This window comes from Nuphar pumila, chromosome 17 (genome assembly GCF_984573655.1).
Source record: "Nuphar pumila chromosome 17, dmNupPumi1.hap1.1, whole genome shotgun sequence".
NCBI lineage: Eukaryota > Viridiplantae > Streptophyta > Magnoliopsida > Nymphaeales > Nymphaeaceae > Nuphar > Nuphar pumila.
The window spans coordinates 75648473-75775694 of NC_143265.1; the positions used below are offsets into that span (position 1 = coordinate 75648473).

Sequence of the window (127222 nt, forward strand, 5' to 3'; positions counted from 1 at the left end):
CTAGATCTGAGGAGTAGGGCAAGAAAAGACGGGGGGGGGGGGGGGTGGGGGGGCCACCACATTGGTTGGCAGGTGGGGCCCGTGACAGAAGGGCCACCGGGATTCCGGGGGGGTCGGAGAATAATTTTGGGGGGGGTGCAGGTGGGACCCAGTCAGTCACATGGTGGATGGGTGTGGGGCCCGCGGTACACGCTGTCTGGTTCATTGGATCCACCTAGGTCTCCTCCCATTGGTGGGTTTCGGCGACCTGGCCTGAGTGTGACCCGAGGGACCCACTTATCTCCCATTCCCAACCTTTCTTTTTTTTTTTTTGAAGTATATCTGAAAATTCACCTGATCAAGTTTGGATAATTTCAGATATCACCTAGAGTCTTGTTTTGTATAAGCAGATAAAATGATATCGTCCAAGGGTTGTGGGGGCTTGTCAAGGTTCGATTCTCATGGGCGTCATCCCTCCGAGCAAGCCAAAGCAAGTTTTATGCTGCCCGCATGACGATCATAGGTATGACAGGCTGAGTCAGTGCGAACAGGTCTTATGCTGAATGTGGTTTCTTCAGATTATATAAAAAAAGAAAAAGATAAAATGATATTATTATAGGAGTTTAAACCAGGTCCATACTGGATCCAACCTAGATTGTTGTCTTGGGATAGTATAATTTGAACGTGGGTGAGGCCAGAACAAACACGGTTGGATTTAGATCAGATCCAAGTCAAAAATAGGCGGGCTGACATGAACAGATCTGGTAAAAGTTGAGTATTATCTGACTTGATTCATAACTTTCATTTTAAATCAACAGATTTTATATGTTTTCAGCTGATCCTGCTCATCCAAATCTAGAACTTCATTGCGAGATCCCATCAAATCTAGATCTAGAACCAGACTCACTCTTCGTGAAAAAAGATCTGGTATTGGGTCAAGTCAGATGCCACCAATATCCGACCCGTTTTCAATTAATGATCAAAAAGTTTGTGTGTATCTTAAAAACTGTTGGAAAGATAGGAACATTTCAAATTATGCTAAAATTTAGTGTCCGTCCAATTTGAAATTACCTTTTCTTTTTCTCCCCCACTCAAGGCCAAAGGCTGCCGGAAGTGGGACCCACTCCACGTCACCATCTTTGAGTCGGTTGGGGCCTCAAATCCCAAGGTTCGCACGCTGGCTACGTTACCCCATTCAATAAATTTTCTCATGGAATAATTTTTTTTAATGAAAATTATTATTTTATTAATTATTTTGTTTGCCTATTTATTTTGTTTGGGAAGTGCAGACTGATTCGGTAAAGATTTGAAGAGAAGCAGACGAATACAGTTTTTGCTTGGTATGATGCATAGGGATAAAACAGTTTGAAAATATCGCGTTAGTTTGAAGATTGAAAGCAAGATATATATTTGCTAGTCTATTGTACCAAAAATTTAGTTGAGATCATACAATGCACGTCATTTAAACTCAATCTAACCTTTAGATGTATTCAACATGATTTATTTATCCAGAAACAACACTTAGATTGTGTTTTTTCAATGAAATAACACATTTTTTTCTGAAAATTTGAGTGCTTTTCACTACTATTTATTTTTCTTTATCAGAAAAACCTCTACACATGTACGATTCTCTCAATCCAAAAGCCAATTCCTGCTAAATTGAGTATGCAGCTCATATATATATATATATATATATATATATATATATATATATATATATATATATATATATATATATATATATATATATATATAAGAAAGTTGAGCCTTCAACCAAAGAAAGATCCAAAATCTATGATCGATGATAATCGACAATGTTTCTTCTCTAACGATGGAGCTTTACAATCGATAAGACATTATATATTAGGTTTTTATTATTCATTTAGTGAGTGTCATGTTTTAGATTATACTTTATCAATATTTAGATGCATTTTTTAAAACGCTAAAAATCAACAACCCCACAATACTTTGTATTGTAAAGTTTTAAATGCATTGTGAGCCATCAATTTTTCACATTTCAAAAAATATGTTTATATGTCGTAAAGTCTTCGTGTAAAGTATATTTCTCACTAAATAAATTATAAAAAATAAATATATGAGGTCTGATCGATGAGATGCAAGCATTAGAGAAGGGGAGCTATCCGATCTTCATTGAAAAGTGGTAGCTGATCGTTAGGCTCCTACCAGTGAATAGGGTTTTTCGGATGTTTTTTACAAATATGATCATGCAGGTGTGTGCTAAGAAATGACACTTGGATTATGTTTTTTTTATAAAAAAAATGAATTTTTAAGCATTGAATATTTTTGAAAATTGTAGACAGTTAATTTTTAAATCTTATAAAAACCTAACAGGACCTTCACTGGAGTAGATGTTGTCAGCGAGAAATAAAGTGGCTGCAATTAAAATAGATTATCCGGGGAAGCAAGGTAAGGTTAGGCAAGGCCTCTCTGTCTTTTGCATTAATCTTTTTGTTTAAGGAAAAAAAGTAATTTTTATTAAGGCAAGAAATATAAAAAGCTTAGGACGGTGAGGCATCGACCCAGCTTTACAACGAGAGCAGATCAGCTTGCCAAGATAGGCTAATCCAACCCAAGTCCATCGCCAGCCAATTCAAGACAACCATGAGAAATACATCAGAAAGAATAAAAGCAAGCATTGATAGAGAGACCTAACCCGGCCCTCAAAGGTCATTGTGTCATGGCTCTCTGCCAAACCGCCAATCAATCTGTGGATAACCCAGCATCTCTAAAAAAAAAAAACCCACCTAATTCTTCTAAGCGGAGCTGGAGAACAAGGTTGTTAAATGCGATGAGGCGAAGCGAGGCGTTGCGCTTCGCCTCTGAGGTACGGAGGCGTATGCCTCTCACAACATGAGACTCTCAAGTATCCGTGGTATTATCTAAAATATCGTAAAAATATGTGGCATCACACTGAATGCCTCACACTAGTGAAACATTTCATCATTATTATGGTGAACATGGCTGCTTCTAACCTAGAAATCCCAGATTTGGGTTAGAAACTTTTTATATTTACTTTAAGCGCATCACAGCAACGCCTCAGTACCTTGAGCGTGTGCCTCGCCTCTCACAACACTGTTGGAGAATGTGACTAAAACAGGGGGACCCATGCATTCCCCCCTTCCCCCCATTTGAATCAAAGATTGAGGACATGAAACGGGAATGGAGGTTAAAATCAAAACTCGTGAAGGGATGGACTTACAAAAAAGGATTTACGCTTTTCCCCACCCCATCCCGTTCTCTTCCAATCCCTGCCTTATCCCGTCTTCGATCCTTCTTTAGGGATGGCAGTGGATCGTGGGAGAATGGGCCCGTCCTGCCTCATCCCGTTTGGACCGAGGATTGAGGATATGAAACGAAGATGAAGGCAGGGATGAAGGTTAAAATCAAGACCCGTGTGGGGAGATGGAGAGCAGGATTTTGAGGCAGGGCGAGGATGAAGACCTTGTCCCCGCCTCAATCCACTGCCATCCCTATCTAGAACTTGGATGATCCTGCCCAATAAAACGAGTTAGATGCTCTTGAAACTAGTTTATATGTAAACCTTTCCAGCTAAAAAAAAAAATATTCTCCATCATGTTGGAGATAATGATAATGATAACAAAATGTAATCATTTCATATTTTCAAGTCGTTTTCCTTTTTTTTTTTCCAAAAATTTCCTGCCAGTGGTGTACATAAATTTGAAATGGTGGTGCAATTCAATTTTTCCTTTTTTTATAATTTTAACTTGTAAAGGATAAGATATGCAGACTCAAGGGCTAGACCGGATCAAATCACTAGCTGTTGTTGCTTCTTGGTTACCTTGATTTGAAATTGAGGCAGAGTGCCAGACTGGCCCACTTCATTGATTCCTGTGGTCGGTCCTCAAGCTACGCTTTTGGAAGATTAGGTGGCAAAGTGGGGGTTGACGGTGATGCCCTGATGGCTTTGTGACTCTCCTGACCTTTACATTGAATAAACGCAATAAAAAATTTCAAGAAAAGAAGGAAAGATTTTGGTTAGTACCTATTAAATGAGTGTGAGAAAGAATAGAAAAGCACAAGAACGACTTGTACATGGTTGGCAGTGGATCCGGGTAAGCTGGATCCGTCTGAACCCGTTTTGTTTGTGGCTGAGGACATGAAACGATCGGGATGGTGGTGAAAATAAAAGCTCTTGCGAGATATAAGCTGGGATGAATTTACACTTTTCCCTGCCATGCCTCGTCCCGTCATCTGTTATTAAAATGACTAAAATACTTTTAGTTATCTAATAAAATTATATAAAATTCTTATATATATATATATATATATATTTATTTATTTATATTTAAAACTAAAATTTTAACCGTAAACTTTTTTGACCTTCTCTCAAGGCTCCGCATGACAACTCGATCTTCTCGACAGCTTGACCGTTTGAACCCGGTGAAGGCGGGGGTGGAGGTTAAAATCCATCCCTGTGCGGGGATGGAGGTTCTAATCTTGAGACGGGGAGGGGGTGGAGACCAAGGTTGTTAAATGCGATGAGGCGAAGCGAGGCATTAAGCCTGCGCTTCGTCTTTGAGGCGTATGCCTCAGGTACTGAGGCGTACGCATCTCACAACTGGAATGGAAGTGAAGCGGTGGGAGGGGAGGCAGTAAGAGAAGGGCCACCCGCCCAGCTGGTACGGAAGCGAGGGATATGCCGGTCGTCCGATGGTCGGAGAAGACTGAACAGCGGCTGCAGCACAGCAACTCCGGTGGTCGGTGGTCACAACTGGTCGGAGGTTGATGAGGGGCGCATCACAGCAACGCCTCAGTACCTTGAGCGTGCACCTCGCCTCTGAGGCTTACGCTTCAGGTACTGAGGCGTACGCCTCTCACAACACTGGTGGAGACCCTGTCCCCGGCCTCGGTGCATTGCCATCCCTACTTCAACCCGCTTCAAGAGATAGAGAGGGGTTCCCTTTTTCCTTGGTTATTAAACTCTTTGATTTTAGTATTGCATTAGAAAGTTTCTTGTTACGAGAAAAAATTCTGAACATAATTAACTTTCTTCCCAGCTCCATCCTTATCAAGTTTATCTTTTCAGACACGCCTGTGAGCTCGGATCGGACTTAAGCTTGTGTGGATCCTTGCTGATTACTAGTCGATCCATTGTGATCGTTAATACTCCATAGCAAGTGGAAGGGAGACGTATCAGACAGAAGCTTGTGACGAAGAGCAAGAAAGTAGGCATGAGAGAACTTTTTAGTAAAAACATCTGTTAGCTGCTCTTGACAAACCCACAAACCGAATTTGAATCGCATGACGCTTAACACGTTCTTGAATAAAATAATAATCAAGCTCGATATGCTTTGAGTGAGCATGAAAAAATGGATTATGAGCCATGTATAGAGCACTCATATTATCACAATAGAAAACTGGCATAAGCATATAAAAAATGTGAAGCTCATCAAGCAATCACCGACAACAACTGCCATATTGGTTGCATAATCATAAGCATATAGACTTGTATTCAACCTCAGCACTAGATTTCTCTAGTGTGGCTTGCTTCTTCATAGCCCACACAAGTAAATTTTGTCAAAGGTCGATCGATGAGCATTCAACCCAATCAGCATCAGAGAAGACAGAGTGCCAAAACTGAAGAAGGATGCAACTGAATACCTGAACCAATGGTGCCTTTAACATAGCTTAGAAAAAGTTTTGCAACCATCAAATGAGTTGTGGTAGGTGCATGTGAACTGGCTCACTTGGTTCACAACATAACTTATGTCCTGATGAGTCATCCTCAAATATTGGAGTGAGCCAAACAATTTGTCAAAATTCAAAAAAATCAACCAAAAAACTCACCGTCATGAAGAGAGAATTTGTCATCAAAAGAAACGAGAGTGACAACAGGCTTAGCACCAATCAAACCAAACTTATGCAACAAATTGATAGAATAGCGATTTTGAGTGAGATAAACACCCGATGAGCTGTGAACCACCTCACCTCCAAGAAAATAATGCAAACTACCAAAGTTTTTCATTTCAAATTCTTTATTCAACAGAGAAATCACAGCTATCAATGCCAATAATATCATCGACATAGAGTAAAAGAACAATGGTGTAAGATCCGGAGTGAAGAACGTAGTTGGATCAACAACACTTTCATGAAACCTGAGTTTAATATAAAAAATCACTAAAATGTTGAAACTATGCCAGTGGGCTTGCTTGAACCCATAAACTGCTCGTTGAAGATGACAAATATGATTAGGATAATCGAGATGCTCAAATCCTGGTGGCCGTGGCTAGGTCGTGTCATCTACGCACCCATGCAAAAAGGCATTTTTGATGTCAAGTTGCTTGATTGACCAATTTTTAGACACAAGTGGTAAAAAGCAAGCAAATGGTGGTAGGACAAATGGCTGGACTGAATGTTTTATCAAAGTTGATGCCCACTCGTTGATTAAACCCATGAGCAACCAATCGAGCTTTGTGATGCTCCAAGGATCCATTTTATTTATATTTGAGTTTAAACACTCATTTACAATCAACAATATTCTAAGCATGATGGGCAGGAACTAAATCCCAAGAGTGATTTTTGAGCAAGGCATTGCACTCATCTACCATTGCAGCTCTCCATTCAAGGTACCTAACTGCTTTGCTTGAAAGTGTGAAAGGGAATGGCTTGGGCCAAGTGACACAAAGGAATATGATATTTTTGGGTCAACCACACTTCAGGCATAGAGTCCCCCATCCATGGATCAGGTGATCATGGAATGGGTACGAGAGGAATGAGGGGGATTGGGAGGAGAAGGTGGAGAGGGAGATAAAGGATTGGACGACTCGACTGAATCCTCAAAAAGTAGGGGAGAAACAACTGTAGGTGAAGGAACCGTGACTCGATTGGGGATGGACTGTCATCATAAGCATCATCAACATGGTTGTGATGGGAATTTTACTTTAACATAGGGAGACAAGTGGGGGGTCGGTGAACCTGAAAAGGGACTGGGGGGTTGGTTAGACATAAAGGGAAAGGTGGTCTAGTCAAAAACAACATGACGAGATACAGACATGATTTTTTCAAACCATCTAAACAATGATATACTTCATGCATCAAACTATAGTAAAAAAGACAACGAGCAATCTTCCCCAGATATGGAAAACAAAGACAACCAATATTTTGAGATTCATATAATTGTGAGATTTGTGGAAGAGATTTTGTAAGGGAGAATAGTTTTGTAAAAGTGGAGATAGGTAGCAGTAAAAAAAACATCGCCCCAATATATTTGAGGAACCGATGTATGTGCCAAGACGAAAATTCCAGTCTCAACAACATAAAGTTGTTTCCTCTCAGCAATGCTTGAGTTGTCTTGGGACATGAGAGCTGAGGTTGGATCTCATTCTCACTCAAAAAAAATCATAAACTGGTTGCTAGTATATTCACCACCATGATCACATTAAATGATGAATTTGCTTTGTGAAAATATTTTTTTACCATGAGAACAAATTTCGGAAAGCATTCAAAAGCGTGCGATTTCTTTTTTTAAAGGATAGCGCCAAGCATAACAAGTACACTCGTCACCAAACACTATATAATATAAATAACCAGCATGAGAGATCATAAAAGGATGTTCAGCCACAGGATTCAAATCATCAAATAGAAGTCTCTTACTTTTGCCAAATTAGGAGGAACAAAATCTTGTTTCTGATCACCAGCAACTAAATAATCATATGCTGCAAAAAGTACTGCAAAATAGGCTTCCCTAGATGCCCAAGACGACTATGCCACATGTGAACAGGAGCTTTGACAACAACCAACGCATGAACCTCACAATCGGTCTCACCAGTCCACACATTTCCAAACAACGGGTATAAATTACCATCAATCCTTCCTTTGTGTAAATTTTTTCTAGATTTCCGTTCCTTGTAATCCCATGAAAACAAAATCAAAATAACAATCATTATCAACAGTGAATTTAACAATGGACAAGGTTCTTTTTAATTTCAAGGGCAAGTCAGGATCATGCAACTTAAACTGTAAATCACTTATAGTGGGAAACTGAGATATGCCAACCATCAGATGGTTTATACCTTGATAGTTGGATTAAAATCTTTGAGGTCTCCAATGCCCACCAGGGAGTACATCCAGCTTGGACCTTCACTACAAGAAAAACGTTGATTAGCGACCGACGCTATCCATCGCTAATCCGTGCCGGGGAGCCCCTGGACCCTCCTTACTGCAAGGGCAAAAACTCTGAATCAGGCTCCACAACTCATCAGTTGGACCTATGTTAAAATGAGTGGGTCCTCACGAGGGATTCCAGCTCGGCTCGGATCCTAAGTTGCAACAAGTATGAGACCTCTATTTGTCTCAAATCTAAGAAGAGATCCAAGCTACAGCATTAAAAGAGAAAATGCATACTGAAAAGATTCAAAGGCATATACTAACAAAAGCTGCAATACCAATGCCAACAAAGATTTGATAAGGTCGTTTTATAAAACTTATCAGCAGCATTAGCACTTTTTGAGCAAAGGGTTAACAGAGTTGTAAAACTTAACAAAGAGATCTACACCAAGTTGTAAAGCCACTTTGTCAACACCTACACGAAATAGCAGACCTAAATCGTCAAGTATGCAACATTTATGCAAAATAGAAGCTAGCATTCAATTGGAAATCATATTCACGTTATATGCAACATAGCTTCATGGTGGGCATACAACGACCTTCTACAGCCACCCATCTTGGCATCTCCGGAGATGGGTGTGGTGAAATGTTGAGATGAATGGTCATCAGCAGCGCGGCTGCATAAAAAAATAACCTCTTCTAAATCTCTTGTGCCAAGAAAGTACCAAAATTTCGGATTTTCCACAAATCTTTCCCTAGAGTTCCATCTTGGAGAGCCAGCATTTCGATGACACGTATCTGGCCTTTGATTTGACAGTTCTGGGCAATGGGCAGACCTTGATGTTGAACCATCACACATGCCAGCAAGAGACAATTGTGCAAGAAGGTATGGCAGCTTAATTATGAAAGAATAACTGTTTGTGATTATTCAAGCATCCAGATGGCAGATTTACAATCGATTGTACCTACAATCTAGTTAGAACATCACAATTCAAATCGTTTTCACTCAATCTAACCTCATAGATGTTTTTCGCATGGTTAATTTACTAGAAATAGGCCTTTTCATCATATTTTTTAAGAAAAAAAAGATGTTTTTTATATCATTAAAATTGTGTTACACTTGTGGCCACCGATTTTTTTAATCATTGAAAAAATGTGTATACTCATACGATAAAAAGGCTGACCTTACTAAGTAGAGCATGTAAATCGCATCTATGAAATTAGATTACTAAGTCAATTGTAGGTATAATCACTTGTATCAACTGTATATCCAGATATGGCGCCTAGAGCATCATGTTTTCAAGCTTTTCGGTGATCATTGGGCCTCATGTAAAACATGACTTTTCATGACCATGTGCAAAATGCTTTTCTCAGTCATTTATGAGACACCCTTCAATGGCCAACACCACCGGTGAAAAGATCTGGTGCAATCAATATGATTGCACAAATATTTGTGCATTAAGCAGCTGATCACCCTCCATCTTGGAGACAGTTCCTGTCAGTTGTGGGGCCAAGGCCTGATGGAGCACAATCACGGGCGTAATGCATAAATTTTGTGTCATGTGATTGCACCCATCCAGACTCACAAATATCGTGAGAATTTATGAAAATCTTGCTACAATATAGCGAGAAATTGCCTGAAAGTTTAAAACAGTAATTTCTTGCAAGATTTTCAAAATATCATGAGATTTACGAAAAAATATAAATACCACGATTTAAACATGATATTTATGTTTTAAATGACTATTTATCGTGAAAAACATGTATTTTTATTTTTAAATAATGTTTATTAATATTTTCTTATAAAAATGTTTTTTTGTATTTTTTATTGCCAAAAAAATGCAAGATTTATGAAAAAATGTTCGAATTCTCACGAGTTTTTTTTAAAACAAGATTTTGCCGTTTTTAACGTTTGTCACTATGCTCACGCCACCGTGGAGGTGTGCACCGACCCCTCATGTATGCAGTCGCCCAAAGTCACCAGCACTATTAATTACCTGTTTTGCAGTTGAAAAAATTGACAAGTTAATGATGGGGACATCAATGTGGGCAGTCAATCTTGCTAAAATGAGAAAAAGGAATCAATAAATATCATAACATTGCTAGGCTTTCACTTATACAGATAAATGTATAGTTAATGCAGCCTGACCATGGGAAAGAGATCTTCCATGACAATTGACAACAATGGGAAAGGACATTGAGCGTTTTTCAACCCTCTTTTGAAATTGGGCAGCCGGTGTCTGTTTTTGATGGGCATCGATTGTTAAGTTCAACATAAAAAGTTAACCCTTCTTAATCTGAACGACCATCAGCACTACAACCAAAGAGCCACCACGGCAGTTGGCAAGGGTTCCAATCATTTCTGAAGATTTTTTTTTTCTTCTCCTGTTACTCTCGACTGCTTAACCGTTGAAGTTATGTTGTCTTAAAGAAAAAACGTTAATGTACAGAACAATAAATAGACAAGAGTAAAATCAGCACTACGTTTCATACTTGACATTGACATATATGCATTCGAGAGAGAGAGAGAGAGAGAGCGCCCTCTCAAAGGGTGAGTGAGTTTGCTTGCGGAAGAAACCAGGGGCCTTCTGCAGGCCCCACTATGGCAACGCAAAGAGGAGCTTTCCTTTTCTTGCATAAAGGAAGGCCCATTTTCAAAGGGGCACTCACCCCGCTTCCTCCACAGATGGGTCGGACTTCCTTTCAACAGAAGGAAGCTCTGTTGAGACTGTTGCCGTGAGCCCCTATCGTGGGAGACAAATACTCTCTCTCTCTCTCTCTCTCTCTCTCTATATATATATATATATATATATATATATATATATATATATATATAGAGAGAGAGAGAGAGAGAGAGAGAGATTCAACATTACCACTCATGAAGATCAACAAAATGTTGAACCCACAAATTGAACAAGCACGGAAACAAAAATAGAAAATAGGAAAGCTGAACAACCAAGATTTTATGCACTAGTTTATTAAGGACAACCAAAATTTGACAAAAAATTGCATCGTTGCGCGCCATCCATACAAACCATCATGTTGTAAGCAAATGTGTCCTCCAGGTCATCCTCCACCTTTGGTTTTGTCTAATACATACATAACCCAGGATTAGATCTAGCACAAAAGACTTCTCCTTAACAATCACTTTCGGATTTCTCCACATCCTATTAAAAATTTTCACAAAGATTGGGCATGACCAGAATAAATGAAACGTTGTTTCTTCAGCATCTTGACAAAGCACGCACCAACTTGAAAACTGAAAACCCAACTTCTTTAAATTACTGCAGGTTTGAACCTTATCTTGCAAAATTAACCATGCCAAGACCCAAGATCGGGGGAAAGGGCCCTTAGCCCATAACAGGATCCAATCAACCCCCGGGGGGAGCAATGATCTATACACTTTGTAGGTGTGAAACACACCACTTGGCACAATCGCCCATTGCAACCACTGACCATTATTTTCTGCATCACCAAATTGATCTCTGAAGAACGATAAAGCCCTCAACCACATGCTTCGCAAATGCAAGATCGCCAACCCCTGTGTTCCTTGTCGAACTAGTAATAAATCAGGAGCCCCATATTTAGCATGACGCAAACGAGCACATGAATTACCCGGTTGATGAGCCAACCAACATTACTTGGCAACAAGTGCAATGCTCCTTTGTCTGGGCGCAAAAACTCCTAAGTCAGTCATACGCCTAGGTAACACCACCATTCGCCAACCAACCAAATGACGCTTACCTCGGAGATGACACCCAAACCATAAGAAATCCGCCAGTAAACGTGTAATCTCCTTATCCACTCTCACAGGGATCACAAACATAGACATGAAAAATTCTAGAATAGTCGAAAGAACATGTCATATTAAAGTAAATCGGCTAGCGATGGAGAGATAAGACGCCTGCCACGAAAATAATTTGTTTTTTACTTTTTGAATTATTGGTGCCCATGCAGCTGAAAATAGGTGCTTCACTTATAACGGCAAGCCCAAATACATGACAACTCAGAAATCATGCAATTAAAATATTTTTCCCTGCTGCAAGCATAGTAGACTCAACATTGAACATAATAAGTGAGCATTTGTTTTCATTTAGTATAAGCCCAGATAGAGAGAAAGAATTGAAGGATTAGTTTGAATCTAAGCATATGTTGTACATTTGCTCGACAAAAAATAATCATATCATCAACATAAATAAATGTTTTAAAATTTTTGAAACATCTAAAGGATTTATTAATCACTTTGCCACTGCCCGCTTAAGCAACACCACTAGTCCCTCTACAAGTGCATTGAACAACAATGGCGAGAGAGGGCAACCTTGCCATAATCCATGTCCCAACTTGATTTGGTCTCCTCTTACACAATTAATATTTATCATGGCCTAAACATTTGAAACTAATTCTCTCACCCACCCAAAAAAATGATGACCAATACCAAAATTTGACAACATTTGAAATAAAGACCATGCACAAAATCATAGGCTCGAGAGAGAGAGAGGGTTTAGATTTGCTACGGGAACTAGCAAATGGGATGAAACCCCCTTTGTTTTTTCTTTCTCACATCTAATACCAAATGTGATCTAAGTGTCTTGTTTAGCAAAACCAGCTTTTGGATTGCCGAAATCTGACCTGTATACAGGTCCGGCAATAAAAAAAAATCAACAGCTATGAATGCCTAGGTTTGCTTTTACTCATAAAAACATATTTTTCATTGAAAAAACATGATCCGAGTCAATTCCTACTAAATCGAGCATGATGATCACATTTATAAGGTTAGAATGTATCAAAATAACTTGGGTAGTGAGATTCAAACTAAATTTGTACCAAATATAAACCCTCCCCCCAACACACAAGCACATATATCTATTGTACCAAATATAACGCCCCCCCCCCCCCCCCCCCCCACACACACACACACACACACACAAACACAAACACAAACACATACATATATATAGGTCACTAGAATATGTTTAATGAAAACATGTGAACTTTGGCATTTCCAACACATTTTTTGCAAATCTTACCTTGCAGATGTGTTTAGTATGGTCCATTTGTTAGAAATCAACCGTTAGATCATGTGTTTTCAACAAAAAAATACAATTTTTTGATACTTGAATATTTATGAAAACAAGCCATTCATTTTTCAATTCTTGAAAAATCATGTTATGAATCATAATCAGATCATCTAAGAGCCTGTTCACATAAATGACATCCGTACAGTGAAATTTAAGAAAACAAACACAAAAAAACTCATAAATATGAAAACAAGATTGGGAAGCTGAGGTTGTGCTTCATATCAAATATCAGGTGCACTTAATAGCGATTTCTGTATACCTTTGAGGCATACCAAATTAATATGACCAATAATTTTTAAAACTATGCCCTCGGAATTCATACCTACAGCACGCCATCATTTTAGCATTTAACAGTTATTAACGATAAATTATTCTGGTTAACTAGTTAACATCTACTAGATGCAACAGCATATGCTAATAAATTACTAAGTTTTTCAACTGTGTTAATAAATTACTAGGCTTTTTCCCACTAAGTTTGAACAGTTTAAAAAATTTTGAAAAATATTTATTATTTAAAAACATTAGTAAAACATAATCACAGATGGCTCTCATATTCTGTAAATTAGCTAAATAACTTTCATAATGACAATCAATGTAAGACACCACCATGGCCTTCGAAAAACTTGACAATGGGAATTTTTATAAAAGAAAAAATTGCTATCATGTGTGAATGCGAGTTTTTCTTGGCTGAGGAAAAGCTCGTGAAGTTTTCAACAATTTGTTTTCCATAAAAATTCAAAGAGAAAAATCTCTATCCATATAAATATTAATAATATAATCAATTAACCTACAATAAAACACTTGATTTAACTATGATAAAATGGCAATATATCAGAAATTTTTGAATTTTCAAACATTTGCAAGAAATCTCCCGCTTTTGTGAATTTCTCTAGATTTTGTAGGCAAGATTTTTTCATGGATATCACAGTTTCATCACTGTTGAGCGTGAGATTTGTTTGGATCGCACAACACTCTTTCACCATATGTAAGGGCACATTTAGAAGAGAGAAAGATGTAGGAAAATTGATGCAAAATAAAAAATTCGTACAAATTTTTTTATCCTTCCAAACAAGATTTTTTTGCTAAGAGAATTGCTCTAAAAAATACACTTTTTGATAGGAAACATTCCTCCGTGGTGGGTGGGAGTTGGAGGAATGTTTCCTACCAAAAGAAAATTTATTTTTACACTCCCCACCACCACCAGCCTCTCATTTTTTTCACGTTTTCTCACTATTTTTTCATTCTATACAAACATGCAAAAAACTTTCTTTTGAAAAACTTCTCATATAAAACTCTCATAGACCAAACTTTCTTTCCTTATGAGAGTTTTTCTCTCTTCCAAACGTGCCCTGGCAAGAAAGATGTAGGAAAAGTGATGTAAAATGAAGAAAGATGTAGAAAAAGTGATGGAAAATGAAAAATTCATGTAGATTTTTTATGTTTCCAAACAAGAAAAACTTTTTCGCTGAGAGTTTTTTTGAAAAGTATACTTTTTGATAGAAAGCATTCCTCCATAAAGGGGGGGGGGGGGGGGGGAATATTTCCTACCAAGGGAAAATTTATTTTCACGCCCCACCACTCATCTCACCATCACCACCACCCTCCTCTCATTTTTTGTACATTTTTTCACTTTTTGGAAAACTTCTAATATCAAAAACTCTCATAGGCAAAACTTTTCCAATGAGAGCTTTTTCTCTTCCAAACATGAGGTGTTATCCCAGGGGCATACCTAACGTCTGAGAACCAGATGATCATGTCGGAGTACCCAACAGACCCAATTACCATACTCAGACATGAGGACATGAGGCGGTCATCACATGATAATATAGCACCCTGATTAAAGTTCAAATTTGGGCTAACCGAATAAACACTGGGTATTGGATGTAGCTAAGATTTTTGTTGGATGTCCAACTAAACCCAACCCAAAATACAAGGGTCGAAAACAGCAAGCAAGACACTCGATAAACTTTTAGTTTTAGCTCTCATACTGAACCACATTAGGACCAACTCAAAAGGGTTGCATATCCAACCAATCGACAGCACCACAACTATGTCGAAAGTAGTCATAGCAAAAAGGTTATTCAATTCATTGGCAGCTCATGGTTGACCCAAAACTTTGAACACGGATCAGGTCAGGGCACCCATGACAATAATGGGGGCTGTGAGTTCCTTTGATGTAATTCATTCGCAGTGATGAACGGCACCAAGCAGCCATGGCTGGCTAGGTAACTCTCAAATAGGACCTACAGAAATTTTCGGTCGATGCTTGCAATGAAAAGCACAATATTTAAAGAATGGGACGTCTGAGACAAAAGCGAACGCCATGGCATGCCGTTCATTATCATGGATTAACTGCATAAAAAAGACCGATGGTTTATCTCGCCAAATGTACCCTGACCGGATCAGTAACCCTAACATGCCAAAGTCACCGCTAGTTTCATCCTACAATCAGCAAAGACCCAGTAAATTTAAAGCCAAAAAGTATAATCCTTTTTTTTTAAGATATAATCATCATTATTATTTTTATGCCAAAGTAAAACCTTCACCAAGAACCAGGTCACTTGATAAGCCTACCCCCCTGCAAGGTAAAACTCCAGGTTGAGGGCACAACCACCCAGCCTTAAGTGCCCCAACCATGATAAAGTAACAGCAGCCCCTGTGCGCCAGGGAGATTAAATCCTGGGCCTTCAGCTTGACACAGGACACGACCCACGTAGGCCCACAGCTTACATCTGGCAAAGGTTTGACCGATCAGTCTCTTCAAACCGTATCTCTAAGCTATCCAGATGAGGCTATCGATACAATGCTGGTGATTATAATCATCAACTAGAGCCAGGGATCCACATAGCCTCCAATTTCCAATCTCAAGAGTCTCTTCGATACAGCAACCAATGTGCACATTAGGGTAGGGCATCCAAACCGATATTACTCAAGCTATCAGAGGCATGGTCAACAGATTTCAGCTTCTCAAGGATCAGCCTTTCCTGCTTTGCATCTGTTTATGGGTCAAGAAAGTAACAGGATTATGAATGGATTCAATATAATTAAGGCCTCGTGTTTGTTTCATGCAACTTTCATGGGAAAGAGCTGACCTGGCAGTCATGATGTAATCCTTTCCAACCATGAATAGAGCAAACATCAAATCGTCATGGTGAGAAAGTGTCATGGTAGCACAAGTAGGGCTCAGTTTTTTCCACCACCTATCACTTTTTATATGTAAATCATTTTGAGCATTCCCCCTATTAAAGCTTTCACATGGAAAGGCTGAACTGACAAGTTTTTTTAGAAATCTGTGCCCATTCTCATGTAAAGTCTTTACTTTACATGAGAATAAAACAAATGAAACCTAAGGGTGTGTTTGTTGCACACACCGCCATGGGAAAGGTTTTTCCTGTGAAACATTCCTTCCTGCCGGAATCGCTTACCAATGGTGAAGCAGGGGGTGGGGACCCCAAATACAGCATAAAGGACAGGCGGTGATGGTAAAATCATAAGGAGCTTTCTCGGATACATTCTCGATCGGGGTTGTCAGAAAAACTGGAATGTAAAGCATTCCCTGCATCATCCAGAATGGCTGAGGTTGTCATGGATGACTCCATGCATATGATGGCAGAAATTGCATCAAGTCGAGTGACCTCATTCCTGAACATGAGCCTTGCATGTGCTACAGATTCAAACTGCATAAGCTGTCTAATAAATCGGATAAAAGGGATGAAAAAACAAAACCTGCAAACTGAAGTGGAACATGGGGGGAAGCAATGCGTACCTTGAGCTAATCTTATCAAACTTTCAAGCATGCGTATTGTGGTCCTTGCTAAACAGTCAAAAGCCACGTTAGGGTCAAAAGACCAAACTATCAAGAAAGTGCCAACAGACCAAATAAAACAAACAAAACAATTCATACCTGCATTTTGCAAAGCTGATCTCCTCTGGAGTTGATAATAACTTGAAAGAATGTGCTCTGCTTCCTTCGTGAGTACGGGGCGGAAATATACTTTAACATAATGTATGTACCTAAAGAGCAGCCTTATTATCAGCCAGAATACAGGGGAAAGCAAATAAAAATTCACCCACTTCAACCACATGCTTCAATTTCAACTCGAGCACAAATTAGGCAATTGACATGATCACCAAAATATTACGTTTTTAGGTCATCTCCTCGAGGATTCTTGGACAACATGAAGTCCCTCCAATTCCAAGAGTCACTAAACTCATAGTAGAGGAGTTGACATGGCTCAAAAGCATTACCAGAAATGTTTTCCAATTTGAAGCACAACCCTGAGATTAGTCAGTTCCACATTCCCGAGCCTATTCTGTTTCATGCACTAGTAATGTTCGCTATTCACAGTATGAACACAAGTATACACACATAGGCACTGCCTACACACTCTTTTTATGCAAAAAATGTGTCAAATACCAGTTTGTACCCATGTTATACAACACACCCATATTCCATCTATGTGAGATAGCATTTAAGCTAATTCCCCCAATTCACCAACAGAAAATTTGTTAAGAAATCACAGATCATTGACATCAAACAGTCACCAGTTGAACCTAGACTAGAACATCAATCTATCAAATGATTCACTGCTGAATTTCATAAACCATCCAAGAAGCCTTTGTATCTTTACCAAAACAATTGCTACAGTCCACAGTGACAATATCTAGGGCTAAAAAAAGGCAAATATGGGTTGAATAACGATTTACATCGACATGTGATTAAGGTGAGAAAAATAAAATACAGGTCGGTTGGGCTGATTCACATCTACATGTTGCTTAACGCTGAGGCAAATGCAAAGTTGGGTAGACCAAGATCTTATCTGAAAGTGAGTCATAATAAGAGCTCGTGTTCAATTTAAGATCCTTCTGCCTAGGACTAACTTGTCTCAAGTGTCTTACTTTCTTAGCTCCATCTTTCTCATCCTCGAAGGACCCCTACAACATTTGAATATATTTGTATTATCTGTGAATGGCCGTTTCAAACAAACAAGGCTCTTTTACTAAATGTTTTTTTTTTGGATTCTTTGACCTTCACTATATGGTTTCTCCCAGGTGAATGGATATTAATATGTTCTCCTACTAGCATCTGGGTAAGATATTAGATAAACTCAGCTACTAGTCTTTGGGTAGGATATATCTACTTTATTGACTAATGTTCTAACGTCCAGCTGATTTGTCCCTAGAAAACTCTGGATTATTGCTAGATTTTTTCCTAAACTGGTGTTAGAACTCTTGTTTTTCATTAGATTTTCTAATGACAGCCTAGGTTGTCATTAGAACATCTTTGCCTTAATCGATCTGAAACTGCGCAAGGAAAGAGAATATGATAAGAACCATGTAAAACCTTGCATCACATGTTTTTTTATATTTATCAAGGGGAAACCCCAGTTCAAGTGGTGGGGCCCAAGAGGGAGTGACTTGTTCTGTTGTACGGCCCATCCCCAAGCAGTTAAAACCCTTCGAGCACCCCCCTTGCCGACCAGGGAGCCTGCTGATTCAGCCTTAATGTAAGGATGCACACAAGGTTATGCCTTCCAAACTTTCATCCCTAAGCATTCTTTAGCCTGCCAACATCCCAAAACTTCAGCCCTAAGCAATTTGGGCAACCAATCAGAGTCTAACAACACCTAGAATTTTTGGCCAATCAGGAAGAATCTCCTTCAACCTCTGCATCCAGATAATTAGATCCAAACAACCAGTGGATCCAGATCTTTTGGAATTAAAATCCTGTAAAAAGTCTATAATAGAGACCAACGCCCTAGTTGAGGTATTTAGATGGTAAGTGTTGCCCATGTGAGTTTCAGACTTAGTTTAAGCACCCTTATCCTGATAAACCCTACGTCTATAGATCTTGGTTCTTGTAGTAATACCCTACCAAACCTAGCTCTCTCAAAGCCTGCTACATTCACTCACCACAAACCAAAGGGCTACCTAAGCTCAGAGTGAAAATTCTTATCATATTTATCTTTCTTTTTGCTTTTTATGGTTCATTCTTTTTAGTGTTTTAGAATCTTGATTTCAAATCCCTTATGTTTTGCATAATGCCTTTGTCTTTTTGTTTGTTTGTTTGTTTTTTCCAGCCTTGGTGTTGTCCCAACACCATTGGAGGCTCAATTTTCACATTTGAGATCGTAGAAAATGGTAGGGGAAAAATATGCAAAGAATCCATCTGCAAAGCCAAAGTCCTGTTGGAGTCAATCCCTCGCTGCTTGGGGAAGAAATGGATCTGACTTGCAGGATGGGAATCCATGTTTTTTCAAAAGTACAATGTGATTGAAAAGTATTATGTTTTCCAAAACCCTTTTTGGCACAAAAATTTTCATCTACAGCACCAAAAGCATCACAGGTTTTATGTGTGATGCTAATTGCATTTTTTTTCAGCATCTCCTGCAAATTAATGATCTCAATTTTTGGCATGATATTCTTGAGTTTGATTCCAAATTATCAAAGGTTTAGTGCAGGATGAAAAGCTCATACATGATTCAGTTATCAAGGACAGATGCATGAAGATGAAGAATAGATTTTTCATTGTTATGTTGATAATATTCAAACCATATTCAGGAAGATAGATCACAGAATTGAACTCTTAAACAGCACACTACTGTGTTTCATAGTAAACTGCTAAGGTCTACCCAGACCTAACTTATGCAACATACAAGTGTGATTCCACACACGCACACACAAAGATAAATAAGAAAAATAAGGGGACAAAACAAAAAGGCATGTATGTCAAAAGAAATCCATAGGTCCAACTATCATAGATACAAGGCACTGTTGTGTTCCACAAACCATTATGACCAACATATGAAGTTTTACAGCCTTTAAGGCTTACCATCTAAGCATTGGCAATGGCCAGAGACATGCCACATCCTCATTGTCGTTGGTTTTTCCTGAACCCCCATGCTGGCCAGTTTATAAAAATGACAACGATAATAAAATATCAATAATGCCAAGAACAAACAACATAATTTCTTATAATCCTAAAGTCAGAATGTTTGTCTACCTCAGATAAAATATGATCTGAAACCACTGCATCCCATTCTGGATTTTTGGTATCCAATAGAACCAATATGATATCAAATCTGCTCAGCAATGGTGCAGAAAGTGTGGTGTTGACAGACAAAGCTTATGGGAGTTAATCAGAAGTAGGAAAGAAAAAGAAGCAAACAGGCAACATGTGTGTCCTAATATGAATGGCAAATTTTGAAAAGGTAATACATATATAAAATAAGATGTTGACAGGCTATAAATCCAGGTATATGTGTATCACTAAATGGTTTTGAGACCACCATGAATGGAACAAATAGAATTTGATAGCCATGTACTCTTTGAAGGATACATTGGTTAGGATCATAATGACCTTTTGGATTTGTTGCACCAAACACAACTGTCTTTGTACTTAAAGTTGTCACAAGACCAGCCTGACAAAAGTGAAAAAATATTATTGATGATAACATCCAAGAATGTGGAAACAGTACTTGCATGTTGCTTTTCATATTAATGAACTGGTAGGGTTCTGCCTAAACCCAGCTTGCCTATCAAAAAGGAAAAAGAATATTGATAACATGGTGGGCTCCCAAGGAATGACAGCTACAAAAATTAGTCAGCAAAAGTATACATCCGCGGTTTCAGGTAAAGATGCAAGCATTTACACAATTATTTATATATAAAACACATTTTATCAATAACATGAATAATTGCATACTAACGGATTCTCTACCTCCACCTTTGGATCTTGTATGTCTATGCCCAAGCCACATATATTTAATCTTAAGAATCACCTTTACAGAAAGATAAAAGAGAACAAGTTTTCCCATGTAGGATCTTCAGGCGCTGTAGAATTTCCTAGTGCATGTTTAGAAGCTCATTTTAAATTTCAACAATATAAACTAATACCTATCAACCAATAGATCTCAGTAGTTCAAATATATTTTAGAAAAATCTCTGTGATAGAGGAGAAATTAAAAAAGAAAAAGAAAATCAAAAGAAATGTAAAAGGACAAAAAAGAAGTCCAACCAAGAATCCAAAATTCCCATGTTTAGGGTCAAGTAGGAAATCATCCATGATAAAAAAACTCATACTGGATTCAGACATGGATCTTGGGTAAAATGACATGAAACACCTTCTAGAAGTGAAAAACTGAACCCTAGGGCCTATATAGTATGTGTACCATAGGCATACCGCATTTGTGAAATTCAGTTGCATTCTGTGCAACCATAGAGTTTGACTATTTCTTCAACTACAAGCACCAATTTATGGTTGAATCCTAACATATTCTGCTGTTTTAACCAAAATTATCTGCCATTTTGATCCTATTTTCATTTAAAACTGAAAAAGGCTCAAGTCTCTCCTGAAAACTAAGGTTTCTGAGGAAGAACTTTGCCTGTTTAACCACGAAGTCATGCTAAAACTTTAACAACTATAAACGGCCCATTGATTGGAGGTTCTGATCATACATATCCAGCAGCATATATATCATGCATTCGTAAGTTTGAAGAAAAGTTTTATCCTTCTAATGCTTGTAATTTGCCTTATTGAAGCCATAAAAAATCAGATCTTCATTATGGATATAGGCCATGTTCAGGTTGGTTTAAGAAACATATAGATCTAATGTTTTACTTTTAGAACTTTTGATTATCTCTCAAGGTATTATCTACATGAACAAAACACTGACAACCATAAGCATACAGACGAGAGTAATCAGGGTGTACCCATAAAACTCATTCTTAACAGAGATGAGATTTGTTGGATATATGCTGGGTTAGTTTATGACAGGTACAACTTTTCTTGAGTCCAAGTAGATCAGGTTAGTATTGAAGGTGGTGACAAAGTGAATCATTGTCATGTGAATCCTATAATGCATTAAGGATGGTGAAAAGAACTATGTAATTATCACATTGACTAGGATTTAATTTAACCACATGTTCAAAATGGAGATGAAAAGTAAAAACCTTCATTTAATGCCAAACATAATCACCTGAAAACAATCACTGCAGCAACACATCAAGATTGCAAACAAGTATTTTATGCAGAAACCAATTAAAACATCACACCTTTGCAATACTTATAGTCTGCTGCTCCATGGCTTCATGTATGGTTGCTCTGTCATGCTCCCTCATGCTACAACCAACAATACAGTACAATTAATGCAGACAGGAAAAGCTTGAACGCTATTGAAGTTATTTGTTTTAAGAGAATAAAACTTTATATTTTTTTATAGGCAAGCCGGGGTTAGGCAGACAACTTTATTAAAATTATGTAACACCTGCAAGTGACAAAAGTCACAACAGAAGAACAGATAATGTTTGCGACAGAAATAACAGAGAAGAATTTGCTATTCAAATTCCTAAATATAAATAACAAAAAAAAACAGTTGGTGTTCAAATTTGAGAACAGAACTCAACTAATTTTCTTCATCACGTGGACAAAGTTCTTTGGAATTAATGAATGCAATAAAAGAAACTTCTTTAATGTCCTAGGATGTAATCATGTTCACAAGAAACTTTTCAAGCACATTTTTATGGCTCCATTACTTTCAAACAATGTGTACAAGTGTCCTATCGTCCCTTTAATTAATGAGGTAAACAAACCCTTTTGGTTTTGTATTTCATGCTTCTTTCCCATGTTACAATTCTGTAAAGGGGGGCAATCAGCCAGCCCAGACTGCAATTAGGATGGGTCAATAGGGCTGTTGTCTCAACTGGGCCGACTCGAGGTCCAAAAAACTGGCCTGGCCCGACAGCAGGCTGCCTGACCTGTTGACAGGATGGCACAAGGTCTGAAAGACCAAGCCAGGATGTGGGCTACCTGACCCATTGCCTAGTTTATATAATAATAGGGGTGGGCAATGGGCCAACCCAGCCTGCAATTTGGATGGGCCAACCGGGTCATCATGTAGGCTGGGCTCAGCCTGGCTCCCAAACCAGCCCGGGATCTGACTCATACCGAGCCGAGCTGTACATTTCCAGACTCATCGTCCACCCCTAGTTTTGCTTGTCTTTTCCCCTAACTATGGGTACTGATAAGTTACCAAAATTAGGAACTTAAGATCAAATAGTCATACTTAACTGTAAATTTAAGAATCATACTAAATGCTTATGAATCGAACAATGATCAGTTTTCCTATCATTCTTAACTATTTTGCCTCCATGCAATCTTTCTTCCATTGTTCTTGTTGAGTGAACCAACCTCCTTTATATTTATTTATTTGAAACATCTTTTACCTGATATCCTTACCACAGTTTTTATTTTCATCAGCATCTTGTCCTTTCTAAATTACCTTGTTTTGACTTGGTTAAAGCCATATCTTTTTCCAAATTGTACAACTGCTCAGTAGAACTTTTCTTTCTTCTAAATCGTATCATTTTGAATTGCAAAAGTTGTTTCACTACTCCTTGGTTGGTAAGTAACTATGCCCAAAAAGGGAAGATTGCCTTTTGTTAAGCACACATTTAGCCAATAGGAATAAAGGGTGAGAACGAACATGTTTACCATTCCTAATTTAGAGGAGAAGGAACTTTGTTGGTCAAGAGAACAAACAATAGGGAGGGAGTAATTGGTAAGGGTGGACACCAGGCCAGGTACCGTCAGTTTTTCAGGTACCCAGCCCACTTAAGGTCAGGCTTGGGCTGGTATTTGAAAACAGATCCCGATAAAAAACAGGCCAAGCATGGCCTGATATGCTATGGGTTCGGGGTCGGTTATGAGCATGAGCCCAAGTGAGGATCTCATACCACCGAAAGTCCAAAAAATTGAAATTTGAAAAAAAGTAGGAGCCAGCTATCATAACCCTCTCTCTCTCTCTCTCTCTCTCTCTCTCTCTCTCTCTCTCTCTCTCTCTACAGTTTGGAATTGATTTGCATAGCCAGCTTGATGTGGGCCTAGCAGTCGGTTATCAGGTGGAGCATCGTTACCCGAGCTTGAACCGGACAAGAGTCGGTCAGGCCTTTGTAGGCCTCGATTCAGCCCAGCCCAGCCCAATGTCCACCCCTACTAATTGCATCTTCGACAAGGGTGTGTGTGTGGGGTGGGGGGGAGAAGAAATCTACAAAGAATATGTTTTGAAGACAGAATCTTTTGCCTAACAACAAGAAACAGTAAGTTGATTGCATTCTTAATGGAAAAGTGAGATGTTAATCCTTCCCATGTTTTCTATTGGAACGTATTAGGTCTGTTGCAACTTGAAAAAAGAAGAAAAAGAAAGATTTTATCAGTTGTATTCTACATCCAGAAGCATACAAATATTGCTCCTTTTTAGAAGTTATGGCATTCTTAAAGGGTTTTCTTTTCCAAAAAAATCCAAAATATCATGACAAATTGAATTTATATCACAGACAATTTCCCTATATTTTCATGAAAAATTCAATATATCACCTTCTTTGCATTTTTAATTGTAACTTTTTTTATTTACATTTTCTAAAAATCCACAAGATCTTTCCGAAGAAAACAATTTACTTTAAATCTCCCAGGAAAAGTTGGTACTGATATTATCGCAAGACTGATATGCTTTATCATGGTCGGAAGCTCCTTTTTTACCACCAAAAATCCACAACTAAACAATCATCAAAAGGGAGGTTTTAATCCTTACAAAATTTTCTATAGAAATTCATTTTTTAGCCTGAAAACTCTAGCATTTCTTATTTTCAACTTTTTCAGACTATGATTTGAAATGGTAAATAGAAAGGTTATATCTCAACCTCGTAGGCATCCATGATAGCTCTTGCCTAGAAATTCATCATTTAGCAACTTCAATCGTAATTACGTTCCAAAGGAATTGATAAACTTTTTTTTAAGGAAAAGGGAATTTTCCAAACTTTAGATGTTTATATTGACCCAACCCCACTGTTATAGAGTCTAGATGAATGCTCTATTTCGATTTGGAGGCTATGGATAATTATAACTGGCCCTAAAAGGGTGCTTAACCAAGCGCTTGATTAACATATTCAGGACATGTCTAACAAAAAAGAAAAAGGAATTTTCAGTATTTAGCATTCTGCAATATGGCTTTAAGATGGTCCATTTATTTAACAAACTAAAGAGATATAAAGAGATACACAAAGATTCCTTTCTCATATGAACAAGGATGCACATAATCTCATTGTACAACAATAACCTACAGAAGTCCCCCCAACATTGCAGCTTTAAATCAAAAGTCGATCAACAATTCAGATGGTGGCTATTATTGCAATGGAGGTGGAGGACAACAAAATAGATAATTCCAACCCCTTCCACTACATATGTCATAGACCAAAAAAATGATTGAGATAATGACTACTCCAACCACACTCTTCTATAGGTCGGTCCTGTGACCATAGGTAGAGAAAGCTATGTAATGAAAAGAGACGGAAGCACCAATGGAGAAAAAAGCACTCTTTAAGAGTGACCACAAGAACCAAGAACACAAACACTAAAAGTGCTCACACAAAACTCTCAAAAGTAGAAAATGACTTAAAGTCATAAGTTAGATATTATTGAAGAAAGGAAGAGAAGGGTGAAAACCCAATACCTTTACAAGGGGGAGCCTCCTCTATATATAGAGGAGGAGAACTAAAGGAGGACCATAAAGGGGGGCTCCCTTCTAGTCGTTGGGAGCCCCAATGGTCATAAATATGATTGTTGGGGCCCCAACGACTAGATAGGTGGGGCCCCTTATGGTCCTTCAAAAGTAAAACTAAAAAAGTAAAAAGAAAAAAGGAAAAAGGGGAAAAAAAGAAAAAAGAAAAAAGGTGAAAAGGAAAAAGTACAGTAGATTTACCAAAACACCCTTATCGGGTTTTTGGTTTGTACAGAAAAAGAAACAGAAATATATTATGTATATATACATATATACATATATATACTTATATATATGAATGTATATATATAAGTATCTATGTCACATGGGTGCGGGTGCGGGTGCGGTTGCGGGTGCGGGTGCGACACGGGTGCGGCGCAATTTCAAAAATTTTGGACACGGGGACTCGGCTATATATATTAAAAAAAAATAAAAAAAAAAAAAAAATATATATATATATATATATATATATATAAGACTCGGTCAAAGTTGTGCCCATTAGAGGACAGGTGATGAGTTGTGAAGGCATTCTGTACACTTTTTTCATACAGGAATAATTCACTTTTGGGCACTTTCTTCATACACTGTAATAATTCACTTTCTTCATACAGGAAAAAACCACAAAAACTTGAGTTGTGCCCATTCTGTACTTAAAACTTGAAAGTGTACAGGTTTTTAGTTGTGATGGGTTTTTTTCCTTACAGCTGTAGCCCAGAAAATTTAAAAAAAAAAATTCAAAAAAAAAAATTTTCCAAAAAATGGACCAAAATGACCCTGGGTGCGTTGACCACACCCAGGGTCGGGTTGACCGAGTCCGAGCCGCACCCGTGTCGGTGCGTGTCGACGCGGGTGCGGCGACCTTGGAGCCGAGTCCGTGTGACATAGATAAGTATATGTATATATATATATATATATTTATATATACATAATTTAACATGCCCCCTCAAACTTTACGGGGAGAAGACCGAAAGTTTGCTAAGAAGAAACATGAATCATGGAGTTGGGAGCGCCTTGATGAAGAAGTCAGCCAGTTGATATTCTGAAGTGACATATGGTAATGTGATGGTCCCTCTGAGATATTTGTCTCGAACATAATGGCAATCCATTTCGATATGCTTGGTCCGCTCATGAAAGGTGTGATTGCTGGCAATGTATATCACACTTTTGTTATCACAATAGAGCTTGGTGGGAGTGGAAATGGGAACGCCCATGTCACCAAGGAGACTTTGGAGTCATACAATTTTCATAGTTGTCATTGCCATAGCCCGATATTCAGCTTCAATAGATGATAGGGAAACCTTCTGTTGCTTCTTGCATCTCCACAAAATGAGAGATTTACCTAAAAAATGCAAAGACCCGTTATTGAGATACGATCATTGGGATTTCCTCCCCAGTCAGCATCAATAAAAGCAGTTAATTCAAGAGATGAGGAAGAGGATAAGAAGAGTCCCTTGGAGATGGTATTTTTTATGTATCGCACAATTCTCATTACGGCCGCCATATGAACCGAAGTAGGTGCATGCTGAAACTGACTTGTTGCATGAACCGCATGAGCTATATTTGTACGTGTGATGGATAGATAGGTTAGAGATTCGATTAATTGACGGTAGGGGGTTGGATCCTCAAGAAGAACATCTTCAAGTCTCAGTTTTGCATTGATAACTTTGGGAGTCTCAACTTTCTTTTCATCAGATATTCCTGATTTGGTACAAATTTCTGCAGCTAATTTCATTTGAGATAGGATGTATCCTCGCGCGGAATAAGCCACTTCAATTCCTAAAAGATATCTCAAATATCCAAGATCAGACATATCAAAAGTTTCTTTTAACATAGACTTTACATCATTTACTCTTTTTTTGTCATTCTCAGTGATGATCATATCATCAACATACAGCAGGAGCATAATAATGGAGTCACATGTCCTTTTAACAAAAAGAGCAGTGTCAGTATAGCAAGAAGAAAAACCTAAATTGATTAATACATTACTAAATCTGTCATACCAAGCTTTAGGAGCTTGCTTAAGTCCATATAAGGCCTTTTTTAATTTCAAAATCTTTCCATTTAAATTCATACCAGGAGGCGGTTCCATATAAACTTCTTCATTTAAATTATCATTCAAAAAGGCATTTTTGACATCAAGTTGAAAGATTGGTCATTTTTTAACAGAGGCTATAGCAATAAGAGTTCGAACACTAGTCATTCGAGCAACTGGAGCAAAAGTTTCATCATAATCTACCCCATACTCTTGGACATATCCTTTGGCTACCAACCTAGCCTTATATCTTTCTAATGAACCATCACTCTTAGTTTTTACTTTAAAAACCCATCTACATCCAATGGGTTTCTTGCCATTGGGAGGATCAATTATTTCCCAATTTTGTGCCCTTTTAAGAGCATTAAGTTCTAGTTCCATAGCTTCATTACAATGAGCATATTGTTTAGCATCATTGTAATGAGATGGTTCATGAAAGGAGTGAAGAGCAAGTAGACATGCTCGAAAGTTAGGAGAAAAAGAATCATAAGAAACAAATCTATTTGGTATTTTGGAAATACGATTTGATTTTCTTTGAGAGGTCTCTTCGATCGACTCACTTTGAGAGAATTTTTCAAGGGCACAAGGAGGATTTCTTTCATTCATTCTAGAGTAGACTTGTATTTGTCTTGAAACATTTTCTTCTAAGTTTTGATCATCATTTGGATGTTCAAGATGATCTTCACTAAGAGGTTCACTAGAATCAATATGATCATCTATAATGTTTTCTTGAGGCAATAAGTCAAATAAAAAGAAATAATCAATATTTTCATTTGGTTGGTGCGAAAAAACATTTTCTTCTTCTAGGAATGTGACATCTTTTGAGATATAAAGTTTTTCTTAAGTATGTCAAAACATCGATAACCTTTTTGTTTTTCACCATATCCCAAGAAAATACATTTAATGGCCCTAGGAGAAAGTTTATCATTTTTATGAGTTAGAACAAAGCATTTACATCCAAAAATTCTTAGTCTTTTATAATCGGGAGACATATTGTAAAGTTTTTCAAATGGAGAAAGATTTTTCAAAGAGGATGAAGGGGTTCTATTGATAAGATATATGGAGGTTAGAACCGCTTCGGCCCAAAATGATTTTGGGATATTTTTTGAAATTAATAACGTTCTTGTAGTTTCTATTATGTGTCTATGCTTTCTTTCCGCAAGACCATTTTGTTGCGGAGTGTTGGGACAAGAACGTTGATGACAAATTCCATTTTCTTTTAAATAGCTTTGAAAATCATTAGACATATATTCGCCTCCTGAATCGGACCTAAGAATAGATAGATTTCCCAAAAATTGATTTTTAACCATTGCATGAAATTCTTTAAAGAAGGAGAAAACTTCGGATTTGCGACTTAAGAAGTAAATCCACGTAAATCGAGTGAAGTCATCAATAAAGACCACATAATACGAAAATCCCCCTTTAGACAAAATAGGGGAAGGTCCCCCACACATCGGAATGAACAAGTTCAAATGGCCGAGTGGTAAAGTAACTTCTTTGAGAAAATGGAGTAGCTTTAGATTTCCCAAAAATGCAATCTTTACAAGTCATGTGATTGTCTTTACAAGTATTGTTCAAAAACGGAAAAAGAGACATTTTTACAAGATTTGGATGACCAAGTCTCTCATGCCAAATTCCAATACTTTTGTCTTTTACAAGATTGCAAGATGACTTAGATGGAAGAGTCAAAAAGTCCATAAAATAGAGATCACCCCTTCTATGGCCTTGCCCAATCAGCTTCCCTGACTGAAGATCCTGCACAGTGCAATCTTTAGGTGAGAAAGAGACTTGGCATCCATGATCGGTGATTTGAGAAACGGAAAAAAGATTTAAATTAATTTTTGGAACGATTCTTACTTTAGGGACGAAAAAGTTTTGAGAATTTTTAAAATCAAGTGTTCCAATACTTTCAATTTTTAATGATGTTCCATCGGTCGTTGAAACATAAGAGGATATGGGTTTGGAAAAAACATTTGAAAGAGAGGTTTTATGATATGTCATATGAAAAGAAGCACCGGAGTCTAGTATCCACATACCTGGAGGTGAAGAATAGGCGATGGCGGCTCCGGATGTTGAAGAAGAAGTCTTTAGAAGATGTTGGAGAACTTCGGAGATATGATTAAGAGTTTCTTTGATATCTCCCTCTTTGGTACTTTCTTCTTCCTTCTTTGGAGAATTTTCTCCAACCGCGGCTACTTTACCCTTAAGTTTGGGACAAACCGGTCTAATGTGTCCCGGTTCATTACAATAATGGCATATTATTCTCTTTCTAGGCCCATTACTATTTTTGTTAAAGTGAGGAGGTCTATATGCTTTAACATTTGATCCGGGCCTAGTAACGGCCAAAACTTCATCACTCTTAACGCTTAAGCCAAGTCGAGTCTCTTCTTGACATATTTCGGCAAGGGCGTCTTCAATAGGTAGGGCTTTGTTTCTATGGAGAAGAGATGCCCTAACTTATTCAAATTCCGGGCGAAGACCATGAAAAAATTGAAAAAAGTGCTCCTTTTCAATTTGCTCCCTTCTTAACTCAATATCTTCCGGAGCCACCCATTTAGGCTCAAGAAGAGCAAGTTCATCCCAAAGAGGGGTTAGAGAGCTAAAATAGTCCCGTACACTCATATCCATCTGTTTGGTGGAACGGATTTTTTCTTGACAAAAAAATTGTCGAGCAAGATCCTTTTGGGTATACATACCCTTAAGGAAAAACCATGCCTCATTGGCCCTTCTAAATTTGACAATATTAGCACAATTTTTAAGGTCTACATTGTTCATAAACCATGCCAAAATTTTGGCATGGTTACTTTCCCAATCCTCAACTTTGGATTGATGGTCATTGATAGTTTTGATGCGCTCATCGCCATCTAAAGTTTTTTCAACTTCATTTTCGATTTTAGTGAGAATAAGAGAGGGTTCGGGAGTAGTTCCCATAACAAAACCCCAAAGTTTCTTACCTCTTAGATGATTTTCCATAGTGGAGGCCCACATGAGATAGTTGGACCCATTTAGCTTAAAAGAAAGCTCCACTTTAGAATCACGTTCCATCGGCACCAAATATCCTTCCTTTCTTCAAAAATTTGAGAGGCACACGTTCCAAGATAATAAAGAGAAGCCCAATCACCAACCGAGCTTTGATACCATGTAATGAAAAGAGACGGAAGCACCAATGGAGCAAAAAGCACTCTTTAAGAGTGACCACAAGTGTAAAGCCCGTGAAAAAAAAAATCGCGTCCAACTCGTGTCAGACACGTGCCCGGCACGTGTCGGACACGAGTCAGGGTCGGACACCTGTGTCGGGCCCGGATCCGGGCCGGACCCGAGCTCAACCCGGACCCGGGTTCTCGAACTCTCGAGAACCTGCGTCCTTTAAAAAGACGCAGGTGTCTCGGGCGAGGGGCAAAACCCTCGCCCCTTCTCTCTCTCCTCTGCTCCGCCTCCCTCGAGCTGTCGCCGGCGATCGGAGACGCCGACGAGCGGCTCCGTCCGGCCGCCTCCTCTCTCGGTCCGGCGGGCCTCCCGACGACGCGAGCACCCCTCGGCCTCCCTGACGACCGGCGTTTCTCCCCCTTCGAGCTCCGGTGAGTCCACGATCGCTGCCGACCTCCCTGCTTGGCTAGCGGCTGCTCCAGGGACCCCGAGCACCGACGACCCGCCGCCGACCTCTTCCCCCTCCCTGCTGTTCCTCCCTACGGCCACCTCTTCGCCTTCGCTCTAAGTTCCGGCGACCTTCGAGCCGACCCTCCACCTTTGCTGCTGCCGGCGATTGGAGTCCTCGGCAACCCTTCAGCCTTCGGCGATCCTCGGTTGCCGGCGATCGACGCAGGCGGCCACCTTTCCTCGGTCCAGCAGGTTTCCCGACGACGCTGGCACCTGCGTCCCTCCCCTTGGTCGCCGGCAACTCGTTGCCAACTTCCTCAGCCACCAGCGACCTCGTTCTTCCCCCTCTTTGGGCTGTGAGGGCGGTGACCTCCGACGGTGGCCCTCGGCCCTCCAGCCTGCAGACTCCCCTGTTGCTGTCGTTCTCGGAGGTAAACCCTCCCCTTTTCCTTCTTTGTGCAGGGTATATCGACAGGGGGGCTGAGCCCCTGTCGTTAATGCTGGTTGGCAGGGGGTTAAAAACCCCCCTGCCTCCCATTTTGCTGTTGGTCGACAGGGGGCTGAACCCCTTGTCGATTGACTCTTCTTGGCAGGGGGTTCCGCCCCCTGTCACTTTCCCTTGTCTCTCGGTAGGGGGCGGAGTCCCCTTGCCTTTGTGATTTCCTTCGGCAGGGGGCTTCGCACCCCTGCCTTCTTTTTGCTTCCCGGTGGGGGGCGAGCCCCCCTGCTCTCCTATTATCCCTCGGTAGGGGGTTCTGCCCCCTGCCTCCTTTTGGTTTGCTTGGCAGGGGGTTCCGCCCCCTGTCACCTTCTCCTTTTTGCTGTGGGTTAGCAGGGGGACTGAGCCCCCCTTGCTCCTTTGTTTGGTTTTCGGTAGGGGGAGGGGTCCCCCCTGCCTTGATGTTGCCTCTTGGCAGGGGGCTTTGCCCCCCTGCCTTCTTTTGTTTGCCGGCAGGGGGCTGGGCCCCCTGCCTTCGTTTGTTTCCCCTGCAGGGGGCGGAGCCCCACTGCACCTTCTGTTGCTCCTCAGCAGGGGGCTCTGTCCCCCTACCTCTTGCATTGTGTCGGCAGGGGGCGATGCCCCCCTGCCTCCTGCGTTGTGCCAGCAGGGGGCGAGGCCCCCTGCTTTCTTGCTTTTCGGGAAGGGGCTTGCCCCCTGCATCTTTGCCGTTCTCCGGCAAGGGGCCTTGCCCCCTTGCCTCGTTCTTGCTGCCGGTAGGGGGCTGCGCCCCTGTCTCATGATTTCTGACAGGGGGTGTTTCCTCCCCTGCCTCGTTGTGGCAGGGAGCTTCTGCTCCCTCCCCTGCCTTTTTTTGTGCTAGCAGACAGGGAGCTCCTGCTCCCTGCCTCTGCTGCTGTTGCCAAGCAGAGCTGAGCCCCTACCTCTGGCACCCTTGTCTGCAGGATGCAGAGCTCCTGCCTCTGCCTTCTGCAGGCAAGAGACCTTGTTGTGTTTGCTTCTCTTTTCTTATATAGCATATACTAATGTTCTGAGATCTCCAGGTTGAACGGTGGATCCAGCTCGCCCTCTGTGGCTCGAGTTCTTCTTTGCCTACGCTGCATGCGTACGAGGACCCGCAACCCCTTAAGGTAGGGGATTCTTGCATGAAAGGACAATGAACTGATAAATGCTAAAATAAGAAAGATAACTAAAAGATGATGATATATGTATACGTGTAATATATATACGTATGTCTTTACCTTCAAGGACGCGGTTTCGCGATCCTTGTCCTCTTTACTTTCTTGCACTTTCCTTTCTGTCGCCGCCGCGCTATATGTGCCTAGGCTTTTCATTCCATGTCTTTTAACTCAAGGACGCGGTTTCGCGATCCTTGTCCTCCCTACTTTCTCGCACTTTACTTTCTTGCTGCCCCGCGCTTTGCGCCTTGGCATTTACTTGCTTATGTTTGCCTTGTTCTCCAGGATGCCTGGTCCTTCTTTACGTTCTTGCACTTTACTTCTTGTATTTACTTGTTGCCCTGCGCTTTATGCGCCATGGCTTTGCTTCTGCTTTACTCTTCGTATTTTACTTTTCTGTGTTGTCGTGCTTGCTCTTGCACTTACCTTTTGTATGTATTCGTCTTTACCTTGTTGCTGCGCTTCGTGCATATGCCTTGTTCGTGCATGTATCCTATCTTTGTCGCATGCTCCTTTTCTTACTTGTGCTTATTGATCTATCGAGGTGCAACCCCATGCCTCGTGAGTCGTCCTTTACACTCGCATGGTCAGTATAGGATCTCTTACCTCACGAGTTGCTTACGTGTTTGCCTGCTTGTGCGTTACGATGATCGAGGTATGATCTCATACCTCGTGTGGAGCTTTAGCGTTCTACCCTCGCGGTACGGTTTCGCCCACTGAGTCTTGTCCCTCGTTTTGCCTTTGTATTAGTATGTGCATGTGTTTGCCTCTTGTCAGCTTGCACTCCCTGCGTGCAACTTCGAATGTATAGTGTATATCGTTTCACTTGGCTTACAAGCCACGGCACGCACTTATGCACTTCAGTTCTCAAAAGACATCGTCTTAGGTGCGATCCTATTTTCAGGAATGTATAGCTTGTAAAGTGATAGCGGCCAGATCTCCTAAATCGGTGCATTCGGGATAGGTGTGTTACAACCTTAGTTCACCTATTCGATTTGACTCAGATAGCCTGGTTTAGAAGCCTGTGCACGAGTAGGGACGGGAATCCTGGCGAGGTACTTGCGCCATCGCTAGATCGGCGCTACCTCACCTTTGATGCGAGACCTAGTTTCTAGGCTTTCTGGTTCAACCATGATTGTGGTGCCTTCCTTCGTGAAGGTATTGTTGGATCTCTTACGAAGGATCCATGTCCCTCCTTTTGTAGTTGTATCCTTAGTCACATACGATATGTTTGGGCTACGAGAGCAGAACGAGAGGTCTATAGTAACCTCTAAGCGTGTATTGACACATTAAGTTAATCCTGTTATGTTGCTTTCGCCTAATAGGCGGGTTGCTCGCAATTGTCTAAAGGACCCGAGCACGATCAGTTGGAACTGGAATGAGTTCACTGCGGGTTTCTATAAAGTAGAAGCTTTGGGATTTCCTGCGAGAGATCCATACCCCTCTTATCGTGATTGTACTTTTGAACAGGTACGATGCGTACTACGATGAGTAGGATGAGAGGCCTATGTCTGCCTCGAACATGCAATGGCATGTGTTAGAGATCACAAGAGTGATGTTTCTATCCTCAGTGGGGATTGATCCCTTTCATCATGATTAGACATTTTGCATAGTAACGATGCGTACTGCGGTGAGTAAGATGTGAATTGTGTGTTTGCCTTGAACGCGCAATGGCGCGTATAACTCACCTAAATAATAATCATGCGCCTTCACAGGCAAGATGCTCGTTTGGATTGAAAGACCAGAGCATGAGAATGGGACGGCAGTTAAGAAACCCTCCGTCGTGCTCATTCGGAACGGTTCATCAAGAGAGAGGATGGATGGTACAAAACTCCGATGGACAGTCATATATGACAATCTCGGGCAAAGATCCGACCTTCCCCAGTCATCGGAGGTTAGGGGAAATCCTTTGGGCCACTTCTGCAGAAGTACGGATGCGCATCCATTGGGCCTTTGTTTGCCTTTGGGGATTTACTCTCTTGGTCACAGACCGTCCCCTTAGGAAGCGGACTCAGTCAGTCATTCGGGGTATAATAAAGTACATAGCATAATGGACCCCCGAATCGATCTCGGTTGTTTCTACGTTTTACCTTGTGCGTACCCACAACGGCCTGCTCAGTAATGAGACAAGATATAACTTATGCACATAATCTTGAGATATGCATATTGTGACGTGCATTGCTTGCTTGCTTGTTAGCTCGGTAGTTAGGTATGCTACTCGTTGAGCTAGGTACGCCTGTCGAGGCGTTACCCTTGTTGGTTAAACTGCTTACGCAGTTCTGTGCTTGGTGATAACTAGCTTCTCATACTAGTTGATTGCTTATCCTGTGTAGCTTACAAATTGCTTGTGATGTAATAGCTTGTGCCTCACGATTAATGTAGCTGCTGATCGATAGGCTGAACCATATAATGGTACTTGTATTTATTTCGAATGTTGTTATGAATACCTGTCTTTTGCAATTGCTTTTGCTTGGCTGGTGGATAGAGTTAGTTACTCTTCACCCATTATATTTGTGAGATTGCTATAGTGGTCTGTTCAAGCACTCTGATCCTTCCTGCACTTTTACGTAGCTGTCTGCTTTACTAGAGCTTTGCTTACTCCACAGCATATTTGGTTAGATCTGCTAGTCTTGCTTGTTTCTGTTTGAGCTAGCGTTTATCTTACTTATTGCAGCTTCTGCTCTTTCTTGTTCTTTGCACCCCTAGTAGTCTGTTGTGTGACTGACCCATTTCCATGGGCAGGTGGTGAACAGGTTGAGACAGCTTGCGATGGCATGATGACGCGATGCACTCAAGGCAATGCCCTTTCCTGACGTTGCGCTCCTGGGGACTCTTTTGATAGACCTGGTACAAGGTTTCTTAGAAAGCATCTCTTTTGATTAAAACTCTAGATTTCTAAAACTGTATTACCAAAATGTGGTTCTTCTTTTCATTTCAATAAAATATATATTTGAATTGCAAGTCGGTTTGTAAAAGGGAAATCTGCTTTTTGGTTGTAATGTGCCCAAGGTCTAGGGACTTGTTGTTTTGAACCTGATCTTCCGCTGAACTTCTGTTTTAAACTCTGATAAATAATTGATTTCAAAGCTTTCAACATTTTTCATAAAAGGTTTCAAGTCCACGATTTTGGGGCGTTACAACAAGAACCAAGAACACAAACACTAAAAGTGCTCACACAAAACTCTCAAAAGTAGAAAATGACTTAAAGTCATAAGTTGGATATTATCGAAGAAAGGAAGAAGGGTGAAAACCCAATACCTTTACAAGGGGGAGCCTCCTCTATATATAGAGGAGGAGAACTAAAGGAGGACCATAAAGGGGGGCTCCCTTCTAGTCGTTGGGAGCCCCAACGGTCATAAATATGACTGTTGGGGCCCCAACGACTAGATAGGTGGGGCCCCTTATGGTCCTTCAAAAGTAAAACTAAAAAAGTAAAAAGAAAAAAGGAAAAAGGGGGAAAGAAAGAAAAAAGAAAAAAAGGAAAAAGGAAAAAGTACAGTAGATTTACCAAAACACCCTTATCGGGTTTTTGGTTTGTACCGAAAAAGAAACAGAAATATATTATGTATATATACATATATACATATATATACTTATATATATACGAATGTATATATATAAGTATATGTATATATATATATATATTTATATATACATAATTTAACAAGCTACCCATTGTAGTAGTTATCCCTGGTAGATAGCGGTTTATCCAGTAGTACTAGTGTCATTCAAGTCGGACATTTGATTGCATCTTAACCAGAAGCAGAGGATTAGGAAGCGAGTACCCAAAGCTAGCTTTTTTCAGTAGTTGTAGTGGTGATGGAAGTCACTCGTGTGCTGTTCCAGTTGTTTATTACCACAAGCATCATGCAGTTACAAAAAATGATGGTGATTTCGTTACAGATGTCCCAGATGCAATCCCCATTCTTAGGGATTCCATTTTGCAGTTCATGATCCATACTTAAGGGATTTGTATAGCAAAATAGGAATGAAGATGATCGACTCTATTTTCGTAGATTTTTCACAGAAGGATCTCACAGCACAGATGGATGCAATAATGCATTCTCAAAGGACATCTGGAGTGACAAAAGTAAGGAAGACTCAAAAGGAGTCAGTAAAGCATTAAATCCTTCTACTTCAGACGCATTTGATTTTTGACCTGCATTCAACAGGGAGAAACCGAAGCAATAGTTCAACACATGATGGTATATAACCTGAATATAGAACTGTGATGAATACAAGTCCAAAGATTGGAAGTTCTTTCGAAATCAGTGAAGGAACATGGCTATGTCCAGATTGAAGGGAGCTAAAAAAAGACCTAGAAAGCTAGCCAAAGACTTTGAAGATCTTTGGTAAGATTGTTATAGGAAAGTTCTGGTGTTGTAAATTTACAGGAGTATTTTCCTCTCACTAGACCAAGGTTTTAAAACTCGCCGAGTCAACTCGGTGACTCGGCTGACTCGGCTTGGCTTGGCCCTCCAGCGAGTCAACCCAGCAAGCTAAACTCGGTCTGCGAAGACTCGGCTGTGACTCGGCCTGACTCGGGCGAGTTCTGGAATGTTTAAAATTTGATTTTTTGAGTATTTCAGAATAAAAAAAATTGTAATATTATTGAGAATATTGTTGTTACTTTCTTAATGTCTTCAATATGTAAAGAAGACAATATGTGACTATGATCTAAGGTAAATGTTATTGGATATGAATCTATTTCTAGAAGCATCAGGCAGGACAATCTTCAGATTCAACAACAGTTAATTAATATTTTATGATCAAGTAGATTGCTGCTTTTATTGTGTTCTACACAATTATATTTTTTGCAGTTTCTTTGCATAAATGCATTTAATATTTTGCTTTAAACTTTACTAACATGACTATATAACAAGGAAGAATTTGGTTTTCTCCTCACACCTTTCCTCTTTGCCCCATCTTTATGAAGGCATAATAGACAAGAAACTGGAACAAAGTCATACATAACTTTGGCCTTAACATCCATAGAGTTCCAACATCTACTTTGCTTCTTTCTTGTCCTTTCAGACTTCATATTTTCTTTGTATCTCATATAGGCTATACCCCTTTAATCAGAACCAATTGTCCTCACCTTGCCTTATCACATCCAACAAAAATTTCTCTTTTCTTTATAGGCATGTGCATTTTTAATGCATAAAGGCATCTATGTAACTGGAATAAATTGTGCTCTTTCATTCCACATTTCCAACTTATTGCTCATTAATGAGCAATTCATCCACATGCTACGATCTCCTTATTTCAGTTCAACCCAAGATTCTGCATGGAGCCAAAAAACATCTCTTGTTTACTGAAAAACATGGTTTGAGACAAATTATATATTGTTTTTCTTTTAAAATCAAAAGTTAACAAAACCCGGTCCGAGTCACGAGTCAATAAAGAACGAGTCGAGTCCCGAGTCACTGGGTTTTAAAACCTTGCACTAGACTCTATGACTCTATGCCACATGATCATATAAAGTAGAGTGAGAGAGAAAGAGAGAGACCAACCATCATAAATTTTATCACAAAGCTTTTAAAAGAATAAGATATACACATCCACAAGCATACACATATAGAAAACTTATGCTTCCAAATAAGGGCAATATCAAAACACAAATGCCCACAATTGCTAATTCAATACGGTTCCAGAGAAGATATGACATTAAGCATAGAACACTAAGAATAACAGTAGAAATAACATGAACAATATATTGTCATGAAGACAAAAGTCATGCTTGCAAGACTTGCAGGATAGCAGATACCTATCAAATTCATCAATGCAACAAAGGCCACCATCTGCAAGAACAAGAGCCCCAGCCTCTAACATCCATTCACCTGGGATTTGTGCCAACATTAAAAAATCTTGAATGGTCCAACCTTGAACTAATTTAAACTATCTAACTTGAACAATTAAACATGCATGCATATAATGCATGCACAGATGCACATAAGCAACTACACAAACAGCCACATGCATGCATGCAATAATGCTCTCTCTCTCTCTCCCTCCGTGTGTGTGTGTGTGAAGCCTCTAACACTCATTTTCCAATATATCATGGTCTGCTGCCGAAAGCTGAACCCATTCCAACAAATCCTTTGACCCTAACTGAAGTCAAAATAGCTTTAAATGAGCATCAGAATAATACTTAGTTAAAACCATATTTCATCTCAAATCCCCCAAATGCAAAGACAATTAGCACAGAACTTTTTACTTGATTTTCTCCAATTACAGGAAAAAAACTTTTAAGCACATCAAATCCCACCAAAACAGATTGGAAATGGTAAAAGAAGGTGAAAGCAAAAAAACCGCTAAAAAACTTCTAAATCTTGATATTGGAAAGTAAAAGAAAATAGTAGGTTTTCATTTGCTTGATCTCTATGTTGATGCAAATGAGGGAGAAATATCTTTGCTTTATGGGGAATAAACACGAATCCAATCTTTCCCTCATTGAGGCTTATTGCCCCAGGCAAGAAGCACAGTGTTAACCTATTACCATCAACAGCCAGCTGGTCAACCGCTCAACCACCTAGTATTAGCTGACTGAATCACCTGGCTTGATTGTGATAACACAGATTTTAGCCCAGGGGTCTGGGATTTAGATCGCACCAGGAGAGTATCCCCGAGATTGCCTACCAAAAATAATCCTTAATGCGGAGTTACGGACTAAATACACCATTATATATACATATAATACAAGAATAGTTAGTTTCAAAGCATCCAGACTGTAAGGTGGGACACTCTCTAGACAGGGCACCATCACCATTTAGTAACAGCCTACCAAGATACACTTTGAACCTTGAAGTCCAAGGTAGGACAATCCAGGTTACTTGACAATTTGTCCTTATGCTTTCAATATTTTCCTACTTAAAGATAGTTGACTCCAATCTGACCCAACATTGAGTTCACCAATAATGCACATATATAACCAACTAAAATTGTGCACACGAAAAATATATTTAGAGTATCAAATATTTAAAAAAAAAATCAATGCATAATTTTGATCAACTAAATATAAATGCCATTTTGACACAGCCAAAGTTGAAATTTTAAAATGAAGGCATGCAAGGACAACCACCAAGCACAACAAATCCAATGAGAAAATTGGACTAAGAAAAAAAATGCAAACTACTTTTCTGATGAATAGAAACCTATGCATTGATAATATTCACAAGCAGGAGGTTAGGATTGCGCAGATCCAGAGATTCCTTACAGATAAAATGGAGAACATGGCTAGAAAGGCAGAAATCTTGATTAATTCACACACAAGTCGAGAATGTGTACATATACAAAATTGTAGATCCCTTGAAGATAGGGCTGTAATATCTAAGAGATTGATTCTAATGTATAGGCGAGGATTTTCAGTTACAACAATACATAGCCAATGAACCTAATGTATAGCTTTACCTTACCGTAAATATCAAGTAAAATAAGTTAAATGAAAAGGTAAATAGAAAAATTGTAGAGTTTCTGGAACTGATCACGCCCCAAAACCTTTGTGAACATATAGGTGTTAAAATATATATATGTGTGTGTGTGTGTATTATGTATATATATTTCTGTAAATACTTTTTTATTTTTATTCTTTTTCTTCTTATTGACCTAGTCAGCATAGTGTTGACTAGAAAGGCATAGAGCCATTGGAACTAGTCCAACGGCTATAATTATAGTTGTTGGACTAGCTCCAACGGCTCTATGAGCCTCTCTTGTTGTATATAAAAGGGGACGACCCCCTCATTTGTATGTATGCTTTCTAGCATTCTCATATTAATAAAATATTATTATTTTTATTTCTTGTGTGACCCATGTGTGGGTTTTGTGAGAACTCCCTTTTGTGGGTTTTGTGTGTGGACTCCATAGTGAGTTTCCTCTTGTTGATTGTCCACTTGTGTATCTATTTGGTGGACTTTGTTGGTGATATTTGAACATCATCATTTCATTGCAAAAGGCACACTAGAGTGTTGAAGGAATAAAATGAGTATGTAACACCCCACTTTTAATCTTATCTTGAACGATGTGCCAATCAATCTCGATATGATTCATATGCTCATGGAAAACAGGGTTGGCTGCAATATGTAGTATTGCCTAGTTATCATAAAAGAGTGTGATAGGCTGATGATAAACAATACCAAGGACTACCAAAAGGTTTTTCAACCAGGTAAGCTCACAACATGCTAGTGCCATTGACTTGTATTCTTCTTCATCAGAAGACTGTACAACAGTCGATTATATCTTAGTCTTCCAAGAGATTGAACTATCACCAAGTAATTTAAAATATACAAAAGTAGATCTGCTCGACATGAGACATGCTACCCAAATTGAATCACAATAGCCACCCAATTCTAACTTTGAACTTGTGGACAGAAGAATGCCTTGCCCAAGGGTACCCTTGAGATCAATGTCATAAATATCGTATTGTAGCGTACGATACGATATGATATGTATTGTATTGTTAGAAGATGGCATCAAACGATCTGGCATGGCAATGAGGCATACAAGTAGTGAGTGAAAACCGATTGAAAATCGACTGCAACTATTTCCATTATATTGTTTTGGGTGGTATCTCTCAGTTGAAACATCATTTAGCCAAGATACATCACAATGTTGCCCCCTGCATGTCAAAGGATTTTCCAGATGCCGTGAAATGGCAATGCCAGCAATTACTCACTAGTCTGAGAAAAAAAAGACAAGAACAAAAGATGTGTGAAGCAGAAATGGGGTATGCACAACCCTCGGAGGATATGGATGTCGAAGGAAGAGGAGAAGAAGAAGAAAAAGATGATGATGATTGAGGTTATATTTTCAAAAAACTTGGTTATTTAACACTTAAGTGTTCATAAACTTGGTTATTTTGTTTTTGTTTATGTAATATGAAAGTATGAGTCTTGTGACATGTTCTTAATGGTAAAATATTTAATATTTTGCATTGTTCTTGTGAGATGTACATGCAATATTATTTATATTAGTTGATGTTTGATGATGTCTTATGAAGCTTATAGAGACAAATGTTGTATATGTAATTTTATGGTTGTATTTTATGCAATTCATCATTGTGTTATGTGTTATGACTTTTTTAGAATTTTTGCTAATTTTTTATAATTTTTATTGATTTTTTGGAATTTTTGAAAAAAATATAAAAAATTATTTTTTTTACGATTAGATATATTTCTAACTTTGGGCCCGACCGATACAGGTAATGAAACGCTATTTACAGCCTTGCTTGAGATAACACAACACACGTAAAACGATATTCATGTGAGGAGTTTGTGGCTGGTGCAGAAACTGGCTTAACATGTGCACTAGGTAAACAATATTAGGGCATGTGATGGCAAGATATATCAAACGCCTAATAAGACATCGATATGTTCTACATTCTTGAAGGACTTCACATCTTCATTGTTTAATTTTAAATGTTGCCCCATAGGAAAATCGATTGGCTTTGCTCCAAAATAACCCATATCACTAAGAATATCCACAACATATTTCCTCTGGGATAAAAATATGCCTCATTGAAAGCGAGACACTTTTAGTCCAAGAAAGTATTTGAGTACCCCGAGATCTTTTACCGAAAACGTTTAGTGTCGACCTTAAAGATTTTATGTATGATGTGTCATTGACAGCTATAATAATGTTGTCGATGCAAACCAAAATAAGTATGCATCATGCTAGGGTGAATTTAGAAAATAAAGAATAGTTGGCTTTTGACTGGATGAAGCCAGTACGTTTAAGAGTTCGAGAACTTGGCAAACCAATTGTGTGATGATTGCCTTAACCCATGAACGGTCTTACTGAGACGACATAAGCTTTTATCTCCCTTACTAGAGAATCTCCATGGCAAAATCATATAAACCTTCTCCTCTTAATCTTTGTGGAGGAAAGTGTTAACATCAAGTTGATATAAAACCCAATTGTGAATAGTTGTTACTGCAAGCGTACGGTCACTAAGTTTGCAATTGGTGTGAAAGTCTCATGGTAATCAAGACCCTCAACTTGAGTATAGTCCTTAGCTACTAATTGGGCTTTGTACCTCTCAATGGATCTATCAAAACAAAGCTTGACCTTATACACCCATTTACACCCGATTGGCTTTTTGTCAAGAGGTAAAGAAGTAACCATCTGAGTGTCATTAGCCCCTAATACTTGAATCTCGGTTGTCATTGCTCCTTTCCACTTAGGATCTTGCATGGCTTGGGTAAAAATTTTAGGCTAGAGTGGACAAGAAATGAGTGAGAAGATATTGAGTACCTTTAGAAGAAGCACTATCATTAGACCTTGAAGTGGGGCATATTTTTGTCGTATAGCTCGGCTGAGATTGTTGCCTAGACAAGCATCTTATAGGTGGCTCAGTTTGATCTGGGGAAGAATCTGAAGGAGTTTCTTGGTGCAGTTCAAGTTCATTGGTTTGGTGATGAGCTATCTTGGGTTGATAGAATCAGGTTGTTGCGGCAGTCACAATGAGGTAAGACCACATTGTCATCGCTATCAAGTGCGTGGAAATTTTCTTGAAAAGGAAAAGTGTCATGAAAAATGACATCTCTCGTTGTTTCTCTTGCACAATCAGAGAGTAAGCCTTAGAAATCGATGGAATGGGGTTCATCAACAACAACTGGCTATGGATGGTGCTATTGCTATCATTGATCCCCATCAAAAATTGCATTAAACAATCTTGTTGTTGTGAATCATCAACGGTCTTCATTGCTCCACATGAACACATAGGTAGGGTGATGTACGAATTGAGTTCGTCCCATAAGCCCTTCAACTTGGTAAAGTAAACGGCCATAAAGATTGCATCTGTTTGGTGTTGATTTTTTCATGCAGGATCTGATACATTCGCAGAGCATTTGATTGGGAAAACTGAACACGAAGTGTAATACCCATGATTTTTATCAGATAAATAAATTTAGATTTTAAGTCATTAAAGTGATACAAGAATATTTTATTGTTTTAATTATTTACTATTTATTGGATCTTGGATAACCTATTTGGATCCTTGAAGTAAATCAGACGATAATGAGAAAATTTCTATTTTTGTACCCATAACACTTTAGAGGGGTCCGAAATAGCATATGTGATGGGTGGATTCACATTACGACAATTGGATCCTTGTAACAACCACAAATTTTACACTAAAACTTAAAGAATTATGTGGATTTGGGCCTGGGATCCGTTATTGGATCCAAAAGAAAAATGTGCATATTTGAGTATTTTAGTAATACTATATAAATAAATAAGTAATAATAATTTTCGTTTTAAAAAACCATTGTTGGACCCAGGTGGATCCAACTCCTGGATCCACTGCTATCCACGCGACCCGGATCCAAACCGCAATCGGATCCGGCATTCGCAGGTCGTGGTTCGGACCCGGACCCGACCCACACCCTGTTAAATGAAAAGAGGGGTTAAAAAAGGGGCAACCCGATATGGGTTGCCCGATAAAAAGTTTTTTGAGAGGGGAAACCCTCTCCCCTGAGATATCGGGTGTTAGGGTTCAGCCGAACCCTAACACATAAGGAGATGGGAGGTGGGGGAGCACACCGCAGCCGTCGGGAGGAGGAGGAGCTCCTTCCTTTTCGGGAGGCCACCCACCTACAAAGGAGGGACCCCGAACCCTCTTTCCTCTCTCTCTCGCCATCCCCTTTCTCTCTCTTCTCTCTCTAACCCTCGGATTCCCCTCCCCCGAGCTCGGGCCTGCTGTTTGAAGCCGTGTCAGGAGACGCAACCGACCTCTCCGGTGGTGGTGCTGTCCAGGCCGACCGACACCTCTCGTGGATGCCGCAACACCCTCGCCGGATAATTGTAGGTTTCTATGATTGTTTTTTTCAGGATTATCATGTGTTGGTGGAGTGTGGGTTGTCTACAACCCAAATCGATAGGGTTTGTTTAGGGGTGTTATCGTAAAGGGGGTTATTGGTTTCACATTTCTGTAAAAAGGGAATTTCAATTTCGGCTACAGTGAAAAATCCAAATAAGCGATGGGGGGTCCGTGTAATAAAATGAGGGGACTTCGAATGGGATTTTTGCTGAGTCCTGTTAAGGGATTCACGAATCTCTAAATAGTTGTACATGTTTATTTTTAAGGGGTATCTTGCGATTTTCTGCAGTATGGGTCATGGTTGGGTACACTGCTGGTACCCAAACCAATATGACGATTGGGTAGTTGCCGAGTATATGAATCTTTGTTAATTTTTGAGTTTGATTTCATGTTAAATTGAAAGTGTTGAATTTTTTTTTGTCTAGTTAACTGTTAATCTATCCAGATATTGATGAGTGGTATGCCTGCTAACATTTAGGACTTGGTAAGTTGAGACTGTATGCTGACGTGACTAAAAGTATTATAGGTAGTCTGTTCTCAAATCGGTTTTATACCATTTGACAGTGAAGACTTCGCTTACTGTTAGCAAGTCTGGTTAGCTGTTGATGGTTATTTCACATTAACTTCATATATCAGACTCTGCTTGTCCTTTTTAGATGATTCTGGTTCTGATTATCCCTTATATTAACATGTTATGTTTCCAAATCCATAAAGTTTAAGGTAAGGTTTCACAGGTTACTATTAAGTATATTGTTGTACCACTATTAAGGGTTCTATCTTGCAAATAACCTGTGGTATAAATACATAATATAGTATGCTGATTCTTAAACACGTAGATTAGTATGTAACCAGGTCACATATCACTCACACACTTAAATACAGGACTATTTCGAGTAATTGAATTAAGTGCGGTTTGGTTTTTCGTGCACTCGGTTATCAACTAAAGGATTGTATTCTTGACTTCATCAAGATCTGATATTTGAAGGCAAAATGCTTGGAAGCTCATGAATTAGTTCTGTACATATTTTTAAAGATTTCATGAATTGTTTTGTGCAACTTTCTTTAAGTATTATATGAAAGGTTGATGTGAGGCATGCCTAGGACCTGTATACATAACTTTGGTTAACTTATATTAGGTTGCAATATGTTGATCAATAGGTTGTAGCATATGAAAAGTAGCCTTAACTGAGCAGCTTATTATTTGGAAGAAAACTACTTGTAATGGATACCTATACATTGTTTGCTTTACCCCAATTTTATGCTCATGGCAAAATCTGCATGCTGAATTGTGATAACCAACAGGCCCAATTACTGTAGTTGGACTGTGACCTAATCAATCCAAAACCCCTTGTACCTGTTGGAGGAAAATGTTAAGACTTAATTCTTGCACATGTTGGATTCAAAATTTATAGGCCTAGATAGGTTGGTTGAGTTGTTTCAGCAGTACTCCATTAGCTGTTGTGTATATGCACCATGCTCAATCATCTAAAAGGGACTATACCCATTATATTGGAACATAACACAAAATGGATTGGATGAACTATAACTAGTGTCATTTGGGAAACCCAGCCTAATGGGCAATATGAGTTTGAATACCCGGTACGGGTACTAGACTATTAGCTTGTATGCTATGGCAATAAAACTGATGAAAAACTTAATATTAAAGGTTGTGTGCCCGACTGGTTTAAAGGCACCGGGGCCTTGGTGCTTGACGGTTTAAAGACACCGAAACATTATGAATAATGATCAAAACACTAGTAAGGAACTTAAATATAATTTCTGTGCTTGACTGGTTTAAAGGCACCGAAGCACTTTGAGTGGGTTTAAGCAATCAATATGGAAAAGGGATTTGGATGGTTTATTCACCTTGGTAAATAAACTAAGGATGAGAATTCTACTGTCGTGGTAGTAGAAGGAAATCGGGGAAATGCCCTGTACTTCGGGAAATAAATTTAAATAAAAAGAGTAACCCACTCAGTTTCATGCTTACCTTGGAGAGGGTAGGTGGTACAAAACTCTGGGGACATGTGTTTAGTTTCGAGCGTAAAGCGACTCGTTGGTCCCAGTCCTCAGAGTCGGGGGACCCGGACTACCAAATGTGTCCTAGGTGGTAGTTCCATGTTCTTCTGCAGAAGTTAGGGATGCATCCTGTTTTGGTTTTGGCATTTGGGAGTTTCTCTCGGTCACTGGCCGCTCCCTTGGGATTTCAGTCACAGTTAGAATGTTCGGGTTAATAAAACAACCTTGAATAATATACCCCCGAACGTTCTCTTCTGTGATGGTTGCCTTGGCCCGTGTGTACCCACGGGATAAGAAAAGATAAACATTAACTAGAACAATTAGGTATCACTGTGTTGGAGCCATTAAAGAGACAATTGTTTACTCTTTCATCATGCTTTATATTCGGTACTTATGATGAAACGGCATCCTAAACTGTGTATATATTAGTTAATTGAATTCATATTATGGATGTTATTCATGTTAGTATAAGTTCTGCGTTAATTGCTTAATACCTTGCTTAATTATTGTAGTTGCATAAAATGCTTTTTGTGCTTAAGTATAACTGTTACATAATCTATCTTTCTATTCAGATATATGTCTATTATTGCTATTGCATCGAATTCTTTATGTGTTTATGTTTAGACTGAAATTCAAACACAACACCCACATCACACCTGACACATGATCTACTTGCAAGAATAATTACAGTTTTCTTACTTAGACGTGGTAGTCTAATTCCTATAATTTTTATCATTTTCAGGCACAGAGTAGTCCATGGGCGAAGTAGGATGAGGCGCTGACCATGACTGGATTTATTTGTTCACTAGCGGTCCAAATTGCTTTTTGATTGAAATTTTTGTTTTAAGACTGATGATGTGATAAACTCTGTTTGGATTCTATTATTATTGAAATAAAAATAAATGGTGTGGTTTGCTTTTACCTTCCTGTATCGTTCTGAAATACTTAACCCTGGAATCATTTGTTGTTTCCGCTTAAAAAAAAAAATCCTCAAAAATCTGGGTTTAAATTTCGGGGCGTTACAGTTATGGTATCAGAGCCTGGGAACAATAAATTAAAGTTCACGGTCATGCCACATCCTGAGATCGCTCTGTGAGTATATTTTATTTATTTTACTTTAGTAGTCATGATAATTACATTGTTTCTCCTATATAAGTATAAATATATACCTGTAATGATTTTTGAAACACTATAATGCAAAGATAGTAAAATTGTGTGTATTTAAATGGTTATTAGATGTACCATCGATCCCAAGCTAGTTCGAGCACGGCAAACGAATGGCAGTACCAAAGGGGTTTCGTGATGGAAACTCTCGGTAATCTGGCTCAAACCATGGACACTCAAATGCGCCACCAGGCAGAGTTAGCCACAGCCATAAGTGAAAGGCATAATACGAGCACAATCACGTATGAGAAGTTCTTGAAGTTGAACCCGCCTACCTTTTCAGGCAAGGCCGATCCTGAATTAGCCGAGAGTTGGATTGCAGAGACAGAACGAGCTTTTCGGGTTCTGTCTGTTCCCGATGATAAGCAAACGGACTTCGGCACTTATCGCTTGACGGAAGATGCACAGAAGTGGTGGGACACCACCCGAACCATCCAATTTGCTGGAGTGGATACTATTCCATGGGAAGAGTTCAAGCGAACATTTTTAGACACATATTTTCCCCCGTACGCTCGTGATCAGAAGCATCAGGAGTTCTTGGAGCTTACTCAAGGAAATATGAATTTGGTGGAATACACTACCAAATTTCGGACCTTGGAGCGTTATTGCCCAAATTTGTTCGCGAATGATAAAGCCAGAGCAACTAGGTATGTCCGCGGACTCAAGGACGGATTGCGACCACGAGTGATGATAAATCTGCCATCCACCCTCGCACAAGCCATTGAAGTGGCTACTATGCTGAATGAAGAATGGGAGCGATCAAGGAAGAGTCAAAAGGACACACCGGGAAAACGGGGAGCCGGTCCGCCGCAGCACCAGGGTGGCAAGAAGTACCAGCCACCTTACAAGAAGCAAAAGTACAATGGCGGAAATCGTCCTCCGCAGCAACAAGGACAAAATCGAGTGTGCCAGAAGTGCAACCGGCCCCACTACGGACAACCTTGCCCTAGAGACACCGGAGCATGTCTCTACTGTGGAAAGATGGGTCATTATGCCCGTCAGTGCCACAAGAAGATGGCGGATATGCAGAAACGTAATGCCGGAAGAGGGCAACAACATCAACCATCTCAGCCGCAGCAAACACCACATCAAAATGCACAGAAAAGGGTGCCTGGACGAGTATATGCCACCACTGTGGAGGAGTTGGAGAAAGGAAATCTGGTACAAGGTACGGTGTTTGTTAATGGCTGTGCTGCACTTGTTCTATTTGACTGTGGTGCTACACATTCGTTCATATCTATAGAGTTTGCAAAATTACTTGGTGCACATACTGAATCTCTGAGACATGAATTATATGTGTACAATCCGATAGGATATAATTCGATATGTGTAAACTACATCCCTGATGTCATAATTGTACTTGAAGGGCAGAGCTTACCTGCTGACCTCATCTTGCTCGATATGACTGAATATGATGTCATATTGGGAATGGATTGGTTATATGAACATTATGCCAATGTTCTCTGTCGCCAAGGGAAAGTGGTTTTGTCCCGACCAGGATTGCCAAAGGTTGAGTTTCGACTCTCTAGACCTGCAGTGAAGGGTCGAATTGTATCGATATTAAAGGTTCAGAAGTATATGCGACAGGGGTGCCGAGCATTCCTAGTAAATGTATTCTCCTGCGAGTCGAAGGTCACACCATTAGAAGAACTTGAAGTGGTTCGTGAATTCCCAGAAGTGTTTCCGGATGAGTTGCCTGGACTACCTCCACAGCGTGAGGTGGATTTTCATATCGAGTTGGTGCTTGGGACGGCACCGATCTCGAAAGCGCCTTATCGTATGGCTTCAGTAGAGTTGGAGGAGCTGAAGAAACAACTCCAAGAGTTGATGGAACAAGGTTTCATTAGACCAAGCGTGTCACCATGGGGAGCACCAGTTCTTTTTGTAAAGAAGAAAGATGGTTCTATGAGGTTGTGTATAGACTATCGGATGTTGAATCAAGCAACAGTCAAAAATAAGTATCCCCTACCTCGCATTGAAGACTTGTTCGACCAATTGCAAAAGGCTAAGGTGTTTTCAAAAATCGATCTTAGATCTGGGTATCACCAACTTCGGATCAAGGACGAGGATATTCCCAAGACCGCCTTTAGAACACGGTACGGTCACTACGAGTTCGTAGTTATGCCATTCGGACTGACAAATGCTCCCGCCGCATTCATGGATTTGATAAATCGGGTATTCAGAGCGTACTTGGATACTTTTGTAATTGTTTTTATTGATGATATACTTATATACTCTGAAAGTATATAACAACATCGTGAACATTTGAGGATCGTATTGGGGACTCTCAAGGAACACCAGTTGTTCGCCAAATTCTCCAAGTGCAAATTCTGGCTCGAGAAGGTCATGTTCTTGGGCCATGTCATATCGCGAGACGGAGTCGCTGTGGACCCGGCTAAGGTTGAAGCTGTATTAAATTGGGGTCAACCAAGGAATATCAGTGATATCAGGAGTTTTCTAGGATTAGCAGGCTATTATAGAAGATTCATTCAGGACTTTTCACGAATTGCCATGCCCATAACCAAGCTTCTAAGGAAAGGAATTAAGTTCGAATGGACGGATAAGTGCAAGGAGAGTTTTCAAATCTTAAAGAAGAAGCTTACCACCACACCAGTGTTGGCTTTACCTTCAGGTCATGGTGGTTTTGTGGTCTACTCAGACGCATCAGGTACTGGGTTAGGATGTGTTTTAATGCAGAATGGTAAGGTGATAGCGTATGCCTCTCGCCAATTAAAGATTCATGAGTGAAACTATCCAACTCATGATCTCGAATTGGCAGCCGTAGTATTCGCTTTGAAAATATGGCGACACTACCTGTATGGGGAACAATTCGATGTATTTACTGATCACAAAAGTCTCAAGTACCTGTTTTCCCAGAAAGAGTTGAATATGCGACAACGACGATGGTTGGAGTTTATAAAGGATTACGATTTTACTATTTCCTATCACCCAGGAAAGGCAAATGTGGTAGCTGACTCTCTCAGTCGAAAAGCTGGTTGCAATTTGTCCAGTCTATTGACAAAAGGGTGGAATTTGGTGGAGGAATTCATTGATTGGAAACCGTTCGCAGAGGTCGTGGGAAGTATCAAATTATCTAATTTATCTGCTCATCCGGAGATCCTTACAAAGATTATTGAAGGTCAGAAAGAGGATCCCCAATATGAGAAATTGAAGTCACTAGCCCAACAAGAAAATTCACACTTCTCACTCAAAGAAGATGGTAGTATTTGGATGAAAAAGCGACTTTGGGTCCCTAGTGATCCCAAGTTGAAAGAAGAACTATTGGGTAAAGCACATAGGTCCAAGTACACCATACACCCAGGAGGCACGAAAATGTTTAAAGATTTACAACGAGGGTATTGGTGGAATGGAATGAAGCGTGAGGTCGCAAGTTATGTCTCGAAGTGTTTGACTTGTCAGCAAGTCAAGGTGGAACATCAGAAGCCTGGTGGAATAATGCAGCAAATGGAGATTCCACAGTGGAAATGGGAAGAAATCACCATGGACTTCGTGGTGGGTTTGCCGAAAACACGAAAACAACATGACGCGATATGGGTAATAGTGGATCGACTGACTAAATCGGCTCACTTTCTACCCATACGAATAAATCAATCCCTCGAGAGCTTAGCAGACTTATACATCAGAGAGGTTGTTCGACTGCATGGAGTACCAGTTTCTATTATATCAGATCGAGACCCTCGATTTACTTCTCGGTTTTGGGGTCAATTACAACAAGCCTTGGGTACGAAACTGAAGCTGAGTACTGCTTTTCACCCTCAGACTGACGGACAATCAGAGAGGACTATCCAGACGTTAGAAGATATGCTGCGAGCATGTATGCTGGATTGGAAAAGTGAGTGGGACAAGCATGTTATTTTAGCCAAATATGCTTACAATAATAGTTACCATGCGAGTATCGGCATGGCTCCTTTCGAAGCTCTGTATGGAAGACCCTATAGATCGCCTGTGTATTGGGACGAAATTGGAGAACGGTCGATAGAATCACCAATCGTGTTACAACATTACACCCAAAAGATCAAGATGATAAGAGATAGACTGCTCACAGCCCAGAGTCGACAAAAGAGTTATGCAGATCAAAGACGCAGGGAACTCACTTTTGATGTGGGGGATAGGGTCTTTGTGAAAGTATCACCCACCAAAAGTGTGTTTCGTTTTGGTAAGAAAGGAAAATTGAGTCTCAGATATGTCGGACCTTTTGAGATTTTGGAACGGATTGGAGAAACGGCCTATCGTATAGCCCTACCTCCTCAGTATGCTCAGATACATAACGTATTCCATGTATCTATGTTAAGAAAATATCTTCAAGATCTGTCACATGTCATCCAGTATGAGGACGTAGATATAAGGGAAGACCTAACAATAGAAGAAAAACCAGTGGAAATATCGGAACGAAACGAGCGAGTCTTGAGATCAAAGACCATTCCTCTCGTTAAGGTGAGATGGCAACACCATGGCATCGATGAAAGCACGTGGGAACCGGAGGCTAATATACGAGAAAAATACCCCAAGTTGTTCGAGTAAACACCGACAGGTAAATTTCGAGGACGAAATTTTTTTTTAGGAGGAAAGGATGTAACAGCCACAAATTTTACACTAAAACTTAAAGAATTATGTGGATTTGGGCCTGGGATCCGTTATTGGATCCAAAAGAAAAATGTGCATATCTGAGTATTTTAATAATACTATATAAATAAATAAGTAATAATAATTTTTTTTTAAAAAAACCACTGTTGGACCCAGGTGAATCCAACTCCTGGATCCACTGCTATCCACGCGACCCGGATCCAAACCGCAATCGGATCCTGCATTCGCAGGTCGTGGTTCTGACGGGCTGTTTCCTCGATCTGCACACGTAGGGAAAGACAATGGAACTCCGCGGTGTACTCGGCTACAGTTCGGGAACCTTGGCGCAGGGTCAGGTATTCCTTGTAGGCTCGCTCGGCGTGATCCGAAGGCACGAACTTTGACTGCATCAGTCTTTGCATTTCCTCCCACGACTGTACGCGCTCTAATCCCTGCCGCTCCCTTGATCGTTGTAGCTCCACCCACCATGTCTGTGCTAGGCCTCTCAATCGTGTAGAAGCTAACGAGACACGACGATGTTCAGCAACTGTGTGATAATCGAAGAAGAACTGCACTGCATAAGACCAGTCGAAAAACTGCTCCGCGTCGAATCGCCCCGCAAACTCCGGAAGATCCAATTTCACGCCATAGGTGGAGTGGTCTGGTGGTCTCTGTTGTCGCGGCTCCACTATTCCTGCAGGATGCTCGTTCCAGAAAATGTCGTCGTCCCATGCTGCTTCATTGCCCGTATGGCGATGTTGTTCGCCGGGATGCTGCTGCTGTCGACCTCTCTCGATGGGGGGTCGGCGGTCGGGGCGAGCCGGTTCTTGCTGACATTGCCTCGGTCGGGTTTGTCCGTGGGCGGGCACCATCTGCGGCCGATATTGTGGTACCGGAATGACGGGAAGTCCAAGGTTCGGGGGAGGGTTCGGTTGAGGTTCTGGTTCCGGACGGGTGGAATTGGTATAATATGGTTGTGGGTTAGGAGTATGGAATTGGGCCGGATACTGGGTTGGGTTTTGGGTCAAGTTTGGGTAAACAGGTTGGTTTGGGTTTGGGTATGGGTATGGGGCTTGATGGGTATATGGATGGGTTGACTCGCCCGATGGGATGTGGTTCGGGCTCACTCTTACACTACTCGTCGGACCCAGATATGGATGGGAAGGATCGAGGGTCGAGTTTTGGGGATAATAGGCTTGGTCTGAACTCGATCCCCGATCCAAGAGGTTATGGGTCTGGTTTTGACCCGGCTCAAATCCAAACTGGAGCTCCGTCCGGGTCCGATATGGGCTAGGGTCGGCATGAGATCTACTTTGTAGGTCAAAATTATTGGGTTGGTTTTGGTGCGGGGTTGCCCGCGCACCTGAACCAACTAGGTAGATTGGGTACGGGTGGCCTAGACCCAAACCCGCTCCCTGGGACCCAAGGGTCGATCCCAACGAAACGGGCCTGTGCCCTGCTGGAACAAAAACCGAGTTGGACCCTCTGATGTCAGGTCCCTCCAAATGGGTCTGGCCCGCTCCCGCTCGTAGAGTTACCATTTCGGAGCCTCTCCGTGCGGGATCGGGAGGGGGAAATGGCTCTTCCCTGATTTGGACAGACGAACCCGGGTCTATAACTGGGCCCAGCGTGACGCTGGGGCCCTGTCGACCCAGGTTCAAGTGCTGCGCCTCGTGCGTGGTGCCCGGCCACGAGTCTGGACCTGTAGGTGGGCCCAGCGCAAAGCTGGGACCCTGCAGGCTTGGGTCGACCTGCAGCATAGCCCCAGGCACGCGCGACCACTCTCCGAGCCCAGCAGGTGTCTCCTGCACACGGCTGGGGTCCTGCAAGGTCGGTCCTACCTGTGAACCCAACGCAGGGGGGCGCGGCTTGGACGGTGGGGCTGTTAACAGGGGGTTGCTGCTCATGGGGGCTCCCTGGCGTTGCTGGCAAGTACCCGGATTAGGGATCTGCATTGGTGCCGTTAGGAGTGAAGAAACAGTGTTGTGTTGGAGTTGGGTTGACGGACAGTTCGAAGGCTGAACAGGGTTCGCGCCTGTCGCTACGCCATCCACCCGATCTGTGCTTGCGACTAGGGGTTGCGGCTCGGATGCTTCAAGAGCCACCAGTCGATCATCGAAACCATCCATTCTCTTCGATAGACTGGCAACATCCCTGCTCATCCGCAGCACATTTTCTTGGATCTTTGTAAGTACATCCATCACACGCAGCATCGGGTCTTCGCTGCGAGCCTCCTCACGTTCCTCGCTGCGTACCGGATCGGTCCCTGCTTCAATAGCCATGTCGCTGGTGAAGAAAAGGGTGCGGCTTTGATACCACTTTGATGCAGTTGTCTTGGAGGAGGCGTGAAACAATGGCCACCGTGAAACAGTGGCTGAACTCTTTATTAATCTCAACAAGGATGTCGATAACAGAAGGAGATTCAATAACAATTAAAGAATGAAAAAAAAACAATAGGCAGAAAGAAAAAAAAAACAGGAAAACTGCAGAAGGTAGAAGACGGCGGAAGTTTTAATATTCTTTGCCTTCACGCAACCCTAGACAGGGCTTCTTAAAGACTGTTTACTGAACCGGGTCGTGGGTCCAGATTTGGATCCGACCCACGATCCGGGTCAGTATCTTTTCGCAGCTGGTTCTGGGGCGTGCGAGCTCCACCACGCCTGACGTAGGTGCGCAGGGGTACCTCCCTGCGTCGTGGCTCCGTCCCTGCAAGTGAGTCATATTCACGTGGTCCTTCATCTGCCCTGTGTGGTGGATCGAGTGGCACGATGGGCCCAATCGGGTCCTGCCCTGCATCAATAATCTTATACAAGTTGTATGCATGATATTGTGGGGAATTAAATATGTTGCAGTCTCATAAGCTTCTTTCTCATAGTTTAAAGTATGTTGGCTGCGATTTGTTTTAGTGGAATCCATATGCTTTCTCAGATTAAATCTGATTCAGTCATGTGCTTCTCAGTGATGTTTGAGATACATTCTCTTGTGTGTCTTGTTCAGTTGATATTGCCCATTTGATGCTCAACTGCATAGTAACTTGTATATTAAGTGGATATTTAGTTGCATATTAAGCTGCATAATTTATGATGTTCAATTGCATATTCCTTAAAATGTTTCAATGCCCATTACGTGCATATCCTCTAGAAGATTTAAATGGCCATTAAGGTGCTTATTCTCCAATGTCCATATGCATGTTAAACCGTATATTTTTCTGAAGTATTATTGCCTAACACTACATACTTGCTGAAAGTATCAGATGCCAACTAAGCTGTATATCTTGTGGAATGTTCAAATGGGAATGTGTGGAGAAAAGTATCTAGTTGTATTATCAACTCTCTAGGATTACACTGCATGCTCAATAAAGGACACCAACAGTGTTTTTGCTTGTTGGTAGAGTTTTAATACACGCCACCCTGTGTTGGGATGTCACAAGTCAAAACCTAATGGTACATTGTGGCAATTTTCTATTAAAGAATAAATAAATAATAATAATGATGATGAATGATGATTTGATAACCGAACCTATGGGTCGGTTTGTTGTGAACATATGAATGTCAAGCCAGTGTGTTGAGGGTCATGCATAGACCATCGAAGTTATGATGTGGGTCCACATGAAAATGAAAATATAATATGGTTGCCCGACTGGTTTAAAGGCACCGGGGCATTCGGCCTTGACTGGTTTAAAGGCACCGGAGCACTTTGGGTGGGTTATGCAAGCAATATGACAAAGGATTGGGACTGGTTTATACACCTTGGTAAAATGACTAAGGTTGGGAATTCTACTGCTATGATAGTAGAAGGAAGTTGGGGAAATGCCCCATACTTCGGGAACATAACTAAATGAAAAGATTAACCCACTCAGATTCGGGCCTACCTTGTAGAGGGTAGGTGGTACAAAACTCCAGGGACATGTGTTTAACTGTTTCGAGCTAAAGTGACTCGATGGTCCCCAGTCCTCGGAGTTGAGGGGACCCGGACTACTAATATGTCCTAGGTGGTAGCTCTTTGTTCTTCTGCAGAAGTTAGAGATGCATCCTGTTTTGGTGTTGGCCTTTGGGAGATTCTCTCGGTCACTGGCCGCTCCCTTAGGATTTTCAGTCTTAGTTAGAATGTTCGGGTTAATAAAATACCCTTGAATAATATATCTCTGAACGTTCTCTTCTGTGATGGTTGCCTTGGCCCGTGTGTACCCGCGGGATAAGATAATATAAACACTCTTTAGAACAGTTAGGTATCACAGTGAGTGGAGTTATTAAAGAGACATTTGCATATTCTTTCAGCATGCTCTATATTTTGAAATTAAAATGAACTGAAATCCTGAAATGGATAAATATGAGATGATTGAACTATTACATGAAAGTTATGTATGTTATTGTTGTTGCATAACTTACCTCACTTGCTTGTTAATGTTGCGTACCATGTTCTACCTGCCCATGTGAATGATTGTTGATTACTGTTGTTGTTTTACGTGCTATTGTATATACTAAAGATTTACACTTGACACCCACATCACATACTAGACTCATGATGTACCTGCATTAAGAGTTACAGTTTTCCTACTTAGACGTGGTAGTCTAATTCCAATCAATTTACTATTTTTCAGGAAAAAAAAATATGGTTTATGAGCGGCTGCGGGATGAGGCATCGGATCGAGGTTTTTGGATTTATTGTTCCAGGAATCGCTTGGGTTTAATGTAATTTTTAATTATTCATATCATTTAAAACTCTGATGATTTTCATTAATATTGAAATGAAATAAATGTCTTGGGTTTCTCTCCACCGTAATGTCTCAAAATACTTTACCCTATAGTATTAATTGTTTTCGCTGTTAATAATAATAATAAAAAAAAATCCTCTTAAATTTGGGTTAAAATTTTGGGGCATTACACGAAGCTCCTTCCAAACTTTGGGTGCAGTGTCAGCATATATCACACTTGATGTCAGGTCTTTGTGAAGTGAATTAAGCATCCAAGATAGAACCATGTGGTTGCACCTCTTCCACACTGCAACCATGGATGCCAGATTTGTGGGCTTTGGAATTGTTCCACCAACAAAACCCGTCTTGTTCTTGGCACTCAATGCCATGGACATAGCACACTTCCGCGTGGAGTCTATGCTGTGAGAACTTGAGTAACAAGAATGGCATCTGAATTATTTGAATGATGCAGATAAAACGGATTTGCAATCAATTCATTGGCTTCATCGTTCTTTGGTGAATTGAATGAATCGGGATTGGAAGCCATGGAAACGAAGATCTAAGGTGTCATGCTCTAATACCATGATAAAAGGGAGAACACAACTAGAGGCAGAAATCTTGATTAATTCACATTTAAGTCAAGAATGTGTACATATACAAAATTGTGAATCCTTTGAAGATAGGGATGAGATATCCAAGAGATCATATGTACAGCTATGAGAATTTTCAGTTACAAAAACATACAGAAAATGGACCTAATGTACAGCTTTACCTTACCATAAATATCAAGTAAAATGACAAGTTAAAAGGAAACGTAAATAGGAAAATTGTGGAGTTTCCTAATACTTACACATCATATTTGATTCTCACATGAATAAAAGCTCAAATCTGAGCTAAAAGCTGTGGATTTTGCAATGAAGTTGGTTCTATTTACTTAATTATTGAAAAACACCCATAACCACAAATTGCTAAGAATGAGTAACAGAATTATCTTTTTTTTTCTGAAAAGATGAAAAGGATTTGTGTATCAGCATACCCATTTGATAAAAGAAAAAGGTAATTAACCTATGAGGGGTGTGTCTGCACACGAGCATGTGTATATACACTTATATTCCTAAGAATTGCCAGTTTACACTCTAAACCGGAAAATAGTATATCTATGAAAACTTATTTTCGTTTGTTGCTGGAAGGGCATGCACGGAGAAAATGAATAATAGTAACGATGCATGTCAACCAACTTTAACTCCAGAAACAGTCATTTTAATAAACAACCATTTCAAAAACTTTCAACTAAGACGCCAAAATTCCTCCTTAAACTAGACATAAGAAAAATGACATCACCTCCATCCTTGACGGCAGTAACAGTTAATCCAGCACTTGTACTCCCCAATCCAGTGGTTATCACAGACCGGTTGCACAGTTTAGCAGCAAATTTCAAAAACTGAGACTTTCCAGTGCCTACAATAAAATTGCAGCCATAATAAGCTTTCATCTCAAAAGAAAAAAACAATTGTTCTTTGAATTGTTCAGATGAATAGCTTCAATCTATCATATCCCACATACTAATTTCCATTTATTGTAATATAAGATTTAAATTGGGAAAATATAATCACCAGCACTCACAATAATATGTTAGCATTTTCCTAGTAAATAAAATGTTCTCATATTTCACACACACACACACACACACACACACACAGGAAATATTTTGAAAATATTGTGACATTGTGATATTTCAAACTATTGGAAGATTAAAATATCACGATAATACATGATACATTATCACTATGTGTGAAAACTTTTAATTCTAATTATATTTTATATCTTAAATGTGATTTTCATATTCTATACCTTATATTTTTAAAAGTATTCTTTACATCTTTGTGAAAGACGTTGCTAAAATATAATCTTTCTTTTTAGTTTTCATTATTTTTATATTCTTCATTTTAAAATGCCAACATTTTCCTTCTCGAGACATAACCAGATCAATATATTTGACTATCACAGTCACCCACACATGAGAGAGAGAGAGAGATGCATAAGTACAAAAAGAACAATCAGAACATACAAAGCAAGATTGGTAACAATGACAAAATATAAAATTGACCAGGAGTAAGCAACAAAGCCAATGCACCACATATTATGATAATAACAATTTATTGAGACCCTTACACAATAATTATGCAAATGTGAAAGATCCGTATGTGTGTGTGTGCATGCACACACACACACATATTCTGCTATCATTGATGCTAAGCATATAGCATAGTTAAAAGTTAAAAGTGCAAAGCAGAAATCAAGTTGCTCAATATAATATTAAACAGAAAAGATGCAATATCTTATTTTCTATTGAAAAAGTAAGGTTCATTTTATTTTTGGGTTTGGACATTATACCAGACCCGTGTCCATGTTGTATATAGTATACATTGTATTCTGGGTCTGGATATTATACCAGAGTCGGGCCCATATTGTATAACCAAATACTATTAATACATGTTTTAGGTCACGATTTCTCTTTGCTTTCTCTCACAAGGCAGGTTCTGAAGAGAAATCTCACATGGTATCAGAGCCATAATTGGGGTTCGAAGGAGCTTCCAAGAAAGGTACGACCAGAACCAAAAAGTTTCAATTTCTTACTTCTCTCGTCTTCTTCACTTTCGTTCCTCCAAAAAAAAAGGGGGGGGGGGGGGGGGGGGGGGGGGGGGGGGTCGACCAGACTCGTTTCCTTTGTCTTCTTTCTGGTGGATTCACGGCTCACGTGAAGTCCAATACCATCACGTCTAACGTGAATCCCTTAAGTACAAAAAAAAAAAATCATGTAACCCTCCTGTTTCACGTGAATCCCCAAAGTTGAACTCCTCGGTTTGATCGTCTGGTATTGGAAATAAATTCGAATATTTTCCAATATTCGATTCTTCCCCTTCTCTTGGTATATCCAGATCTGATCGTGCCTTTGCACCAGATCTGGATCGCTTCCCTTCTGCGCATTCTCCTTCTTCGTTTGGGGCATTCTTCTTTTGCTGTTTTTTTTTTTTGACAGAAGTCTTCAATCTGATCCTATTTCTATCCATTTTCCCACATCGTATTCATCTACGTTTTGCCTAAACCACAGTCAGTCAACGTGTAGATCATCCTTATTGCATCAATCTCAAACCTAGGAAAAGAAAATTCTAACCTGTTTTTTTTTTAATCTGACAGTCTCCGATCGACGGTTTCTTAAGGTTGCTCAACCGGAAAAAAAAAGGGTAACCAACACTCTTCTCGGGAAATAGACTGAGCACTTAAGTTTTTCTTCTCTCCATTTCTTTCATGGATTCTCATTCTTCTCAATCGAGTCTTTCTTCGAGTTTTCTCAATCAGCTTGTTTCCGAAAAGCTAACCACCTCAAACTTCTTGATTTGGAAAAGACAAATCATTCCTTTTATAAGGAGCCAAGGTCTCTTGGGTCACCTGGATGGAACCACTCCTGTCCCGCCCGCTAGAATTTGTTACGAAAGAAGAGAAAGATGATAAAGGGACAAGTTCAATTGTGTATGTCAAAATATCTCAACTGGGAAAGGAAAGACCAATCAGTAGTTGCATACATCACATCTACCTTGTCTCAAGAGGTTCTTGTTGCAATTCCTGACAATTGTACAGCTCTGCAACTCTAGGAGAGATTGGTTCAGACGTATTCACAAGTCTCACAGGCGAGGATGGTTTTCCTCAAGAGAGAATTTCAGATGCTGAAAAAGGACTTCATGACCATCATGGAATATCTAAACAAGATGAAGACTATCACAGATCAACTTGCAGTTATAGGATGTGCAGTGAGTGGCAGTGATATGGTGCAACAAACTCTGAGTGGAATGGGATCCGACTATAATATGATCGTCACTTCACTATTGTGTCTGCCTGCTCTTCCTACTTTTAATGAGTTGCGAGCTAAATTGATTCAGTATGAAATGACTCTGAAGGGATTTGTTGAAGAAACCCATATTCATACAAATTCTCAAGAAGTTTTTGCCATAGGAGTGACTTATGGTCGAGGAAGGGGATGAGGGGGACAAGGGCGAAATGGACACGAAGGACGTGGATTGCTTCTCACTCCAAATATGTTGATCCATGCTCAGGGACAAAAATCTATCCTCACTTGCTTTCTTTGTAACAAAAGGGGGCATATTAAGGCGAATTGTTGGCACAATCCCGAAAATAAAGGAAAAGCTCCACAATCCGAACCAAAAAGAAAGTCCAACAACATCAGAGACAATGGAGAACTTAGAGATCTGTTGATATCCGCCTTGTCAGAATTGAATTTAAAGCAGAATGATCAAAGAACTTGGTTCGTCGACTCAGGGGCAGCAACTCACGTGACTGGCGATGCAGGTAAACTTTCTAAACCTATTCCTTATTTTGGCAAAAATAAGATTGTCACTGGAGATGGATCCTACCATTCTGTTTCTCATATTGGAAAATTTGTCATTCCCATGTCACATTCTACTCTTGAACTTTCCGATGTCCTGCATGCTCCAAATATCAAGAAAAATATTGTTTCTGTTTCTAAAATTGTTGATGATAATCATGCTTCAGTCGAATTCGCTCCCTTCTCTATGCAGATCAAGGACCTTCGCACGAGAGAAACATTCGTTGAAGGAAAGAGAAAAGGCAATATGTACGCCTTCCAAGAAGCTCCATGTCACCCCGTCTGCCCTACTCATCTGCAGTGTTGTGAGAGGCGTATGCCTCAATACCTGAAGCGTACGCCTTAGAGGCGAGGCGCACGCTCAAGGTACTGAGGCGTGCTGTGATGCTCAAATTGCCCCTCATCAACCTCCAGAATCCCCTCCTTCATCCCCAAGTCTTCCTCCTCCGCCCGATTCGCCGGCTGTGCTAACCCCAAGTGTCGGTGGATCCACCGCCACGTGTCGGCCAACTGCTCCTCCGTCGCTCCCTGCCTCCCCTCCCACCGCTTCACTTCCATACCAGTTGTGAGAGGCGTACGCCTCAGTACCTGAGGCGTACGCCTCAGAGGCGAAGCGCAGGCTCAACGCCTCGCTTCGCCTCATCGCATTTAACAACCTTGCTCATCTGGATTCGAAGTCTTCATTAGAGTCCTGTTATTTCCCTCTAGCAAATGTTTTTAATATTTCTGAATGTAATAAACCTTAACTATGGCACAGTCGGTTAGGACATTGTGGGAGTCATTTTATTGAGAAACTTGTTTCTAATAATCTCATTTCAAAAGAAAGTCTCAATGTAAATGAGAAAAGTCAGAAGTGTTCTAGTTGTCTTTTATGCAAAAGTCATGTATTGCCTTTTCATTCTGTTAATAAGAGAGCTTCAAAGCCTTTTGAGATAATATGTTCTGATGTATGGGGACCTGTCTCGGTTGTCTCTGGATCTGGAAGCAGATACTACTTAATTTTTGTTGATAGCTACTCTCGATATACCTGGATATATTTCATGAAGAATAAGTCGAAAGTTTTCCTTTTGTTTCAAAACTTCCTTTCTTTAGTAAAAAATCAATTCTCTGAGTCTATCTAATTCTTCCAATGTGACGGAGGTGGGGAGTTCTCATCTAGTGACTTTATTTATTTTCTTCAAAATAATGGGATAGGAAGAAGGGTGTCCTGCCCACACACACCTCAACAAAATGAGATTGTTGAGCGAAAACACAGGCATATCGTCGAAAGTGACATGAGTATGCACTATGACAGTAATCTTCTCATTAATCTATGGACAGAGGCCTTTCATTCTGCCATACATGTGATAAATAGATTGCCTATGATTGTTTTGGAAAATAAGTCTCCTTATTACTGTCTTTTTGGGGTTCATCCTAGTTATCATGATTTACGTGTCTTCAGATGTGTTTGTTATGTGCACATTGATCGGTCCCCGAGGAACAAGTTTCAGGACAAGGCTCAGAAATGTAGATTTGTGGGATACGCAGATGACTACAAAGGATATAGGTGTTATGATCCCGCCAACAGACGTATCAGAATATCAAGAAGTGTTGTCTGTGATGAACAAAATTTTGATCACCAAGTTGGGACAACGGATATGTCCCCTACCACAACCGAAGTTTATTATCCTTGGATGAATTCAGAACTTTTTGCTAGTTCCAATGTCGTCTGTGCTCCAGATTGTGTGCATCAAGATGGAGAAATGTTCGAGACTATTGGCACATCGGGAGCACAGAATGGGGAAGAAGTACCAGCATCGGTATCGGGCAGATACAAGGGCATTTCCTATACTAGACAGAGAACGACAGCGTCCGTCCCTTTAAATCGCACCCCAGCAGCTGCACCTACTTCATCTCATACTCTCGAGGTCAGAAGATCGAATCGCATGCGACATCCTATTGATAGGTGAGTCAGCTATAACAACTTCTTGGATTTTCAGCTTTTCTTAACTTCCCTTAATAAGGAAGATGAACCTATCCACTTCTACCAAATGGGTAGAAGCCATGAATGATGAAATGCAGGCCTTACATGAATGTGGAACTTGGAAAATTGTCCCTAGACCACCTGACAAAAACGTTGTCGGATGCAAATGGGTCTACAAAATAAAGTATAAACCAGATGGAACCATTGAACGATACAAGGCAAGACTGGTGGCAAAAGGGTTCACCCAAGAAGCAAAGCAAGACTATGATGAGACCTTCAACCCAGTGGTGAGAATGGGAACGATTTGAATCATCCTTTCTTTGGTTGTTGAACATGTATGGAAGCTAAGTCAACTTGATGTAAAAAAATGCATTCTTGCATGGAGATTTAAAGCAGGAAGTCTACATGGAACAACCCCCTGGATATCCCGAGCAAAATTGTAAAACACGTGTGTGCAGGCTAAAAAGAGCTATCTATGGCCTAAAACAAGCATCTCGTTCTTTGTTTGACAGCTTTTCACTTGAGATTCAAAAGCATGGATTTTCACGCTCGCTATTGGATCACTCATTGTTCATTTTTAGAAGTCAGAATATGACCACCCTATTATTAATTTATGTTGATGATATTGTCATCACAGGAAACTCTGAAGATCATATCCAAAAAGTAAAAAATTTATTGGGTCAGAGGTTCAAAATGAAAGATCTTGGTGCCTTGCGCTATTTTCTTGGTGTAGAAGTCGACAGCCAGACTCATGGCTTGACTCTCACTCAGCACAAGTATACGATAGATGTTCTCAGCAAGGCAGGCATGAAAGACTGCAAGCCTCTAGGAACTCCAAGTGTGCTCCACCAAAAACTAAGTGCTTATGATGGAGATCTGTGTGATGATCCCACCAGGTATCGCAGTCTAATAGGGATGTTACAGTATCTCACATTCACTCGACCCGATATCGTTTATTCAGTCAATCAAGTTTCACAGTTTATGCATGTGCCACGTACTGGCCATATGGAGGCAGTTAAGAGGATACTCAGATACCTGAAAAGAACCATTGGAGATGGGTTGATATACTCTCCACAGTCGTCTGGCAAGGATGTGCATGAACTTACTGTATATTGTGATGCAGAAGATCTATATCGGGATATTGTGTCTTTATTGAAAGAAACTTAGTCTCTTGGAGTAGTAGTAAACAAAAGGATGTCGCTAGATCAAGCACTGAGGCTGAGTATAAATCCATGGCTGCTGCTACTGCCGAAGTCACATGGGTCAGGCATTTACTAACCGAAGTAAGAGAAACGATTTATCGTTCTACCTTGTTGTGTAACAATCAAAGTGCTCTCAACATGTCATTTAATCCAGTACATCACAGTCGTGCTAAGCATATTGAGATCGACCAACATTTTGTAAGACAAAAGGTTGAAGAAAAGGAGATCGAGCCTGAATTTGTTAATACTGAAGAACAAGTTGCAGACATATTTACAAAGGGCTTGACAAAAGATCGCTTTTGGATGCTTAAAAGCAAGTTGTTCATGGTTCAAGACCATGTCAACTTGAGAGGGGGTGAAAAAGTACGGTTCATTTTATTTTTGGGTCTGGACATTATACCAGACCCGTGTCCATGTTGTGTATAGTATACATTGTATTCTGGGTCTGAATATTATACCAGACCCGGACCCATATTGTATAACCAAATACTATTAATACATGTTTTAGGTCACGATTTCATTATTGAAATCGTGACAGCCGCAGCCCTCATTCTCTTTGCTTTCTCTTTCTCACAATGCAGGTTCTGAAGAGAAATCTCACATCTATATGGAATGGAAAAACAGCAAACAGGCTAAAGAGATGTACAAAAGTCAAAAGCAAGAGATTCTTAAGAAGAAAGTCAAATCACAGAAAAGCTCAAAAGCAAAGTTATACCAGGGTCACCAACTAATAGGAGGTGTGATTCTCCACGAACTTTGGTACCAGAAGCATCAATGTGTTTCACACCTCCAATCAATGTTAATGCAACTGCATAATTAAGAATATAACTACCATTAAGTACTAATATACGAATCAAATAGTCCCACAGCCATGATTCTAGCAATGACCAACATTTATTTCAAGTTGGACTAGTCAGCTCACTTGCGCATAAAATAGCAATCTATCTCATTATTCAAAATGGCTTACTTCACTAACTTGATCAAACATCAAAAAAAATTATAACAGAAAAAAAAAAGAGAACAAAAAAATTGAGAGATTAGCATACCTGCAAGCTTCACAGTGAAAAGGCCAAAAATTTGTGGACAAACTCCACATAATATAGCATTTCTCCCTGCAAATGGATGGAAGATGTACTATTTTCCAGTTTAAACAAACATCTAAGATACAGCCATGAAAACTGTAATTGAAAGTGTTGGACATACACACAAATGCATGCACATGTAGAGAGAGAGAGAGTCTCAGTCAATCTGGAAAGCTACAAGAACATAATTTCCCTTGTGGCCCACTAAATGAAAAGTTCTAAGTATACCCTCCTGAATTTGTTAACTCTTGCCCTATCCATCCCTGTTCATCCCCGTCACATTCCTCCATCCTATTTTCCACTGAAAATACCATCTGATTATCACTCCTAACATATTTGCTTCTTATTTCTACTTGTCACTTTACTCTTGATACTCCACTGATAGCATTCAGTGCTACTGAGGACTGCTTAACCCTATCACTACTCATAGCACTCTTATAAATGGCCACCCATCCAAGCCCTAGCCATTTAACCTTGGCCATACCACAAGTGACTTTCTTCATTTATTCCATCAATGGTTGTGAACTTGTGATCCTAACCTTAGCTCATTCTCAATAAGTTTGTATGACTCATTTGACTTCCACTATCTATCTATAGCTACCATCTCAACCCTAACCTTTTATTCAATGTTGTAGGAATCAAATAGACTCTGCTTAAACTGGCTGGTTCAAAACAGAGTTACCAGAAGCCTCTTAGATAGGTGGGAAGGCCGCTTCCCAGAAACTTGCTTTGGAAGCGTGATACAACTCACTTCCGAAACTTGATGAGAATCTCGATTCTCCCACACTTCTCCTATATTTTCGGCATAGTTCATCTATTCTTCTTAAATGTTCTCTCACTCTACTGTTCATATTTTTTCCGTGTGTTTCCCACTCACTTCCATGATGTTTCTCCAAATTGGTAGTCATCATTTTTAGATTTTGTTAAAAATTTAATGCTAACACTAAAAATCATGAAATTTAAGAATATTCACTTTTATTTTAGTTTTTATTTGCGTTCCATTTCGATTTTCATTCAATTCTTATATCATTTTTCGCTTCTCATATCGTTTCTCGTTTCTCGTTTTCGCTTCCTAGTCTAGCAACCTTGGTTCGAACTGAATCGGCCCCAAAATGATTTGATATTGGGACTGATGCAAGGGGCAATCCAAAATTGATCAATTTTTATCTGACTCGTTGATATCGGCTGAATCAAGTTGATATTGTCAGAAATGGTCACTTCTGCATTTCATAAAAACTACCATATGACTCAATGCCCATCCCCAAAATGATTTGATACTAGGACCAATGCAAATCTCTCTCTCTCTCTCTCTCTCTCTCTCTCTCTCTCTCTCTCTCTATATATACATATATATATATATATATATATATATATATATATATATATATATATATATATATGTATATATATATATATATGTATATATATATATATGTGTGTGTGTGTGTGTGTGTGTGTGAAAGTATCTATAACAAGAGACTATTATCAAGACCTTAATATTCTTGATGACAAGCACGTGCACACATGCACAATAAGCACTCTTAGAACGGTTGTGCACAAAAGCCCAACTCACTAAATCTCACAAATGCACAAAGGCATAAAAGAATAAAAGCTTTATTGAAGAACACATGGGATTTGACTCAAAGCCTTAAGAAATACAAAGGGGAGAACCCCTATTTATAACAACAATAAAGTAGCCTTGGAGGGGGCTCCACTCATAGACGTTGGAGGGGCCCAACATCTATTTGAGTGGGCCCCCCAAGGTACCTTTTGGTACTAATTAAAAAGAAATAAAAATAAAAGAAAAGAATGAATAAAAAATAATTACAATCACATTCATAAAGTGAATGTGCGTAAAACAGTGGAAATGACTAAACTACCCCTATGACTAAAATAAAGAAATATATATTTTACATATATAAATGGATAATACATATATATATATATCATATATATGTATTATCCTTTATATATGTAAAATATATAGGTTTACAAGGTTTCATAATACAATTTAACACCCACCCTCAAACTTAGGGTAGGATGACCGAAAGTTTGTCAAGGAGAAAATTCAACCGCGGAGCACACAAAGCTTTGGTGAAGAAATCTGTCAACTGATATTCTGAAGTTACATATGGAAGATCTATAACTCCTTTTAGATACGCTTCTCGAACATAGTGACAGTTCATCTCAATGTGTTTAGTCCGCTCATGAAAAGTATGATTTTTGGCAATGTATATTATACTCTTGTTATCACGGCATAGCTTGGTGGGCTCTTCTATTGTGATCCTTATGTCTTCTAATAGCTGATGAATCCATATAATTTCCATGGTAGTAGTTATCATGGCACGATATTTAGCTTCTGTTGAGGATAGAGACACTTTTTGTTGCTTCTTACATCTCCATGAGATCAGCGAGTCTCCTAAAAACACACAAAAATCAGTGGTGGAGTGACGGTTATTTGGATCACCTCCCCAATTAGAGCCTGTATAAGCAATTAACTTTAATTCGGAAAAAGATGACAAAAATACTCTCTTATTTAGTGTGCCCTTTATGTATCTTACGACCCGCAAGATGGCACTCATGTAAACAGATGTTGGTGCATGTTGAAACTGACTTGCAGTATAAACTGCATGAGAGATATCTGATCTAGTAATACTCAAATACATTAATGATAGGTGGGATCGGAGAGAGGAATATCATCATCAATCTTCATTTTGGCTCCTACTATAGCAGGAGTTTCACAAACCTTATCATCCGTAATACCTGACCTGTCAATAATCTAAAAGACAAGCTTAGTTTGAGATAAAAAATACCCTCTATGAGAGTAAGCAAAAAGATGCCTTCTAGGTTTATTTCATATGATTCCTTTACTCCTAAACATAGAGCCTGGTTTAGCGTCATTCATTCCTATATAGAACCCAAAAACTTCGAAGAAGCCAAAAAAAATCATGAATGGTTGAAAGCAATGAAATGTGAACTTTCAGCTCTCAACAGGGTTAAGACTTGAGAGTTCCAATATCTCCCTAAGGGTAAGAAAGCAATAGGATGTAGATGGGTTTTTAAGGTTAAAACTAAGAGCGATGGATCTCTTAAGAGATATAAGGCTCGATTAGTAGCAAAGGGATATAGTCAAGAATACAGTATTGATTATGAAGAAACTTTTGCTCTTGTGGCCCAAATGGTCACTGTCTGATGTCTCATCATCGTTGCCTCAATCAACAAATGGAACATCTATCAAATGGATGTTAAAAATGCTTTCTTAAATGATGATCTAAATGAAGAGGTATATATGGAGGCTCCACCAAGAATGGAGACTCCCGAAGAAAAAGTGCTTCGTTTTCGGAAAGCACTTTATGATTTAAAATAGGCCCCCAAGGCTTGGTATGATAGATTTAACTCCGTAATGTTAGAAAATGATTTTTCATCCTGTTTCACTAACACTACTTTATTTGTTAGAAAAACTAATGCAGGGATTGTCATTTTGCTCTGATACCATACCATGTGAAAGTATCTATAACAAAATACTATTATCAAGACCATAATATTCTTGATGACAAGCTATGTCACAGGGATTCGGCTAGCAGGGTGCCGCACTCGCGTCGACGCGACTCGACGCGGGTGCGGGTGCGGCACCGGCTGCGATCAACCCGATCCTGGGTGCATTGACCGCACCCAGGATCATTTAGGTCCATTTTTTTTTTGGATTTTTTTTTTAATTGCCCTATGAAATGGGCTGCAAAAATTTTTTTTAAAACAATTCTGCTGACAGCAGCTGTCTGTCAGGGCTGCGAATTTTTTTTTTTTAAATTCTGCTGACAGCAGCTGTCTGTCAGCTGCTGACAGTTGTTGTCTGTCAGTTGTTGACAGCAGTTGTCAACAGAAAAACCCGCGTCGGGGAACCCTCGACCCCCTTTATATATATATTACATTTTTGCCCCTGCCGCACCCCCGCACTCAGATTTTTTGGAAGTGTTGAATCCCAGCACTCGCACCCATGTGACATAGATGACAAGCATGTGCACACATGCACAATAAGCACTCTTAGAACACTTGTTCACAAAAGCACAACTCACTAAATCTTACAAAGGCATAAAAGAATAAAAGCTTTATTGAAGAACACATGGGCTTTGACTCAAAGCCTTAAGAAATACAAAGGGGATAAGCCCTATTTATAACAACAATAAAGGAGCCTTGGAGGGGCTCCAGTCATAGATGTTGGAGGGGCCCAACGGCTATTTGAGTGGCCCCCCGAAGGTACCTTTTGGTATTAATTAAAAATAAATAAAAAGAAAAGAAAAGAAAGAATAAAAAATAATTGCAATCACATTCATAAAGTGAATGTGCGTAAAACAGTGGAAATGACTAAACTACCCCTATGACTAAAATAAGGAAATATATATTTTACATATATAAATGAATAACACACACACACACACACATATATATATATATATATATATATATATATATATATATATATATATATATATATATATATATATATATATATATATTATCCTTTATATATGTAAAATATATAGTATTACAAGGTTTCGTAATACAATTTAACAATATATATATATAGTCACTAGAATTTGAGAACTATTGTGTGAACCATGATTTTCATGGATTTTTTATTCTTTTCTCTTGAATCTAACCACACGGATGTGATCTACATGCTTGATTTTATAAGGATCAGCTCTTGAGTCATCCAATCATGATGCATAAACAAGATTTTTTAAGGCTTTAAAATCAACAGCTCATAATCTTCAAAAATATTTAAGCATCCAAAAATCGTATCTTTTCATCGAAAATGCATGATCCAACAGCTGATTCTTAGCAAATTCACCATGCTAAACACATCTACATGGTTGGATTTGCAAAAAACGTGTTGGAAATGCCCAGTTCACACAGTAATTCTCATATTTCCAGTTTTCATATATATATATATAACTCACATTAAAAATTAATCGTAGAAATCTAAACATTTATCTATCCAGTCATGAGATAGATCAGCAGCTAACCCCCCCCCCCGATACGAAAATAAATATGCACCATTTGCATACCTGTGGCAGCTTTAAATAGATCATATAACAATTTCCTCCCTCTGAAAATATAGAAGAAAGGAGTTTGCATTGATGCATTTTAGTTAAAAGAACTGAAGTGGTAAAGCCTTGGGTTAAAATAAGCCCGGGTGAATGGCAGTAGTAACTATAACAGTCCTAAGGTAGCAAAATTCCTTGTCACGTAAGTTCTACTTACACCTGGACAGAAAGATCCTATGAAGCTTTATTGTTCCCTGTGATTGGCTTTGGGCCTTTCTTGCACAACTTCGCTGGAAGGCTAAGAAGGCCTTCTTTCAGAGGGGGTGAGCCATCATTGAGACACCACTCTGGAAGAGATAGAATTCTAACCTTGTGCCAGGACCTACAGGCCAAGGGACAGTCTTAAGCAGATAGTTTTGATGGGGGCGTAGGCCTCCCAAAAGTTAACAGAGCTGTGCAAAAGTTTCCTCGGGTCGTACGGAGATTGTCCCTCGAGTGCAAAGGCAAAAGGGAGCTTGACTGCAAGACCACACACACACACACATATATATATATGGACACACATATGTTAAAATGTAAAATACATATATATAATAATATTATTATTATATATTTTTGTATATAATATTTTTTTGTTTTCTTTTATTTTTTTCTTTTTGTTTTATTATCTAGTTTGATTAGAACTAGATAATAGAATTTGGTCAAGTTCCGGTTGGAACTTGACCAAACTTCTAGTCGTTGAAATTAGTCCAACGACTAGAAGGGAGAGCTCCTTATGAGCTAGCTCTCCCTCTTGCTCTTGTATAAATAGGGGTGCAGCCCCTTATGTAAAGATACTCTCTCAAATGCTTTTTAAGCATTTCATTTTTATGAATAAATTCCTTTATTATTGTTTTTTTTTTCATATTTACCCTTTTGTGGGTTTTGCTTAGAGTGTCTTTTAGACACTTCACTTGTGTGATTCTAGTGCTTTCTTGGAAGAGCATCATTTCATTACATGGTATCAGAGCAACGGAATTATTAGATCTTGAAAAGCTTTTACCTTGATTTTCGTGCTTCTTGTGCAAAGGTGTGTTATCACCTTGTTCTTACAAAAAGTGTCTCGGCACTTGAAGAAAAGTGTTTTATCACTTGCCGGAAGAGTGTTTTACCACTTCACTATCGTCTACAAGAGGATTCATTTGAAGGTCTTTAACGACATTCTATTGTAATTCTTCCTCTTCTCCTCAATTCTTTTTCTTCTTTCTCTTCTATCTTTTCTATTCACACCCTCGTAAACGATGGATGACAATGATAAAGTCACCATCATACCCATGAAATTGAATGACACAAATTATGTAATGTGGGCTTCAATCATGAAGCACCACATATGGGGAAAAGGTTTACGGGGAATCGTGGATGGTTTTGATTCGGAACCCAAGCTATCCCTCACCAAGAAAGAGGGTGATAAGGAAGTTTCGTTAATGGAAGAGGAGAAAATCAAGGCTCTAGCCTCTTACGAAAAGAAATAGAAAGAGTGGAGGATGGGACATGCTAAAATAATGTCATGACTTATTAATAGCGTAGACATTAAAAAATGTTCTAGCCTTGCTAAGTTTGAACATGTCGATAAGGCATGAAAATACCTTAGAAATATGTATTCTCTTAAAGATATTGCACATGTGTGCAATCTTCAAGAGAAAGTTCGGACAATGACTCAAAGTGACAAATCTATTCGTGAATATTATAATGAGTTATCCAAACTTTGGAAAGAATAGGCTCTTTTAGAGCCAAAATGGCATTGTGTCGAGGATATTGAGCTTCACCAAAAGCAACTCGATATAAAACACTTTTATCATTTTGTAAATGGGTTAAGGCCGGAATTTGAATTCACCAAATCGACCCACCTTCATCGTGAAAAATTTTCCACTATTGTGGACACTATTAAAGAATTAACAATGGAAGAAAATCGTCTTAGAAATAGTACTCCAAAATCTGATGATTCTGTTCTAGCTGTATCTAGACCAGGAAATCATACTCACACTTATAGGTCACCTTATTTTGAGAGACGGAATGGAGAGTTTGATAAAAGAAAAGTTATTTGCCACCACTGTCATGAACCGGGACATTATAGGCCTCAATTCCCAAAGCTAAAAAGGTGAGACGAAAAGAGGGTTGCGTCTGTTGAAACCGAGTCTAAAGATCAAGATGCACCAGTTTCCATGGCTCAACTAATGGAGATTCTTCAACCTCTTCTCAAAGGGGTATCCTCTTCAACTGAAGCCTCAACTGGATCGGCAGTCGCATTTGTTTTCGATCTAGGTAACCTTCCTTGGCTTTTAGATTCTGGTGCTTCATTTCATATGACCTCAAATGCTAAATGTTTATCCGAATATCTTAAAAATAACTCAAGTATATCAAAGATTTTTACAGTAGATGGAACGTTTCTTGAAATAAAATGAGTAAGATGTTTTGAAAGTTTTCAAAAATCCAAAAGTTTTGTATTCCTAAAGTTAGATACATCCCAAAATTGAATTTGAATCTTTTATCTGTTTCACAAATTTCTGATTATAGATGTAATATATCATTCTCTTCTGATGGTTGCTGGATACAGGATCGTCAGTCAGGGAAACTGATTGTGGAAGGCCATAGAGAAGGACTATATTACATGAATTTTGTGGAACTACCAAAGAATGTTTTTTGTCTAAATGTTCAGAAATTGGAAACAGAATTATGGCACAAAAGACTTGGCCATCCTCATATGTCTAAAATCCAATACTTCCCAAATTTGAGAAAATTTTGTAATCCTGAAAATTTTGCTTGTAAAGACTGCATTCTTGGTAAAATGAAAAGATTACCTTTTTCTAGTAGAACCTTTGTCTCTACTAAACCTCTTGAGTTAATATATTTGAATGTCTGGGAACCTGCACTAGTTATCTCTAATGGCAGCTATACATATTATGTCATCTTTGTTGATGATTTTTCTAGACACACTTGGATTTATTTTCTTAAACATAAATCTGAAGTTTTTGCTCACTTTCAAATATTTCATAAGATGGTTACAAACAAATTTCAAAGTAATATCTTCATTTTTCGCACCGATTCAGGGGGAGAATTTATGTCTGGAGAATTTAAAAACTATCTTAATCTATATGGTATTACTCATCAATGATCATGCCCACACACCCCTCAACAAAATGGTCTTGCAGAACGCAAGCATCGCCACATTATGGAAACCACTCGGACTTTGCTAATTGCAAGTCAAGTTCTAAAAGGATTTTGGGTTGAAACAACTCTAATTGCCACCTATCTCATCAATAGAATGCCATCTTCTTCTTTAAAAAGTATATCTTCAATTGAAAAACTTTATGATTTAGCACCAGACTACTCTACATTGAGAGTTTTCGGTTGCAAGTGTTTTGTATTTACAAACAAAAATGATAAATTCTCCCCTCGTGCAATCTCATGTGCCTTTTTAGGATATGCTGAAAATCAAAAAGGCTACCGGTGCTATGATCTTCAAAATGGCAAATTATATGTATCAAGAAATGTGTCTTTTCTAGAAAAAGAAAGTTCTTTTGAAAGTGAAAAATCTAAGGATATTACTGAATATTCCTTTTTAATTCATTTAACTTCAAAATTTGATAAAGAGGATTTTGAATTTAACTTTGACAATGATCAAAGCCCTATTATCTTTGAAATTGATAGCAGAGACCAAACCAGTAGGGATATTGATCTGCAATATTCAAGACGAAGAGTTGAAGAGCAACCCTCTCCATGTGCGTTAGAAAGGTTTTCTGAAGTTCTCCCTCGAAGGACCTCTAGAATTTCTAGACCTCCCGACAAATTTATTTCTTATGACTCTTTTCCACCCTCATATAGGGTAGTCGTTGCATTAATTCAATCTTATGTTGAACCTTCATCATATTCTGAAGCCAAAAATCATGAAGAATGGGTTGAAGCTATGAAAACGAAATTGGATGCATTAGAAAAGGCCACCACTTGGTTCATTCAAGACCTTCCTCTTGAAAAGAAACCTATAGGCTATAGATGGGTTTACAAAGTCAAAACCAAAAGCGATGGGACTCTCAAAAGATATAAGGCACGACTCGTAGCCAAAGGTTATGCTCAAGAGTATGCAATTGACTACGAAGAAACCTTTGCCCCTATGGCCCATATGACTACTGTTAGAACTTTAATTGCTTTCGCTTCTATCAAAAAATGACCTATATTTCAAATGGATGTCAAAATGCTTTCTTAGATGGGAGTCTTGTTGAAGAAGTCTACATGGATGCTCCGCCTGGTATTTTTATCCCCAAGGGCAAAACTCTTTGTCTTGAGAAGGCTCTTTATGGTCTCAAACAAGCACCAAAAGACTGGTATGACAGATTTAATCATGTTATGACTGATATTGGATTTCATTCTTGTTTGATTGATATTGCCATGTTTATTAAGAAATCTTATGCAGGTATCATCATTCTTCTTCTTTATGTGAATGATATGATCATCACCGGAGACAACAAACAGGGAGTTGTCAATATCAAAACTCTTCTTAAAACTCATTTTGAAATGTCTGACTTAGGATTATTGAAATATTTTTTAGGAATTGAAGTTGCTTATTCCCCTCGTGGGTATTTAATGTCTCAATCTAAATTCGCACTTGATATTATTTTCAGGTCTGGCATTACAGACGATAAGAAGGTGGACACTCCAGAAGTGGTCAATGTTAAAATGAAAATTGATGATGGAGAACATCTTGATGATCCTACTCCGTTCAGACAGCTTGGAGCACTTTCCTATCTCTTCATCACTCGGTCGGACATTGCACATGTTGTACACACAGCTAGCCAATTTCAGCATGCTCTCACTTATGTTCACATGGGAGCGGTTTTACGTATTATTGGATATTTAAAGAGTTTTCTTTCACGAAAACTCTTCTTGCCTGCTTTATCATCATTATATTTAATTGCTTACATTGATGCTGACTGGAGAGGTGATCCTAATAATAGGCACTCAACCACTGGATTCTGTGTGTTTTTAGGTGAATCTCTAATATCGTGGAAGTGCAAGAAGCAGTAGAAGGTTTCTCTATCCTCCACTGAAGCTAAATATAGAGTCATGACAACAACTACAATGGAAGACGTATGGCCCAGGCGACTACTTGCTGATATGAGAGTTGCAACAACACAAGCTTTACGAATGTGTTATGACAACAAGAGTGCAATCTACATTGCAAGCAACAGGACGTTCCATGAACGCACCAAACACATTAAAATGGATTGTCACGCTCCCTGATTTCACTTCCTCTTAGACAAACTTTCACTCATTGTACAATAAGTTTGAGGAAGAGTGTTAAAATGTAAAATACATATATATTATTATATATTATTATTATATATTTTTGTATATAATATTTTTTGTTTTCTTTTATTTTTTTCTTTTTGTTTTATTATCTAATTCGATTAGAACTAGATAATAGAATTTGGTCAAGTTTCGGTTGGAACTTGACCAAACTTCTAGTCGTTGGAACTAGTCCAACGGCTAGAAGGAAGAGCTTCTTATGAGCTAGCTCTCCCTCTTGCTCTTGTATAAATAGGGGTGCAGCCCCTTATGTAAAGATACTCTCTCAAATGCTTTTTAAGCAGTTCATTTTTATGAATAAATTCCTTTATTATTATCTTTTTCCATATTTACCCTTTTGTGGGTTTTGCTTAGAGTGTCTTTTAGACACTTCACTTGAGTGATTCTAGTGCTTTCTTGGAAGAGCACCATTTCATTACAACATACACATGTTGCAATGAACAACCAACATTCAACCAGCAAAATGCGAGATTATAAACAATGAGAAATAGAGAGGCATGACTAAAGTATCATGAATTACCTTTTAACGGGTTGTCCTGGAATTGGGCCCAGAATTGCTGAAATTTCTCGATGGCATCTTCAGGTATCTCAATATCTGATTTTAATTCATTTGTTTTCCTATGAGAGCATAAGATCAAATAATATGTGATGAGCATCATTTCAAAGCACCCAGCCAAACCAAGCATGATAAAGCAAGGTGTTCCACTCAGCCACTCCACAAAAATGTAAAAAAAACTGCACCTCCAGATGAAAATCTTCACAGAGAAACCATAGGAGAATTAATTTTAACTGAAAAGAATATACCACTTAAGATCTCCCTATAGCATCTTCACCAAATTGCAACAAAAAAAACTAATAATAAATTTCACAAACATCTACCTAACCAATAGAAGAAAACAAATACATCATTGATGTCGGACATCAAAATTTACCAAGTAGACCTTGAAACAGTTCCAGTCAATACAGCTAGAAAAATAAACAGAGATCTTGAAAATTTCTATCAAGTATCAATGTCATAGTTCACACATGAAAGGAACAGAAGAGCCAACAGGGCTCTGAAGCAGCAAGGCATTTTAAACTAGAAACAAAGTAGCAAAGTATGAGGCTCTGAATTCTGGTCAAAGTTTAAATAAAAGCAATAAATTAGTGACCTTTCGCCTTTTAGAGATATGGGTGGGTGTATATGTAAAGAAACCATCAAATAGGCATGATGTATTGACTATGTCAAGGAGTGGACATTAGTATAGTAAAAGGCCAAACATAGCAAAGCTCCACTTTTAGCAATTTGATACACACGTGTAATACCAAAAGGAGAATCAGGAATATTTGAAACTCAATGTAAATTGCATCTTATGGGATGTTAATTAAAGAATTGGGTCTATCACATCGACCCAGTCCTACATAAGAGTCAACTGTCAAACAGAACAAACAAAAGGCATTTAAGAGATGATGGTGTGAGTCACTAAAGGGTGTTTAGAAACAGTCGATGATATTGAACCCCAAGAATGGACTTCATAAGATGAAGCCATGGAAGTCCAGAAACTTTGCAGAACCAACACAACCATAGGTATATGCCAAACATAATTCTTTTGACAAAAAAGCGGTGGAAGTAACATAAGCCACATCAGACAGAGAAGAGCTTCAGTAACAACAGATAAACTACAGAAATTTCAGTTACCTTACATAGTTAGCAATTACAACAGGATCAAGATCACAACGAACATCTTTCAAATCTGGTGACCATTTTGCCGTCAAAATTCCTGTAACAACTACATCATCTGAAACAGAGAAAATAGAAGCAAACAGAAGTGGAATTAGCAGTGTTCACTAGTAAATACGCTCGAGCAAATTAGCATTCACTATTTGAAAATTGGAGCATGACAATCAAAGGAAACTACAGATGTTCCAAAGCATTTTTGAGTTTGGCGGAGGGACAAATCTGTTACCATTATGACAATAAAAACTGGCAACATGATGGTATAAGATAAACATAGGGAGCGAAGAGAGAAAGAAGTGAGTATCCTACACTTGATGTAAAAATATAAGCAAAAGGCTTAACCCTTGTCTGTAAATGACAAAGATGCATTATTCATAAAGAACAACATGAACAAGAATAAATATCCTTACATTCCCCACTCAAACTCGAGAATTGAGAAAAAGCATTGAGATCTTGGAAATAAGAAAGTAACAAATAAATGTTGGGATGATATTTGCTGCTGAAGTCACCGAGCAGCTCTAATATCATCACATAGAATATTTAGATACTCCCACTTAAATAGTCTTTTTTAAATAAAATGACAACCTATGTCAGTAGACTTGGTTCTTTCATGGCTTCTTGCACAGGGATCTTTAAGAGGAGCCGTACAGGCTTTTACAGAATAGAGGGAATCATATTTTGTGTAAGCTCAAGAAGTCTATATGGACTCAGTCTCTATAAGCAAGGTATAAAAATTGTAGTAGAGCCATCATTGATTCTGGGTACACTTTGAGAGCATGTGACTACACACTTTTTATCAAGTGATATTCACATATTACTATCCTCATTGTTTATAGGAATGATAAAGCGGTAACAGGAGATGACAAGGAGAAAATCTTAAGGTTGAAGCTCCATTTGAATCAAGTCTTTAATATAAAGGACTTGGGATTATTAAGATACTTTCTTGAAATTTAAGTTCTAAGATCACCCAAAGGTATTTTGTTATCTCAACGGAAATATGTGGCTATTTTGTTAAAGGAGACCCAAATGATGAGGTGCAAACTAACAGATATTCTTATTGGGAACAGTCACAAGCATGATGGAGAACCACTAGAAGACTTCGGAACATATCAAAGACTTGTTGGTGAACTCATCTAAATATGAAAGTGATCTAACATTTTAAAACTGTGTTCCTTACCCAAGAGAAACCCACCAGGTAGATGCAGCAACTATACTTGCAATATGCATGAGTACATATGCTTGGATACTCTGGAGAACAAATCATATTGAAGAAATAATATACATATACAGATCGTGCATTTAACTGTCACATGGGTGTGTCAGTGGAGCCGACGTACCCGAGTCAGGTGTGGTGTGGGCCGGGTCGGGTCCGGACCCAGCCTGGCCCACCCGAAAACTCCCTTTTTCTAGTTTTCAATCTGGTCAATGGGGCGGAGCAGAGAGATAATAATAATAATAAGAAGAAGAAGAAGAAGAGGAGGAGGAGGAATAACAAATAGAAAGATAAACAGATCATCTAAGATGTGAAAGAGAATACCTCCAGCTTTAACCATATCCACTAGATCATCCTTCAGAATGAGGGGAATAGATCGAGGTATAGACCCAACACCTAGAAGCTGTACACTCTCTTGTATTTTAATCTCTTGATAATCATGGCACACTATGCTGCTTTCAATAAACCCAAATTGGATACCGCCACAGGATTTCAACCTCTGAGAAAAACAGAAATTATAAGCAGTTAATAAGAGTCAAACAGAAATAAAGATCACTAAACAGAATAAGAGGTCACCAATGAGAAGGTTAAAACTGTGTACAACAAGAAGCAAGAATCTCCAAACAGCAAAACCATGTCATATAATAAGAATAAAAGATCAAAATTCTGATAAGTCAGCCAGAACCAGAAGATTGAACTAGTCCAGCCAGAGAGAAAAACCTGCAAAATCCAAGTAGAATGCAATACAAAAGTTAAACCATTAAAAAGGACAAAAAGCTGTTAGAAGATGCAAGCAACTGGTCCTGTGTTTCTTGGCATAGGACGACTAAACACCAGGAATATTGGCAGAAGATAAAGAACCATATGGAGCTATATTCCCCAACATTAGACGAGTAAGCAACACAAAAAACAACTAATCATAGTGGACATTTTTTAAAACATAATGACTTTGAAATTTTTCTTCCTGAAGAATTCAAAAGCAAGGCCTACAGGACATAACCTACAAGTCCAACAACCATAGTGACAAATATCGCGAGATTTATGAAAATCTCATGATAATATCACGAGAAATTGCCTGAAGGTTTAAAACGGCAATTTCTCACGAGATTTTGATTTATAAAAAAAACATAAATACCACGATTTAAACGTGATATTTATGTTTTAAATGGCTATTTATCGCAAAAAAAAATGTATTTTTATTTTTAAATAATCTTTATTAATATTTTCTTATAAAAAATAAATTTTATATTTTTTAATTTATTTTTTTATTGCCGAGATTTTGCTAAAAATTGTGAGATTAATGAAAAAATTTCAATTTCTCACGAGTTTTTGAAAAACGAGAAATTGTCGTTTAAAACTTTTGTCACTATGCCAGCAACTACACATTTCAAAGCAATGCCACCAACTATGTCACAAGAACTCGGCTAAGGAGGCGCCGCACCCGAGTCAACACGCCCCGACACGGGTGCGGCTTCAGACTCTGCCCGAACTCGGTCAACGCAGAGTCGGACTCGGTCAACGAGTTGAGGTCGAGTCCGTCCACATGTTAGACTCGGTCAACTTTGACCGAGTCCAAAAATGTCCGTTTTGATTTTTAAAATAAGTTTTGGATCTGGGTCGGATCGGGTCCGGACCTGACCCAGATCCAAAATTCATCTGCAGTCGAACCCTAAAAGGGGTTTATCGACAGGGGGAGGGGCTTACCCTCTCGATTTTGCCTCTCTCCCTCAGCCCTTGCAGCTTTCTCCTACACCCACGTCGGCGATCCAGACTCCGACGACGGTACGCACAGGTGCCAACCACTGTCTCCCCCTCCATCAACACTCAACAGGTATGTCGACCCTCCTGCACCCTCTGCTCGCAGCCTCCCTCCTTGCACCCTCTGCTCGCAAAAGAGGGGCTCGGCCCCTCTTTGTGCCTCCTATTCACAAAGGAGGGGCTTGGCTCCTCCTCGTTTCGCTTATGTCAGACAAGCCCCTCCCGCTTGCAGAAGAGGGGCTCGGTCCCTCCCTGTGCCTCCGATTCACAGAGGAGGGGCTCAGCCCCTCCTCATTTCCCTTTTATCGCAGGGGTAAGAAGTAGGAGTGAGGGAAGGAGGGGGCTCAGCTGACAGGCCGAGCCTTGCCCCGTCGGGCTCCTCCTTGTTTCCCCTGCTGCATTTGGCTTTTTGGCAAGGGCGAAGCCCCTACCACTGATAAGGTTCAGCAGGGGCTTGCCCTGCCCCTCCTTTTTGCATCAGATAGGGGGTAGGCCCCCTATCTCGAACCTGGTTTGCAAAGGAGGGTCTGGTTTGAACAGGGGGAACGAACCTGGAGCTCCTATTACTATTATTTTGAAGTATTTATTAACTTTATTTTATTTACTTATTTGCTTTTCAGTTTTCACTTTTCAGATATAATGGCGAGTTCTAGCGGTAGTGTCAATACATTTGGTTCAAGTTCTAACCCTGAATTAGAAGTTTTTCAACCACTTTGGAGGCTTGTGACAAAAGGGGTAAAAGCTAGTAGTGGTGGTGGTGGGAATGTGCAGTTTCATTGTAATCTATGTAAGACTATTTTCACAGGTTCTTATACGCGTGTGAAAGCACATCTTTTGCATATTCGTGGTCAATGAATTAGGGCATGTTCTGGAGTTGACAAAGATATGTTAAAGCAATTAAAAAAAGAACAAGAGGAAGCTGAAAAGAAGAAAATTGTAGAGATGAGAAGCGATTCGATTAATTTGTCTTTTCCTATTGCCAGTGATATACAAGAAGAGCTTTTAAAGAAAAGAAAGATAGAAAGCAATAAAATAATACAAGCGTCATTCAAAAACATGGCAAAAGCAGAAATTGATAAAAAGATTGGTCGATTCTTTTACTCAAGCTCAATTCCTTTTAATGTAGCTAGAAGTCCATACTGGAAAGATATGATTATATCTTTGGCTAATTGTAATTTGAGTGGTTATGCGCTTCCTAGTTCAGAAAAACTAAGAACAGTCATTCTTATAGAGAAAAAAAATAGAATTGAAGATTTGTTAGAGACCCAAAAATTTGCATAGAAACGACATGGAGTGTTGATTGTTTCTGATGGGTGGACAGATATACAAAGGCGACCACTGATAAACTTCATTGCTTACTCACTTAATGGGTCAATCTTTTTGAAGATTGTTGATGCATCTGGAGAGTATAAAGATGATGAATATTTAAAGAGATTATTTGTCGAAGTGATAAAAGAAGTGGGTGAAGAAAGTCTGGTGCAAATCATTACTGACAATGCTCCAGTTTGCAGTCGTGCAGGAATGAATTTGGCAAGTAAAGATACATATTCACATATTTTTTGGACTCCTTGTGCAACACACAGTTTAAATTTGGCACTTAAGAGTATATGCAATCCATCAAAAGATGATTCACATGCACATGAAATGTACTTATGGATTGAGGAAATAGAGCATGATGTTCGAAATATTAGAAATTTTGTTATAAACCATCATCATGCCCTTTCTATATTTAATAGGCATTCCGATCTCAAGTTACTGAAAGTTGTTGAAACTCGTTTTGCTTCTCTCATTGTTATGATAAAAAGAATTAAGCAACTCAAGAATGCATTGATGATAATGGTGGCTGATCAAGATTGGGATTTTATCGTACTGAAGATGATGTCAAGGCTCAAGCTATCAAAAAATGCATCTGTGATGATTTTTGGTGGGATAAAATTACATATTTTGCTGAATTTACATAGCCTATTTGGGAAATGTTGAGAGAAGTTGACAAAGATGTACGCATGCTTCATAGAATTTATGAAATGTGGGACAATATGATTGAAAAAGTTTAAAGTAGCATTTTTAAACATGAGAAAAAAGATATTGCACTTGATAATTCAGAATTTTACAATCATGTACATTCAGTTTTAGTGAGAAGATGGGATAAAAGCAATACACCTTTGCATTGCATGGCACACTCTCTCAATCCAAAATACTATGCAAAAAAATGGTTGACAGCAGGTGTTGGTCGTGTTTCTCCAAATGAAGATCCTGAGATATCAAGAAATAGAATAATATATTTTAGAAGACTTTTTAATGATCCTCACATATTTAAGGTTATAAATAATGAGTTTGGCAAGTTTTCTACTGGAGATTTGATTCTTTAGCAGCACTTGTGGCAAGGGACGAGGAAGATCCTCTTAATTGGTGGGCAACATATGGATCAGAGACACCAAATTTGCAACATCTTACAATGAAGTTGTTATCCCAACCTGCTACATCATCTTGTTGTGAAAGAAATTGGAGTACATATGCTCAAATTCACAATATTAAAAGAAACAAACTCACTAATAAAAGAGCAGAAGATTTGATTTATGTTCACTCAAATCTACGATTAATTTCTCGCCACACCAAAGAAGAGTATAGGTACTTTTTTTTCTTTGTATTCAAAGTTTGTATTTAAATATTTGTATTCAAAATTTTAAGTTAGATACTAATATAGTCATTTTTTGATGCAGATCCAAGAATTGGGATGTAAATCCAAAAGATTTTGATTTGGAGGGAGAACATAATTTGCATACTCTCAACATGGACTACCTCGATCTTGTTCTTCCCTCTAATTCAGACGATGAGGCAGATTTATGATAAGTTTTGTTGTTTATCACACTCACAAGCTTCTTTATGTGTTATATTTTGGTAAGTTTGTGTTGTTAAGAATTGTTTTTTTATTTTTGCTTTAAAATTTACAATCTTTATGTGTTAATTTATTGTTATATATATATATATTTAAAATATATATTTTTTAATATATATATATAGCCGAGTCCCCGTGTCCAAATTTTTTGAAATTGCGCCGCACCCGTGTCGCACCCGCACCCATGTGACATAGGCCACCAACTAAGACAAACATGAATATATTGATGAATATACTGGTCGCCAAAGGATATTGGTCACAAGTAAGGGTGTCAATGGGTGGGTTTACCCGAACCCGACCCGTACCAAACCCTACAGGGTCCGGGTGTGCTGATAAATAAAAGGACGCAATTAAGACCTGGGTCTGGACCCGAAGATCCAATTAATACATGGATTCGGGTATAGTTTATGAAATTTTATACCAGACCTGGGCCCGACTCAAGTTCCGATTAAGACCCACAATTTTTTCAATGTAAAAATGATCAAAAATATTATTTTACTGGGTATGGCCCGGGTCTGGTTCATGTAGTTCTTATCAGGTCTAGGTATGGTTTATCTTGTGGTGGGTATGATTAGACCCGGGTCAGGACACGATACCATACCCAAAAATCGGGGCCAGGTCCGATTCCACATGGGTCCGAACCAAACCCAACCTGTTGACACCCCTAGTCACATGCAGGTAGATTGTTAAGATGTAAGATAAGTATATACATATTTATATATATATATATATATATGTATATATACATATAAATATGTATGTTTATATCATTGTAATAGGTAATACCCATGAAGGGTATTTTAGGCATTTCACTAACATAAAATAGGTTGGTGTCGCCCCCTTCCCTGTTCCGTCCTGCCTCAAACCCCTTCCTCTTTGTGGTCAGATGCTCCTGCCTCCCCCTCGTCTCCTTTGTTTTTTCGATCGGCAGACCAGAGCCACCATCGTTGGTGGCTTTGGGTTTGCGAGGAGGGAGGTGACAAACACCCCCCTCCTCGTTGTCTTCCCCTCTCCCTCTGTTCTCCGACTGACGTCGGTAGGAGGGCGCTGACCCTCCTGCCCTTTTTACTCGGGTGACAGGTGCAGGAGGATCGAGCCCTCCTGCCCTCTCCTTTTCCTTCTTTTGGCCAGTAGAGGCGACGCCCCTGCCGCCTCCTCTTTTTCGGTCGGCTGGCGGAGCCGACGCCCCTGCCGCCTCCTCTATTCCGATCGGCGGGCAGGGGTTGCGCCCCTGCCCTCTTTCCCTTCTATCAAGCAGGCAGGGCAGGGGTTGCGCCCCTGCCCCCTTCCCCTCTTCGATCAGGACGACGAGCAGGGGTCACGCCCCTGCCCCCTCCTCCTTCTGGCAGACCAACGAACAGGGGTTGCGCCCCTACTCCCTTCCACTTGTTTCTACTGGTTTTTCGTGTCTTGGATACATTTTGAGTTTTGCATTTTGTATAGGGGTTTCCTCAGGAAAACCCATTTTGTACAAACTTGATATTTTCTTCTAATACATAGGGTTTCTAAATGATTTGCGAAGATACAATCTATTGTGAAATGGAGGTTTTACGCTAATGTGCCCAAGGTTGTCGACTTGTCTTTTATTTTCGAAAAACCGTTTTCGCTGATTAACGAAAACAAAAACTCTGAAAAAAAATAAAGGATTTTCTAGTCTCTTTCAATTATTTTGAAGGGTTTACAAGTTCAAAATTTTGAGGCGTTACATATTAAACATGAGAATCATGATATCAGAGGACAAGAGATAAAGTACAAGAGAGTGAGAGAAGGGGGTTATGGATGCCAAAACAATCATAAGAACAAAAATATAAAGCACAAAACCAATATGTCAATTTGTAAATTAAGTGTGAATGTAGAGATAAAAAGCTCCATGCTTGTGATAGGCAATGTTTTTTATTTTCAGTCACAAAGTTCAGGGACAACAGCATTTCAGCATCATGAATCAGTAAAGAGTTTAGAAACTAGCCTATAATGTAGCTACACTAGGATTATGGACTAGTCAGATAGAAGGTGAAGATTTAGTGCAAGTTTTTAAAACAACTTGTTTGAGTTAAAATCATAGTCAATTAGAAATGAAGGCTAATAACTACCCTGATGGCTTATATGCATATGCAGAAAAATGCCAATACAGAAATAGCCATATTTATGGCTGAATATCAACAACAGAAGTAGATTCATCGGGTAATCGTAAACAGCATGGCTGAATATCAACAGCAGTAGATTCACCAGGTAATCATAAACGTCATCCATCAAGTGAATGTCTCGCATTGGGCTTCTTGATTCCCTTTATTATATATCAAGAAAAATGAGTCTGCAGAATGTTGTTAATCAAGAATTATTTAGCTATATTCTTGTATCTTTTCTTTCATTTTCTATAGGCTGAAAGGTACCCCTTTTCCTTCCCTGCTCCTCTCTTTTTATATAGAAAATGCTATGCTGCACATCTGAACAGCAACCTTATAGTTTTCTTTTGGAAAAGGGCACCCTTACCAATCTAAGGTCTTGGTAGAGTGCAATGTTATTTTCTCCAAATTTTGCCATCTTTCAATAAATAAGTCACAGCAAATCCATGTACTCTATGCATTGGAGGAAGCCTCAAACGGATTTCTAACATAAAACAGAGAAGTATGTCATCAAAATCAATTATCTCAGGCATAACCATGTAGATAAAGAAACATAAATCAAATAACATATGCAACTAGCTCAAAACATAGTTTGACCATAACCAAATAACGGATCTACAGTTTTTTGAAAACTTTATTAGACAACCACTCAGCAAGCAAATAAAAAAATCAAGAAAAAGGTAATATAAACAGATAATATATAAACCTTAGAAGGGCAGGATGTTGGAAGCCTAATGGAATTATTAGTCTCCAGCTCTGGATAAACTTTAAATCTGAAACAGCACACAGTTCAGTAGTGGTAAAATTCTGGACAAAAGTCAACTAGTTACAAAAACAACTCACAAAATAATGTGCTTCCCTAAAAGAAACCAAAGAATGGACAATGATTATCATGGTACATGGGCATTAGAACTTCACTTTTGGATAAAAAAGGCATCACGCTGACAAAAATGAAGCAGCTACTGCAATTATTTAAGAGTCCCACTGTTGGGTCACCATGAAAGACCATTAGAAAAGCTTAAAAACCTTGTGGCCTTAAGAATTTCAGATATGGACATGTCAATTTGTATGGCAATACCAAGTTCCCAATTGTAAAGATATAATGGCAGATGCAAGGTCGCTTTAGTGTTTGTTTTATCTTCCAAAATGTGAGACTTTGACTGCTCAAATTAATCTTCCAAAATGTGAGACTTTGACTGCTCAAATTACACTTGCATACAGAAGAGCATGAGTTGAGCAAAATAATGAATGAAACTCTTAATTTTAAAATTGCAGGTTGAAGTCCAAAGCTAAAATGTAAAGCAACTGAGATGAAGTATATCTTACAGTAAGCAATAAATCTGAAGTAGAACAATTATACTATGGCATGCAATCGAAGTGACAACATAAGAATCAAGGTTTTTTGCCTACCAACTACAAAACTAATAGATGAATATGCATCAAGAATTTAAGCAGTAAAAACCAGAAACCCAAGTGGGATAAGACATTTATTTGATGGCAATATCTAACTCCTATTAGCAACCATCAGAGGATAAACAAATCATATAGAAAACTACTTCACTACTTTTTCCCATTTCCGGAGAACATTTATATCCATAAAAGAAAACTCTCACTGCACTTAAGGCTGCTATTTATATGAAAAATGTCAACCCTTGGTGACACAAATCAGACACACTCGGACATGTGGACACATACGAACAATATTTTAATATCATTTTATTGTTTTTTAATGTTTAATTTAGTATTTCAATAAAAATGCATTTTTAACATTAAATATCAAAAATAGTTTTTTATTGCTTAAAAAAAAATTGTCTGTGTCCTATTTTGCAAAAAAAAAATCAAACTTATAAGTTGAACCCAAGTCAGGCGCCCTCATGTCTTTGTGACATAATATTTCACATAAAAGCTTCTCAATCATGTAACCACCAAACTCATAAGGTCTGTGATATTTAGACCAGTTCCTTTTTTGTAGAAATGCATCACAAACAAACATGAAAATATGGGTGCCTCTCACCTTAGCGGGGTCAACTATTTAAGCACACCATAACAACCTTACGTGCACAGCTCCAAGGGGTTTGATGCAGTGGAAGGGGCCTTGGCCACTAGGAGGGTTTTCAGGGTTCTATTCCCATGAGCATCAGCCCCTTGAATTAATGAGGGCAAGAGATAAGCCCTTGCTCATCCGAACCTTGGCGACTCCCTCGGGGCAAGAGGTGTGCCATGGGTTTACACTGTAGCGACTGTAAGTACGGTAGGCTTAGCCAGCGTAAGTAGGTCTCTGATTCCAAGGGTGGTTTCCCCGTCCTTCAAGGAAAAACCTCACGTGCACCATCTACTGAAAACCGTTTTCATCTCAATGAGCACCTTCTCATAGAGTATGTACATAGAACAAATCATACCAATCGGGATAAGAGGCATCCGTGATAGCATTTGTCTAAGCCAACGTAACCACTTTTACATAAACGAAAAAACCAAGCAACAGATAAACGCTATTCCTGGGTTTCATTATTCCATATATTCAATGGAAGGATGCTGGAGTGTATGCATGCGATGCACCCAGAATTTCTAAGTACATTTTACCTTCTACCTAACATTTAGCACTTTCAGCATTGCCTATGCACCGATTCAGTGAACTTCAATCTTATGCAATAACTGTAGACACTCAGAAATAATCAAAATTATGAAATAACGATCAACCCAGCGTTACGTAATCTTCCTTTGCAAGTAATGCTACTCCCATTCTTCCAATATACGTCAATTCTTCAGAAAGTAAAACAAGAGTTAAATTCAAAAACAGTAATTATTCATAGCATTTACACGAAGAACATAAAAGAGAGAATACTCACACATGCTTGCACTTTCTGCATTCATATTCTCTTTCACCTTCGATCATCTTGATAGGCCCAGATCTAATAACGGTCCCTTTGAGAGTGAGAAGAATCCCTCTATGCTTCACTCTCAAACGGCCAATTCTTGGAAACGTCTCTATCAAAATTAAAAATAAAAAACAAAAGCAAGAAGAGGGGAAAAAAAGGAGCAAAGAATCATCTAACCTGAACAAAGATATTCTAGAGATACCTTCAGAACTCCCAAAAAAAAGAAGGAAAAATACAGCATAGAAGAAGCCCTAGAGATAAAAAACTATACCCGGACACTCCAATGGAGAACCACTCACATCGATCCGAGCATGCAAGAACTCCTTCAACACCACCGCCTCACGATCCTTACATGCTTCGAACACCACTTCCTGAACGAATTCCAATCAAACATCACGATTTTCAACTAATTCTCCCACCTCCTCTCCCTCAAACCACGCCAATTCCTCTGATCGGATTACCTGGGACAAGCGAGCGGCTTCATCGAGAAGCGGCAAGAACTTTGACGGATTGGAGAAGAGCAGATACGCTAGCGAAGGGCTCGCATCGAGCAATTCCGCAAATCTGCTAACAAGAGAATCGACGGAACGAAATCATCGCGTAATTTCCGGGAATTCTAACGGAGAAGAAGGAGACAAAGAGAATTGAAGGGAGGAGGCAAAGAAGAAGAATACTCGACGAAGAGAGGGAAGTGAAGCATCTGGTCCTGCAAGAGGAGGATTGAGCGGAGCTGCTGCTCGTTGTTTCGGAGGATGAATTGCGCCAACTCCCGGACGTAATCGGCGTCGGAAAGAACGTCCTCCGGCGTCGAAGCGACCGGAGATCCGGCGTCTGCTCCCATCGGAAAAGATGGAGGGAGGGAAAGAAACCCTAAGTTGAGAGAGAGGAGCTTTGGCGCCAACTCTCGGTAGCCTCTCACAGTAGAATGCGAGCAAGTCCCCAATTCCCAAACGCGGGAAATCGAAGCGCTTTTAATTATGGCGGTTAAGTAGGTGGCCGAGTTTACGGGTCAGGAAACGATAGGATCCGGACCCGGGATAGTTGACGCCACTTCAATGTCCGTTTGGGATGAATCAGGTCCATCGGATCCAGATTTTATCTGAGGAAGATCTCATGCACGTAGGTCTGGTAAACGAATCGTGCAGCTCGTGACTCGTCTCGGTTCGGCTCATCACGAACTCGTTCGTCCTGGCCAGCTCATGTAGCTTAAATCGAGTCAAGCCCGAACAAGAGTAGGGATGGCAGTGGACCGGGGGAAAACGGGCCCCGCCCCGCCTCGCCCCGTTTGGACCGGGGATGAAGGGTATGAAACAGGGATGGAGGTGGGGACGAAGGTTAAAATCCATCCCTGTCCGGGGATGGAGGCAGGGATGGACGTGCACTTTTCCCCGCCCCAACCACTTTTCCCCGCAATATCTTTGCCCCGCCCCGCTTCATCCCCGTTTGAACCGGGGATTGCGGACATGAAACTTGGATGAAGGTGGGGGTGGAGGATAAAATCCATCACTGCCGGGGATGGAGGCTGGGGTGGAGGATAAAATCTTGAGGCGGTGCGAGGGTGGAGACCTTGTCCCCGCCCCACTGCCATCCCTAGCTGGGAGAGCTCTTATAGATAAAATCATGTATATTTTATTATACTATATATTTTAAGTATATTATATAAAAAAAGGAATGCATAGAATATATGTAAAAAGAGAAGGATGCATGAAAAAAATATACATAAAATATCCTTGACTTACAGATTTAGCTTCTATACCCAAGAAAAAGTAGAGCTAAGTCCTTAAGAGTGAATTCCTCTCCAAGATTTATGACGAGTTCTTTCCTATATTTGACTGAACTATCGGATATAATGATATCATCTTCATAAATCAAGACAAAAGCCTTTTGGCCCCCTTAACCCCAATGTTTGGAGAAAATTACCAAGTCTGAAAACTAAGTACCTTCTGCTTATTTTAAATCATACATGGCCTTTTTTTAAACTTGTAGACGTGATGGAGAAATCTTGGATCTAATTAAAAGCCTGGGTGTTGATCTATATAAACCTCTTTAAAGAGATTCTCATGAAGGAAGACATTATGCATGTATATAGTTATCTGATATCCCAACATCTGCTACGAGCAATGAACAAGACTAGTCTTATGCTTGTGGGTTTGATAACTAGACTAAAAATTTTGAAACATACCAACCCTTCCTACTGATCAGTACCATTGGCCACTAAACGTTTCTTCTTATTTTGAAAATCTATTTACATCCAACTATGCTTTTGGTCTGATTAGGAGGAACCAGATCCCAAGTTTGGATCTTAATAAGAGCATCATATTCGACTTGCAAGGCGGCTTGCCATTTGGCATCATTAATGGATTCTATGATGGTAGCATTCTTGTTGTCATGAAACAATGTGGACAGTAGGGCCTCAGGAATGGGATACTTGGTGGCTTGGAAGACCTTGGGTTTCCAGGTTCTGTCTTGCATCTGAGTGATCCATGTGATGACGGGTTGAATTTGAACAGCTGACTATGTTGAGCCTGAGGAGACTCATTTGAAGTCCCATTGGCAAGGGACATTACCTGTTGACTATGTAAAAGTTGTGAGAGATATCTCAACAAACTTAAATATCACACACAAAGATTATGTGGTTTAGCAATACATGCCTACATCTACATAAAGGAAAAATACAGTTGTATTTTCTCTTATTTCTTCTTTTTTTTCTTCCTATCTCTCTCTTACACGATTTTGGAAATATTTCATTAATATACATTAGTCTACATGGCTCAATAAAGAAAGTCTTCTCACATGACAAACTTCCTAATCTGAAATATTTTTCTAAGATTGTAGTTTTCATAGAAGGTGGGGTGTACCATCTTGGTGTTCCTGCCATATCTTGGAAAGGCCACCTTGAATCACCTATTGTCTTTCTTGTTTGGATGTACTGCATTGCTGACATATTGCTCCTACATAGTTGTCATGTAATGTGGTCTCTTTGATACAGGTGATGGTTGGTGACACCACTTGTGTTGGGTTTCCCTCCTTTGTGGGATCCATTGGTTCGATGCACATTCAGTATCACTGCAGAATTTCAAGCACGACGCCTGATCTTTTTTAAGATATTTTCGCATTCGCTGGATAGCGATTTGTAGAAGTCTTCTCAGCTGAATAATGATTGAGTTGTTTAGAGTTTGAGGATCAGCGATTTATCGATAACGATTTGGCAAAGAGTGCTTTAACCTGAATAGCGATTTGCAGTACTCGTTGCATAGTAATTTATGGTATCGTTGCATAGCGATTTGTGGCTTCAGGTGGATAGTGATTTGTGTTAATGCGCTTCAGGCGCATTGTAAGTTGTGCAAGACGTTTAGTCTTCCACATTAAATGTGAGTCGCGTCCTCTATTTAAGGGATGAATGAGAAAGCAAAAGAAGTAAAAAAGAGCAAAAAGGTGTAAAAAACTCTTTTAGGACACCGAAAGGGTGTGGAGTGAACAAAAGCAAGAAGTGTTGTTACACTTTTTTCAGGACAGCTTTGTCAAGCTGGTTATTTAGATCATTCGTTCTTTGTTCCTCAGTGAGGTATATTATCTTGTTCATTTTGTTACACCTTGTGTGTTTGTAAGGTTATGCCTTTTGGCCACTCTATAATCTTTGTTGGAAGAAAGTGAAAGTTGCTGACCTATTGGTTGTCGTTGACGTACCTCAGTTGAGAGGGAATCATGTAAGTCATTGTGTGCTACTTTATTTTCGTTGTTGGTTTGTTTTGGTTTTATTTCTTCAATTGTCATTGCTTTATTGTTTTCATTGATTCACACTTGTGGTGAGACCTGGTACGTTCGCTTTAACCCCAACATTTGGTATCAAAGCTTCGGTTTCTGGTTTCAGTTCATCACATATTTGTGTGTGAGTCATGGAGAACAATGTCGGTCGCATGATCAATTTGAATGACACAAATTGGATGACATGAAAAACAAAAATGGAAGACCTTTTGGTTTGTAAAAATCTGGATGGACCTATAGAGGGTGATAGCAGCAAACCAGAAGAGCTGAAAGATGATGAATAAAGAAAGCTAAACTGGAAGATTGTTGGTTTTATTCGACAATGGATAGATGATAGTGTCTTTTATCATGTATCCACAGAAACTTCAGCGCATGGTCTTTGGACTAAACTGAAAAGTCTTTATGATAGAAAGATGGCAGTGAATAAAGCATTTCTATTTCAAAAGCTTGTAAACCTCAAATACAAAGAGAGCAACTCTATTGCAGAACATTTAAATGAGATCAAAAGCATTGTAAATCAGTTGGCTACAACAAAAATCACTTTTGATAATGAGTTGCAAGCCTTGTTGCTCCTTAGTTCTCTTCCTGAGAGTTGAAAAACCTTGTTGGTCATAGTCAGTAACTTTGCACATAATGGAACGATAACAATGAGCCAAGTTATCAGTAGTCTTTTGAATGAAGAGACGAGAAGAAAGTCATCAGGTTATTCTACCTCTGAAGCACTTGTGATTGAAAACCAAGGGAGAAGCAGGAATAAGAGCAAGGCTTTGCACTACCGTGACAAATCCAGAGGCTACTCACACTCGAGCTCAAAGAAAGATGTCGAGTGTTATTATTGCCACAAGAAGGAGCATATGAAGCGGGAGTGCAGAAAGCTCAAGTTCAAGGAGCAGAGCAAAGAAAAGAGTTCAGAAGAAAAGTAGAGTGTCACAGTCGCAGTCACAGATGGAGATCTCATGGTTATCTGTGATGACACTAGCATCAATCTGATCGGTCAAGAGACTTATTAGATTATTGATTTTGGAGCTTCATTTCATGTTACCTCACAGGTTGATTTCTTCACTTTCTACTCGCAAAGTGATTTCTGGAATGTCTGAGTGAGAAACGAAGATGTGTCAAAGATTGTTGGCATTGACGATATTTGCTTGGAAACAAACATTGGCTGCAAATTGTTGTTGAAAGATGTGAGGCATGTGCCAGACATCTGACTGAATCTGATCTCTGTCGAAAAGTTGGATGATGAGGGTTACAACAACACCTTCAGTGATGGAAGGTGGAAGTTAACCAAGGGTTCCTTGGTGGTAGCAAGATGAACTAAGACTTGCTCCCTCTACACTTTGCAAGCGGAGACTTGCAAGTGTGTTGTGAATGATGTAGAGATTGGCTCATCCACAGAGATATGACATAAAAGTCTCGAGCATATGAGCTTGAAGGGACTGCAAGTCCTAGTTAAGAAAGAGCTCTTGGCGGGTGCAGCAGGTACATCTTTGGAACCTTATGTTCATTCCTTTCATGGTAAACAGAATAAAGTTTCTTTCCATAGAAGCATTGCATCTAGAAAATCTCATGTTCTAGATCTTGTACATTCTGATGTTTGTGGACCTTTGAAGGTCAAGATACTTGGTGGTGCATTGTACTTTGTGACTTTCATTGATGATCACTCTAGGAAAGTCTAGGCCTATACACTGAGAACTAAAGACCAAGTTCTAGATATATTCAAACATTTTCAGGCTATGACTGAAAAAAAAACTGGCAGACAGTTGAAGTGTGTTCGCTCGGATAATGGTGGCGAATACATTGGGTCATTTGATCACTATTGCACCAATCATGGCATCAAGCATGAAAGGACTGTGATGATGACACCTCAACCTAATGGGGTTGCTGAGAAAATGAATTGCACCATCCTTGAGAGAATCAGATGTTTGTTGTCACACTTTAAATTGCCAAGATCTTAGTTTGGACAAGGAAAGAACCTTCCTATGGACACTTAAGAGTGTTTAGCTATAGAGCTTTTGTTTATATTTTGAAGAAAGAAAGGTCCAAGCTTGATCCAAAAGCCAAGAAATGCATATTCCTTGGCTACAGACTCTATAACCCTGTTGATAAGAAGGTGGTCAGAAGTCGAGATGTTGTCTTCTTGGAAGATCAGATCATTGAAGACATTTGTAAGTCTGAGCCATCAGAGTCCAATAAAGGTGATCTTGTTGACTTAGATCCCTTTGATGCACTGGTTGTTCAGGATTTCATGAAGGAGATGTCACCTCCTCACAATGATGCAAAGGAAGGATATGATGAGACAAAAATTTAGGGAGAGACAACACCTTAAGAGTCACTTTCTCAGACTCCGATAAGGAGGTCTACCAGAGAGAAACAACCATCTAGGAAATACTCATCAAATGAGTATATGATGATTACAGATCAAGGTGAGCCAGAAACTTTTGATGAAGTTTTGGAGGATGAAACCCAAATTGAATGGCTTAAGGCAATGAAAGAGGAAATAAATTCATTGCATGAGAATCACACATTTGATCTGGTAAAGACACCTAAAGGGAAGAAGGTGTTAAAGAACAAGTGGGTCTTCAGGCAGAAGACTGATGGGATCAACTCTCAACCAAGATACAAGGCACGACTTGTAGTGAAAGGCTTTTCTCAGAAGAACGGAGTTGATTTTGATGAAGTCTTCTCACCAGTTGTAAAGATATCCTCCATCCGAACTGTGCTCAGTATAGCTGCAAGCATGAATTTGAAAGTTGAGCCGTTTGATGTGAAGACTCATTTCTGCATGGTGACTTGGAAGAAGAAATTTATATGAAGCAACCTGAGGGCTTCATTGACAAGGGTAAAGAGCACCTAGTCTGCAAGCTGAATAAGAGCTTATATGGATTGAAGCAAGCACCAAGGCAGTGGTATAAGAAGTTTGATTCCTTTATTACTGAGCATGGATATTCAAGAACCTCCACAGACCATTGTGTGTTTGTGAATAAATTTTCAGATGGTAATTTTACTTTTCTCTTACTTTATGCGGATGATATGCTAATTGTGGGCCAAGACATCGGTAGGATAAACAAGTTAAAGTTGGAGTTGAGTGAGACCTTTGCCATGAAAAATTTAGGTCCAGCAAAGCAGATTCTTGGGATAAGAATAGTTCGTGACAGATCACATGGGTTGATCTGGTAATCGCAAGAGAAGTATATCAGAAAGATTCTTGAGAGGTTCAACATGGACAAAGCAAAGCCTGTTAATTGTCCACTTGCAGGCCATTTCAAATTTAGCTCAAGTCAATGTCCTACAAATAATGAAAAAGAAATTGAGATGCAGAAAATTCTCTATGCTTCGGCAGTAGGTTCATTGATGTATGCTATGGTCTGTACTCGACCAGATATAGCTCATGCTGTTAGAGTTGTTAGTCAATTTCTGTCAAATCCAAGGAAGGAACACTAGGTAGCAGTGAAATGGATTCTGAGGTATCTTTAGGGCACTTCGAAGTTGAGCCTGTGTTTTGGAAAGGGTGAACCTATTCTTGATGGGTTCACAGATTCTGATATGGTTGGTGATGTAGACAGTAGAAAGTCTACTTCTGGGTATTTGATTACTTATACAGAAGGAGCAGTTGCATGACAGTCGAAATTACAGAAATGTGTAGCTCTCTCCACTACAGAAGTTGAGTTTATTGCCATTACAGAAGCCAATAAGGAATTGTTGTGGGTGAAGAAATTCTTGCAAAAGTTGGGCTTGAAGCAAGAAGAGTATGTGCTTTACTGTGATAGTCAGAGTGCGATTTACTTGAGTAAGAATTTCTCGTTTCATTCAAGATCAAAACATATCGATGTTCGATACCACTGGATTTGAGATGTCTTGAATAAAAAATTATTCCAACTAGAGAAAGTGCATACTGATGACAATACATCAAATTTGTTGACCAAGTCATTGCCTAAGGACAAGCAAGAGAAGTGTTGATTCCTAGCAGGAATAGAAGAACTTCCACATAAGTTGGGAAGGGGAAGAATTGTTGGGTTTCCCTCCTTTGTGGGATCCATTGGTTCGATGCACATTCAGTATCATTGTAGAATTCCAAGCACGACGCCTGATCTTCTTGAGGACAATTTTTGTATTCACTGGATAACGATTTATAGAAGTCCTCTCAGCTGAATGACGATTCAGTTGTTCAAAGTTTGAGAATCAGCGATTTGTCGATAACGATTTGACGAAGAGTGCTTTAACCTGAATAGCAATTTGCAGTACTCGTTGGATAGCGATTTGCAGTATCGCTGGATAGCGATTTGTGGTATCGCTGCATAGTGATTTGTGGTATCACTGCATAGCGATTTGTAGTAGTCGTTGGATAGCGATTTGTGGCTTCAGGTGGATAACGATGTGTGCTAATGCGCTTCAGGCACATTTTAAGATGTGCAAGACGTTTAGTCTTCCACATTAAATGCGGGTCTCATCCTCTATTTAAGGGATGGATGAGAGAGCAAAAGAAGAAGCAGAAGAGCGCGCTCTTTTAGGGCACCGAAAGGGTGTGGAGTGAACAAAAGCAAGAAGTGTTGCTACACTTCTTTCAGGACAACTTCATCAAGCTGGTTCTCCAAATCATTCGCTCTTTGTTCCTCAATGAGGTATATTCATTTATTCATTTCGTTACACCTTGTGTGTTTGTAAGGCTTATGTCTTTTGACCACTCTGTAATCTTTGTTGGAAGAAAGTGAAAGTTGTTGACCTATTGGTCACCGTGGACGTACCTCAGTTGAGAGGAAACCACGTAAATCGTTGTGTGCTATTTTGTTTCCCTTGTTGGTTTGTTTTGGTTTTATTTCTTCCATTGTCATTGCTTTATTGTTTCCATCGATTCACACTTGTGGGGAGACCCGCTACGTTCGTTTTAACCTCAACAACTTGCTCTTCTTGCTTCTCTTACTTTTCTCAACATTTGTTTTTCTTGACTAATTGCCTGATTCACCAATTCACCATGACCACTTGCCAAATCACTAGGTTCACTTGCCTAATTAACAAAACCACCAGGATCAAGCCTTTGCTTCTCACAACCCTCAAGTTCAACGTGTCAACTGTGTCCATGTCCATGTCATTTTCCTTAACACGCTACTAGAGCTTTAGTGAAAACATTAGCAGGTTAATCATCAGAAGGAATAAATTTGACTTGAATTAACTGGTTAGTGACTTTTTTTACAAACAAAGTGAGAGTCTATTTCAATATGTTTTGTCCGTGCATGAAAAACAAGATAGTCGACAAGGTGACAAGGTATGTTGCATAAAGATTGTTACATCATAGAGTAAGAGCAAATGTTTGATGTATACCCGGATATGATAGGAGATTTTTTAACTACATAAGTTCAGACATAGCAGCTGTTAGGGCTTGGTATTCAACTTATGTACTAAACCAGACAATAGTGTGTTGTTTGCTAGATCTTCAAGATAAAATATTAGGACCTAAACATGTTAAATACCCACTTATAGATTTTTTGTCATCCGGGCTTCCTACCTAATCAACATCAGAGTAAGCTGAGAGATCCAATGAGTTACTCTTGACAACTATGAGATCAAAATTAATGGTTCCTTTTAAGTAGTGCAATATTCTTTTAACATGATTCTAATGCTCCTGAGAAGGTTCATGCATGAATTGGCAAGCCTTATTAACAAAGAAAGCAACATCAGGCCTTGTGAAGGTGACATATTGAAGAGCACTAACCATACTTCAGTATCGTGTGCCATCCATCATTGGTTCACCACTAAATTTAGACAGAGTGACATTAGGAGCAGCAGGGTGACCATGGCTTTGGATTTAGTCATTTACGTTTTGACCAAGAGATCATAAATATATTTTCATCGGAATAAAAGGTCATTGTTAACTTTATGAACCTTAATCCCAAGAAAAAAATGTAGATCTCCAAGATTTTTTATAGAAAATTTTCTACCAACACTGGCATGCAATAAGGTATTGCACTTCTTGTTGTGAGCTCCCTCTAACGATAATATCATCCATGTAAAACAAAACATACATGACAAAGTGAGCATATCTCTTAACAAATAAAGAGGAATCTGCTTTAGATTCCATAAAAGCAAGGCCAACCAAATAGTACTTAAGTCTTTCAAACCAAGCACAGGGCCTTGTTTAAGACCATAAAGAACTTTAGTGAGTTTACATACATAGTGTGGGTACTCTTTGCTTTCAAAATCAGAAGGTTAAGACATATAGACCTTTTCTTTCAAGAACCCATGTAAAAAAGCATTGTTAATATCTAACTATCTTATTTGCCACCCATGGTTAGTAACAATAGATAAAATGACTCTAATGGTGGTTAGTTTGATGACAAGACTAAAAGTTTCAAAGTAGTCAATACCTTCTTGTTGAGTATAACCTTTAAGCACAAGTTTGGTTTTGTAACAAGAATTCTACCATCGGCATGCCTCTTGATACAATAGATCCATTTACGTCTAACAATATTAAACTATGAATTTAATGAAACTAAAGTTTAGGTATGATTTTTATGGAGAGTACTCATTTCCTCCTCCATGGCTTGCACCCACTTAGGATCCTGAAAGGCTTCTTTATTATGGCATATCTCTTGTTCATCCGAGGTTAGTTTACTAACAAGTGTTTTAGGTAGAGGATAAAGACTAGCAAAGAAGGTCTTGGGTTTTCTACTGTCATTTTGGGACTGAGTTGTCATGGGATGAGTCTAGATTAGATACTGAGATGAGAGATCAACAACAAAATTGATCCCTACAATAGAAGTAGGAACATCCAACTCAACAGGGTCAGTTACTTAAAACCTGGTTTGGAGAACCAATTTACTGAGAATATCGATTTAGACACCATGATCGACTTCTTGGGACAGGGGTTGAGTAGTAGGATTGGTTGCAAAGGGGCTTATGTATGATTGGTTATCAGGTTGAACGACAGGGTTGTTAAGATAAATTGGTTCGTTGGGGGTCTTCTCAAGAGAGTAAAACTCTTTGCACCATTGGTTTTTAAGCCAAGAATTCACTTGAGTGGTAGTATTAGGTTCTTAAGTTCCTGTATACAAGAAATTTTGCCTATCAAAGATAACATGACGGGAGATAAAGATTCTTTTGGATATGGGTTCATGGCATATAATTTTTTATGACAAGTTTCATATCTAAGGAAAACACAAGGTTGAGACTTGGGGGACAATTTAGATTGATTAAAAGAAACAAGGTAGGGGTAACAAGTGCATCCAAAAAGTCTGAAATAATCATACTATAGAGACCTTTTACACACCATCTCAAAAGGTGACTTACCGCTCAATATGGTACTTGGGAGTTTGTCTATAATATGAACGGCCATACAAAAATCATCAACCCAAAAATTCATTCTCATAGAAGTATAAATCATTAAACTCTTGCCCATCTCAACTGCATGTTTGTGTTTTTTCTTAACCACTTCATTTTATTGTGGTGTGTAAGGACATAACAACCACCTTTTAATACCACAATTTTTCAAAATTTCAGAGAAAAACTTTTACTAAAAAATTCACCACCTCCATCAGTATGAAATTTTTTGATCTCATGCCCAAGTTGCTTTACAACAATGATTTTGAATTTTTTAAAACATATTTGGATGTCAAACTTTCTAGATAATGGAAAAATCCATGAAAATCTTCAATAATCATCAACCAAAAGAAAATAGTATTTGAATTCTTTCTAGGCATGCATGGAGCAGGTCCCCATAAATCAACATGAATTAATTCAAGTGGTTAAGATGCATGAAAATCAACATGATCAAAAGGCAATTTGTGCACTTTGGTAACCACACAAGTAGAGAAAAAATTAGGAAATATGTCTAACTCAATAGACAAAACATTAATTTTCTTTAGTGTATCCAGTACCTTCCTTCTGGGATGGCCTAACTGACAATGTCATGCAATTGAACTTATTCCATTAACAGAAATGAATGTCTCCTTCCTCTTGCTGCCATTTTTGGGTGAAGAATCATGCCACACCTATAGGCCAAACCTACTCAGCCCTCTTTTGAGGATTCAAAAGTATACCCATTAGAGGTAAACTCAAACATACAATTATTGTCATGAGTAAACTTAGCCATAGATAAAAGTTTCTTTTTAATATTAGGAACCTAAAGAGCAACTTTTAGAATAAAAGACTTTGAGTCTTAGTTGAGGGTAATATTTTCAGAATTGAAGATTGGGATTGACACCATTTTATACCATAATGGAGTCATTTCCTTGGTACTCTTTCTTATTTATCATGCCATGATTATCAGAGGTTATATGATTTGTGGTACAAGTATCAGAGTACCAAACATGATCTTGGGAGAAGGAGCTTATAGACATGGCAGCAAAAGCCTTGGGTATGTCATAACATTGGAAAACCATGTGGTTTTTGCATCCACAAAATTGACAAGCCACACGTCCATCTTGGTTACAATTGCGAGCTTGATTAAAGGGAAATTTATGGGCCTAAAAATTGTTTTGAGCATTTCTACTAGATACACGGCCTCTTCCTCCGTAGCCTTAGAAGTAATTTCCATGACCTCTACCCCTTTATGAAAAGAAAGCAATAGAGTTAGATTTCACTTGGTGTGGTTGCTTAGGCATAAGTAACGCAAGTCTCTTTTCTTGAGTAAGGAGTATATAAAAAATATCAATAAAGGTAGGAAACTTATCTTCAAAAGCAAAGATCGTAGTGATAAAGCTGTCATATTTAGAAGAGAGACCATTAAGAGAATGAAGAACAAGATCTTCATCTTTGACTTCTTCATCTATAGCACTTAGAGAATCCACAATAAATTTGACATGGTTAAGGTATTCAACCACAGGCTTTTCTACTTTCTTAACATTTTGGACTTCTCTTTTTAATTAAAGAACTCTTAACTTAGACTGAGATGAATATGATCAGTGCAAGCCAAGCTTCCTTGGCACTAGAGAATCTTATGATTTGACCCAAAATAGGCTCAACGATTATAGTCTTTATACAACTAAGGGCTAGTTGATATGACCTTTTCCAAGAATAAAAATCTGGATTAGGAGATTACTGCACACCTTGAACAATATACTGATTTGGAGGCAGATAAGACCCATCTACATACTTGATTAGGTATTGACTATATATGGCTTATTCTATTTGTGATCATCATCGCAAATAGTTTGAGCGATCAAGCTTGATGGAGACAAGAGTGAAAAAAGCATTCAACTGAACAACAAGGCCGATGGACAAAGCAAGGCTTAAAGAAGAATTTGAACCATTTGACAAGCTAGAGTTGACCATGAGGAAACATAGAGTGCACTGTAGGGGACTATTTTACTTTTGTACCTACTCTGATACCATGTAAAAGTTGTGAGAGATATGAAAGACACTCAACATACTCAAATAACATACACAGAGTCTAAGTGGCTCAACAATGTATGCCTACATCCATGGAAAGGAAAAGTACACTTTTTATTTTCTCTGTTTTTTCTTCTTTTTTCTCTAGCTCTCTCTTACACAATTTTAGAGAGATTTCATTAATATACATCAAGTCTACATGGCTCAATAAAAGAAGTCTTCTCACAAGACACTTCCTAATCTGCATTGAATCCATGTTACTATATTTTTCTGGGATTGTAGTTTCCATACAGGGTGGGGTATACCATCTTGGTGTTCTTGCCATATTGTGGAAAGGCCACCTTGAATCACCTATTGTCTTTTTTTGTTTGAATGTGTTGCCCTGTTGACATATTGCTCCTACATGGTTGTCATGTTGTAGTATGACTTCTTTCTGCAAGTGGTGGTTGGTGACAACACTTGCTCTTCCTGTTTCTCCTACTTTTCTTAATTGTTGCTTTTCTTGACTAATTATCTGATTCACCAAATCACCAGGACTACTTACCAAATCAAGTCAACTTACTTGATTCATCAAACCACCAAGATCAAGCCTTTCCTTCTCATGCCCCTCAAGTCCAATGTGTCCAATGTGTCCATGTCTTTGTCATTTTTCTTAACTGACTATGAGATGACTCATTAGGAAGACTCAGCTCATGTTGAACTTCATTTAACTGATATGACTCAATGAGACATGTCTCATTGCAATGCACATGATTTTTTATCGGCTTTTTAACCTACGACTTAAAAATAGAAATGGGAGCAATCACCACAGACTGATTGTAATAATTTTAATTATCTTTGTTAGTTTGCATATTTTCAAAAGAAAACCTTTGTTCATCAAAACCCATGTGTCTCGATATGAACATTCACCTAGTTTTTAAGTTCAAGCACGAATACCCATGGTGTTGTGGAACATATCCCAGGAACACATGCCAGATCTAAGCTCCAATCTATGGTGTCTATATTGTCACTAACACGAAAAGCATAAGCACCAAAAAAGTTAAAAACTTACAGTCTGAATGCACCTTAAAGATGACCTTCAAAGGAGATTTTCTTTTAAGAGTGTTGGTTGAAGTATTTATTAAATTTGCCATAGAATTGAAAGCATATGACCAATACTTCAATGGCATATAAGCATGAACCATCATAGGCAAACTGGTGTCTATGATCTGACGATGCTTGTGTTTAGCAACCTCATTTTGTTCGGGTGGTGTGGACATGAAATATGATGCCCAATACCACACTCCTTTAAGTAGCTCTATGACAGTTTATCTTCACTCCCCAATCAGAGTAAATAAATTTTAGTTTTTGACTCATAACATTCTCAACATGGGCCTTAAATTTTTTAAACAGGTTCACCACTTCATATTTTTGTTTGATCATATATATCCAAACATACTTAGAAAAAGAGTCCACAAAAAATCACATAAAATCTAAACCTATTAATGCTCTCAATAGAGATTGGTCCCCAAACATCCGAATAAACTATACCTAAGGGTCCATTAGTATAATTTATTGAGCGGTTGAAAGGCAAGTTGTGGCTCTTGCCCTTCTCACAAGCTTCACAAACCTTATTATCAATCAAGTTCTCAAAGGGAAGACCAAACTTATTAATAACCTGTTAGACAATGTTTAGGGCAGGTGGCCCATACATTAATGCCACTGGTTGGCTAAGACTTTTCTCTAATGTGTGTTGATTTATCTTTTTTTATTGGATTGAGCCCTAAGTTGTATAAGTCATCCTTACTTGTTCCTTCCTTGCATAAGGATTTTCCTTGTGTAAAGATCCTTCACATAGTAACAAAAAAGGTGAAACTTAAAGAAGATGTTATTATCCCTTGAATTTTTTTGAACAAATAACAAATTTATAGATATTGATGGTACATGCAAAATATCTCTCAAGTGTAAATCATGCTTATAAGAAGAAGATCCAATGTGATTTATGACCAAACCTAAATCATCCCCTATCTTTAGCGCATATGGCCCTTGGTACTCGAAATGAACATAAAGGTCGTTGAGGTCTCTAGTGATGTGATGTGTGTCACTTGAGTCTGGGTATCGGTTATCATCACCACAACACTGGAGTGAAACGATGATGGTGCAACATGAAATTCTTAAGGTCCACCATGTTTTCTTTGAACATAACTTGATAAGTGGTAACATTCACTACAAGGATGACGGTCAATAGCAGTGACTTTTCTCGCCGTTATTGCCCTATTTATCACCACTATGGGTCTATAAAGGTGACAAAAAAAGCCATAATTTTTTTGCCTTTGTTTATTAGCAATGGTGACATTTATAAGTCCCAGTTAATGTGTAACCCAACAACAACAAAGAGTTTTCTCATAACTGGGAACACCAATAGCAGTGACCCACCCTTTAACAACAATATTTTTATGTCGACTTTGTAGTCTATAATGGGGACTATATAACTTGTCGACATAGTCGATAACAGCGAGAAGTAAGTCACCGTGATAGGATACGATGACAACAATTAAGTCTCCATTATAGGCCATAATGGCAACAATTAAGTCATTGTTATAGGTTGTAATGGTGACATAGGGTTAAGGTTAATAATGGTGACACAAGAATGTCTCCATTATAGAACTTAAACCTGCAAAAATATTTTTTTATATTAGTTTTATTTTTTTTGACATTACATTAAACAAAATGACATTCATTCAAATATAAACATTCAAATATAAACTTCAAACATCCTCAATCATACATTCATTTAAATATAAACATACACTTTAAATATCAATTCAAATATAAACATACACTTCCCCAACCTCCTCAAACATTCATCCTCTCCAACCCCTTCAAACATACAGCCATTCAAATATAAACATACACTTCAAATATCAATTCAAATATAAACATATACTTAAAATATCAATTCAAATATAAACATCTACTAGTGTTTATACATCCTGAAACTTAAATTCAAATATAAACATATACTGTGAAAAACAAACACATAAATTCAAATATAAACATATACTATAAAAACAAATACACTTCAAAATACAAACATACATCATCTTCAACCCCCTCCCCTACATTCTCTCAAAACCTGCAACAAACACACTTAAAAAAATAAACATACATCCTCTCTAACCCCTCCCCTATATCATCTCCAAACCTGTAACAAACACACTTCAAGAATGAGTACAAACTAATAATTTTTAAAAAATATATAAAAAAAATAATTATAATAATGTTAATAATGATGAGATCAATATGAGAATTCAGACTGATAACTTACAAATATTTTAATTACAATATGATTGAAGGCTCGATAATGCTTTTGCCTTTTCCTGCACTTTCATAAGAATCTAGAAAAGTATAAAGATAACATTAACAAAATATCTTTTCATATTCAAGAGGATATCAACTTTAATTTAATATATATATATATATATATCAGTTTATATCTATTTAAAATTAATATATATATATATAATCAGTATGATAAAAATAAATATAGGCCAAACAAAAAAAGAAGATATAAACAAACACGTTTTCTTTTAACATAACATGTCATAAAAAACTACAACATGTTGATCCAACAAATAAGAGAGATCTAGGATGAGGGGTTATGTTTGAAATATATGAAGGTCTACATTTGCTCTCTAAGCTTCCTAGTTTCTTCTCTCTAGCTCCAGTTGTTGAATGAATCACTCTCGTTCTTTTCTCTCTCACTCGTGTTTTTCTCAATCCATCATTTGTTCTTCTCTTGATTGTTGAAGCTGAGAAGATAGCTCTGAAACATGAGCTTTGCCTTTGGATGAAATGACAAAATGCACCATCTCTTTCATATGTTCAAACCGCTCTTCAAGTACTTTGGCAAAACTGTCTCGTTGTGACATCGACAAGCCTCCTTGTAAAGAACATGTTTTATCACTTTCAATCTTCACAGAGTGTAACTTGTTCTGCATAACATTAATATTTAGTTATTAGTAACTAATGATAATATACAAAATTGAATGGATGAATGTAGCTTATGCTTCACTTATATAAATTATGAGTTACTTACAAAGGTGTCTTTTGCTTCGCTACAAATGAATGCCATGTAATCTAAATGGGTGTGCGTCTCCTTGTAGAATGCACTCGTCATCGGTTCATGCCCTTCTATTTTAGTCTGCAAATAACAAATTTAGAATCTATTAAATCAAACATATTTAGTACTATATTACTATGTGAAAAAAATAAACTTAGGGAATAAGAAACTTACCCTTGTATGAAACCTCTAGACGTACGAAGATAAAAACCATAAAAAGCAAAGGAGAAGCGAGTGAGAAGTGATAAAAAGTTAGAGAAATGTTAAAAGATAAAAAGAAACAAAAGGAAAACAAAAAGAAAGAAGGCTTTCCACTAACGAGAATCAAGTTTCTTAGATTTGGGAAGCAGTTTTACCAAAGCTTTCCCTCCTTTTAGAGAAGCGAGGAGTTTCCCAGTTTTGAAGCGAGCTTCCCCATATAGCAAAAAGCTTTCAGTAACTATGGGTCAGAGAACCATGTATTTTCTTTCAAAATGTTTTTCTCATGTCATTCTTTTGAATGTCTTAGATCTGGACATGGGCCTCATGCCACATCAATGTGTCCCCACACCATGCCAGATCCGAGGCATTCAAACATACCCTAGGATCCAGCAGCGAAGCACGTGATGCATGCACCAGCAGGGCACGATGCAATTCAGGGTACGGCACGTGTCACAGATCGAATTTAACCACAAAATCTGGTTGTCCAAATTGGAGCAGACAGTTCAAGGGCCACAAAGGAGGAACGGGCTAAATCTGGACCATGACATTGTCCCAAACCAAGGGTTCACATCAAGATCTAAAGCATGGACCATGGTGCCCATATAGTCATCAAAATATGTTTCACTAAAACAAAGCCAACCAAACCAAGTGACAATGATGATAAGATTGGGGAGCCATGGTCGGTTGAAATGGTGCATTATCTCAAAAAGCATTTATATTTGTAGATAGTGATTGGTAGGGGTGGGCATCGGGCCGGCCCGGCCTGGGCCCATTTAGAGCTCGGCCCACCGGGCTTTAAGTGCGGGCCGGCCCATATCCAACTAATTAGTGTAACTAATTAGGTAAATAATAATAGTTACCAAGTTACTATATAATTAATTAATTATTTGAATTTTTTATATTACTAAAAATTAATAAATAGCTCAGGCCCGTCGGACTAGCCGGTAGCCCACGGGTCAACCCGGACCACTGGTCCGACAGGCCAACTCGAACCAGGCCTACATATATAAGCTTTCGGTCTGATAGATAATGGGTTCGGGCCTAAAACCTTGACCCAAACCCGAGCCATGACAGGCTGAGTCAGCTTATTGGCCCGTTGCCCACCCCGAGTGATTGGCGCTTAAGTTATGGCAGACATGGCGCTTTGGGGCACTGTGTAATTCCTCTTGGTGTCAAACCCCCAAACTAAACCTCAAAAGCATACAAAAAGCCTTTATTGGTTTTGAAGACGGCTATATAGATTGGATCACAGATGTCAAACATAATCACAAATCTCGGCTTCGTGATTTTCTTGGCAAGGGATAATCTCGTTATATTTTAAAAACATTTGTTTCTTTTGGAGGAAATCTTATGAAAATATCAGTAAATTAAATATATATATATATATAATACAATTTTTAAAATTATAAAAATGTATAAAATCTTAATATCACTTTAACAACGCAACCATGTCATGATATTTTCAAAATAGGTGATATATTGAAAATATCATGATTTTTTTATATTATATTGTTTTTGAAAATTTCACGATAAATTGCAATGTTTCCAAAATACTGCTGATATTTGTTACTATGATACTGAAACCGGAAAATGGTAGGAAGTAGGCAAATAACAATAACAAACTTTATTGGACACAAAATTCATGAAAATATTACCATGGTATCATCAAATTTATCTTCTTTCAAGGTTGAATTTCACTGTTTTTACAAGTAAAGTTCGTTTTTGCATAGGGAGCAACCACTTGCTTAGGAATGAAAAGGCTGCACATTCCCCCCAACCCCTATTTGAAATTTTGATTTTCTTCTCAAAGTGTGTGCGGTAGGTTCGTAGGCTCAGCTGGGTCAAGTCAACTTCAATCTTTAGCAAATTGGGTCCACCTAGCCTTGTCATGATTCATGTACAAATCTAGTTTTCTTTACCTTTTTCTTGCCTCTGTTGACGGATTAAACTTCCACGAAAACCAAACATGCGAAAACAAACCAAGTGTTTCACTAAGATTTTGAATAATTCAAATTGATTATGTTTCACTTCATGTTTGAATTCCTCATATCGCATATCAAAGATTCCTAGCTTTGTGATCCGAAGATCTCTAGTCTGATCCCAACCTCCATCAGACTAAGAGATTCATGGATATAGGGGGGAATGGCCTAAAATGGGGATCTCAGAGATCCCGCATTGAAAGGGGATCAGATCAAGGCGTTGGGGCCATTCCTTGAATCGTGTGTCCATGGATCCTCTCATAGATCCATAATCCCTCAAAACACCTTATTGCCTCGTAGTTCCTTGCTTCACATGACTAGGGATGGCAGTGGACCGGGGCGGGGGACAAGGTCTCCACCCCTGCCACGTCTCAAAAATGTAACCTTCATCCCCAGTCCATCCCCGTGGCCGGGGAGACTTTGGACCTCCACCCCCGCCCCGTCTCAAAATATGAATCCCCATCCCGCCTCGTCCTCGCCCCACCCCCACCCCCACCACATTCTCGCCCTGTCCCCGCCCCATCCCTCTTCTTCCATCTTCAGCCTGCTCTCCCTTCACCAATATGGATGTCTTCCATTGACATCCTTGATCTTGTCTTTGCTGAATTCATTGAACACCTAAAGGACTCACCATACGCTAAAACATCTAAAGGACTTATGACACACTAATAAATAAAATAAATCAAAATGAACACCTGAGCAAGACCACAGTTAGTACCAGACGATACCAACCCATCCAACTCAGGTTGTCTGCCTGAGTATCAGATCATTTCCTTTATGAAGTATATGTGCAGTAACACACCATCTTATAACTTCTTAATAAAATCAACAGATGAAGCCAGCCTTCAGAGAACAACAACAAGAGAAAAGACAAACCTCTTTATGGCCATGGGAATCTCTGACAACACCAACTGAGCCATGATGCAAAAAAATCAAAAAAATAAAATAAACAAAGATATTTTTACTAAGAAAAATTATTTACAGATCACATAATGGAACATAAGGCAAACTTGCAAACAATAGGTTACAAAAATATAACATTTAGATCACACAAAAAATTAGGCATTTTCACATGTATAGAAATAAGTTCAGAAACATACCAGATCTCGATAAGGTGCAAGAGCACCAAAAAAACTCCACCGTAAGATCCATTGAACTGATTGAATACTCCACGGGCAGAAAGTAAGTCCTCTGATTTCTTTTGTAGTGAATAACCCTTATAAACATTGCAAGCTGGATCACTGACCTGAATAAACTTATGATCTGTTTTCCTCATTCAAACAGAGCAAAAAAACCTATTTACCTTCTCTCCCTCTCCTCTGGACAACGATGACTCCGACGAATAAAACATAGGGTTAGGATTAGTAAGAGAAGAGTATTTATGAAGGTGGGTATTTTGTAATTTTATTTTTTGATTTAAGGTATTTTAGTAATATCATTAACGGGCAGAGCAGGGGCGGGGATGGAGCGGGGCGGGGGAAAGTGTCGGTCCATCCCTGAACGGGGATGGATTTTAACCTTCGTCCCCGCCTCCATCCCCATTTCATACCCTTCATCCCTGGTCCAAAAGGGGCAGGGCGGGGAGGGGCCCCACTTTCCACCGGTCCATTGCCATCTCTACACATGGCACCTAGTGCTAAGTTTAGGTTGTCTAAGGCAGCTTGGTAAGTCCTTGTGGACACAGGCCAAGCCTTAGAATCTATAAGTTAGCTTAAGGAATCTATGAAAATCATATTAAAACTTATTTCGAAAGATAATGTCTACATGACGCACAAAGGAAATAAGTAGCATAGGAGATTTAATGGTTAGGTTGCGTATAAGAATAGAAGTATCCACAACTAAGGTGTAGATTTCTCATAGATTGTCTACGAGGTTTGGGGAGAGTCATGATGAGATACACCACACTAAAAAATGAGAGAGAGAGAGAGAGAGAGAGAGAGAGAGATTTGGAAAAAGTTTTCTCATCTTTTGTCTAACTCTCAAAACATCCCTGACTTTGTACACGTGACGACAGACAGGAATGCCAGCTCCATAGTCCATAGTCTCCATTAGGAAGGCTTTTGAAAGAGAAATGAGAGGGGAAAAAATCAACTTATAAAAAGCCAAGTCACCCAACTTATTAGCTAGCTTCTCTCTCTCTTCAGTTATTAGTTATTACATTAGCTTAAAAAATAACTCAGGCTTCGATTGTGGGCACTGGCTTTTATAAGAGATTTGGAAGGGTTTTCATGGGAATGAGCATGTATTTCTAAAAAAATCCTGCCAGCTCCGCCTTTTCATGATAAAGCTTTTATAAGAAGGGAGGTATGAAAGAATTTACATACAAAAAAATGGTAAGTGGTGAGAAATCTGGGGCTTTCTTGCGTCTGCATGACATTTTACTACCATAATGATTTGATTGTTTCATTTACCTTAGAAAAATGTTACATTGGGATTAGCAGCTCAGCACTTTCCTATGAAAGTTGCATGAAACAAATGATGACAGTGACATGTTAAGTAGAGCAAAATTACATAGGAGAAAAAACCCCACATTATAAAAGGTGAGGAATTGTGTTGCAAGTTGCTAAGTCAAAAGTCCCATGCCTTGGCTATGTCATGCAGCGGTGGCACAAGGCATCATACAATTACTTTTTAGCAAACTTAGCAAGCAAGTTTAAGTGTGCACGACTCTAAAGATCGGTCGGGCCAGTGTAGGCACTGTCATGGCACCTTTGGATAAAGTAGTTTTGTTTTATAATCTGACTTCATGGACGTGTTTCCCACATATGATTGTATGAGAGAATACTCGACCATGACACTTGAATTCTGCACATATGTCCTCCATTTGTGATCTTGAAGTTGAGACGGACTGCGAGTGGTGAAAGCTAGATCAGAATTGTGCATATCTCATGTATGCTTAGCACAACGAAATATCAAAAGCGATAGAGTTTAACGGGTCGATAAAATGGGGCAATGCCAATCGTCAGTGCATGAAGAGCAAGCCTTTGATTGGTAAAACCTTTGAAATCATTACTGGATTCGACATTTCAGCAAGAGATGCTTTCGAACTAGGGTTTTCATACATCAAGTGCTAAATTGTGATTGCGTCCAACAAAAAAGCTGAACCTATACCAACTGGGGCTTCTCTTTTCTTGTAGGAGCAGCTAGTGCAGGTCACCTTGTATTGAGATGTTGCAAGTTCAAATCCAAATGGTATCATTGTATAACTGGCAAGGGTATGGCTAACCCCAACTTGCCTTTAAAAAAAAAAAGGGAGCCTATGTGATTTTGTTTTTATGATAATTTTTAATATAAATTACTCTTATGATTTTTTTTTATAAAAAGTTTATTACATTCCATGCTTAATTTATGATGAAATTTCCTTTCTTGGAAATATTAAAAAAATGAACATGACATAAGAACAAAGTTGCACGTGCAAAGTCTAAAGCGTATGACTCCAAAACAAATGTAGTTGAAGGACCACCTGTTATGACCTGACCCATTGTATGGATCCAAAGTGCCCCACCTGCTATCCTTCAACGTGCCTATGCATCCCAAGGTCCTACATGAATTGCTAGGAAGCATTATGCATCACAAAAGACCATTTTTTGTGTGATTATGTGTTGTATATTAATGTCAATCACCCAAGGACTTAAGACATTGTGTACATGTTTGCTAGCATTGTTGTCAACACAACATGGGCCTCGCCTATGCTATTACTAACCTTTAGGAATATAAACGGGATAGACTCGGGTTAGATCCAGGCATTAACGATACCAATTTAATCTGATCCAACTTAATTGGATTCAGATTTGGATTTGGATTTAAATTCAGAGTTGGATGAAATCAGAAAAAACCAAATTCTGATCCGACTAGCATAAAAGCCATCATTTAGACTTAATCAGATTTGGTTTCAAGTTTGATTGCAAAGCTAAATACCAAACCTGAATCTGATTATCACTACAAGAAAAATGTGGATTAACGACCTACGCTATCCATCGCTAACGTGTTTAGCGATGGATTAGCTACGAAAAGCATTCGTCGTATAATCCTGGTCTCTAAAATGCAACAGAATTTATCTATCACTAATTAGCTATGGATCATGTTTGTCGCTAATTCGTCGCTAAATAAGGACTAATTTGGTTTTGCGAAGGAATGCATTTTGTCGTTAATTCGTCGCTAAAATTTAACGACAAATATGTATTCGTCGACAATTAAGCGAGGGATTATCGACGAATTAAATTTCATCGCGAAACATCGACTAATTTAAATCGGTGACAGATATTAGCGATAGATAATATCCGTCGCTAATTAATCACAAATTTAAAATATATATATTTTTTGAAATATGAATATCGAGAAAATTTCTCGTTATACAATTTATATAACCTGTGTATAAAAAATAAAGTACACATAAAAAATACATATACAAAGCAGGTGAAACAAATTTAACACAAGTTATAAGTTAAACAAATTTAACAACCCAGTACAGTCCTTGCCAAGTTCTAATTAGTTACAAGTACGTGAAACAAATTAAACACATGAATCTAATCCTCGCCAAGATTTGGGGCATCATCCTCTTCATTGTCTCGATCTGCCTCTCCATCCATGCCTCCATCAGCTCCTCTACGCTGATTATCTCCAACATCCTACAAGAAAACTGAAATGTTAGTATTAATAAACAAAATATAATGAAATAAATTATATGCAATGCACCTAATCTAATGCAATCAAAGTAAATGGCTGAATGACACATAGGCTAGCAATAAAGTGAAGGACAATAATAGAATTCAGATATGTGTTCTAAGACTGACAAAAAAAATTTATAGTGATTCAATCATGCAGATATGTGTTCTAAGATTGTCAAAAAAATGTTACAGTGATTCACGCATGCATATAATGTTTATAAGGTTGTCAAATAAATGTGTTATGTATCACAATCATGCATATATGTGTTATAAGGCAATAAAAAAACTTTCATAGTAATGAAATCATGCTTATATGTGTTCTAAGGTTGTCAAAAAATTTTCATAGTGATTCAATCATGCATATATGTGTTCTAAGGCAATAAAAAAATTTCATAGTGATTCAATCATTCATATATGTGTTCTAAGGCAGTACAACAATTTCATAGTGATGAAATCATGCTTATATGTGTTTTAAGGTTGTCAAAAAGCTCTCATAGTAATTCAATCATGCATATATGTGTTCTAAGGTTGTCAAAAAACTTTCATATTGATTCAATCATGCATATATTTGTTATAAGGCAATAAAAAAACTTTCATATATGCTAATATCATACTCATATGTGTTCTAAGGTTGTCAAAAAACTTTCATAGTGATTCAATCATGCTCATATATGTTCTAAGGCAGTAAAAAAACTTTCATAGTTATTTAATCATGCATATATGTGTTTTAAGGTTGTCAAAAAACTTTCATATTGATTCAATCATGCATATATATGTTATAAGGCAGTCAAAAAACTTTAATATATGCTAATATCATGCTCATATGCGTTCTAAAGTTGTCATAGTGATGAAAGAATGTTTGTTTGTGTTCTATGGTTGTCAAAAAACTTTCATAGTGATTCAATCATGCATATATGTGTTATAAGGCAGTCAAAAAATTTTATAGTGATGAAATCATGCTTATATGTGTTGTAAGGTTGTCAAATTTTTTTATGGTGATTCAATCATGCGTATATGTGTTATAAGGGTGTCATAAAAATTGTATAGTGATTCAATCATGTATATATGTGTTTTAAAGGTGTCAAAAAATTTTATAGTGATTCAATCATGCATATACTAGCTTGAAATCTAAAAACATGAAACAAATTACATGAATCTTTATACCTGACGGGCACCGGAGCTCATGTTGAATGCAGATGAAGTTTCCATGTCTCAAAAGAAGTTGCAATACTCATTATGGATAAGGTTGGGAATGACTTCATGTAAAAAGTCACACATTTTGTCCCCAAGACGCTGACAGACACCATCCCAAGATATAGCAAGGTCAATTAGACGATGGGAGTTGATGCTGGCGGGAGAACTCTAAGAGCCATGGTTGCAGGAGGCAATGACTGGTGTAGTGTTCATGTTACTCCCAAACTCGAACCCATAACCCTTTTTTGGTTCACCGGTTGCAGTCACCCATGCTGCATGATCAAAAGGCAAATGCTGAGTAAAGTCATCGCCATATCGCTCTACCACATGTTGCTTGTATAACTCCTACAAAGTAATGATTAAAATATGAATTAAGAATTAAGAATTAAGAATTAAGAATTAAGAATTAAGAATTAAGAATTAAGAATTAAGAATTAAGAATTAAGAATTAAGAATTAAGAATTAAGAATTAAGAATTAAGAATTAAGAATTATAATGTTTATGATAATGTACTTCATAATAACATATATATTACAATATTTATTAATACAATAAATATATACTGATATTGCTCTCGCCTTCTCTGATACAAACTCTTCATTGCTCTTATGTTTATGTGTTTCAACAAACACATCCTTGTAAGGCACAATACCTCTTTTTTCTGCTTCCTACAAGGTTAAAGGATAAAAAAATCAATTAAAAAGTATGTAGAAATACTTATAAATTTGACAATATATATTGATGAGTTACCATTTTCTTCTGGTGGCTCCCAAAAGTCATAGATCTATCTGTGTATAGATGGGCATCAGACATCTTTACTCGATTTTGTGCAGCCTTTGTTGAGCGGTTTCAAAATTCATTGCTTGTCCACTTATCGCACATTTCCTCCCAATAATCTTTCCTAATAGTAGAAGGGTCATGGCCCTTCCACTGCAGTGGATCATCTATCCCACTAACTGCTTTTATTGCTGCAGTCTTTATATTGTGCAATATGTTGGCAAATCAATTAGCAACCACCTTCTGCCACACTACCCTTGCGTCCTTCTCCTCGTTTTCAGTCGTGAAGCGATGCGAAGCCTATAAATAATTTCAGAAAGTTAATACACATGACTATAATAAAAAATTAAGTATGAAATACAATAGTTATGATAAACGATTGCTTACCATGAATAATGACAATAGTTTATCCAACACCTCCTTCGGGTACTCTTTTCATTGAGCGATCGCTCCTGAAAGATGTTGAAGTAGTAACTTTCTAATTTCTTATATTACTTCTTGTGGCTCGAACCTCGCGCTGCACATGAATTGATATACATTAACAATCGACTGTCGATATACACTATTTATAAGATAAGTACTGGACAAGTGACAATGAAATACTTATGGTCGACTATCGATATACACTATTTGAATGAGTCATCGTGTGTCAGACTGAGAAGACCCTGCATCCGACATTGTCTCGTGATGTGTATGAGTAGCTGGTGTAGGTAGGTCATGTGTAGGCAAAACATCACCTACAAAACAATGAGTTAGAAATTTACACAATGCACATTTAAACTAATCAAGTATACAATTATTCAAATGATATACCTATCGAAGCATTACATGAAGATGAAGGCTGAGATTGACTATCCCTGAGCTGGGATCCTATCAAGATGATTAACAAGTAATAATTTTTATATCAACATATAAGCAAAAACATAATGAATGCCTATATTTAAAAATAACACAAAAATATCTACCTAATGATGTCCTACGACCTCCACTTGGTCATCGACCACTGGGACCACTATTACCTCCACAAACCATATTCTAATAAATAAAAATGTTATTTGGATCAGTTACATAATATGCAATTCCATGGATACATAATAAAATCGAAAATAACTTTATGCAAGCATGAATACAGTCACATCAAACATGACAATATATTTAAATCATTCATATCACATCAATGTCAAACATGTACCTACAATAAACACACTCAAATATCTTGCTAACTACTATTATGACTAGCATGGTCTCTGAACTACAAAAATAAGAGCATATGAAAAAGTGATGTGGTATGCATTACAAGATGTATTTCACTAGCTTGAGTATGCTTTCTCATCACTTGTTTGACTTTCTTATCCTTCTTTTTTTCCCTCCTCCTCTTCTTCTTCTTCGTCTTCTTCTTCATTGGGCGCACATCCACTTGGTATATCATTTGGATTACATTCTTCCATACGTGTATCATCGGACAATGAAGATGTAACATGCAGACCATGTATGACATCATGACCATAAGAGAAGTCATACATATCATCTGATTGATAGTAATCACCCTCTTCAACAATCTTGTCTTCCTATAACTGATCATACTCAGGGTATAGTTTAGACTTAACCTTGCAAACCGCTCACCATTCATTTCTATCTGACTTTCTTGTATTAAGATATGAAGTACAATAAACTTGTTGAGCTTGCGATGCTAATATGAATGGTTCATATATTCCAAACCTTGATTTACGATTTACCTCCACAATGCCTGAGGCTTTGTCGACTCTTATTGTTGTGGGATCAAACCAATGACACTTGAATAAAGTTACCTTGTTATTTAAGCTTAAGTAAGTCAACTCCTTTTTTTCGTCAATAACATCGAAGTAGTCAAGTTCATTTTCACCGTAACTGCTACCCTTAACACACATGCCACTATTCATCATTGACTTGTTTACACCGTAGTCTTTTGTATGAAATCGATAACCATTTGCGATATATCCTGTGTAACATTGCACAACTTTGTTCAAACTATTTTGTAAATCACATATTCCTTGGTCATTAACATCACCATGACGGACTTACAAGCATAAACAATGGCGGTAAACACGACCAATTAAGTAACATATTGTTGTTTACACGGAAAGAATGCATGTCATCATCCTTACCAACTCTTTCAACCATGCCACAAAACTGTCAACACCGTACATATATTCAAGTGACACCTCATTGTCAACTATCTTACAGTACATCCATTCACAGTTTGCAACTATTTTGTCCTATGATGTTACAGATATTATCCTAACCCGTTAAAAGAGAATCATAAGAATGCTATGATTAAGAAAATATCTAATTTATCATTCATTCATGATGGATGTAATGATTTGATATATATCACACACACACACACACACACACATATATATATATATATATATATATATATGTGATGTCATTCAATCACAAGAACTATAATGCATGCATTAATAACTTAATATTTTCATGTGCAAAACCATTCATTTAAAGCATGTTTGAAGCATTAATAACTTATCATTCATTTTCATGTGCAAACCCATTTATAACACGATACATTCATTTGAAGTATGTTTTAACGATACAATTTCATATGGAAGAAATAATCAAATTGAAAATAACTTCATGCAAGAATGGATACAGTCACATCAAATATTGTAATGCATTCAAATCATTCATATCAAAATAATGTCAAACATGTACCTGCAGCAAACACACTCCAATATCCCGCTAACTACTACCATGATTAGCATGGAATTCGAACTTCAAAAATAAGAACATTTATATTTTCATACATTAAAATCATGCTCAGCATGATCTCCGAACTCCATCAAAGCAGTCATAGATATCCACAACTAAGTGAGTGTGTGAACAAAAAAATGTTGCATCCAAGAAATTAAATAACCTGTGATGCGCTTGGATCACTTACTCACCACGGGTATTTACCCGATTTGTATTTTGTTTTGTTTTTTTCGCATGGCATTTTAAGCCGCATGTGATGCTTAGCATTAAGCATCGCGCATTTTGCTCTGTTACGCACCTACAATGCACATTACTCTTGCTAGCCAAAGTCAAAGACACAGGGTGAAGAAAACAGACAGAGCCCCATGCCAGAAAGTACTGGTGATAGGGGGCGGGCTCCTCTACAGACCGAGCAAATACAATGGTAGGGGGGGCAGATCCCTCTGTCGTTGTTGCTTAAACAAGGGCAGAGGGCAGAGCCCCCTGCAGAAAAGTACCAATGGCAGGGGTGCAGCCCCCTGCCAGCCGAGCAAACACAACGGCAGGGGGCAGATCCCCCTACCGCTGTTGCTTAAACAAGGGCAGGGGGCTCCGCCCCCTACCGGTCGAGCAAACACAACGACAAGGGGGCGGATCCCCTTATCGCTGTTGTTTAAACAAGGACAAGGGGGCTCCGTCCCCTTGCTGGAAAATACTAGCGACAGGGGGGCTTCTCTTCCTGCCGACTGATCAAACACAACGACAAGGGGGCTCCACTCTCTACCGAAAAATATCAGCGACAGGGAGGTGGGTCCTCTGCCGACAGGTTGGAAAGAGGGACAAGGGGGGAGGCACGAGGGTACGGGAAGCGAACTCACTGACGTGGTCGCTGGTGGACTTCGGTCGAGTTGCTGGAGCCGGAGGAACAAGTGGTGGGTCAGCGATGGGGTCGCTGAGGGAAGAAGAAGAGATGGAGTCGGTTGGTGTGGCCGAAGAAGGATGGGTGTCGGTCGGTGTGGCTGGAAAGGGAGGCGGTCGTCAGAAGAGGGAGGAGGTCGTTGGAGAGGGAGGTGGTCGTCGGAAGGGGGAGAAGGGAAGGGAGGAGGTCGTCAGAGAGGGAGGCAATCGTCGGAAGAGGGAGAAGGGAAGAGAGGAGGTCGCCGAAGAGGGAGGCAGTCGCCAGAAGAGGGAGAAGGGAGGGTGAGCAACGGGGTGAGAGAAAGGAAAAGAAAGGAAGCTCGCATTAGGGATTTACAAAAAATTTAGTGACGGATTCGTGACGGCAAAATTCTGTTGCAAACTCCGTCGCAAATTTGTGATGGAGTAGCGACGAATTTTTTTTGCCGTTGATCCATCACGAAGTTGCGACAGAGTTTGAGACAAAAATTTTCCGTCGCTAATTCCACAAATAATTTGAATGTTAGCGATGGATTGTTTTCTCTAGCTAATCCGTCGCAAATTTGCGACAAAAAAATCCGTCGCTAATTAGAGTTTTTCTTGTAGTGTATTAATGGGAGCCAAATTTGGCTATCGAATCTGACTAAATGGTATTAGATTCGGGTCGAATGCTGGGTTACATCAAACTCATTGACATCCCTACAACCATGTTCAGGCATAAATAATACATCGTGGTGGCTTGATTTTCAGATTGTGTCCAGGGTCGTCGTGTTACTACATGAAATTAGGAGGAATTGTTTAGTACCTGTAAGATCAGGTCAGGTGTAATATAGCATTTCTTATTTGAAAACTACTTACTTTTTACAGGAGTAGTTCCTTTTTAGAACACATGATATTAAAAAGTAAACTTTTAATAAAATAAGAGACGAGTGTATGAAGCCCTTCATTGTCAAGGTTGCTCCCATTGTCGAAAGGATTTAGGAGCATTTGAACTCAAAAGGAATGTCTATGAAATGCCAAACAAATGAACCTTGTCTTCTTCTTTTCTATATAACGGGTTGGGTTTACCTGCACCCGGCCTGAACCAAACCCTATAGGGTCCGTAGATGGTGATAAATAATAAGATCTGATTAAGATCTGGGTCCTGACCCGAAGGTCTGATTAATACATGAACCTGGGTATAGTTTGTGAAATTGTATATCAGAGCTGGACACGACTCAAGTTTTGATTAAGACCTATAATTTTTTTAATGTAAAATGATACAAAATATGGTTTTACCTGGTATGGTTCATGTAGTTCTTATTGGGTTCAGGTATGTTTTTTTTTATAGTGTACCCGATTAGACCCCGGTCCGGACACAATACCATACCCGAAAACCCGGTCCAAGTCTGGTACCACCTGCCACCTGGGTCCAAACCAAACCCGACCTGTTGATACCCCTATATATACCCATATACCCCTAGGATCATTTGGATGTGGTCCATAATAATATTTGCTTGTATATTTTAGTGGGTGCCCACTAGGGTCATAATTTGAACAAGCTAGCCAGTGAGATCTAATTGACTGTCGCTTACGCGTTGTCTATTGTCTCACTCCTTAAAGCTCAAGAAGTAACAAATGAGCTGACCCATATGGACGGCAAATCTAAACAAAACTGAGAAAAAGGAATCATCATCATGAGTGCTACAAGTTAAATTTTGTCTTGAAAGGACCAACATTGACAGTGTAGGAGTCTTCCAGATCTGGACTTTAAAACTTTTGGCCAGTGTTATTATGGCTGTAAAAAGTTCAGGTATGGACTTGGTCACGTTTGGTGTGCTTTTTTTTTAGATAATCCAAGAGAAAAACCTCCTTCATCACCGACTGCACATTGACTGGCCACTAGTTGATTAAAACCCTTTGGTCACGCTTGGCATGCTGCACATGCAGAACCTAAAATGGTTCTAGACTTAGTAGACAGCTTGGATTTGTTCAACTACCTCACCTCGCCAAAAAATTAATTAAAAATTAAATTAAGTGTCAATCAGAATGTGACATGTGTTAAAGTTATTAAAATAATATTTTTAAATATTTTTATTTATTAAAAAAACCCACTCACTCTCAATCTCACAGTTCTCAAGTGAAGATGGGAGAAGAGAATTGAATATAGCTGACGATCGATTATATAAGAATATGACCTGATCTAGTCACAAAGCTTGCCGATTTGACCCATGCCTAACTAGAAAGAACAGAGAAGCTAAGCCACGATGCCGGCCCAAAGGAAGGTGCCAAGTTCCTGCCTAGTCAAGTGGGCCCAGACCCACCTTCTCCCCACCACCTCTCCATGTTGACCCACTTTTTGGATGTTGTACGCTACCCTCAAGACCATAAATTCGGAATCGCCCTCCCCTCCAGGGCCACTCGTGCAATCAAGAGACTCCTATGTGTACATATGGAGTGATAGAAAAGGAGAAAGAGAAAGAGAGAGAGATGGCGTTACCATGGTCGTCAGATCTGCAAGGGATGTGCCTGAAGCACCCTGACCGCCGTCCATCGCCGGGCGTCTGCTCCGTCTGCCTCAAGGAGCGCCTCACCCACTTCTCCAACTGCAAGACTTCGTCTTACTACTCCACCTCCTATTCCTACTATTCCTCTTCCTGCGAGTCTTCCTCTCCCTCGACGCCTCCTTCGTTGGCCCTACCTGCCGGAAAGGTGGAGGGGAAGGGGGCGAGGGTGTCGTCCCTGATAAGCAAGGAGGGAAAGCTTCCGGAGAGGGAGGGGAGGTTGTGGCCGCTGAGGAGGAGCAGATCGATGGCGGTCGAGCTGGAGAAGGCGGTGGCGGAGAAGAAGAAGATTCGTGGAGGTGGTCGTGGTTTGTGGTCGCTGCTGCTGATGAACAGGAGGAAGGAGGAGGTGGCGGAGGAGGAGGAGAAGACCAAGGGACAGAGGTGGCGGTTTGCGCAGTCCTCCAAAGTTGTAAGAGATATCATGTTTCTTGGTGTACGTTCATGAGCAGAAGTTGTGGGTTTCTTTTTACCTTCTCTCCATTTTTTTTGTGTGTGTGTGTGGGGTGGGGGTCTCCGGGAGTTCCATGTAATTTGTAAAATACAATATATAAAGTATAAAACATTTACCATTTTTTCTTTCTCAAATTCTAACTTGTCTTTCTTAGCGTCTCTCTCTCTCTCTCTCTCTCTCTCTCTCTCTCTCTCTCTCTATATATATATATATATATATATAGAGAGAGAGAGAGAGAGAGAGAGAGAATGTATTATTGCAAACCTTTGTAAGTACAAATGCTTCGGATCTCCATGGTGCAGGTTTTTTTTATCAATTAGTGAAAAATATCACGAGATTTATAAAAATCTCGTGATAATATCGCAAGATTGATGAAAACACATAAATACCGTGATTTAAATGTGATATTTACATTTTAAACGGCTATTTATCATGAAAAAACCGTGTGTGTTTTTTTTTATTAATATTTTCTTATAAAAATAAGTTTTTATATTTTAAAATTTATTTTTTATTGCCGATATTTTGCCAAAAATGTGAGAATTATGAAAAAATTTCAAATTCTCATGAGTTTTTTAAAAACAATATTTTGCTATTTTTAACTTTTGTCACTCAGCCTCGTAGATGAATTTAGTATGCTCAAAATAGTAGGGATAAGATTTTAAATGGTGTTTAATACCTCTAAAAAAAATGAAAAACACACAATTTTTATGACCGGAGAAAGTGACGCACATTGGAAGCCATTGATTTTTGAAGCCTTGTAAAAACCAGTTTATGTGTTGTAATCGGGTGATCTAAGAGCCAATTCTCACTAATGTAGATCACATTTGCAAAGTTAATTTTATGAAAAAAGGCATTTGTACCTACAAACAACTGTAACAATTAACAAATGTATGTATCTTACAATCAAAATGAACTGGAGAATCTCATGAAACAAGTTGTTTCTAGCTCAATAAATCGACAAATTTTGGATCTTATATCCATAATTTCATCTACTCATCCATTTTGAATTTCCCGCATAGATGCTTTTGTCATGATGTATTGTGGAGTATCAATGATATTTGACATGTAATATGGATGGGAAGATTCAATTTTTTGTATACTACAAGAAAAGACGTCATTAACAATCATAATTATATATGGTGACGATGAATTATCGCCTTCAATAATAAATTAATCCTGACGATATGCAATATTGTTGTAGTAAAAATATTTATAGCCGAAGACAAACTATCGTCGGTAATATGAATAGGAAGACGCGAGGGAAAAAGCAAAAAAAGATGATCCAGTCCCATGTTATGGAGTGGATCAGGTAAAACGGTGGGCTGCAATGTAAATGTAAAACACCAACCCAATATGTGAAAGTAGCTTGGGTACCAAAAACATTGGACAAGTGTCATTTTTGTGTCAAAGGTAATTTTACATAAAATGCTTTACCTGATTTGAACCAGTTATGAAGCGACTAGTGTATGGTCAATTCTTAAGAGAAGATCAGGTGCAATGTAATTGCACACTTTGAGCATAATGCCTCACCTGATCACCTATCATCTTTGGGATACAGCCTCAGCTGTGAATTGGTGTGGGTGATCAGGTGCAGCAGCACACAAAAGTGTGTAATCATATTTCACCTGAATCCCAAACAGTTTGGCACGGTGGGAGAGGCATTGGCTGCTAGGTGGGTGGTCAAGGTTCCATTTTCAACAGTAAACCCCTTGCATGTAAGAAAGGGCAATGGTTTTATGCTCATTGTCCGCGTCCTCGAAGCAACGCAACTCGATCTTGGGGGCAAGGGTAGGGGTGGCAAAACCTGACACGACCCGCCAACCCGCCTCTTAGGCGGGTTCGGGTTGGGCTTAAGCCAACCCATTTAATAAACGGGTCGACCCACCTAACCCATTTATTAAACGGGTCGGGTTCGGGTTGAGGGTATGCCAACCCGCCAACCCGGCTGACCCGTTTAATAAACGGGTTAGGCGGGCAGGTCAACCCGCCAACCCGTCTGCCAAACCGCCAACCCGTCGACCCACCAACCTGACCCGTGAACCTGAGAACCCGTTTACCCGACCCAACCCATTTATCAAATGGGTTGGCGGGTCGTGTCGGGTTACCCGTTTATTAAACGGGCCGGGTTCGTGTTTGTCACAACCGACCCGTTTAATAAATAGGTCAGGTTCGAGTTGAGGTATGCTGACCCGTCAACCCGTCGGGTCGACCCGCCAACCCGTCGGGTCGACCCGCCAACCCGACACGATTGCCACCCCTAGGCAAGGGGTTGCGGCCTGCATCACAGGTTTACACCATCGGGAAAGTGATCTTAAGCACGACAGGCATAATCAACATGATTAGGTCTCTGATCCTTCTCAATTTTGTGTTACGGCCGATAATATCATTTGTAATCTCAAAGGTAAATGGCTCAGGCTATCAACTGGTTGATTTTTTCCCTTAAAAAAATCTCTTTCAATTTGACCAAAAAAAGCATGAGAACACAGCATCATAATAAAATCAAATACAAATCGAGTCATTCTTAACCCATTATTGTCATGAAAAGCTCCTCCAAGAGATTATCGTAATATTTTCCAAATTTTGGAGAGGATATATAATTGGCAAAAGATACCGGTGCCACAAGACCGGCCTTTAAGTAGTAGTAGTTAAGCTGTCAAATCTGAAATTGAAGCACTTGATCTGTTCCTCTGTGATCGGTGGGCCAACCTTTTGGGTGTTCACACATGGTTCCGGTCAAAGCACGGATCTGGTTGAGACCACACCCATGGTAAGCATTTCTGCACAAAACCAGTAGAATGTATTTATTACTACACAATTATGTCACAAAGGCACGTGGAGATAAGGACGCGTGATGCGTGTTTGACTCGCAAGTTTGACAATTTTTTGGAAAATAGGATAGGACGGCATAGATTTTTTGTTTTGTTTTTTAATCAATAAGAAACTGTTTTTTATGCTTTAATTTTAAATGTATTTTTTATTAAAATAACACTTAAAACACTACAAATACTAAAATATTTACCGCACATTATCTATGTCCACATGTCCAAGCGTGTCACTAGGGACACGGCACCAAAATGATGCGTTCGTGTGACATTGCTTCACAACTATGCGTGTGCTCTCTCCACTTTTAACCAGGTAAGAAGACAGTTAATTAAGAGAAAAACTCTCTAAGGCCTATGAGAGTTTTTGATATGAGAAGTTTTCCAAAAGAAGGTTTTTAGCTTATTTGTGTAGTATGAGAAAAACAGTGATAAAATGTGAAAAAATAAGAGAGAGGAGGAGGAGGTGATGGTGGTGGGTGGTGGGTGGTGGGTGGTGGTGGGTGGTGGGTGGTGGGTGGTGGTGGTGATGGTGAGACGGTGGGTGGTGAGATGTGGTGAAATGGGTGGTGGGGAGTGTAAAAATAATTTTTTCTTGGTAGGAAACATTCTTTTGCAATGGAAGAATGTTTTCTATCAAAAAGTGTACTTTTTAGGAAAAACTCCCTCAGCCAAAAAGTCTCTCATGTTTGAAAAGGTCAAAAAATCTGTACAAATTTTCTATTTTGCATCACTTTTCATGTATCTTTCTCACTTCCAAATGTGCCCTTAATAATCCAGTAATTTTTATGTGTATTACTTGTAGGTATGATAGGCTAAGACCAGCATGACCAGGTCTTCGATCCCAGGTGCAGTTTCTCCCTGTTATAAATAAATAGACAAAAAAAAGGTTAAGATGTGTCATTCTTTTTTGAAAGGCAAGCTGGGGTTAGACAGACACCCACCAATTAAATAAGGTACCATTGGGTTTTGAACATGCAATGGTGATGTGCACTAACAGCTCCTACCACACAAGTTGGGCCCCTTTAGATGTGTCAATTCTTATGTATAAGAAAATCTATAGACCGGTTCATACAGGCTTACTGGGTTGAATGGGGAACTTGGATTTCCTCATGGACCGCGTTGCGTTAATTATGATCATCTTAGATTTGTGTCTTGGCTGCATAGTGACAAATATCGCGAGATTTATGAAAATCTAGCGATAATATCGCAAGAAATTGCCTGAAAGTTTAAAACGGCAATTTCTTGCAAGATTTTCAAATATCGCAAGATTTATGAAAAACATAAATACCTCAATTTAAACATGATATTTATGTTTTAAACGGCTATTTATAGTGAAAATTTTGTATTTTTAAATAATTTTTATTAATATTTTCTTATAAAAAATTTTATATTTTAAAATTAAATTTTTTATTGTGAAGAAATTTCCAAAAATGCAAGATTTATGAAAATTTTCAAATTCTCATGACTTTTTGAAAAATAATATTTTATCATTTTTAACTTTTGTCACTATGCTTGGCTGGAATAAAAGAAAATGAAAGAATATGATCGTATGAGATAAAATTTTAACTCACTTACATAAACAAGAAAATCAACATCCATAATATCATTTCATTCCAAAATATTAACAAGGTTTATAAGCCTTTACAAGTCTTTAAAAGCAAAATCCAAGACTAACTCCATAAACCCGAAACATTAAAAGTTTAATTGTCTTTACAAGTCTTTAAAACAAAATCAAAGACTAAATCTCCAGTAACAGTGCGGCCCTAGAGTGCACCACGACCCATCCCTCCACCTCACTCCTCCATGATGTTATCTATAATATTGTAGAGCATTAACACATGCTTGTAGCAAACCCAATACTTAACTTAAAAAAAATAAGTAGCCATGGTACAAACATGGTGTAATCACCATCATTCACAAATTGATGATTAAAGAAAATACATCCCACAATATATTAGTTCACTTGTTCATTCATTCATATTGCATAAATTTGCATAAATGAATAATCAAATCTCACACATCAAATATGATTGCAAAATAAAGAAAAACATGTTAAGTTTCATTGACCATTTCAGTGTGAAATACACGCACATGCTTCTCATACAAATCAGGACATACAAGTCCATCACAATCATATAATTTTCATCTACAAGTTGCACATGAAAGAAACATGTAAAATCTCATTGCCAAAACATACATTCATACCTTGCATAAGAGAATAAACAGGCCAATCCCATAACCATAATATGCATTCATGTATTTGCATGACCCGATAAATAGGTCAATCCCATGACCTTTCCAGTATGTATCACACACATATGCATTTTATATGCATTTCAGTCAATTCCATCTGATCAATCTGGTCACCATTCTAACATATCTTTTTCATTCATATGTATGCAATGACATTCATACACATAAGCAAACTACATGTCTACATCATTCCATTCATGCATATGAAGAAGTGATTTAAAGAATCTAATACATTATGCTAAGTCAAGTTGAGGTGGCTAAACCTGATATATCTTCCTGAGAAGTCTTCATGAAATCATGAACTTGGAGAAAAGTTTTCTGTCAGCAGCTCTTTGACCTCTTATAGGCCACTTAAGTTGCAACCCCAACACAAATGCCCATATGTTCCAGCATCACCCATTCCACAACATAGAGAGCAATGATAGACATAGCAACCTTTCTCGTGACACATATTCACTACGCTTTAACATTGCCAAAGTCCCTCAAGAATTTTCTATCCTGTTTGTTTCAATGGACCCGTGGGGATGCCCTTTCGATGGGAAAGGGAGGGCCAATAAAAAAATAAGCAGGTTCTGAACCTTTTCCAAGGGAAAGTGCTTCCACACTCCTCATCCTATAGGGAAGGTAGGAAACAGACGAGTCCCATGAGAAAAGATAAG

The 127222-nt window shown here is 38.8% G+C and overlaps 2 protein-coding genes across 2 annotated transcripts; one reads left to right on the forward strand and one right to left on the reverse strand.

Annotated features, from left to right (window-relative positions):
- Positions 1-16500: 16500 nt before the first annotated feature.
- On the reverse strand, positions 16501-89795 carry MCM9 (minichromosome maintenance 9). Its single transcript, XM_089993627.1, has 19 exons — positions 89533-89795; positions 89320-89422; positions 89130-89229; positions 88829-88967; positions 86689-86755; positions 79530-79704; positions 77954-78053; positions 76796-76893; positions 65855-65920; positions 65524-65616; positions 58583-58699; positions 38734-38806; positions 22200-22266; positions 20485-20566; positions 20149-20270; positions 19978-20048; positions 17050-17159; positions 16912-16959; positions 16501-16809 (listed from the first exon to the last, which is right to left on the reverse strand). The coding sequence occupies exons 1-19, from the start codon at positions 89697-89699 to the stop codon at positions 16634-16636; spliced, it is 1974 nt and encodes a 657-aa protein (XP_089849753.1). The 5' UTR covers positions 89700-89795; the 3' UTR covers positions 16501-16633.
- Positions 89796-120888: 31093 nt separating this feature from the next.
- LOC149812262 (uncharacterized) lies at positions 120889-121622 on the forward strand. The gene has a single exon (XM_089993467.1). It carries the CDS (start codon positions 120913-120915, stop codon positions 121480-121482), a length of 570 nt encoding a protein of 189 aa, XP_089849593.1. The 5' UTR covers positions 120889-120912; the 3' UTR covers positions 121483-121622.
- The last annotated feature ends 5600 nt before the right edge of the window (positions 121623-127222 follow it).

What these genes read in the sequence shown, in the direction of transcription:
- LOC149812262 (XM_089993467.1), top strand. Translation starts at nt 120,913, where the DNA reads ATGTGTACATATGGAGTGATAGAAAAGGAGAAAGAGAAAGAGAGAGAG.
- MCM9 (XM_089993627.1), bottom strand. Translation starts at nt 89,699, where the DNA reads ATGGGAGCAGACGCCGGATCTCCGGTCGCTTCGACGCCGGAGGACGTT. An exon ending in TTTCACTGTGAAGCTTGCAG is followed by an intron (nt 65,617 to 65,854) that starts GTATGCTAATCT and finishes TTAATTATGCAG; the next exon opens with TTGCATTAACATTGATTGGA. An exon ending in CAGATCATATTTTATCTGAG is followed by an intron (nt 20,049 to 20,148) that starts GTAGACAAACAT and finishes TAAACTGGCCAG; the next exon opens with CATGGGGGTTCAGGAAAAAC.